The sequence below is a fragment of the Pituophis catenifer genome, unplaced genomic scaffold (genome assembly GCF_029215685.1).
Source record: "Pituophis catenifer annectens isolate HBS135680 unplaced genomic scaffold, rPitCat1.0.hap2 SCAF_3, whole genome shotgun sequence".
NCBI classification, from domain to species: Eukaryota; Metazoa; Chordata; class Lepidosauria; order Squamata; family Colubridae; genus Pituophis; species Pituophis catenifer.
In genome coordinates, this window is record NW_027256883.1 from 206353233 (window position 1) to 206497411 (window position 144179).

The 144179-nt window shown below is 43.7% G+C and overlaps 1 protein-coding gene across 4 annotated transcripts; it reads right to left on the bottom strand.

The window, feature by feature from the left end:
- Positions 1-37977: 37977 nt before the first annotated feature.
- Positions 37978-99971, bottom strand: GATA5 (GATA binding protein 5). 4 transcript variants are annotated; one of them, XM_070940118.1, is made up of 9 exons: positions 99662-99971; positions 85865-86010; positions 82447-83157; positions 63954-63998; positions 56548-56717; positions 45709-45834; positions 43728-43818; positions 39720-39844; positions 37978-38600 (listed from the first exon to the last, which is right to left on the bottom strand). In XM_070940118.1, the coding sequence occupies exons 3-9, from the start codon at positions 82982-82984 to the stop codon at positions 38448-38450; spliced, it is 1248 nt and encodes a 415-aa protein (XP_070796219.1). In that variant the 5' UTR covers positions 82985-83157; positions 85865-86010; positions 99662-99971; the 3' UTR covers positions 37978-38447. The 4 variants fall into 4 exon arrangements, with proteins under 4 accessions (XP_070796219.1, XP_070796220.1, XP_070796221.1 ...); XM_070940119.1 differs by having other exon boundaries at positions 85865-86043; XM_070940120.1 differs by lacking the exon at positions 85865-86010.
- Between the last annotated feature and the right edge of the window lie 44208 nt (positions 99972-144179).

A 144179-nucleotide genomic window follows, 5' to 3' on the forward strand; every position in this document is an offset into this window, starting at 1 on the left:
ACTACCGGTTCTGTGGGCGTGGTTTGGTGGGCGTGGGGTGGCTTGGTGGGTGTGACTTGGTGGGCGTGGCAGGGGAAGGATACTGCAAAATCCCCATTCCCTCCTCACTCCTGGGGGAAGGATCAGGGGTGAAATCCAGCAGGTTCTGACAGGTTCTGGAGATCCGGTAGCAGAAATTTTGAGTAGTTCGGAGAATTGGCAAATGCCACCTCTGACTGGCCCCAGAGTGGGGTGGGAATGGAGATTTTGCAATATCCTTCCCCCAGAAGTGGGGAGGGAATGGGGATTTTGCAGTATCCTTCCCGTGCCACACCCACCAAGCCACGCCCACCAAGCCACACCACGTCCACCAAGCCATGCCCACAGAACCGGTAGTAAAAAAAATTGGATTTCACCACTGGGAAGGATATTGCAAAATCTCCATTCCCACCCCACTCTGGGGCCAGCAAGAGGTGGTATTTGCCGGTTCTCCGAACTACTCAAAATTTCTGCTACCGGTTCTCCAGAACCTGTCAGAACCTGCTGGATTTCACCCCGGAGGACATTTTATAAATCTATTCTTAAACTGTGCACGGTTTCCACAAATGCAGTTATTCCATACAAGAGGGGTGGAATATTTTCAATTTCCACCAGGTTGTGATACCTTCTTAGTACAGATTGTTAATATCTAGGTAGTCCTCGATTTACAACAGTTCATTTAGTGACCATTCAAAGTTACAACGGCACTGAAAATAGTGACTTATGACCGTTTTTTCACACTTGCGACCGTTGCAGCATCCCCCATGGTCACGTGATCAAAATTCAGAGGCTTGGCAACTGACTCATATTTATGACGGTTGCAGTGTCCTGTGATCCCCTTTTACGACCTTATGACAAGCAAAGTCAATAGGGGAAGCCAGATTCACTTAACAACCATGTCACTAACTTAACAGCTGCAGTGATTCACTTAACAACTGTGGCATGAAAAGTCGTAAAATGGGACAAAACTCACTTAACAAATGTTTCACTCAGCAACATAAATTTGGGGCTCAGTTGTGGTCGTAAATCAAGGCTCTTGCTTAATGACAGGTTGCTTAACGATACTTTGAAGTTACGACAGACTAAAAAAAAAATATTATTTATGACCTGTCTGCCAAGTTACAACCGCTTCTCTTCCCTCTGGTCACATTTCATATCGTAGGTGCTTGGACACCAGCTTGCATTTTGGCACCAGTTTGCCAAAACATGTCCATTTAAGGGAAATAGATTCACCACATAGCTTGCTTAATGACTGTGATAGCTCATTTTATGACTGCAGAGATTCACTTAATGACGGTCACAAAAAACAGTTGCAAAATAAGAGTCCGATTTAACCGCCACAACAATTTATGACTAAAATTCCAGACTCAATTGTGGTTTTTAAGAGAAGACTACCTGTACAATGTTCTTGTACATGCGTAACTTCATATAGTTGTATATATGCATTTCAGTTGGGGGCAAAACTATTGTAAACTCATAAATGTCTACGGAGATTCTCAGTCGTCCAGGTCCTGGTTGTCCCAAAGGTGCTTTTCTTTTTCAAGAGGCAACTGGACTTTCTGTTTTTTCTTTGAAGACGTTTCGCTTCTCATCCAAGAAGCTTCTTCAGCTCTGACTGGATGGTGGGGAATGGAAGGATTTACATTCCTTGCAGGCAGCTGGTCATTTGCATCCTTTTGGAGAGTCGTTGAGGCCACTTGGAGGTTTATCTGTGTCCTCGGGGTCACCTGAGTAGTGCAAATGGATTTGGGGCTTTTTTGGAACTGTTGAAAGGACTGTGTTGTAGACACAATCCTTTCAACAGATCCATTCCAGGACTTTCTGCTTTTTCTTTGAAGACTTTTCACTTCTCATCCATGAAGCTTCTTCAGAACCATTCAGTCAGAGCTGAAGAAGCTTCTTGGATGAGAAACGAAATGCCTTCAAAGAAAAAACGGAAAATCCAGTTGCCCCTTGAAAAAAAAAAGCACCTCTGGTCGTAAATGTGGCCGTGTTTTCTCGTGCCCAAAGGGCAATCACGTGACTGAGGAGGCCACCTTTGGATTTCAAAACTGCCTCACAACTCTCTTTTTTCCAGGTAGGTTCTAACTTCAAACAAGTGGTGGGTTTCAAATTTTTTTACTACCGGTTCTGTGGGCGTGGCTTGGTGGGCGTGGTGTGGCTTGGTGGGCGTGGCTTGGTAGGAGTGGCTTGGTGTGAGTGGCAGGAGAAGGATACTGTAAAATCTCCATTCGCACCCCACTCCAGGGGAAGGATACTCCAAAATCTCCATTTCCTCCCAATCAGCTGGGACTTGGGAGGCAGGGAATAAATGGAGGCAGGGCCAGTCAGAATTTTTACTACCGGTTCTCCGAACTTCTCAAATTTTCCGCTACGGGTTCTCCAGAACTGGTCAGAACCTGCTGAAACCCACCTCTGACGTGGAGACTCCTGGGAGGGGCGGAGCAGGGTGGACGTGGCCAGCCAGGGGTGGCATTTGGGGGTTCACCGAACTCCGGCAATCCTTACCTAGAGGATCGCCTGAACTATGATGAAACCCCAGGAGCCCATCCCTGGTTATGGCCCCTTTGCACTTGCTGCCTGTGGCTTTAGAATCAGTAACAGAGTTGGAAGGGACCTCGGAGGTGATCTAGTCCAACCCCCTGCCTGCTAACGCAGGGGACCTGTACTAGCTTCCTTCCAAATGCTACACATTTCATTCTGAGAGGCTTTTGTGAAACCAAGGTTTTATCATGAAAAAGAGCGGCCCTCAAAAGAAAAGAGATGTAATTCTAGGAGAGAGGTTTTCTGCTTACAATCGAGTGTTCATAATTAATTGAGTGCCCCTATAAATATTGCAGAACTCTTTCATAATCTTTATTGTGCAAGGCAGATAACAGGCGAAGCTTGCCGGAGACAGGGAAGCGTGAGAGTGTATTTGCCCTCTGCCAATCTTCCTCTCCCCTCTGAAGGGGCTCCGTTTGGCTTCGTTTTTTGGTCATGTATTTTTGCAAATACGTGCTATATTTGTGCTACATGTTGTACGGCCTCCTCACTTTCCTTCTTCCATTCTCCGACTTTCTTCTTTTTATACAGATTAACAGAGTTGGGAGGGACCTTGTAGGTCATCTAGTCCAACCCCATGTCCAATCAGGAAACCCTATACCATTTTTGACAGAGGGCAGTCCAGTCTCTTCTTGAAAGCCTCCAGTGATGAAGCTCCTACAACTTCCAATGGAACTTCTGTTCCATTGATTGATTGTTCTCACTGTGAGAAAATTTCTCCTTATTTCTAGGTAGAATCTCTCTTTGTTGTTTGCATCCATTATTCCTTGTCTTCTTCTACCATCCTTTTTCTTTCCTCTTCTGTCTTCTTTCTTTTTCCATTTTCTGACTTCTTTCTTTTATCTTCCGTCATCCTGTCTTCCTTCTTTCCCCTTCTGTGTTTTTTCTCCTTCCATTTTCCATCTTCTTTCTTCTACCATCTTTCCTTTTTCCCTTCTGTGTTCTTTTTTCTTCCATCTTTTGTTTTCCTTCTTTCTTCTACCATTTTTCTTCTTTCCTGTCTTCCTTCTTCCATCTTCCTTCTTTCCTCTTCTGTCTTCTTCGATAACCTGGCAACCTGTCTTCCTTCTTTCCCTTTCTGTGTTCTTTCTCCTTCCATCTTCTGTTTTCCTTCTTCCTCCTTCCATCCTTTGTTTTCCTTCTTTCTTCTTCCATCTTTCTTCTTTCATCTTTTGTTATCCCACCTTCTTTCTTTCCTTTCTGTCTTCTATTTTCCTCCTGTCTCCCTTCTTTCTTGTTCCATCATCCTTTTGTCAATTCTGTCTTCTATCTTTCTTCTTTCATCTTCCTTCTTTCATCTTCTCTCCCTTCTTCCTTCTATTTTCTTTCTTCCATCTTCTGTTCTCCTTCTTTCCTCTTCCATCTTCTGTCATCCCATCTTCCTTCTTTCCCCTTCTATCTTCTTTCTTACATCTTGTCTTCCATCTTTTTTCTTCTATCTTCTGACTTCCTCCTTTTATCTGTCATATTCGGTTTTCCTTCTCCCATCCTCTGTCTTTCTTCTCGCTTCTTCTATCTTCTGTCATTCCTTCTTCCTTATTTCCTTTCTGTTTTCTTTTTTCCTTCTTCCATTTTCTGACTTGGTTCTTTCTTCTGTCTTCCTTCTCTTGTCTTCTGCCTTCCTTCCTCTGCCTTCCACTTTCTGTCTTTCTTTTTGTCTTTTGCCTTCCATTTTTGATTTTCTCTGACTCACATTCATGCTGTTGTGGCTGAGATCACTTTTAAGGACTTCCTTAAAAATAACATGGAGGAAGGAGGGCCCCAGTTTTTCTTACTGAACATGCTTCCTTCTACATGCAACTTTTCAAAGAACCTTTGAAATGTAATCGTTGCAGCTATTAACTGTTTCTGGTGCCAGAGTTACTTCTGTGACTACTATTTTATTGTTATATTACATTATTTTATTGATTGCTGCTTTAATTTTATTACTGTATGCATGTTTCTAATTGGTTGGGAGTCAACTCCAATTGCAAAGGTCTATTTAAAAGGCAAAACATGATCATGAATGAAAGCAAATATACCGTATTTTTTGGAGTATAAGACACAGTTTTCTTCCCCTGAAAGAGGGTGGAAATGTTGGTGCATCTTATACACCGAATACGGCCATTTTTGGTCTCCAGAAGCCCCGCCCCGCACATCCCTTTTTGCAAACCACAATTGACCCCCAAATTTCTGTTGCTAAATGAGACATTTATGAAGTGAATTTTGCCCCAATTTAACGGACTTTCTTGTCACAGTTGTTAAATGAATCTGGCTTCCCCATTGAGTTTGTTTGTCAGAAGGTCACAAAATGATCCCGGGATGCTGCAACCGTCATAAATATGAGTCAGTTGCTAAGCATCTGGATTTTGATCACGTGACTATGAGGATGCTATAATGGTCGTAAGTGTGAAAAACGGTCATAAGACCCTTTTTCCAGTGCCATTGTAACTAAGTAAATGGTCACTAAGTAAACTGTTGTAAGTGGATAACTTTGTTTTGTTTTGTTTGGTTTGGTTTGGTTTGGTTTGGTTTGGTTTGGTTTGGTTTGGTTTGGTTTGGTTTGGTTTGGTTTGGTTTGGTTTGGTTTGGTTTGGTTTGGTTTGGTTTGGTTTTATTTTATTTTATTATTTTATTTTATTTTATTTTATTTTATTTTATTTTATTTTATTTTATTTTATTTTATTTTATTATTTTATTTTATTTTATTTTATTTTATTTTACCGTATTTTATTATTTATTTATTTTTTGTTTTGTTTTGTTTTGTTTTTTTTAAATTTATTTTATTTTATTATTTTACTTTATTTTATTTTAATTTTTTTGTTTTATTTTGTTCTATTTTTTAAAATTTATTTTATTACTTTACTTTACTTTACTTTACTTTACTTTACTTTACTTTACTTTACTTTACTTTGAATTGCTGGACAGTCTGATGTTTTGCTGCCAAGAGATTGCTTTGCTGAAGAAAACCTGGACAACAATACAATAGTGGAGCCTTGGTCATGAATTAGGCCTATTTTGTGCCTGTGTGGTGGTGACGGTGTGCAAATCAGGTGCCGCTGAAGCTCCTGACACAGGCAGGCTTACACAATGGCTCCCTCATTGTCTCCAGACCTAGTACTGTTGCCAGCACTTAGCCTAAAGACATAAAGTTTAATTTTATGATGTTTTTCCTGGCTGGGAACAATCATTGTTGAGTTCTGTTACCAATCTTCCAATGCGGTAGAGGCTGTAATGGTGACAGTTTTATTGTGGAAGTTTATTGGAAAAAGCAGCAAGAGAGCCAATCAATCATTCAATCTGATCAATCAGATTAGAGCTGGAAGGGACCTTGGAGATCTTCTAGTCCAACCCCCTGCTCAAGCAGGAGATCCTATTCCATTTCAGACAAGTGGCTGTCCAGTCTCTTCTTAAAAACCTCCAGTGATGAAGCACCCACAATTTCTGAAGGCAGCTTCTGTTCCACTGGTTCATTGTCCTCACTGTTAGGAAGTTTCTCCTCAATTCCAGGTTGCTTCTCTCCTTGATTAATTTCCATCTATTGTTTCTTGTCCTGCCCTTCTGGTGCTTTGGAAAAACAAATTGGCCCCCCTCCTCTTTGTGGCAGCCTCTCAAATACCGGAATAATAATAATAATAATAATAATAATAATAATAATAATAATAATAATAATAATAATAATAATAACAACAACAACAACAACAACAACAACAACAACAATAACAACAACAACAACAATATTATTAATAATAATAATAATAATAATAATAATAATAAACTTGATCAGTGGGTGCAGCAAAATTTCACAAACTGACTACCTACAACGCCATGACCGCGTTGCTAAAATCATTCACTGGAAATTGTGCCAGAAGTTTGGATTTGAGTACAGCAAAAACCACTGGGAACATCAGGTTGAGAAAGTTTTAGAGAATGAGAAACTCAAGATCTTGTGGGACTTTAGGATTCAGACTGACAGGCACTTGGTCCACAACACACCTGACATAACAATAGTTGAAAAGAAAAAAGTATGGTTCATTGACATTGCAATACCTGGTGATGCACGAATTGAAGATAAGCAGCAAGAAAAAATCACAAAGTACCGGGACTTACAAATTGAAGTTGAGCGACTGTGGAAAAAGAAATCGTGTGTTGTCCCGATTGTAATTGGAGCCCTCGGAGCAATACCCAAAGGGCTACCCCGCTATTTAGAAATTCTAAATTTGCCGGACTTGAACATTTTGACTCTACAAAAAACCACCTTACTCGGAACAGCTTACATCCTCCGACGATACCTTAACAGTTCCTAGGTCCTTGGTTAGGACTCGAGCTGCTGAGCTATTAACCAGCCTCAAAGGCTGTGAATCTCACTAAAGATTAACCAATAAATAATAATAATAATAATAATAATAATAATAATAATAATAATAATAATAATAATAATAATTTTATTTCTATACCGCCCTTCTCCCGAAGGACTCAGGGCAGTGTACAGCCAATTTAAAAACACAAGACAAAACAATGATTAAAAATTAAAATAATTAAATAGATTTGGCCCGGTTTAAAACCCCGAAAATTTAAAATACCCCAATTTAAAATTATTATATTGATAGCCCGGCCTGGCGGAACAACAGGGTCTTCAGTGCGCAGCGAAACACCCGGAGGTCGGAGATCTTACGTATTTCCGGGGGCAGTTCATTCCACAGGGCTGGGGCTCCCACAGAGAAGGCCCTCCCCCTGGGTGTCGCCAGCCGACATAACTTGGCCGATGGCACCCTGAGGAGACCCTCTCTGTGGGAGCAGACTGGCCGGTGGGAGTCTATTGGTGGCAGAAGTCGGTCTCGAAGGTGCCATGGAGCACTTTAAAGGTGATAATACTCCTATCATGTCACCTCTTAGTCCTTCTTTTCTCTAGACTAACCAAACTCAACTCCTGCAACCGTTCTTCATACGTTTTAATCTCCAGGCCAATGTGAAGTTGTCCCATCCAATCTTCAGCAAAGTAGCTCAATGATTTTACAAGACATTTCCCTTTATGAGATAAGAAGGCCTTGCTCCAATGCTGATTCAAAGAGCATTTCAACTATCCATGAGTTGACAGAAAACGCTACAGCTGTCATTTCTCAAACTCAGCATCTTTAAGCTGTGTGGACTTCAACTCCCAGAATTAAAGTCCACAAAGCTTCAAGGTGATGTCTTGGATGAGAAACACTGCTCTAGAGCATGACTTTATTTTTTGTTTCTTCCAAAGTTTTTATTTTATTTATGTATTAATAGTATAAGATGCAGAAAATTCAAAAGAAGATAGTAGGAAAAATAGGGGAGGGAAGAGGGAAGGGAAAAGTGTGGGAAAAAGGGGAAAAAAGAAAAAAAAGGCATTGATTCCTGACTTCCTTTGGTGCAGTAGAATAAAATAATAACATCAAACCTCAACGTTTTAGTTTTCCGTAATAGTATAAACTAGCCATTTCTATAACAACAAACCTATCTAATCGGTAAAACCCAAAATCAAAGTTTCATTTTTTTCCCACCTCAAGTACAAAATCCAGAAGCGGTTTCCAAGTAGAAACAAAAATATTTGTTTTTTTTTTTCCTTTAATCAAAGCAGACAGTTTACCCATCTCTTCTACCTCCATAAACTTCTCAGCCTTTGGTCCATGGTGCGAATCAAAGCGTCCTACCATTTTTGTGCATAATCTTGGTGCCATCAACATATATAGCATCAAAGTTCCAGATGACTGGAGGCTAAAACATATAAAGAAGAGTTGCTGGAATTGGGTATGTTTAGTTTAATGAAAAGAAGGACATACATGATAGCAGTGTTCTCATATCTCAGGGGCTGCCACAAAGAAGAGGGAGTCAAGCTATTCTCCAAAGCACCTGAAGGCAGGACAAGAAGCAACGGATGGAAACTAAACAAGGAGAGAAGCTACCTAGAACTAAGGAGAAATTTCCTGATAGTTAGATCAATTAACCAGTGGAACAACCTGCCTCCAGAAGTTGTGAATTCTTCAACACTGGAAGCTTTTAGGAAGAGATTGGACAACCATTTGTCTGAAATGATATAGGGCAGTGATGGTTAACCTTTTTGGTGCCGAGTGCCCAAAGTGCCTGTGCATGTGCGCGAATGCACGAATGTGTGCCTGAACCCTCAAAATGCAATGTGTACCCCATACATGCGCCCCGGCCAGTGGTGGGATTCAAATAATTTAACAACCGGTTCTCTGCCCTAATGATTTCTTCCAACAACCAGTTCACCAAACTGCTCAGAAAGTTAACAACCGGTTCTCCCAAAGTGGTGCGAACTGGCTGAGTCCCACCACTGGCCCCGCCCCTCCCGTGCCCCAGATTAGTGCAGGAGGCCTTCCAGGCCCAAAACAGGGCACAGGGTGGAGGGGGGCCCTCGAGCGGCACCCCTACGCCCTATTTTGGCTTCCAGGTTGGTGCAGGAGGCTTTCCAGGCCCAAAACAGGCATGGGGGGCACACACATGAACCCCCCAAATGCAATGCAAGTGCCCCCCGCACATGCGCCCCACCCCCGCACATGCACGGCAGAGACCCAAAGACCAGCTGGCCGGCGGGAGGCACGTAGGCATGCATGGTGGAGCTGGGCTGGGGCGACGGCCGGCGTGCCTGCAGAGAAAGCTCTGCATGCCACCTGTGGCACGCATGCCATAGGTTCACCATCACAGGTATAGGGTTTCCTGCCTGAGAAGGGGGTTGGGCTAGAAGACCTCCAAGGTTCCTTCGAGCTGTATTCTGATTAATTGAATAAGCTTTAGGGACCTTTTATTAGCTGAAATATTTCCTCTGAAAAGGCGATTGGGATAAAAGTCTGCTTTGAAATGACTCCTACGTACATCGGAGGTGGCGTAGGGCTGTCTGATTCAAAGCAAGAAAGGGAAAGCCAATTCAGAGATACCCCAGATACAAGCTAATTAATGAAGTCTGTCTGAAGTTGCTATGTCTCCAGTATTCCCTCTGTGCACGCATGTCTCTTTCTCTGTGTCTGCTGGCGATAATAAACCCTTGAACCATGTTTGCATTTTTAAATAGCCTCCTGAATGATTCATTCCATTCAATAACAAAGGTCAATATTATGTGTTCTATCGTTGTGAAAACACACATTTCTTGTCATTCTAAGCTGCCGGCTAGACTGGGAAGCTGGAAAGTCATTTTGGGAAAAAAGGCAATGGGAAATCATTTCGGTGCTGCCGCCAAATAAACTGCGTGGACCTGTCCATGTAAACCCCAAAAGTTGAATTCCGCTCAAGGAAAACTTTTTATGCTCATAGACGTGAGGAGCAGCATCCAAAAAAGCCAACACAGTTCTGGGCTGCATAAACAGAGGGATAGAATCGAGATCACGTGAAGTGTTAATACCACTTTATACTGCCTTGATAAGACCACACTTGGAATACTGCATCCAGTTTTGGTCACCACGTTGTAAAAAATATGTTGAGACTCTAGAAAGAATGCAGAGAAGAGCAACAAAGATGATTAGGGGACTGCAGGATGAAACATATGAAGAACGGTTGCAGGAACTGAGTACGTCTAGTTTAATGAAAAGAAGGAATAGGGGAGACATGATAGCAGTGTTCCAATATCTCAGGGGCTGCCACAAAGAAGAGGAAGTCAAACCAGTGATGAAATTCAATTTTTTTTCTACTGGTTCTGTGGGCATGGCTTGGTGGGTGTGGTGTGGCTTGGTGGGCATGGCTTGGTGGGCGTAGCAGAGGAAGGATACTGCAAAATCTCCATTTCACCCCACTCCAGGGGAAGGATACTGCAAAATTCCCATTCCCTCCCCACTACTGGGGGAAGGCTAAGGCAAAATCTCCATTCCCACCCCACTCTGGGACCAGCCAGAGGTGTTATTTGCCAGTTCTCTGAGCTACTCAAAATTTCCGCTACTAGTTCTCCAGAACCTGTCAGAATCTGCTGGATTTCACCCCTGAGTCAAGTTCTTATCCAAAGCACCTGAGGGCAGGACAAGAAGCAGTGACGTTACTAACCAAGACGCAAAAATTGCAAACAAAACCCATAGGTGAGGACAAGCAAATCCCTTCCACGTGTTGCTAAAAAAAAAAAAAAAAAATTAGGAAAACCATGAAGCCACCAACAGACTTTTAGAGCAGTGGTCACCAACTGGTGGTCCGTGGACCACTGGTGGTCTGCGAGAAATTTTTGGTGGTCCGCAGAAAAATCTTTGCATTTTTGCATTTTTTATATTGCACTGTCAGGGATCTTCAAACTATGGCCCCTGGGCCAGATACGGCCTGCCAAAGTAATTAATCCCACTCGCTGATGGGATGGGGTCCTTCAGGCATTTAGCTTGGCTGCCTGTTTAGTAGCTCCAGCTTCTCCCTCCCTCCTTGGGAGTCCAGGTGCTTCAGTCAGCGGTGCACGAAACTTCAGCCGGGCTCCTTGAGAGACAGAGTTTTCGGGGGTGGGTGAGGCGGTGATCTAGTGCCGGGCTGGCTACAAGACAAAAATTCATTCTTGGTCGTATTTGAGATTCCTAGCTGCAATGGACAGCAAAGCTAGGGTTGACCTGGGGTGCTTCTCTTTGCTAACAGGTGGCCACGCTAAGTGCCTGAAGGACCCCATCCCATCACTAATTCATATTAGTGGTCCGCGGGATTAAAAGTTATGAATTTAGTGGTCCCTGAGGTCCGAAAGGTTGGTGACCCCTGTTTTAGAGGGTCGTTGAAGCACTTGGAGGTTTATCTGTGTCCTCAGGGTCACCCAAGTTGTGCCCCTGGTTCCTGTAGGCCGCAATTCTCTCTCTGGAAATCCATTCCTACTCCCACACCTCCAAGTGCTTCAAGGATCCTCTAAAAGGATGCAGATGACCAGCTGTCTGCAAGGAGTATAAATCCTTCCATTCCCCACTATCCTGTCAGAGCTGAAGAAGCTTCTTGGATGAGAAGCGAAACGTCTTCAAAGAAAAAACAAGAAAGTCCAGTTGCCTCCTGAAAAAAGCACCTTTGGGACAATCATGACCTGGCTGACCGAGAATCTCTACAGACTTTTAGCAACATGGTTATTATCTGGCTTCCCCCATTGCCAGAAGGTCGCAAAAGGGGATCATATGATCTTGGGACACTGCAACCATCATAAATATGAACCGGTTGTCAAGCATCTGAATTTGATCATGTGATCGCAGGGATGATGCAACAGTCACAGGGGTGGATTTCAGCAGGTTCTGATCAGTTCTGGAGAACCGGTAGCAGAAATTTTGAGTAGTTTGGAGAACCGGTAAATACCACTTCTGACTGGCCCCACCCCCATCTATTCTCTGCCTCCCAAGTCCCAGTTGATCGGGAGGAAATGGGGATTTTACAGTATCGTTCCCCTGGATTGGGGAGGGAATGGAGATTTTACAGTAGTCTTCCCCTGCCATGCCCACCAAGCCACGCCCACAGAACCGGTAGTAAAAAAAATTGAAACCCACCACTGAACAGTCATAAGTGTGAAAACTGGTCATAAGTCATTTTTTCCAGGGCTGCTGTAACTTCAAACAGTTGCTAAATGAATAGTTGTAAGTCAAGGACTGACTACCTTTATAGGGTATTAATTGTCAGAAAGAAAGCCACCTGGATCACTTGCTTTCAGCGCACGCAGAGACGGCAATTGTGGTGTTCTAATTGTTCTTAGAACCTGGTTATTTGGAGGAAAAGCTCTGGAGAAGTGATCTACTGGAGGTGGCCAACCTTTGTAGGAGTTATAACTTTAAAAAAATCACACTTGCGCCATTGTAGGCCGGTTGGTTTCTCTTTAACTGTTTGGGAGTGTTTTTGGAACCACTCGGTAGAGGGAGCCTTCTGTTGAATTTCCTTCCATTAACAGGATAATTTCCCACTGCATTTTCAGCTGATCACAAGAGATAATAACTCACTCAGTGGTCAAAGCCTGACCTTTCTTGTAACTAGACTAGAGGATCCTCTTGCAGTCCTTATCTTTTCTAATTGTGTGTGTTTGTGTGTGTGTGTGTTTGTGTGTGCGTATGAGAGAGAGAGAGAGAGAATGGGGGGGGAAGAGAGAGAATGAGAAAGAGAGAATGAGAGAGCAAGAGAGAGAAGGAGAGGGAAAGGGAGAGAGAGATGAGAATGAGTAAGAGAATGAGAGAGGAAGAGAGGGAAAGAGAGAGAGAATGAGAGAGAGAATGAGAGAGAGAATGAGAGAGAAAATGAGAGAGGGAGGGAGAAAGAGTGAGAGGGAGGGGGAGAGAGATAGAGATGGAGAATGAGAGAGAGAATGAGAGAATGAGAAAGAGAGGGAAAGAGAAAGAGAAAGAGAGAGAATGAGAGAGGGAGGGAGAGGGAGGGAAAGAGAGAGAAAGAAAGAGAGAGAGAGAGGGAGAGAGGGAAAGGGAGAGAGAGGGAGATGGAGAATGAGAGAGAATGAGAAAGAGAGGGAAAGAGAGAGGGAAAGAGAGAGAGAATGAGAGACAGAGGGAGAGGGAGGGAGGGAGGGAAAGAGAGAAAGAGAGAGGGAGAGAGGGAAAGGGAGAGGGAGAGGGAGATGGGGAATGAGAGAATGAGAGAGAATGAGAAAGAGAGGGAAAGAGAGAGAATGAGAGAGGGAGGGAGAGGGAGGGAAAGAGAGAGAAAGAAAGAGAGAGAGAGGGAGAGAGGGAAAGGGAGAGAGAGGGAGATGGAGAATGAGAGAATGAGAGAGAATGAGAAAGAGAGGGAAAGAGAGAGGGAAAGAGAGAGAGAATGAGAGACAGAGGGAGAGGGAGGGAGAGAGGGAAAGAGAGAAAGAGAGAGGGAGAGAGGGAAAGGGAGAGGGAGAGGGAGATGGGGAATGAGAGAATGAGAGAGAATGAGAAAGAGAGGGAAAGAGAGAGAATGAGAGAGAGAATGAGACAGAGGGAGAGGGAGGGAGAGAGGGAAAGAGAGAGAAAGAGAGAGAGAGAGAGAAGGAAAGGGAGAGAGAGAGGGAGATGGAGAATGAGAGAGAGAATGAGAGAGAATGAGAAAGAGAGGGAAAGAGAGAGAGAGAATGAGAGACAGAGGGAGAGGGAGGGAGGGAGAGAGGGAAAGAGAGAGAAAGAGAGAGGGGGGGGAGAGAGAGAGAGAGAGAAGCAGATGAGACTTTCTGTTAAGTTTCTGATAAGGTTGGCCTGGAGATGGACCAAGATGGACAAAGCAAGAAACTTTGCTGGGGTCAGTTGCTGAGGCTAACGCTATCCAGAATCCATGATCCAGAAGTACAAGAACTCCAGAAATTGTGAGTGTTCCATCACTGGAGCTTTTCAAGAAGGGACTGTCTGGAATGGCATAGGGTCTCCTTCTTCTTCAGCAGGGGGTTGGACTAGAACAGGGGTTTCCTGGTCCGTGGCCCATTGGGAACCGGGCCACGCAAGCAGTGGTCAAGCGCGCAAACGTGTGAAGTTGTATTTGTGCAAGTGGTGGCACTCACGGGAAACCATCCCCTCTCCCCTCCCCCGCTGCCACCAGTCCACAAAGCCAGAAAGGTTGGAGACTGCTGGACTAGATGACCTCCAAGGACTTCCTACTCTTCTATTCAATCAATCAATCAATTGGAGCAGGAAGGGACCTTGGAGGTCTTCTAGTCCAGCCTTCTGCTCAAGCAGGAGAACCTATACTGTTTCAGACAAGTGACTATCCAGTCTCTTCTTAAAAGCCTCCAGTGATTGAAGCACCCACAATTTCTGAAGGCAAGCTCTTCCTCCGGCTAATTTTTTTATTTTTATTTTTTAATTTGATTTATATGCCGCCCGTCTCTGGAAACTCAGGGCGGCTTATGGTGCGTTAAACAATAGCCTTCATACTTTTGTATATTTTATATTTTATACAAAGTCAGCTTATTGCCCCCACAAACTGGGTCCTTAATTTACCTACCTTAGAAAGAATGGAAGACTGAGTCAACCTTGAGCCTGGCAAGATTTGAACTTACTTTAATTGCAGACAGCTGGTGTTAAATTACAGTGCTTTAGTCTGCAGAGCTATCCAGGCTCACTAATTGACCTCACTGTTAGGAAATTTCTCCTTTTTTTTTTGAAAATTTTTTACATTTATTTTTCACATAAAACAACATCTTTTTAGAGCAAAAGTTTGGTCTGGTGTAAAATAAGTATAAATTCCAAATTAACATCTTAAAGAAAAAAGAAAAGAAGAAAAGAAAAAAAAAACAAGTCTAAACCCAATTGTTATCATTCAATCTAACATCTTATTCTAACATTTAACATTCTATTATGTAATCACCCTAAATCTTAAACTTCAAATCTAAACAGCTCTTTATAATATTCATTTATCATTTTAACAATCAGTATTTCATATATTCTCCTTACTTCCGAGACTCAAATCAAGTCAGTTTCTTTTAAATCACATCTAATAATCAACATATAATATTGTATTCCTCTCTTAAAAAAACATTTCAAAATCAGTAACTATTCTTCAAAGATATCTCCTTCACTCCTCCTAATTTTATTTTGGCTAGATTGCAGCTTAATTTACTGGTTTCCAGGGATGTTCCTCCAATCCTAACTTATGTTGGCTGGATCACAGTTTGGTTTTAACTGCTTTCCAACATTTTCTCCTTCACTCTTCCTAGGTTTATTTTTATCTGGATAACGGCTTTTCAGCTGTTTTCCAGTGGTACTTTCCTCCACTCCTTACCTTATATTTAACTGAAAATAATTTGACCCCCACTCTTCTTTGTGGCAGCCTCTCAAATACTGGAATACTGCCATCACATCTCCTCCTAGTCCTTCTTTTCTTTGGATTAGCCAAGCCCAAATCCTCCAACCGTTCTTCAGGGAGGGCCTTCTCTGTGGGAGCACCCGCCCTCTGGAACGAGCTACCTCCCGGAATACGACTGATTCCAGATCTCCGCACTTGCCGTAAGGCCCTGAAGACGTTTTTATTTCAGCAAACCGGCCTGGCCTGAATAGGTTTTATGGGTTAGTTTTTTAATTGTATAGCTTGGGGTTTTAAATTGGGAGGCTGATTAATTTAATTTATTTTTAGTTATTTTAACTTTTATATTGTATGTTATTTTAATTTTCGGCTGTTCACCGCCCTGAGTCCCTTCGGGGAGAAGGGCGGTATATAAATTTAAAAAAAAATAAAATAAAGTAAAAAATAAATATGTTTTAGTCTCCAGGCCTTTAATCATCTCAGTTGCTCTTCTTTGCACTTTTTCTAAAGTCTCAGCATCTTTTTTGTTGTACTGTGGGGACCAAAACTGGATGCAGGATTCCAGGTGCATCCAGTTGCACCCGCATCCAGTTGCACCTGGCCCTGCTAAGGCTTTATAAAGCGGTACTCATACTTCATGCGATTTTGATTCTATGCCTCTGTTTATACAACTCAGGATTGCATTAGCTGTTTTGGCTGCCGCCGCACACTGCTGACCCATGACTGACTATTCTATATGATGTATATGTAAAACAACAAAAGCAGTTGTAAGCATGTGGTGTGACTGCTTTTTCTTCAGAAGTTCAGTGTTTTTGGGCTAAATATAGACTCTCCATCATACCTAACTAGACAGCTCCATGCCTCTTGACTACATATGACCTTTTCATCTACAAGCTGAAAAACATTCCTGGCAAATTAGTATCCAGGGGCTATACACACACACACACACACACACACACACACACTGCTATTGTTTACTCTGACAGCTGTGTGGTCATCAGTACACACAGAGGGACTTGCCATGTTTGTACAATTAATTGCATTTGGTAGGAAGCTTAGAGGATACTGTCATGGAAATAAATGTTTATTTCCCAGATTGTGGTTTTGCCTGATTTTTTTTTTTTTTCGAATCAAGAGTAATCCTCGGCCACAATTGAGCTCAACATTCCTGTTGCTAAGTGAGGTATTTGTTAAGGATGTTTTACCCCACTCTACGACCTTTCTTGCCACCGTTGTTAAGTGAATCGCTGCAGTTGTTATGTTAGCAACATGGTTGTTAAGTGAATCTGGCTTCATAAATCACTTTTTCAGTGCCCTTGTAACTTTGAACAGTCACTAAATGAACTGTTGTAAGTGGAGGACTATCTGTAGTTGAGAGAAACCACAAGGAACATCTAATCAAATTTACCGGCTTTTAGAGAGGGGGGGGGATGAGAGAGAGAGAGAGAGAGAGAGAATGAGAGAGAGAAAGAGAGAATGAGAGAGAATGAGAAAGAGAGAATGAGAGGGAAAAAGAGAGAATGAGAGAGAGAGAGAAAAAGAGAGAGAATGAGAGGGAAAGAGAATGAGAGAGAGAATGAAAGAGAGAGAAAGAGAGAGAATGAGAGAATGAGAGAGAGAAAATTGAGGGATAGAATGAGAGAGAGAGAGAGAGAATGAGAGAGAGAAAGAGAAAGAGAGAATGAGAGAGAATGAGAGAGAGAGAATGAGAGGGAAAAAGAGAGAATGAGAGAGAGAGAGAAAAAGAGAGAGAATGAGAGGGAAAGAGAATGAGAGAGAGAATGAAAGAGAGAGAAAGAGAGAGAATGAGAGAATGAGAGAGAGAAAATTGAGGGATAGAATGAGAGAGAGAGAGAATGAGAGAGAGAATGAGAGAAAGAGAGAGAATGAGAGAGAATGAGAGAGAGAGAAAGAATGAGAGAGAGAATGAGAGAGAGAATGAGAGGGAAAGAGAATGAGAGAGAGAATGAAAGAGAGAGAAAGAGAGAGAATGAGAGAATGAGAGAGAGAAAATTGAGGGATAGAATGAGAGAGAGAGAGAATGAGAGAGAGAATGAGAGAAAGAGAGAGAATGAGAGAGAATGAGAGAGAGAGAAAGAATGAGAGAGAGAATGAGAGAGAGAATGAGAGAGAAAGAGAAAGAATGAGAGAGAATGAGAGAGAAAAAGAGAGAGAATGAGAGAGAAAGAGAGAATGAGAGAGAAAAAGAGAGAATGAGAGAGAGACAGAATGAGAGAGAGAGAATGAGAGAGAGAGAGAGAAAGAGAGAGAAAGAGAGAAAGAAAGAAAGAAAGAAAGAGAATATATGCACATATAAGCCAGGACTTTCTATCAAAATGGTGAACGTAATTAATCTTACCAAAAAAGAGAATATTTGTAGCTCAGGCTTGAAATGAGGGATCCTTGGTGTTGTCTGAGCTTGGTGGTTTTCTTACAGATGTTTCATTACCCAATGAAGGTAACATTATCAGTGTAGTAAAGAAGGGGGTTTGCTCTCAATTTGTATTCTCGTGGCTTGCCCTGTCAGCGTTGGTGGGGTTGGTCTTGGAGATTCTTCGGTTGGGCTGTTTACTGTTAGCCTGTTTGACAGTTCCTTGATTGGGGTATTGTTTACTTCTTGATTGTTTTGGTCTGATGTTAATCTTGCGGTTAATCTATGCTCCGTCTGCATGTTGATTGCTGGTGGGGGCGTGTTTTGGTCTTTTTTGTTCCCTTTTTGCCTTGTTGATTGTCTCTTTTGCACCGTATGTAGATGTTTATGTCTATGTGTCTATTGATTTCATTTTAACCCTGAGCTACAATTATTCTGCATTATCAAGATCACTAGATGAAGATGTTGTAGCTACTGCCTACATTTCCAAGCAGTAGTATTTGTTTTTATCCATTGTTGAAATTTTCTGATGGATTATTATGTTTCATTTATTGTTGAGAGCAGGGGGTGGGTTCTACTTACCTTTACTACCAGTTTGCATCGTGCCCGCACATGCTCTTCTGCGCATGCGCAGATCACCTATGATGATGTCTGAGTCAGTGGGAGGAGCCTTCTGCCAGTTTTACTACCGGTTCTAGAGAACCGGTCCGAACCGGGGGCAACCCACCACTGGTTGAGAATCCCCAACATTCTTCCATGGTTGTGATAGGATATACATTTGAAAAATAAACTCTCTTCTTCTCTCAAGCCATTATTACAGAATAATAGAGTCGGAAGGGACCTTGGAGATCTTCTAGTACAAATCCCTGCTCAGGCAGGAGACCTTATACCGTTTTGAATTGGCTGTCCAATCTGTTCTTAAAAACCTCCAGTAATGGAGCACCCACAACTTCTGGAGGCAAGTTGTTCCACTGATTCATTGTTCTCACTGTCAGGACATTTCTCCTTAGTTCTAAGTTGCTTCTCTCCTTGATTAGTTTCCATCCGTTGCTTCTTGTCCTGCCTTCAGGTGCTTTGGAGAACAGCTTGACTCCATCTTCTTTGTGGCAGCCCTTCAAATATTAGAAGTTTGCTATCATGTCATCTCTAGTCCTTCTTTTCAGTAATAGAATAGATAGAATAGAATAGAATTCTTTATTGGCCAAGTGTGATTGGACACACAAGGAATTTGTCTTGGTGCATATGCTCTCAGTGTTGTTTATCAAGAATCATAAGGTACAACACTTAATGTTCGGGGAATGCGCACTCGCTATTTTAGAGCGATTGCGCACTCCGGTCCCCAATGCTTTTCTCGTTCCCCAGGCTGTCCAGATTCTCAGGGCCAGAGCCTTCGGCTGATGTTATGCAACGCCAGGTCCGTTGTTAATAAAGCCCCCCTCATTCACGATCTTATTCAGGAGGGGGAGGCGGACCTGGCGGGCATTACGGAGACCTGGTTGGGCCAGGAGGGGGGAGTTCCCCTCGTGGATATATGCCCACCAGGCTTCCGTGCATTTCATCAGCCGAGGGCTCAGGGCATGGGCGGGGGGGTGGCGGTTATTATAAAGGAAGGTCTGGATCCAAGGGAGACCACTGTTCCACAGATAGCCGGATGTGAGTCCCTCTTTGTAAAGTGGGGTCGTGGAGTACAGATGGGCTTGTTGGTCACGTACCTGGCTCCCTGCCACATGGCAACGGCCCTGCCCGAGCTGCTTAACGTTATAGCCGAGGTGGCGGTGGACACCCGCAGACTTGTTATTATGGGGGATTTCAACCTGCCATCTATCGGTGAAACGTCTGAGGTGGCTCGAGAGTTCATGGCTTCCATGACGGCCATGGACCTTACTCAGTTAATTCATGGCCCCACTCACACAGGGGGACACACTCTCGACTTAGTTTTTGTCTCTGGTCAGTGGTTGAGTGGCCTTGATATAGGGGATATAGCCATCGAACCCTTGTCATGGTCTGACCACTCGCTCCTTCGACTGGACTTTCTAACCGCTGCACCCCGCCGCAGGGAGGCGGAACCGACTAGGTGGTTCCGCCCCAGGCGCCTGATGGACCCTGATAGTTTCCAGATGGAGCTTGGGTCATTTCCTGAGACTCTGGCTCATGACTCGGCTGAAGACCTGGTGGCCGCCTGGGATAGTGCGGCTGCCGGGGCCTTGGACCGTGTCGTGCCTTTGCGGCCTCTGACCCGGCACCGAACTCACCTAGCTCCTTGGTTCTCCGAGGAGCTTAGGGAGATGAAGTGCCGGAAAAGACGCCTGGAGAGTAGTTGGAGGACCAGCCACTCCGAATCCGACCGAACACTGGTGAGGTCTCATATTAAGACCTACCTAGTGGCGATAAAAGCGGCGAAATCTAGCTATTTTGCCGCTCTTATCGCGTCATCAGATAATCGCCCGGCCGCCCTGTTTAGGGTGACCCGCTCCCTCCTCCATCTGGAAGTGCGGGATGACCCCTTGCAGGGCCGAGCTGAGGACCTTGTGCAGTATCTGTATGACAAAATCGCTCAGATTCGGGAAGGGCTGGCCTCTGACTGGGTATGTCCGGACGGGATGACTGAGACAGGTCTTGAGAGTATTATCTGGGGGGAGTTCGATCCTGTGGCTCCCGAGGACATGGACAGGGTCCTGGGACAGCTGAACGCAACCACATGTTTATTGGACCCGTGCCCCTCCTGGTTGGTACTGGCTTCCCGGGAGGTGACACGAGGCTGGCTCCAGAAGATTGTTAACGCTTCTTTGAGTGAGGGGGTCCTGCCGGCCACTTTGAAAGAAGCGGTTGTGAGGCCCCTCCTCAAGAAGCCCTCTCTGGATCCGGCTGTTTTGGCTAACTATCGCCCAGTCTCCAACCTTCGCTTTGTTGCGAAGGTTGTTGAGAGTGTGGTGGCGCAACAGCTTCCCCGGTACCTGGATGAAGCTGTCTATCTAGACCCGCTCCAGTCCGGCTTCCGGCCTGGGCACAGCACGGAAACGGCATTGGTCGCATTGGTGGATGATCTCTGGAGGGCTCGGGATAGGGGTTGCTCCTCTATCCTGGTCCTGTTAGACCTCTCAGCGGCTTTTGATACCATCGACCATGGTATCATGTTGCACCGGTTGGTGGGGTTGGGGGTGGGGGGCACTGTTCTGCGGTGGTTCTCCTCCTACCTCTCTGACCGGTCGCAATCTGTGTTGACAGGGGGGCAGCGGTCGACCCCGAGGCACCTTGCTTGTGGGGTGCCACAAGGGTCGGTCCTCTCGCCCCTTCTGTTCAACATTTATGTAAAGCCGCTGGGTGAGATCATCCGTGGCTTCGGGGTGGAGTTCCATCAGTACGCTGATGACACCCAGCTGTACATCTCCACCCCAGGCCACCCCAACGATGCCCTTGAAGTGATGTCCCAGTGCCTGGAGGCCGTGCGGGCCTGGATGGGGAGAAACAGGCTCCGACTCAACCCCTCCAAGACCGAGTGGCTGTGGCTTCCGGCGTCCCGATATAGCCAGCTGACGCCATCGCTGGCTATTGGGGGCGAATCCAGGGGAGCTTTTTATCAGGTCCGCCTGATACGCCAGTTGCGCCCCTTTCTAGATCGGGACTCCCTACGCACAGTCACTCAGGCACTCGTCACTTCCCGCCTGGACTACTGCAATGCTCTCTACATGGGGCTCCCCCTGGGGTGCACCCAGTGGCTCCAGCTGGTCCAGAACGCGGCCACGCGGGGGATTATGGGGGCGACGAGGTGCTCCCACGTAACACCTCTCCTGCGCGAGCTGCACTGGCTCCCGGTGGTCTTCCGGGTGTGCTTCAAGGTGTTGGTGACCACCTTTAAAGCGCTCCATGGCTTAGGGCCAGGGTACTTACGAGACCGCCTTCTGCCACCAATAGCCTCCCACCGGTCAGTACGCTCGCACAGAGTGGGCCTCCTCAGGGTGCCGTCCGCCAGACAATGTCGGCTGACGACCCCCAGGGGGAGAGCCTTCTCTGTGGCGGCGCCCACCCTCTGGAACAACCTCCCCCCAGAGATACGTACAATAACAGACCTCCGGATTTTTCGTCGGGCCCTGAAAACCCATTTATTTCAACTAGCGGGGCTGGCCTGAGTTAATTTTAAATTGATTTTAAATTGGGTTATTTTAATTTACGGCCAATAATATTTAATTATTTTAAATGGTTTTTAAATTTTGTATGTATTGTTTTTTACTCTGGCTGTTCACCGCCCTGAGTCCTATTCTGGAGAAGGGCGGTATAGAAATTTAAATAAATAAATAAATAAATAAATAAATAAATAAATAAATAAATAAATAATGATAGTCATAGGGCAGGGGTGGGTTCTACTTACTTTTACTACCGGTTTGCAATAGGGCCACGTGCGCATGCTCGCTTCATGCGCGCTCTTTTGCGCATGCGCAGAAGGGTTCTGATGACGTTGGGGTCAATGGGCGGAGCCTCCCTCCAGTTTTACTACCGGTTCTATAGAACCGGTCGGAACCGGGGGCAACCCACCATTGTCATAGGGTACAAATAAGCAATCAGGAAACAATATCAATATAAATCGTAAGGATGCAAGCAGCAAAGTAACAGTTAAACTAGACATACCCAATTCCAGCAACCATTTTTATATGTTCCAGCCCGCAGTCCCCTAATCATCTTTGTTGCTCTTCTCTACACTCTTGTTAGAGTCTCAACATCTTTTTTATATCCTGGTGACCAAAACTGGATGCAATGTTCCAAGCGTGGCCTTACCAAGGCATTATAATTCTAACATGTCAAATTATCTTGATTCTATGCCTCTGTCAATGCAGCCTAGGATTGCATTGGCTTTTTTCACGGCGGCTGCTACACTGCTGGCTCGTATTTAAGCGATTGTCCATTAGGACTCAAGATCTTTCTTGCAATGACTGCTAATGGTTGGTGGTGACTAATTTGTTATTAGTATCTGACACAGCCTACTGGTTTGATCAGGCCCTGAAATAAATACTCTAATATTCTAAAATGAAGCCATCCTTTACCATTATGAAGGCATAGTGATGAAGGTGGAGGGAGCCTTGGTAGTACAGTGGTTTAATGCACCCTGTTATTAACACAGCTGCCTGCAATTTCTGCAGGTTCGAATCTCATCAGGCTCAAGGTTGACTCAGCCTTCCATCCTTTCTAAGGTAGGTGAAATGAGGACCCAGTTTGTGGGGGCAATAAGCTGACTTTGTATAAATATACAAAAGTATGAAGGCTATTGCTTAACACATTGTAAGCCGCCCTGAGTCTCCGGAGAAGGGCGGCATATAAATAAATAAAAAAAAAAAAAAGGTGGTGGGTTCTTCCCGGTTTGGCCCGGTTCTCCTGAGCCGGTAGCGGTGACGATATGACGTCACCGAACCGGTTCTGCCCCCCATGCCCCTCCGCGCCCCCCACTCCCCCATGTTATTCTTATCTTTTATTTGCCCCCACCCCCAATCTATTGCTGCCTCCTGAGTCCCAGCTGATGGCTAGAGGGAAAAAAAACTGTTTAAACTCTTGCCGCGGGGCTTCAAAGAGCTGCCCTACAGCTGATCAGTGTTAAAAGAAAACAAATGAGTAGACTGGTGCCTGCAAAAATAAATGGGTAGACAAGTGCCTGCAAAAATACATGAGTAGATCAGTGTCTGCAAAAATAAATGGTAGATCAGTGCCTGCAAAAATAAATGGTAGATCAGTGCCTGCAAAAATAAATGGGTAGATCAGTGCCTGCAAAAATACATGAGTAGATCAGTGCCTGCAAAAAATACAGTGCAAAACCTGTGTAGGGTATTCCTTTTCATTGCACACATTTCAGGCTAAGGAAGAATATCAGCGCTCTGAAATTGGAAAATGAAGTTTGCATGCACTTGGCTTTGCGGACGTCAAGAAACCCCCAAGGATTTCCTGCCCACGCATTTGAAATGGTCTGCTGTGTTTTCTTCCTCTAAATCGTGAAAAGAAGTGGATCCTTTGGGAACCGGAGGCTGCAGCAGAACAGCTTCTGCCTGGAGGGGGGGAAAGGCGTCCCTTAATTTCAGTCTCTGTTGCTGGCAGCCGAAAGGGTTAGAGAAACACTTTGAAATCGTCCCTTTGCATAAATAACACGATATGTCAATGTGCTGTGTTTGGACACGCTGCTGAAATATCGTGTGCCAAAAGATGAGCTTATAAACATTAAAGCCATATGGGCTCCGCAGCCCAACCGTGCTGGCCTGGCTTGCCGGAGCGCCGCTCATGCGCCAAGCACTTTTGGAGACTTGGACGGGGAGAGCCAGCGATGCAACGAACCCAGCCTGACCTCCCTCCGTGTAGCCGGCTGGACTGCCGGGGGTTGGCCAGGAGGCGATCCAGACCGTTTACATGGACCTCGGCTCATTTATCAAGCCATAATTGGTTGGGCTCCAGGGGAGACCCTGAAAGTGTCAATCATTTCTGCATTGCTGCAACGGTTCATTATTACGGCTGGAGGAGAACATTGGATGGAAACCCCGGGGAGAGGCCAAGAGGACTGTGACGTGGGGTTGGAGATAGAAATCCTTGCTGAATCAAAGCCAGTTTGGTCTAGGAGTTAAGGTGCTGGCCTAGAAACCAGGAGTCGGTGAATTCTAGTCTTGCCTTATGCATGAAAGCTGGCTGAGTGACTTTGGAGCAAAACACTAGGAGACAGTGAATTCTAGTCTTGCCTTAGACACGAAAGCCAGCTGGGTGACCTTGGAGTAATTACTAGGAGACTGGGAGTTCTAGTCCTGCCTTATACATGAAAGCTGGCTGGGTGACTTTGGACCAAACACTAGGAGACAGTGAATTCTAGTCTTGTCTTAGACACAAAAGCCAACTGGTTGACCTTGGAGTAATTACCAGGAGACTGGGAGTTCTAGTCCCGCCTTATACATGAAAGCTGGCTGGGTGACTTTGGACCAAACACTAGGAGACAGTGAATTCTAGTCTTGTCTTAGACACAAAAGCCAACTGGTTGACCTTGGAGTAATTACTAAGAGACTGTGAGTTCTAGTCCCACCTTATACATGAAAGCTGGCTGGGTGACTTTGGACCAAACACTAGGAAACAGTGAATTCTAGTCTTGTCTTAGACACAAAAGCCAACTGGTTGACCTTGGAGTAATTACTAGGAGACTGGGAGTTCTAGTCCTGCCTTATACATGAAAGCTGACTGGGTGACTTTGGGACAGTCCCTGTCACTCAACCCACTTCACAGGGTTGTTGTTGTAGGGAAAATAGAAGGAGTATTAGCTTATTTGCCACATTGAAGTTTTATGATAAAAATAATAAAGATGGTGTGTCAGTCTAGGTGTGTAGTTCAGATCTGTGGCATCTTCCTTTCTCTTTTTCAGAGCTGAACAGAACTAGACTTGTTTGGCTTGGTCTAGTCTAGTGATTAAGCCACCAGATTAGAAAGCATGAGACCATGAGTTCAAGTCCCATTTTAGCCATGAAGGCTAACTGGGTGACTTTAGGCCAGTGACTGTCCCTCACACCAACCCTCTACACAGGGTTGTTGTTGTGTGGAAAATAGGAGGAGGAAAGTGTAATAGATATGTTCACCACCTTGAGTTATTTGTATAAATAAAAACATAACATAACAACAATAATAATAATTTGCTAAATTAATCCAGTGGTCATTATGTAAAAATTATGACTTGCCTGTGTCCAAAAAGTCATGGGAAAATAAAGTAGAAAAAGTTGTTGAAAATGAGAAGGTGAAGATCTTCTGGGACTTTTGAATACAGACGGATCATCAATTGGAACACAACACACCAGATATCACAGTTGTCAAAAACCGAAGCATACAATTTATTATTGCTGTACCAGGAGATGCCAGAGTCAAAGAAAAAGAACTGGAAAAAAACATGAAATATTGCAGCCTGGCCACTGAAACTATGGATTATGGATGAAACATATAACGATACTCATTGTCATCGGGGCACTTGGTACCATGTCCAAGAATTTTACAAAATACATCAAGAAATTGAAGCTTCCTGCAATAACACCAACATAACTGCAAAAAACTGTGCTACTCGGAATATTGTACATCTTAAGAAGATACTTGCTTGATAGCTAGGATGCTGGCAGCAACCCATATCAACCATCAGCCCCAACAACAACAACAACAATAATAATAATAATAATGAAGCAAACAGAACTGTAGAATTGAGTAGGAAGGGACCATAGCAGTGGTGAAATCTAAAATTTGTTACTACCGGTTCTGTGGGCGTGGCTTGGTGGGGGGTAATGTGACTGGGTGGCCGTGGCCAATTTTTTAAATTTTTACTTTTAAAACCATTTTTTCTACAACCTCTTCGGCGAAGAGATTGTAAAAAAAATGCTTTCAAAAGGCTCTGATGATCCCAGCTGAGTTGCCTGATCGGCAGAGGCTTTTTTTTTGTTTTAATAGATTGGTGGCCCTATTTACAAATAAAAACAAGATATAGAAAAGACCAAGAGGAAGGAGGAATAGAACCAAAACCGAATCGATTAGATAAATTATTGGAAACCAAGGAAGAAAAATTAATCACCAAAATTTATAAATATTTATTAGAATTTGACTTAGCAGAGACTTTTTTTTTTTTACTTTTAAAAGCATTTTTTCAGCCAAAGAGGTTGTAGAAAAAATGCTTTTAAAAGTAAAAAAAAAAAGCCTCTGATGATTGTGCGGCTCAGCTGGGCATGGGGGGGGGGGCAGGGATTTTTGCTACCGGTTCTCCGAACCACCCGCCTTCATCGCTACGGGATCAAGCGATCCGGTCCGAACCGGGAGCATTTCACCCCTGGACCATAGAAGTCATCTCTATGATCCCGTGGTCAATGCAACATTCTTTGAAGCATCTCTGGCAGATGATTATCCAGTCTTTAAAGATTGTCAGAAATTATCCTGATAAGGAAAGGACGAAGGTGACATTTGCATAATTAACCAACTAAACGAGCATCCAACACTTAATAGACAACGTTTGATTTCATTTCACTGAAAAACGGGCAGCCTTGCAGAAAGTGGCCGTTTTCATTCATAGGCCTTCCTGATTTCTCTCTTAGTGGCCCTCAAGCATCTTTTCCCCCCTCATAAAATATTTTTAAAGCCTCGTTCAGGAAACCCAACAACTTTAAAAGGGTCGTTAGCTCCTGGTGTGACAATGAAGAACTGTATTTGGGGAGGTGTTTCCCCCTTTTTCCTTTCATTCATAACATAAACCTCTTCTGATTTATTTGAGAGAAGCTGCAGCTCCACTTGGCGTTTTCTTCGAGGACCCAAGATCCGCCTGATGTCGCAAAATGTTTTGTAGAACTTGACCCGGGAAAGGACCAGCCTTTTAAATTACCGCTAATTCAGGAAACAGTTGAATTCAACCCAGGAGATGGAAAGGTTAACATGTTTGTGATGAATTGTGTTGTGTCTTTCTACAGTAAACTCTGGAGGAAGCCGGACGTTTGAAGGAATCGACTTATTCTTGGTGTCTTGAAATCCCTCCTGTCCTTTAGACGGGAAACGGTCGTTAATCAGACTGGACAACAGCGAGCTAATAAAAGTGGCTGTTTGAATTGGAACGTGCTTCCCATTTTTAGCTTTCATTGTTAAAATTTGCCTTTTCTTTTTTCTCCTCACGAGGTAACGGGGGGCTCTTTCTTAGCCTTCATTCTGAAATAAGACCTGAATTACTGATGGTGGTCGTGGGACTTTCTGAAATTCATATCGGTTGGAGAATAAAATGGGATCTGGGAGCTAACTCTTTTAAATTAAAGAATTTAAATGACTACTGAAGATTGAAAAATGATTTATGAGGATATAAGCTTGCTGGTCTTGAGTTCTTTGGCCAAGGATGACCAGACAGGTTCTCTGAGTGGTGATGACAAACAAAAATATGAAACCCTGTAGAGATTCTCAGTCATCCAGGTCATGGTTGTCCCAAAGGTGCTTTTTCAGAAGGCAACTGGACTTCCTTTTTTTTCTTTTGAAGACATTTTGCTTCTTATCCAAGAAGCTTCTTCAACTCTGACAGGACAGAGCTTCTTCAATTCTGACACCATTCCACGAATTAGGATGCTTGGCAACTGGTTCATATTTATGACGGTTGCCGTGCCCCGGGAGTCATGCGATCCCCTTTTTGCGACCTTCTGACAAGCAAAGTCAATGGGGCAGCCAGATTCACTTAATAACCGTGACCCAGTGGTGGAATTCAAAATTTTTTACTACTGGTTCTGTGGGCGTGGCTTGGTGAGCGTGGCAGGGGAAGGCTACGGCAAAATCTCATTCCCTCCCCGCTCCAGGGGGAAGGATATAGCAAAATCTCCATTCCCTCCCCACTCCAGGAGGAAGGATATAGCAAAATCCCCATTCCCTCCCCACTCCAGGGGGAAGGTTATTGCAAAATCCCCATCCCCTCCCCACTTCAGGAGGAAGGATATAGCAAAATCTCCATTCCCTCCCCACTCCAGGAGGAAGGATATAGCAAAATCCCCATTCCCTCCCCACTCCAGGGGGAAGGATATTGCAAAATCCCCATTCCCTCCCCACTCCAGGGGGAAGGATATTGCAAAATCCCCATTCCCTCCCCACTCCAGGGGGAAAGGATATAGCAAAATCTCCATTCCCTCCCCACTCCAGGAGGAAGGATATAGCAAAATCCCCATTCCCTCCCCACTCCAGGGGGAAGGATATTGCAAAATCCCCATTCCCTCCTCACTCCAGGGGGAAGGTTATTGCAAAATCCCCATTCCCTCCCCACTCCAGGGGGAAGGCTATAGCAAAATCTCCATCCCCTCCCCACTCCAGGAGGAAGGATATAGCAAAATCTCCATTCCCTCCCCACTCCAGGGGGAAGGATATTTATTGCAAAATCCCCATTCCCTCCCCACTCCAGCGGAAGGATACTGCAAAATCTCCATTACCACCCAACTCTGCGACCAGCCAGAGGTGGTATTTGCCGGTTCTCCGAACTACTCAAAATTTCCACTGCCGGTTCTCCAGAACCTGTCAGAACCTGCTGAATAGCACCCCAGCCGTGACCCTAACTTAACAACTGTACTGTTTCACTTAACAACGGTGGCGAGAAAGGTTGTAAAATGGGGCAAAAACAACTGTCTCGCTTAGCAAGATAAAATGTTGGGCTCAATCGTTGGTCATACGTCAGGGGCTACTTGTATGGAATCGTACCAGAAACCCCCTCGCTGCCTACATGAAGAAGGAGATTAAAACTGGGAGCAACTGTTTCTTTTCTTCACACGCTTTCAGCCTTTGTCAAGGAATGAGCTTGTGGGTTGTGTTTAGCGTCAGTCCATAAATAAACCCCCTGGAGCCATCGGTGTCGGCTTTTGGCGGAGTTCAGAGTTCCCGTGGCTCCTTTAGAAAATGACTCATGCCAGCAGGGTCAGGTGATACCATTCCTGGTGACAGGACAATTGTCTTCGGACAAAGCGTTGCGCTAGCATTGACTTGTTCGCCGGATTTAAAATAGCTCTTTTGCTATTATGGGATTGGCCTCTACTATGTCACACCTCGGGTTTTTACAGCCTTGTATTTCTGCCGGAAGAAAAGGCCAGGATGGGACCCTTCCATGTTCTAGGTCAGTGATGGCTAACCTTTTTGCCGTTGCGTGCCAAAAGCGGGGATGCACACGTGACACACACACCCTGAGCTCCCCCCAGTTTTTGGCACACGATGGCATGGTGGGCCCGGTAGGCCCATTTTTCACCCTCCCCAGACTCCAGAGGCTTTCTTGGAGCCTGGGGAGGGCAAAAACGGCCTTCCCCACACCCACTGGAGGCCCTTCGGAGGCCGAAAAAGGCCTGTTTCCTGACTTCCGGTGGGCCTAGAAGGCCCGAAAATCAGCTGGCTGGCGTGCACATGTGCACTGGAGCTGAGCTAGGGCAACGCTCACGTGCCCGTAGATATGGCTCTACATGCCACCTGTGCAGGGGTGGGTTCTAATTTTTTTTACTACCGGTTCTGTGGGCGTGGCTTATTTTGTGGGTGTGGCTTGGAGGTCATGTGACTAGGTGGGCGTGGCTAGCTGGTCAGAGTCATTTCTGGAAGGTCCTCGCACTTACGACCAGTCCTCGCACTTACGACCCGACTCATTTGTTTGCTTTTACCACTGATCAGCTGTAGGACGGCCCTTTGAAACCCCGCGGCAAGAGTTTAAACAGTTTTTTTCCCTCTAGTCATCAGCTGGGACTCAGGTGGCAGCAATAGATTGGGGGTGGGACCAAATAAAAGGTAAGAATAACGTTGGGCGGGGGGGGCGAGAACCGGTTCGGTGACATCATATCGTCACGACTACTGGCTCGGCCGAACCGGACCGAACCAGGAGGAACCCACCACTGCACCTGTGGCACGCATGCCATAGGTTCACCATCACGGTTCTAGGTATACAGTAGTGGCCAAAATTGTGGAAACCTTTTTGGGAAAAGTGTATTTTCTAAAACTAGCTAATAACACTTTTTTTTTTTTGGAGTAGTACCAGTGGTGGGTTTCAAATGGTGTTACCACCAGTTCGCTTTGCACATGCCGAACTTGCGCTTTGCGCAAACGCATTGAATTTCAGAACAGCTGAGGCACAACAATCTGCTCTTCTGCGCATATCAGCTGGGCTAAAAATGAACGAATATAGGTAGGTATAGCGCAGGGGCAGGTGGGAGGGCCCAACTGACGGTCGGAGCAAGCCGGTTCGCTCTCAGCTGACCATCTCCGCTACCGGCTCGCCCGAACTGGGGAGAACCAGTAGCAACCCATCACTGAGTAGTACCATAACATTATATATCAATGGAAAGATAATTTAATCAAGAATGTAATGCAGTAACTTTTATGAAGGATTTGCTATTAGAATAGCAGTTACAGGATAAAGAAGAAAAGTGAAACGCGTAGAAGAAAAATGAGATGTACAAAAATTATCACCATAGAAAAAATGAGATATAAAAAAATTATCACCATGTCAGTGAATACTTAGTTGGGTAACTTTTAGCATGAATGATGGCCTTACAATGTCTTCCCATGGAGTAAACCAAGTCTTTTAATTCTGCAGCTGTTACCATGTGAAGCCAAGATTGAATGATGGCTTCTATTAACTGGGTTTTATTGCTGGGTCACTTCTGACTAACAAGTTTCTTGAGTCAGCTCAATAGATTTTCAATTGGGTAAAGGTCTGGGCTATTCCCAGGCCATTCCAGCAGTGGAATAGGATTATCTTGAAACTCCAAAAAATAAGAAAAATGGTGTTATTAGCCATCAAACCTCAAAAATACACTTTTCCCTAAAGGTTTCCACAATTTTGGCCACTACTGTATACCAGTAGCCCTCCTCTTACGACCCTTTGTTTAATGACGGTTCAAAGGTACAACACCACTGGGGAAAAAGTGACTTAGGATTGGTCCTCACATTTATGACTGTTGTAGCATCCCCATGGTCAGAAAGCAACCACTGGCATTTACAGTCCTTGACTTACAACTGTTCATTTAGGGGGCCATTCAAAGTTGCAACAGAACTGGAAAAAAGTCTCATTTTTTTACAGCCTGTAGCATCCCTCTAATCATGGGATCAAAATTTGGAAGCTTGGCAACTGGTTCACACTTATGGCCGTTGCCGTGTCCCTTTTGCGACCACCTGACGTCAACGGGAAAGCCGGATTCACTTAACAACCGGGTAACTAACTTATCGACTGCAGTGATTCACTTAACAACAGTGGCAAGAAAGGGCGTAACATGGGCCAAAACTCACTTGACAAATGTCTCCCTGAACAACAGAAATTTGGGGCTCCGTTGTGGTCGTAAGTCGAGGACCACCTGTATTCATGACGATAGCAGTGTCTTGGGTTCAGGTGAAGGTCATTTACAGCCTTTTCAGGTGGCTTCCAACATGCAGTGTCAAAGGGGGGAAGCCAGAACTGCATGATTCACTTAAGAACCGTGGCAAAAGAAAATGCAAAATCAGGTGCAAGTCGCTTAACAACTGCCTTGCTTAACCATGGAAGTTCTGGATCCTATTGTGGTCGTAAATCGAGGACTTCCTCTACTGTACACGTGGATTGGATGGGGAACTCAGGAGGAACCTCAGAGGGAGGAAGAGTTTAAAAGATGTCATATCGATGGTTGCAATGCTATGATTAAAAACCTGTCTTGTTTTTCATACAACTGCATCCCACACAGGGGGTGTCCAGAAGGTATGGTCAAAATCTTGGCCATGATGATGAGATCAAAGCTTTGTCTGTTGTGCACGTGTGTTGCACAGGTAGGCCTTCTATCACACCATAGTGCAAGGGTGTCAAACTTGATTTCAATGAGGGCTGCATCCAGGGGTGGGATTGAACAATTTTAGCAACCAGTTTTCTGCCCGGTTGCTGGGTGGGCGTGGCCATGAGGGTGTGGCCTACTTGGCCTCCTGCACTGGGGGGGGGAGGGCATTTTCACCCTCCCCAGGCTCCAGAGGCTTTTGTCAAGCCTCTGGGAGGGTGAAAACAGCCTCCCCCAGGCTCTGGAGGCCCAAAATGGGCCCATTTCTGAACTTCCAGTACTTCCGGTAGGCCTGTTTTCGCCCTCCCAGAGCCTCCACACGGACCCCTCCACTTACCTTGCATCCAAAACAGACCGCGTGGAGACTCCTGGGGGGGGGCAGCCAGTCCTTGCGACTACCGGTTCAGTGAACCCGATGTAAAATTAGCATCCGGTTTGCCTGAGCCGGTCCGAACCAGCTGAATCCCACCCCTGGCCGCATCAGAGTTGTGTTTGACCCTGGGGGGGAGCAGGTGGGCATGGCTATTTCGATGTCACTTATGTCATAACGGCCTCTTGCAGTCCTCCCTCTGCCATAGAAAACTGAGCTCAGGGTGGGCCGCACGCTGTTTTTGTTGGCAGAGGGCTGCAGGAAGCTATCACGGCCAAAAACAGAGCTTGTGAGGGCTGTTTGTGGCCTCCCCAAGCACCATTTTCACTGGAAGAGGGCTGCAGGAGGCTGTTGCGGCCAAAAATGGAGCTCAGGAGGCCGTACAAGCCCCCTGAGCTCCATTTTTGCTGGCAGAAGCACCGTGGGCTGGTTCTTCACTGTATCCAGGGTGGCCCCATGGGGCTAGATCTAAGCACCCTGTGGGCCAGATCCGGCCCGCGGGCCTTGAGTTTGACACCCCTGGCATAGTGGGTGCCATTTTGGCTTTTTGGACTGTGCCCTGCAGATCTCTGTGACGTCACACATAAAAATAGGCAGGGGGTTCAATGCTATGATTGCAATCCCCACTGTAACATTTTGCAGGTTATCTTCACTTCAATCCAGAGTCCTACACTCCATCTGAGAGCCACAGATTAATTTAAGCAAACGTCCACAATGTTTCAGCAGGTTCTGACCAGTTATGGAGAACTGGTAGCGGACATTTTGAGTAGTTCGGAGAACCGGTAGTAAAAATTCTGTCTTGCCCCGCCGCCATCTATTCTCTGCCTCCTGAGTCCCAGCTGATCGGGAGGAAATAGGGATTTTGCAGTAACCTTCCCCTGGATTGGGGTGGTAATGGAGATTTTACAGTATCCTTCCCATGCCACGCCCACCAAGCTGTGCGACCCCCACCAAGCCACACCCACAGAATTGGTAGTAAAATTTCTTGAAACCCACCTCTGGTCCACAAGTTGCCAAGGCTGGACACCCTTGCTCTAGTCTAAAGCTATTCATTGACTGTACTGTATTGATTCGATAAAATATTGAACTCAAATATTGGATTAAGAGGTTTTATGGGTTCAGACATCACATGGAATCGTTGATTCATTGACTGACAATTTCCCAACTGATCACTGTTAAAAAGTAACCAAGTTTACCATGTTGTGCAAATGCATTAAGCTAGCTCTTTACCTGACCTGCTTAAATGTGTTGCAATGAGAACAGTCACCGAAAGACTTTGCCATCCTGTGATTAAAGCACCTGAGGGCAGGACAAGAAGCAACGGATGGAAACTAATCAAGGACAGAAGCAACCTAGAACTAAGGAAAAATTTCCTGACAGTGAGAACAATTAACCCGTGGAACGGCCTGACTCCAGAAGTTGTGAGTGCTCCCAACACCGGAAGTTTTTAATAAGAGATTGGACAACTATTTGTCTAGAATGCTACAGGGTTTCCTGCTTGTGCAGGAAGTTGGACCAGACGACCTCCAAAGTCCCTTCCAACTGTGCTATTCTATTCTTCTGTCGAAGTCTCAGTCCCTTAATTTACTCCTTCTTCACTTTTCCATATCCTAGATAGAACATTCCTCTTGCTTAGATGGTTCCTATCAGATCCTGTCCAAGTTACATCTGGATATACATGCCAGATGTAAGTCCCAAACCTTGCAATTCACTGTTGCTTCATAATTTACGAACCTCACTGATCGCCTGTCGGGAACGAACTCCACCCCTGGAGAGTTGTGTAGGACATTGTGTGCATCTAACATTAGACAAACAAACCACATATTTCTCCTTGACAGGGGAAATGACCAAAGCAGGAAGTTGTAGTACCAGTTTGTTTCCATATAATGAACTACCTTTGCCCAGCTTCCTGATTATATAAATAACCTTTGCTGCATTGAAATAGTATAGTTAGTCCACAGTTGGCTGCGATGAACTCATGACATGTCACCATTGTCTTCTCTGTTTTTTACATTTCTGATGGGGCTTCAGCACTGTAGTTTCTTCCCCAAACCCCCAAACCCTTAACCTTAAACTGTCTACTGTTGACCTCACCCCATTCCTAAGAGGTCTGTAAGGGGCGTGCATAAGTGCACCAGCGTGTCTACCGTCCCTGTCCTAATATCCCTTTTTACTTACTCTTTTCATGTATTCAAATTATGTTTATACTTTTACCTGTTCTCTCATATATGCGTGACAAATAAATTTATGATTATGATTAATTAAGGCCTTTTGGTACATTTTTTAAAAACCATTCTTCAATTATTTATTTATTTATTTATTTATTTATTTATTTATTTATTTATTTATATTTCATTCATTCATTCATTCATTCATTCATTCATTCATGCCGCCCTTCTCTGGAGACTCAGGGCGGCTTACAATGCATTAAGCAATAGCCTTCATACTTTTGTATGTACCTGCTTAGTAGGGCTTTTTGGCCCTCCCGAGCGGTGTTCTATTTTATACAAAGTCAGCTTATTGCCTCTACAAACCGGGTCTTCATTTTTCCTACCTGGGAAGGATGGAAGGCTGAGTCAACCTTGAGCCTGGTGAGAATTGAACTCGCAGGCAGCTGGCAGCTAAGTACTACTTTAACAGCAGTAGTTTAGTCCACTGTACCACCAAGGCTCTTGTTTAGGTAAGTAAAAGCAACAAAGATGACTAGGGAATTGGAGACTTAAACAAAGAACTGTTGCTGGAATTGGAAGGATTAGGGTTGACATGATAGCAGTGTTCCAGTATCTGAGGGGCTGCCACATAGAAGAGGGAGTCAAGCTATTCTCCAAAGCACCTGAGGGTAGGATAAGAAGCAATGGGTGGGAACTAATCAAGGAGAGAAGCAACCTGGAATTGAGGAGAAACTTCCTAACAGTGAGGACAATGAACCAGCCAAACAGCTTGCCTTCAGAAGTTGTGGGTGCTTCATCACTGGAGGTTTTTAAGAGCGCAGAGAAGAGCAACAAAGAGGATTAGGGGACTGGAGGCTAAAACATATGAAGAACAGTTGCAGGAACTGGGTATGTCTAGTTTAATGAAAAGAAGGACTAGGGGAGACATGATAGCAGTCTTCCAATATCTCAGGGGCTGCCACAAAGAAGAGGAAGTCAAAGCTATACTCCAAAGCACCTGAAGGCAGAACCAGAAGCAATGAATACAAACTAATCAAGGAGAGAAGCAACCTAGAACTAAGAAGAAATTTCCTGATAGTTAATCAATTAACCAGTGGAATAACTTGACTCCAGAAGTTGTGAATTCTCCAACACTGGAAGTTTTTAAGAAGAGATTGGACAACCATTTGTCTGGAATGGTATAGAGTCTCCTGCCTGAGCAGGGGGTTGGGCTAGATGGCCTCCAAGGTCCCTTCCAATTCTGTTACTGTTACCTATTTGTCAGGATTTCCTGGTTAATGCGATTTAAGAATCCATTACCACTCATCTCTACAGCAACTTCCTCACTTGAGGTTCTACCAGATGTCCCAATCAAATATATGCAGAGAAGGGGTGACTAGGGATAAAAACCATCTCAAGATGTTTCTCTAGGAACTCCATCCTTGTGTTCATTTTCCAGGATTTTTTAACCCAAACTAAGCCATTCTAATACTTAGATTAGTTTAATGTGTATACCAGTAAAGTACCTCTTAGGAAAATAAGATTTGTGACATGACATAATTCCTTATTTATTTATTTGGAGTGTAACTGAAGTTCTTCCCAGAATGTCTTCAACCTTCAGGGATGGTTATGTTTAGAGAATCAAAAGTTATAATTGTTTTATAAACTCCATAAACCTAAGAGCTAAACTTGCTCCCAGTTTCTATTGGATTTTACTACTGAAAATTAAACCCAATTCCATTAGTGGTCAAAAAAGTACAGTAGCAAATACCTAACATCTCCCCTCTATTTATTTCCTGCCTTTATTGTTGTTTATAAATAACACATGGCAGTGAACAAACCTATTTCTCCTCCTTCCTCCCATTTTCCCCCCCAACAATGTTGTGAGGTAGGTTGAGCTGAGAGGGAGTGGCTGGCCCAAAGTCACCCGGCCAACCTCCATGCTAAGACAAGACTAGAACGCAACATCTCCTAGTGATTGATCCAAAGTCACTCAGCTGACTTTCATACTTAAGATGGGACTATATATAATTTTATGGTACTATTCCCCGCCAAAATGTGGTGTTATTAGCTAGTTTTAGAAAATACACTTTCCCCAAAAGGTTTCCACAATTTTGGCCACTACTGTAGGTCTCTGACAAGCACCTTAAGGCAGGACAAGGGACTATGGATGGAAAATAATCAAGGGGGTATCCAGCCTAGAGTTAAGGATAAATTTCCTGACTGTGAAGACAATTCATCAGTGGAACGACTTGCCTCTAGAAATTGTGGGTGCTGGAGGTTTAAAACAAGAAATTGGACAGCTATTCGTCCAATTGGACAGCCTCTTGATGGGAGGGGAGTTGCTTACTCCCTCTGAAAGGGCTTGCAATCTAGGCGTCCTCCTGGATTCACGGCTGTCCTTAATGGACCATCTGACAGCCGTGACCAGGGGGGCTTTTGCACAGGTTTGCCTGGTGTGCCAGTTACGCCCTTTCCTAGACAGGGATGCCCTCCATACAGTCACCCAAGCTCTTGTTATCTCTCATTTGGACTACTGCAATACCCTCTACATGGGGCTGCCCTTGGGGTGTACCCGGAGGCTCCAGCTGGTCCAGAATGCGGCCGCACGGGTTGTTACGGGAGCTTCCCGTTACTCCCGTGTTAAACCTCTCCTGCGCGAGCTGCACTGGTTACCGGTGGTCCTTCGGATCCGCTTCAAGGTGCTGGTACTTACCTATAAAGCCCTACATGGCATGGGCCCAGGGTACCTGCAGGACCACCTTCTGCCTGCCTCCCACCGCCCTGTGTGCTCACATAGGACTGCCCTCCTCTGGGTGCCATCGGCCAGACAATGTTGGCTGGTGGCGCCCAGGATGTGGGCGTTCTCTGTGGGCGCACTGACCCTCTGGAATGGGTTACCCACGGGGCTCCGGAGGCCCCCGACCTCCGCTCCTTCCGCCGTGACCTGAAGACATGGCTTTTCCAACGAATTTGCTGATCTGATGGGTGATTTTAATTGGGAGATTTTAATTGATTATTTTAGTAGCTATTTTTATTGTTTTCATTGTTTTAATTTCTGTGAGCCGCCCCAAGTCCTTTGGGAGAAGGGCGGCATATAAGTATAAGAAAATAAAATAAATTTGTCTGATTTTCCTGCTTAAGCAAGAGGGTTGGACTAAAAGACCTCCAAGGCCCCTTCCAACTCCCTTATTCTGTTTTTCTGATATAGCATGATGGAAGGCAGAGACACTTCCCCTATCCGAGCCATATTGGGAACATCCACGTGTATCTTTAAAAAAAATATGCAATTAATTCTGCACTCCTATCCCAAGGTCTGTCTCACTGACCTTGTCTAGTCACGAAAAACAACAACCAAAGTTGAATTAGCAGATCACTGGAAATCCCAGGCTGGTTTGCCAAGTTGAAAACCATCTGTCTCGAAGGCAAGAACAGGTCACGAGTTCCCCCCAAATTATAAAAAATTAACCTCAAACTCAAATGAGAGAGGGAGGGGCGAGGGCTTGAAACTTTTCAGGAACCTCCACATTTTCCTACTCTTTCATTCACGGCGCGATGTGAGGGCGGGCAGCTCCGTTTGGCTTTCTAACAAATGAAATGACTTGATGTCAAGATGTTACCATCCTCTTTATTTAAGAATAAAATTGCACACAAGGGAGTCATTAAAAAAAAAAAGAAGAAGAAGAAAAGAAGAAGAGGGGGAGGAAGAGACGAATCACCGTGAAGACAACATCGATTGTTATCACTTTCGGATGGATCTCGGGAGAAGGGAGAAAGAGGGGCTCATGGCTGAGGTCAGAGCTCCCCAAATCCCTTTTCTGGTTTTTTTTTTGATTGGCGAAAGAATATCAACTTTCTTAGAGATTCAAAGGGCCAAAAAAAGGAGTCAGCGGCAAAAGATGGCAGGCGGGATGGCCTCCGTAGAGAAGAAGGAAGGAAGGTATCTCCCAAGGAATAGAAAACCATATTGATTACAAGAAAACCTGGCAGATCCAAAGGATTACAGTCCGGAAATCTTGTCTGCTGTCCAGTGATGTCCTGAAGGATGGTAGAAGGGATTCCTTGGTTTTTCAAACGGAAGGCTGATTTGCTTATGCCAGGGCCAAGGCGCACCATGAGTCTTGACGGGGGCCAACACTTAGACCTGATGGTTGGGACATGGCAGATGGGAAGGTGTAGTCTTCTGGCTCATACTTGAACTGGGGATGAGGCTCCTCCAGCCCGTTTTCAGAATGTCCGGGACCCTGCAAAGGTCAACAATAAAATAAATGAGTTCATCACCACCAATAGGACATCCTTAAAAACAATGGTTAAGGGATGCAGTGGCTCAGTGGCTAAGACACTGAGCTTGTTGATCAAAAGGTTGGCAGTTCAGCAGTTCGAATCCCTAGTGTCGCGTAACGAGGTGAGCTCTCGTTATTTGTTACAGCTTCTGCCAACCTAGCAGTTCAAAAGCACGTAAAAAATGCAAGTAGAAAAATAGGGACCACCTTTGGTGGGAAGGTAACAGCGTTCCGTGCGCCTTTGGCATTTAGTTGTGGCGGCCACATGACCACAGAGACGTCTTTGGACAGCGTTGGCTCTTTGGCTTTGAAATGGAGATGAGCACCGCCCCCTAGAGTCGGGAACGACTAGCACATATGTGCGAGGGGAACCTTTACCTTTACCTTTAAAGACAATGGTTAGGTATTGTTCTGGCTATTGTCACAGGGGAGTCCTCGTCTTTCGTTTAGTGCCCATTTGAAGTTACAACGGCACTGAAAAAAAGCATTGGCTTACAACCAGTCCTCACAGTCACAACCGTGGTTACACGGTTACACGATCAACATTCGGGCGCTTAAAGATGGCATGCCTTTACAATGGTTGCAGCATGCCAGGCATCCAGGAGTCCCCATGTGTGACTTTCATAGTCAACGGGGGGTGGGGGGGGGAAGAAGCCAGATTCACTTAACAACTGCCTCATTCACTTAACAATTGCAGTGATTCTCTTCACAACGGTGGCAAAATAAGTTGTACAGACCGTCCCCACGGGCTTCCAAAAAAGTCAGTGGGTGGGCGGGTGAGTCAGATTCACTTAATGACTGCATGCCTTGCTTAATGACAGGGGTGATTTCCTTAATTCTCTGGGGCAAAAAAAGGCACCAGTGTGTGTGTGGGGGGTCTGATTAATTTACTTAATGACTGCACGACTTACTTAACGACCAAGGTGATTTAATTTCTGGGACCAAAAAAAAAAAGGTCGTAAGATTGGGCACGACTCCCTTAACAACTGCCTCCCTTAGCTACGGATGTTCCAGCCCCAAATGTGATTGTAAGTCGAGGACTGATTACGTCGATGTGAGGTCCCTGCTGACTCTACTGACCTGGGAAGTTGACACTATTGCTTGTCCCGGATATTGTGGTGTAATGGCGGGTTCGGTTTTTAAAGTGACGGTGCTCTCTGAGTTTGTAAGTGAGGAAGGAGAGTTGTTGGTGGAAGTTGTGGAACCTGAGAGTGATAGAAAAATATATATTAGAATATATCTATCATCATCCATTATCTATCAATCTATCAATCTGTCAATCAATCATTATCTATCTATCTTATCATCTATCTATCATCATCATCATCACTATCCATCTATCTTCTACCTCTTCTATCTATGCATCTACTATCTATCTATCTATCTATCTATCTATCTATCTATCTATCTATCTATCCATCTATCTTCTCTCTCTCTCTTCTATCTCTTCTATCTATCCATCTACTTACTATTCATCCATCCATCTATCTTCTCTCTTTCTCTCTTCTATCTCTTCTATCTATCTATCTATCTATCTATCTATCTATCCATCCATCCATCTATCCATCTATCTTCTCTCTCTCTTCTATCTCTCCATCTACTTACTATCCATCCATCTATCTATCTACTCTCTCTCTTCTATCTATCCATCTACTTACTATACATCCATCCATCCATCCATCCATCCATCTATCCATCTATCTTCTCTCTCTGTCTCTTCTATCTATCCATCTACTTACTATCCATCCATCCATCCATCTATCTATCTATCTATCTATCTATCTATCTATCTATCTATCTATCTATCTATCTTCTCTCTCTTCTATCTATCCATCTACTTACTATCTATCTATCTATCTATCTATCTATCTATCTATCTATCTATCATCTATCTCTATCTATCTATCTATGATGCAGATCCAGCAATTACCATTTACAATCCTTTTGTACTGTCATTCATTAGTATTTCCATCTACTTCAAAAGTTTTCACTGCCCTATACCCGTGATGGCGAACCTATGGCACGCATGCCAGAGGTGGCATGCAGCACCCTCTCTGATGGCATGTGAGCTGTTCCCCCAGTTCAGCTCTGCTGCGTAGGTGCATGTGCCCCCTTGTGGCCAGATGGTGTTCAGGTCTCTGCCATGCATGCGCAGGGGGTGGGTGGGGTGGCGCATGCAGGGGCCCACGCGCATTGCATTTTGGGGGTTCGCGCATGCGCGCTTTGGGCACTCGGTCCAGAAAAGGTTAGCCATCACTGCACTATACAAATAGTCCTTGACTTACAACTATTTGTTTAGTGACCGTTTGAAGTTACTATGGCACTGAAAAAATGGACTTACGACCATTTTTCACACTTATGGCCATTGCAGCATCCCTGGGGTCATGTGATCAAAATTTGGATGCATGGTTAACTGGTTCATATTTATGACGGTTGCAGTATTCTGGGGTCACGGGATCCCCTTTTGTGATCTTCTGACGAGCAAAGTCAATGGGGAAGCCAGATTCACTGAATACTTTGACAACTGCAGTGATTCACTTAACAACGGTGGCAAGAAAGGTCATAAAATGGGGCAAAACTAATTTAACAAGTGTCTCGTTTAACAAGAGAAATTTTGGGCTCAGTTGTGGTCGTAAGTCCAGGACTACCTGTATGATGCTGAAGGCCCAATGCCATTCCATCTGATTGTCTCCAGGTTAGGATTCTAACTTAACTTTCCATTAGCCGATTCTAATGCAGTTGCTACTCCATTTCTATTTTTTAAAATCAATTTATTAGCTGTCCCAATTACCAAAGGAGCTCTCCGCAGGGTCAAGAAAATAAGCATTAAAATCAGAAATCCAATAGTAAGAGGGAAATTATCTCAAGACCGTGCCAGTGGAAGAACAATACGGTAAAAAAACCAGAGTTTTAAATCACTCTTTTGACACGGAGACGGCACTGCTAGCATTGTAGAGGGAAGCCCAACGTTTTCACAAATAAAAAAAGAAAACTTAAATAAATCCGAATAACTTAATGTGCGTTAGTACACTCAGTGGCCATGAAATACCAGGAATGTTTTGCAAACTGCTGGATAAGAAAACATTTCAAAATTGGTGGGAGTTGAGCTGAAAATACAGGAAGAAGAGGGCAGAGCTAGTAGAAATCTCCGAAACTGTCTGCCCTACGTAACATTTTGTTTGGATTTTCTTATGCATTTATTTACAATCTTGCTGCCAAAGCACTCAAGAAGGTTTACAGTTCAAAATGACTAAAATCAATCTTCAACCATCATTCTTTGTTAGAGCCGCCAAAATCACGTGAATTGTAGTGCTTCAGGCTAAGAATTTGGACAGGGCAAGGTTGAGAATAAAACACAACTCCCTGTTGTCCAGAGCTGCAAAAAAATGTAGTTCACGAATCAGACAAAGCAATCCGCTTGCTTACACATAATTTGTTGAAATAACTACTAGCTGGGCACATCTACAAAATCAGGATGCAAACTAAAATCTGCAAGCCACAATGGATGCATTCACACAATACACTGTGCATTTCCCAATGGGACTCTTTCAGAAGTGTGTTTCAGCAGGTTCTGACCAGTTCTGGAGAACTGGTAGCAGAAATTTTGAGTAGTTTGGAGAACCGGTAGTAAAAATCTGACTGGCCCTGCCCCCATCTATTCTCTGCCTCCCAAGTCCCAGCTGATCGAGAGGAAATGGGGATTTTGTAGTAACATTTCCCTGGATTGGGGAGGGAATGGAGATTTTACAATATCCTTCCCCTGGAGTGGGGTGGGAATGGAGATTTTACAGTATCTTTCCCCTGCCACGCCCACCAAGCCATGCCACTCCTACCAAGCCACACCCACAGAACCAGTAGTAAAAAATTTTGAAGCCCACCACTGGACTCTTTGTCAAATGCATTAGGATGGCAGATATTGTTTAAGCATTCCAACATGCCTCGATGCTTCTAAGCTAGAGATGGCTACGCTAAGCTAAAATCAACCAAACTACATTATCCGTTAGAATCCTGTTTGAATTCAGCCAAAGAATAACTTGTCTTCTTCCCTTCTGCTCTTTCCAGATAATTTAATAATAATAGCACTTAGATTTATATACCGCTCCATCAGAGGTGGGCTCACATAATTTAACAACCGGTTCACCCAGAATCAAAAATGTGAGCATGTGTGCACACTGGCTATGCACGCAGCACGCTGCGTCAAAAACACAGTGATTGTATAGGAAGGGATAGCTTTGCTTGCGTGTGCGCCTTACACATGTATGCCAGGGGTGGGTTCTACTTACCTTTACTACCGGTTCGCAACGGGGCCGTGCATGGCAACTCATTTCGCTCGCGCGCATGCGCAGAAGCGTTTTGATGACGTCGGGATCAGTGGGCGGAGCCTCCCGCCGGTTTTACTACCGGTTCTATAGAACCGGTGCGAACCGGGGACAACCCACCACTGATGTACGCTGCTTCAAAAACACAGCGATTGTATAAGGCGGGATAGCGCCGGGGCGGGTGGGCGGGCCCAGCCACTGGCCGTAACTACCGGTTCGCCCTGATCGGTCCGAACCAGCTGAATCCCACCCCTGCGTTTCATAGTGCTTTACAGCCCTCTCTGAGCGGTTTACAGAGTCAGCCTATGGCCCCCCAACAATCTGGGTCCTCATTTTACCAACCTTGGAAGGATGGAAGGCTGAGTCCACCTTGAGCTGATCAGAATCGAACTCCTGGCAGTGAGTCATGAATTAGCCCACAATACTGCATTCTAACCACTGCGCCATAATGAACAAACTACATACATACAAACAAACACAAACCTTTTGGGACTTCAAGATGGCCTTCTACTGCAATGGCCCCCAATGTTTTGGGCACCAGGGACCAGTTCCGTGGTGAGAGGGTTTTTTGCCCCTGGACCGGAGTGGGGGAGGGGTTTGCTTTCTGCTTGCATCCCGCTTTGCTTGTTTGTGCGGCCCAGTTTCTGGCATGCCGCAGCCCAGCACCCACCCATGGATCAGAGGTTGGGGACCCCTGACCTGGATGACTGAGAATCTCCATAGACATTTAGCTATGCACTAAGAAACAGAATAATAATGAAATACTTACTGTTTGCTGAGGATTTGCCTTTATTGACATTTTTAGGTTTCCGTTTTCTGGTCTGGATGCTTTCCTTTTTCATTGCCAGAGGTCTTGGCACCTTGATATTAAAAAAAAAGAGAGAGAGAAAAAAAGAGCACAAACCGTCAATACTGGTTTAGGCCTGCATTTCTGCTCTGGGTGCCTACCACACATTCTTTTCTGCATGTGGACCTGGTATTTGCACACAAATATGTATGACGTCCTTGTCCTTCGTTGCAAACTGTTTTCCTCAATGGCCGTCCTTGGCTAGTGAAACGAGCGAGGCACAATATTTGGAACGTTTTCTGAATGATATATTATCTTTCCTACCAGGCTTCATCCTCTATAACTGGGTTGTCAAACTCGTTTTCATTGAGGGCTGTATCAAGGATGTGTTTGACCTCAGGGGCGGTAGGGTGTTTGTGTGGGGCTGGTCAGTGTGGGTGTGGCTCATGTCACTCATGTCAGGAGGGGGCACATATGGTGCTCTGAGTGCTCTGCCAACGAAAACGAGCTCCGTTTTTGGCTGCGGTGGCCTCCTGCAATCCTCTGCCAGCAAAAACGGAGCTTGGAAGGACTGCGCACAGCCCTCGCGAGCTGTTTTTGCTGGCAGATGCACCATGGGCCGCTCATTCACAGGCCAGATCCAGGGGTGAAATCCAGCAGGTTTTGACAGGTTCGGGAGAACCGGTAGCGGAAATTTTGAGCAACTGGTAGCGGAAATTTTGAGTAGTTCGGAGAACCGGCAAATACCACGTCTAGCTGGCCCCAGGAGTGGGGAGGGAATGTGGATTTTGCAGTATCCTTCCCCTGCCACGCCCACCAAGCCACACCACGCCCACCAAGCCACGCCCACAGAACTGGTAGTAAAAAAAATTCACCACTGGCCAGATTTAAGCACCCGCGGCCGGATCCAGCCCCCGGGTTTTGAGTTTGACACCCCTGCTCTACAACAACCACATGCCAAGCAAACTTTTGTCTCTCGGGGACAAAAGATGGACTTTTGATTTTGGGAGAGCTGACGCTGAGACCGCGGTTAAAAAATTGGAAGGGATTCTCTGGATGGACTTCATCAGTAAATGTAGTTGTCAAATGACAACCCCTCATTTTGCAATTGTTACAACGTCCCGGATAAAAGTAAGCTACAACCCCAACAATCATTGCCACATCCCCATGGTTTATGTAATCAAAATTTGGGAGCTTGGCAACTGGCATATGTTTAGCATGGTTGCAGCATCTGGGGGTCATGTGAATGCTATTTGTGACCTGAGTTTTATTGCTGGGTCGCTTCTGATTAAGAAGTTTCTTTAGTTGGCTCCCTAGATTTTCAATTGGGTTACGGTCTCGGCTATTCCCAGGCCATTCCAGCAGTGGAATAGGATTATCTTGAGGGTTTAAGCTTCCCTTCTTCATCAAGAATATCCTTATATGTGCCCAATTTATAATCGTCTCTTCTATTTGGGGCCGCCAACGCTTCCATAATAGATAGCCAGTTGGGTACCTTAGTATAGATCCTCTGTCTAATTTCCTCCCACGTGCGAATAAGAGTCTCCCTAATTTTGTGTTTATGAAAGTAGGATTTTTTTCTTGTTCTTTGTATCCCACAGGTGAGCATGCCATCCTTCTAGAAGATCGTGTCCTTCTAATGTCAAGATTCTCCTATCTTGTAGCTTGATCCCTTTAAGTGAAGCTTAAACCCTTGGATTTATTGAGGGACCAAGGATTCAACTTGGATTGGTGGAACTATCTTCAGATTAACTCTAGATTCCAAAAAGGATTATCTTGAAACTCCAAAAAAAAAAAAAAAAAAGTAGTGGTATTAGCCACCAAACCTCAAAAATACACTTTTCCCAAAAGGTTTTCCCCAATTTTGGCCACTACTGTATTTCTGAATGATAATCGCTAACGACAATCGATACATCAAAGTATTCAAACGTAATAAACACATCAAGCTATGCTCTCCTCTTACCCCGTGGAGTTTCATGTATAATCCACATGCGTTGCACACCGGCTCCCCTTCTGAGTTCCGTCTCCAGAGGGTTGTGTTGGTTGTGTGACAGTTAGTGCAGCAAAGACCGGCTCGACGAGTTGAAGACTGCCAAAAGAGGAGAGAAATAGTCTTAAGAACAGAAGCACAATTTTTGGAAGGAGGGGGAGCTAAGGAAAAAGAAAAGTATGATGAAGCATCCATTCGGAGGCAATCAAAATTAAAACCATTTCCCGAAACATGAAAAGCCTTAATTCCACATTAAAGAAAACACAATTTATTGGAAGCAATAACAGTTTGCTGAGATCATGTCTTTTTGCAGTTTGCATGGTGGGTTTTTTTTTAAAAGGGTTGTGACATAGTCTGGTAATATCCCTTTAAATCCTCTTCCCTGAATTTAAGTGGACTTTTGCCAGGGGAAAAATCTTTCACAAAGCACCAGAGGACAAGCTGAGAAGCTGAGCCAAAGATTTAGCACTGTGTGTTTTCTTTCTCTTTCTTTCTCTTTTTCCCCTTTTCTCTTTTTCTCCCTTTATATTTCTATAGTTCTAAATCAGATCCATTTCTTACAGTCCTTTACTCCCCCCATCCATCATCTATCTATCTATCCATTATCATCTATCTATCTATCTATCTATCTATCTATCTATCTATCTATCTATCTATCTATCTATCTATCTATCATCTATTTATCTATTTATCTATCTAGCCATTATCATCCATCTATCTATCTATCTATCTATCTATCTATCTATCTATCTATCTATCTATCTATCATCTATTTATCTATTTATCTATCTAGCCATTATCATCTATCTATCTATCTATCTATCTATCTATCTATCTATCTATCTATCTATCATCTATCTATCTATCTATCTATCTATCTATCTATCTATCTATCTATCTATCATGGGATTATTAACTGTATTAATTCCATTTTGTAACTTTTTTTTTCTCTTTCCTTTTCTTCTTTAAGGAGTGTCTATGAGAAAGTGTGTGTAGATCAAAAAAAGACAAAATGGCAACCAGAGTTGTGTAATCCAAACCCCACCTGCTTTTTCTTCTTTTTACGTGCTTTGATGTGTACCCAAAAAAAGGGTTTTGCACAATTCAAGAAAAGTTGTGGCTGCTTTCAGAATTGTTTGAGTGACTCATTAAAGCAACTGCATTTTTCTGCCTTGTGGTGCGAAATGAACCTTGTGAGTTAACCAACTTTTTATTCCCATGATAAAACTCCAAGGCGGAGAAATACATATGTGATAAATCAAAGGACAACTTTAAAACTTAGCCCATATGTTTTCCCAGGATCAAAGTTCATTGCATTGGTAGAAACTCTCTGGCTCTTTTGCTTTTAAGGTGGTTAGAATTTTTAAAAAAGAAAAGGCTCTTAAACTGTACAAGCAAATTTGCATTCAGATCATTCCTCTGCTCCAAAGGGTAGGAAACAGATCGTTATTACAGGTAGTGTTAAACTTGCAATGAATAGAAGAGAAGAGAATAGGAATAGAATAGAATAACAGAGTTGGAAGGGACCTTGGAGGTCTTCTAGTCCAACTCCCTGCTTAGGCAGGAAACCCTACACCACTTCAGACAAATGGTTATCCAATCTCTTCTCAAAAACTTCCAGCATTGGAGCATTCACAACTTCTGGAGTCAAGTTGTTCCACTGGTTAATTGATCTCACTGTCAGGAAATCTCTCCTTAGTTCTAGGTTGCTTCTCTCCTTGATTAGTTTCCACCCATTGCTTCTTGTTCTACCCTCAGGTGCTTTGGAGAATAGCTTGACTCCTTCTTCTTTGTGGCAGCCCCGGAGATATTGGAACACTGCTATCATGTCTCTCCTAGTCCTTCTTTTCATTAAACTAGACATACCCAATTCCAGAAACCGTTCTTCATATGTTTTAGCCTCCAGTCCCCTCATCATCTTTGTTGCTCTTCTCTGCACTCTGAATGAATTCTCTGTATTCATTTAGCAAGTGTTTGATGTTAGTGGAGACTTATAATCAGTCCCCACACTTATGACCATTGCACCATCCCTATGGTCACATGATCAAAATTTGGATGCTTGGCAACTGGCATTTAAATACGGCCCTAAGTTAGGAGGGGCAACTGTGAACTACTAAATGATTCTGCAACACCCATCAAACCTTGCCCTTGGTCAGCCCAACAGGGTCTAGGACAGTGATGGCTAACTTTTTCCGGACCAAGTACCCAAAGTGCACCCGAACCCGGAAAATGCAATACACATGTGGCCCCCTGCATGCACCCTGCCCCCCTCCCCGTGCATGCGCACATGCCCCCCACACGCAGCCCGCCATGCATGCACTTGTGCCCCCACACACGCCCCGTCCTGCCACACATGTGTGACAGAGACTCGAAGACCAGTTGGCTGGAGGGGGGGGGGGGCGGGCACGTGCACAGCGAAGCTGAACTGGGGTGATGGTTCACATGCCAGAGTGGGCGCTGCATGCCACCTCTGGCATGCGTGCCATAGGTTCGCCATCACGGGTCTAGGACAGGGGTCTGCAACCTTAAACACTCAAAGAGCCATTTGGACCCGTTTCCCACAGAAAAGAAAACACCGGGAGCCACAAACCCCTTCCCGTACCTGACTATTTCTTGAGCGGCCACAAAACTAGCATATGTAGTTGAATTAAACGTTCTGTTTTCTTCTGAAACTTTTGAACATTCTCTTTCATTCTCTCTTGTTCTCTCTCAATCTCATTCTCTCTCTCATTCTCTCTCTCTCTCTCAAATTTCCTTAAATGGAAATTAATTCTATGAAAAATGCATCAGGTTATTTTTCCCACCCACCCCCCTCTTAATTCTTCAGATTAAATCTATATATTTAGGTGGGAGTTTTTAATTAGCCCACATGGATGTTCCATTTCCCACAGAAAAGAAAACACCGGGAGCCACAAAACCCTTCCCGTACCTGACTATTTCTTGAGCGGCCACAAAACTAGCATATGTAGTTGCATTAAACTTTCTGTTTTCTTCTGAAACTTTTGAACATTCTCTCTCATTCTCTCAAATTCTCATTCTCTCTCTCATTCTCTCTCATTCTCATTCTCTCTCTCTCTCTCTCTCAAATTTCCTTAAATGGAAATTAATTCTATGAAAAATGCATCAGGTTATTTTTCCCACCCACCCCCCTCTTAATTCTTCAGATTAAATCTATATATTTAGGTGGGAGTTTTTAATTAGCCCACATGGATGTTCCATTTCCCACAGAAAAGAAAACACCGGGAGCCACAAAACCCTTCCCGTGCCTGACTATTTCTTGAGCGGCCACAAAACTAGCATATGTAGTTGAATTAAATGTTCTGCTTTCTTCTGACACTTTTCTTTTCTTGGATTTATCCATGGTTGGCCTACCGGGGGTTGAAAAGTTCAATAATCTCATGCCGGTGGGTGTTGCACATTGGTGGTTGTGATGAATATTTTGAGTGACAGGGAGCCGCGGCAGAGGGGTGAAGGAGCCACATGTGGCTCCAGAGCCACAGGTTGCTGACCCCTGATCTAGGACAATTCACCACGGTCAACTTGCCATGGACAACTCACTACGGGCCAACTCACTGAGGGACAAGAGTTACACTAAGATCAAACAAATGGTGGAATAGAATCATTCAAGAAAGGATGCCAAAGGAAGGACAGAATGTATGACAAAAAATTGAAATATTTTTATTTATTTAAAATAATTCAATTGAATTCTTAAATGGTCCCGTGGCGAGTTGTTGTACAGTGAGTTGGTCATGGTGAATTGTCCCGCAGCGAGTTGGCCGTGGTGAGTTGGCCACAGTGGGTTGCCCCATTCCGACCCCAACAAGAGGATACTGGGAATTGTAGTTCAGCAACCGTTGGAAGGCTCCCAGTTTCTCTCCGTTCTTGCTAGCCTGACCTTTTCTTGACATGTTAACTGTCAAGGGACAATTTTTGGGTGGTGTGGGAGGATCTCCAGAACACAAAACTTCTCCAAGTGGCTGCTTGCAAAACTAGATCACAGACTTGACCGGGTCTCGCTTCAGTTCTCACTTCAGGTGCTTCAGGAATACTTTGCAACCTTTGCGAGAGAAAGTTCCTGCCTGTGAGGATCATAATCCAGCTGCTTTGGAAATTATGTACGCGCCGGAGAATTTCATATCTGTTTACTTTACTATTAAAAACTTGGGACCACGAATGATGGATTAAGTGAAAGAAGCAGGAACTCGAATGCCCAGCTCGGCAAACTTCATAAGCGCTGATCAGCATTAGTGTAAAATGGATGGCGTGACAAGGCAGAGGAGACGCTTCAACATTTAGGTTTTGCAAAAACAGTTGTTAAAAGTAGAAAGTGCAGTCATTCTGGAAGCTGCCTTTTTTTTTTCTTTCCTGGCCTTCCAAAAGATTTGTGGTTAGCTTCTTCTACCCCAGGGGGTGTCAAACTCTAGGCCCAGGGGCTGGATCTGGCCCACAGGGGTGCTTAGATCTGGCCCATGGGCTGCCCTGGAAATAGCGAAGGACAGGCCCGCAGTGGAGTGGTGGGTTGTCCCCAGTTCAGACTGGTTCGCAAGAACCGGTAGTTAAACCGGCGGGAGGCTCCGCCCACTGACCCAGACATCGTCATAGGCGATCTGCACATGTGCAGAAGAGTGCGTGTGTGTGTGTGTGAGCGAAGCGAGCGCATGCAAGGGCACAATGCGAAGCGGTAGTAAAGGTAAGTAGAATCCACCCCTGCCGCAGTGCCTCTGCCAGCAAAAACGGAGCTCGGGAGGGCTGCATGTGACCCTCCCGATCTCCATTTTTGCTGGCAGAGGGTTTGCGGGAGGCCATCACAGCCAAAAAGGGAGCTCGGGAGCCCATTTATGCTGACCGAGCGCTCGGGTTACCACAGGTGCCCCCAACACAGGTGTGTCAGGTTTTGAGGTCGTCTCAAATAAATTGCATTTCAAACAAAGTCTTTGAAGAAAAACTCCCATTTTTTAAGCACGACATTCTAACTCCGACTTCATCGCAGCCAACACTGACTTCCAGACTCAAAACCCTCCCTTTCCGTTCCCCACTCCCCTGCACTCATTGGCCATCTTCCAAGTCATTCTACCCCTAATCTACTGCTCCAGCTCAAAGCAATTTCCCCCCTCCCATCCCATCTCCTAGGGGATATTATCTCCAGGGAAAATAAGTAGGTGACAAGTCAAACTTCCCTTTCCAGATGCCTCCACTTCTCCTTCTTATGTCAGCACTAGAGTAAATGCAGCTTGAAGTGCTGACAAGGTGATGTTGAGCTGGCCACACCCGCCCAACCCCCCCAAGCAGTGGTGGGATTCAAAAATTTTTACTACCAGTTGTGTGGGCGTGGCAGGGGAAGGATACTGTAAAATCTCCATTTCCTCCCGATCAGCTGGGACTCGGGAGGCAGAGAATAGATGGGAGCGGGGCCAGTCAGAGGTGGTATTTATCAGTTCTCCTCAAAATTTTCCGCTTCCGGTTCTCCAGAACTGGTCAGAACCTGCTGAATACCACCTCTGCCCCCAAGGTCAAACACAACCCTAATGCGGCCCTCGATGAAATCGAGTTTGACACCCCTATTCTATCCCGACTTCAAGGAACAATAAAGAGGCTTCTGAATATTCCCCAATGGCCTTTTGGTGGTTTTAAATGCACCTCTCACCCAAATGCACAACATGTTGCCCTTAGCTGATGCAGATAGTCCTTGACTTACAACAGTTCGTTTACCAACTATTCAAAGTTACACTGGCACTGAAAAAAATGGCTAATGGCTTGTTTTCCACGCTTATGGCCATTGCAGCATCCCCATGGTGACATGATCAAAATGTGGGTGCTTGGCAACTGGCATGTAAATATGACCCTAAACTAGGAGAACTTCTGTGAACTTCTAAATGTTTCTACAACATGAGAAACATAAAAGTAAAGTCTTACGCTTGGGTAAGAAAAACCAAAAGCACACATATAAACTGGGAGCAACCAAGCTTAACAGCACTAACTGTGAGAGGGATCTTGGAGTCTTAGTGGACAATCAGCTAAATATGAGACAGTAGTGCACAGCGGCAGCCAAAAAAAGCCAATGCAATCCTAAATTGCATTAACAGCAGGATACAATCAAGATCAAGTGAGGTACTAATACGACACTATAAAGCCCTAGTAAGATCACATCTAGCAGTACTGCATCCAGTTTTGGTCACCACTCTATAAAAAAGATGTTGAGACTCTAGAAAAAGTGAAGAGGAGGAGCAACCAGGATGATTAGGGGACTGGAGACTAAAACATATGAAGAACGATTACAGGAATTGGGTATGGCTAGTCTAGTGAAGAGAAGAACCAGAGACGACATGATAGCAGTGTTCCAATATTTGAGGGGCTGCCACAGAGAGGAGGGGGTCAAGCTATTTTCTAAAGAACCTGAAGGCCAGACAAGGAATAATGGATGGAAACTGATCAAGGAGAGAGTCAACCTAGAAATGAGGAGGAACTTTCTGACAGTGAGAACCATCAACCAATGGAACAGAAGTTGCCTTTGGAAGTTGTGGGAGCTTCATCACTGGAGACTTTCAAGAAGAGATTGGACTGCCATTTGTCAGAAATGGTGTAGGGTCTCCTCTTTGAGCGGGGGGTTGGACTAGATGTCCTATAAGACCCCTTCCAACTCTGTTAAACTGTTAACCCTCGCACTTGGTCACCCCAACAGGGGCTATGCAGCCAACTTGCCATGGCCAACTCATCACCGCTTATGATCACTGCAGCATCCCCATGTTGCATGATCAAAATTTAGCCACTTTGGCAACGGACTCATATTTATGACAGTTGCAGTGTCTTGGGGTCACGAGATCCCCTTTCCGTCAAGCAGAGTCAATGGGGGTTCACTTAACAACCGTGTTACTAACTTAACAACCGCAGCGATTCCCTTATCAACTGTGGCCCATATAGTCCTCAAATGGGGCAGAATTTGGCGGTCGTATGTCAAGGATTACCTGCTTGTTACACAGCCCTTCAAGGAAGAAGGCTGCATTTCTAAAGCACACTTGAGTAACACGTTCCTTTGTTTTGACATTTGGCAACACCAGTGAAATGAAAGAAGAAGAAAAAAAAAATCTTGTTTGGCTAATGGAAAGGTGGTGGGGAAGCCTCCAAATCATTCCTATGCTTTTTCAGCACAGAGAGTGAATTTCTCCTCCCTCGTACTCCAACCGCCTTTTGCAAAGGGTTGACCTTGCTCGAAGTTGCTGATTTCAATGCTGGGCCAACCCGGTTTGTTTATACAAAATCAGGCCAAGTCCTTAAGCAGAAAGCTAATCCGCGGAACTACCTAAAGCAGCTCCAAATGCAGTTGATAAGCTTTCTCTGCATTGTGAGTTTCCAACTGTGTTTATTCAAAATAATGCCCAGAAGTTTCACCCGCTCTCCAAAGCCAGTGGACTTTTCTGGTGAAGCTTTGCTCCAGAGTTGTCATTGTTATTTCCCTCTCCCTCCCCTTCATACTTTATTGCAAGGAAAGAAGAAAGGAAAATAAACCCAGAGATCCAAGAAATGGATTCAAAACAAGAACATCCTAATCCCAAATACGAACAGAAACGCAGCTCGTGTTGTAAAGTTTTTCTTGGTTAAATAAAATCCACTGCTTGCATAGCTCTGATGCCGGCAGTGGAAGAAGGACCGGAGGAAACAGCACTGAGATTTCTCCTTTTTTTAAAAAAATGGTTTTATCTGCTCAGCGTTTATCTACTAAAGCCCAGCTGTGGGGAGGCACATATCAGGTTTTATCCTGTTGGTCTGTACAATTCCTCCTCCCTACTTCTACTACAAAACATATGTTCGCCCCTCCTGTTGCTTTCAGTTCTACGCACTTCAAAAGGCCAAAGAGGACATTATCTAGACTCTGGAAAGTTCAGTGTTTTTCAATTTCAGCTATTGGGGTCTCAAGGACGAGGGGATATTTTGGAAGCCGTGTGGTATGATCTATTCTCCAAACAACTGAAGGAAAAAAATATGAAGAGGCTACGAATTTATTTGTCCAACTTGTATGTCGCCTTTCTCCGAAGACTCAAGGCGGAATGTTTGGTGAATAACCAACATTTGGTGAATGTTTGGTGAATAACCCTGGAGGATGTGTCCTCTCTCTCTCTCTCTCTCTCTCTCTCTCTCTCTCTCATTCTCTCTCTCTCTCTCTCTCTCTCTCTCTCTCTCTCTCATTCTCTCTCTCTCTTTCCCTCTCTTTCTCATTTTCTCTCATTCTCTCTCTCATTCTCCATCTCTCTCTCTCTCTCCCTTTCCCTCTCTCCCTCTCCCCCTCTCCCCCTCTCTCCCTCTTTCTCCCTCCCTCTCTCATTTTCTCTCTCATTCTCTCTCTCTTTCCCTCTCTTTCCCTCTCATTCTCTCTCTCATTCTCCATCTCCCTCTCTCTCTCTTTCCCTCTCTCTCCCCCTCCCTCTCCCTCCCTCCTCATTCTCTCTCTCATTCTTTCTCTCTCTTTCCCTCTCTTCCTCTCTTACTCATTCTCATCTCTCTCTCTCTCTCCCTTTCTCTCTCCTTCTCTCTCTCTTGCTCTCCTTCTCTCTCTTTTGCTCTCCTTCTCTCTCTCTTTCCCTCTCTCTCTCTCTCTCCTTCTCTCTCTCTTGCTTTCATTCTCTCTCTCTTGCTCTCCTTCTCTCTCTCTTTCCCTCTCTCTCTCTCTCTCCTTCTCTCTCTCTTGCTTTCATTCTCTCTCTCTTGCTCTCCTTCTCTCTCTCTTTCCCTCTCTCTCTCTCTCCTTCTCTCTCTCTTGCTCTCCTTCTCTCTCTCTTTCCCTCTTTCCCTCTCTCTTTCCCTCTCTCTCTCTCTCTTACAGTCTGTTAGAATGAAGTGCGAAGCTCTGAATGGCAGAAACGCAGACAATTCGCAACTTATCTTGGCCTGTGGTTTTGTTCCCCCAGACCGAACTGTGGGGTGAGGAGGGGATGTCGGCGTGCTTTCTAAAAATGTGAAATCTGAAAAATGACGACCAAGAAGCTGGCTTGCTGGTTTGATGGCCCACTTTGCAGAGCAAAAACAATTATTTGGGGTACAAATGTTGTAAAAAGCATTTTGGAATTCGCCTTCCTTTGATACAGTGAATGGGGAGATCTGTATACAGATAAGTCCTTGAATTATAACCATTCAGTAACTGTTCGACGTTATAACAACCCTGAAAGAAGGGACTATTTTTCACACTTATGACCGTGGCAGCGTCCCCATGGTCACATGATCAAAATTCAGAAGCTTGGACAATTGGCCTGTATTTATGACGGCTGCAGTGTCCTGGGGCCAAGTGATCATCTTTTGTGACCTTTTGATAAACAACAATGGAGAATCCAGATTCACTTAACAACCTCAATGATTCATTTAACAACTGTGGCCATAGGGCAAAACTCATTTAAAAACTGTCTTGCTTAGCAATGGAAATGTTAGGCTCCATTGTGGTCAAGGACTACCTGTATTTAAATATTGGTGGTTTCCCAACCTTGGCAAATTGAAGGTGAGTGGATTTCAATTCCCAGAATTTTCACCAATGACCATGCAGGCTGAGGAATTCTGGGAGTTGAAATCCACATGTCTTAAGTATGGAGGCCAAGGTTGAGAACAACTGCTCTAAAGGCAAAGGGAGTTGTTAGATGCTTTTCATCTGACTGGGCAGGATCACCTGTTCCCTTACTATTTCAGAGTTCAAGAACTCCAAGCTTGGAAGCCCCATTTTTGCCTCTCAGACTGACAGTGTCATGGCAGTGAAACACATGTTAAGAGATCCCAAAGATGCTTTTTTCAAGAGGCAACTGGACTTTCTGGGGTTTTTTTTGAAGACTTTTCACTTCTCATCCAAGAAGCTTCTTCAGCTCTGACTGGATGGTGGGGAAATGGAAGGATTTATACTCCGTGCAGGCCGCTGGTCATTTGCATCCTTTCAGAGAGTCGTTGAGGCGACTTGGAGGTTTATCTGTGTCCTCAGGATCACCTGAATAGTGCAAATGAATGTGGAGCCTTCTTGGAACTCCTTCCCCACCAACCAGTTAGAGCTGAATTCAATTTCAATTTCAATTTAGTTCAATTTATATGCCGCCCCTCTCCGAAGACTCAGGGCGGCTCACAATACATTTAAAATCCTAATAAAAAACATTTAAAAACTAAAAACATTAAAAACATTAAAACTCATTCATACCATTCATGGCCGGATCTCGCCGGATCGCAAGAGCGAGATCAACGGCCCCAGGCCTGCCAAAAAAGCCAGGTCTTCACCACTTTTCGGAAGGCCAATAGGGTGGGGATGGTCCGGACCTCAGGAGGTAACTGGTTCCAGAGAGCTGGGGCAGCCACAGAGAAGGCCCTCCCCCGTGGGCCCGCCAGCCAGCATTGTTTAGCTGACGGGACCCGGAGGAGACCAACTCTGTGGGATCTTACCGGTCGCTGGGAGCTATGCGGTAGAAGGCGGTCTCGAAGATAACCTGGCCCTGAGCCATGTAGGGCTTTAAAGGTAGTAACCAACACCTTGAATTGTGACCGGAGACCAATAGGGAGCCAGTGCAGCTTGCGGAGAATTGGTGTAATGTGGGTGTACCGAGGTGCACCCACGACAGCTTGCGCGGCTGCGTTCTGGACCAACTGTAGTCTCCGAAGAAGTGGATGAGAAGTGAAACGTCTTCAAAAAAAAAATCAGAAAGTCCATTTGCCTCTTGGAAAAGCACCTTTGGGACAACCATGACCTGGATGACAGAGAATCTCCACAGACATGTTAGAGATACTATCAATAAGTGTGGAGGGTCCTTTAAACATTACTAGAAAAGCAACATCATCTCAACATGCGTCAAGTCTTACCAGTCGTTTCTGTGGCTTGATGAGAGGCCTGTTGATCCCGTTCATTTTGTGATAGAGGCCACAGGCATTGCACAGATAATGCCCTGTGCCATCTTTCCTCCATAAGGGGGTGGACATGGCCCCACAGTTCACACACTCTCGGCCGTCCCCGGGAAATTCCTCCAAGAAATCTGAAATGAGGCAGGGGGGGGAAGAGAATGGTAAGAATTGAACTTTGGGGTAGTATAATGTCAGCCCTTCCAGGAAGACCCACCAAGGAAGCCAAGATTATGAATGCAGTTAGAATGCTGACAGTGAGAACAATGGATCAGTGGGACGACTTGCCTCCAGAAGCTGTGAATGCGCCAACACTGGAGGTTTTTAAGAAGAGGTTGGATAACCATTTGTCTGAAGCGGTGTAGGGTTTCCTGCCTAAGCAGGGGGTTGGACTAGAAGACCTCTAAGACCCCTTCAACTCTGTTCTGCTCTGCTCTGCTCTGCCTCTATATTGCACGGGTCAGCAAAAGGACTGAAAAAATATCTACAGAGCCCTCACATCCTGGACATAAATCGCTTCAATTTCTTCCCTTAGGATGCTGCTATAGGGCAGTGGTGGGCTGCTGCTGGTTCAAACCGGTTTGGCCAAACCGGTAGTTCTGATCAGTGGCTGGGCCCACCTACCCGCCCTGGCGCTATCACGTCCTATATAATCACTGGTTTTTTTGATGCCACGCACATGTGCGGAAGGTGCTCAGCTCACATCTCACGGTTATTACGGTATGTGATGCCCACCTCTGCTATAGGGCATCGTATGCCAAAACAACGGGACACAAACAGTTTTTTCCTTCATGCCATCACTCTTTTAAGAAGAGATTGGGCTACCATTTGTCTGAAATGGCATAGGGTTTTCTGCCTGAACAGGGGAAAAAGACCTCCATGGTCCCTTCCGACTTTGTTATTCTGCTATTCTATTAATGCTAATACAAGTCCTTGACTTACAACACTTCGTCTCAGCATCCCCATTGGTCATGTGATCAAAATTGTGGCGCTTGGCAACTGGTTCATCTTTATGACGGTGGCATAAACCGCGGATCACATGATCACAGGGTCATGTGATCCCTTTTTGCCATCTTCTAACAAGCAAAGCCAATGGGGGAAACCAGATTCACTTAACAACCATGTCACTAACTTAACAACTATAGTGATCCACAAAGCAGCTGTGGCAAGCAAGATCGTAAAATGTGTCAAAATTTACTTAACAAATGTCTCACTTAACCACAGAAATTTTGGGCTCAATTGTGGTCATAGGCTGAGGACGATCTGTACTATTGTCATTATAAGGTTACAATAACTGTATTTTGAAAATCTGGAAGTTTTTTCTTCTCGTATCTTTATCTTTGTGAGAAAAAGGGAGGGGAATGTCCGAGACAACTTCCTCAGGTTACTGTTCTGTCCAGGACTCAGATTTCTGTTATCTGACTACTGCTTTGGTTACAACTCTTCTTTCTGTTCCTCAAGATTATTCCTTCCACCCATTACACATCAAGATCTAACAGCTGTAATCTAACAGCTGTACCAATGCTCTACTAATCGTATCCATCAGTGGATCACAATATATGCATACATCTGATGGACTCAAAGAAGGACAAAGTGATTTCAGCATTTCAACCTCAGAGGATACTCTGTGGTAGACCTTAAACTGCCCCTCTAGGAAAACTGAGACATTAAATGAGAGATGGTTGAAGTAATCTATGTGAAAAGGTTTCAAGCCTTCTAGGGCGGCCTCAAAAATACCGTATTTTTCAGAGTATAAGACACTCCGGACTATAAGATGCACCTACCTTTTTGGGGGAGGAAAACAAGAAAAAAAAATCTGCCTCTGCCTCCCAGCAATTTGCCTCCTTGCAGCAAATGGGGCACGCGGCAATAGGCAATAGCAATCCCTGCAGTCTGAAACAGCTGATGGTCAGGAGGCCGATCCAACCGCCAATCAGCTGCTTGTGCTAATCAGGCTGTGCTGAAGCCGGCTGTTTGCTGCAAGAAGGCAAATTGCTGGTAGGCAGAGGCCAAAGGGTGGGGGTGGGTGAGCGGAGCTACATTCGGTGCACCCAAATTTTCACCCTCTTTTAGGGTGGAAAACAGTATGTTTTATACTCCGAAAAATACGGTAGATTTTTAGCACCTTACAATTGTTAACTGATATAGTACTGACAAATCTGTCTCATTTGTAACCTGCATCTGTATAACCAATCTGATTGCCCTTCCTGGATCCAAATTTAAATCCTACGTCCATGTAGCCCAGCGTGTCTCAACTTTGGCAACTTGGAAGATGGCTGGACTACAACACCCAGAATTCCCTAGCCAGCCAGGTCCACTCATCTTCAAGTTGCCAAGGTTGACAAACACCCAACTAACCACTCTATGCACCTGTTGAAGTGAGTCTCAGCTCACAAAAGCATCCCCGTCTTTTAATAAAATTTGCTAGGATGTTACCAGATTCCTCAATTTTTTTTTTAATCTCATAGATAAACAAGACTACAATGTCCATTGAATACCTATGCACTACACACTTAACTAGGTTAATGTAGGTTCCCTGGGAGTTATCATTTGTTTGCTTAGACCACATTTCATTTATTTATTTATAAATTCATATAGCTTCCCATCTGAACCAAGGACGACTCTGAAACTTGTTGATTCAATGTGTTCTATAAATCCAGATAGTAGGCCAATTTAATTTGATATCTAGGTTAATTGTGCGAAAACAGTCAGTGAGATGACTTAACATATACCAGCCTAGCTGAGCTCCACTAAGCCAGATTTCCCACTCCGGATGCCATGAAATCTTGTTTTATTGCAACTGCCAGCAGCCATTGTTTACACCAAATCTATACTTCCATAACATATTTGGAAGACACCAGTTTTTTAAAAAATATTTCTATAGAGTAAAAAAGGACAGGAAACTACATTGATGTAAGTCAGTGATGGCTAACCTTTTTGCCAACGCGTGCCAAAAGCAGGGGAGAGCACCGGGGGGGGGGGGGGTTTCGTGAATGCATAACCACACCCATAATTCAATGTGCCCTGCCCCCCCACGCATGTGTGCGTGACTCCCCGCGCTCCCCCCACTTTTGGCATGCGATGGCACGGTGAGCCAGGCAGGCCTGTTTTTTGCCCTCCCCAGGCTCCAGAAGCTTTCTTGGAGCCTGGGGAGGGTGAAAACAGCCTTCCCCACCACCCAGAGGCCCTCCAGAGGCCGGAAATGGCCCATTTCCTGACTTCTGGCGGGCCTAGAAGGCCCAAAAATCAGCTGGTCAGCGTGCGCATGCACACTGGAGCTAAACTAGGGCAAAGCTCGCGTGCCCACAGATATGGCTGTGGTCTTCGACTTACAACTGTTCATTTAGTGATTGTTCAAAGTTACAACTGAATAAAAAGTGACGTACGACCATTTTTCAGTCTTATGGCCATTCCCCATGGCTATATGATCAAAATTCATATGCTTGGCAACTGGCATGTACTTATGACGGTTGCAGTGTCCTGGGGTTATGTGATCACCTCCTGTAACCTTTTGACAAGGAAAGTCAATGGGGAAAGCCAGATAAAGTTAATAACCATGTTATGAATGTAACAAGTGCAGTGATTCACTTAACAACTGTGGCAAGAAAGTTCGTAAAACGGAGCAAAACTCACTTAACCCCCAACTTGCTTAGCAATAGGAATTTGGGTCCTAAATCAAGGACTATCTGGATCTAAATACACCAGTATTTCCCAATCTTGGCAAATTGAAGCTTGAATAGACTTCAACTCCCAGAATTCTCAGCTGTGTTGACTGTGGAATTCTGGGAACTGAAGTCTAGTCACCTTCAATTTGCCAAGGTTGGGAAACCTTGAAGTACACTGATCAAAGGGAATCAAATTTTGGCCTAAATTGTGGCTGCAAGTCGAGGACTACAGGTAACAGGAGTATTAAGAAATGAGATCAACCTTTCTGTTGCATAGGAAAAGAAAGCAGAAGCTAAACAAGGGCTGCTTATTAGAACATCTGCTCCCCACTGGAGGACTCTGCAGATGTAAAGACTTCTGCTGTAAAGACTGAGCCAGGCAATAGCATTTAGCATTTAAGATTTATATACCACTTCACAGGGCTTTCCAGCCTTCTCTAAGTGGTTTACAGAGTCAGCATATTTGCCCCCAACAATCTGGGTCCTCATTTTACCCACCTCGGAAGGATGGAAGGCTGAGTCAACCTTGAGCCTGGTGAGATTTGAACTGCCAAATTGCAGGCAGCCGCCAGTCAGCAGAAGGAGCCTGCAGTACTGCACTCTAACCACTGCGCCCCTGCGGCAATTACAGTTGTAAGTCATGGCGGTCATAAAGTGAGGTCAGCATGCAACCAGAACCATTTTTACAACTTGTTTTTAGCAGCAGTCAATAAGTGATTGCAGCGGTCGTTAAGCAAACCTACTGTTCACTATGGGCTGCTTTTTGTTGGAAACCAGAAGTAAATGATAGCAAAACCATCATAAATCACAGTCACATGACCCAAAAGGCAGTAGAGGCAGACTGATTGACGAGTGTCAAAAATGAGATCAATGTGACTAGAGGAGCAGCCATCGGAACATTAAATTGTAAGTAGCTTTTCAGGGGTCTGTCATAACTTCAAACACTTGCTGAATGACCAGTTGTAAGTCGAGAACTACCTGTATTTTCTTTTGTTATGACTAAAAATCAGTTGATGTCAACAGCCTGAAATAGAAGAGGAGAGGAGAGGAGAGGAGAGGAGAGGAGAGGAGAGGAGAGGAGAGAAGAGAAGAGAAGAGAAGAGAAGAGAAGAGAAGAGAAGAGAAGAGAAGAGAAGAGAAGAGAAGAATGGGAATAGAGAATAGGATAGGAGAGGAGAGGAGAGGAGAGAAGAAAGAGAAGAGAAGAGAAGAGGAGAGGAGAGGAGAGGAGAGGAGAGGAGAGGAGAGGAGAGGGGAGGGGAGAGGAGAGGAGAGGAGAGGAGAGGAGACGAGACAAGACAAGACAAGACAAGACAAGACAAGACAAGACAAGAGGAGGAAGAGAAGAGAAGAGGAGGAAGAGAGGAAGAGAGAAGAGAAGAAAGAATGAGAATAGAGAATAGGATAGGATAGGATAGGTTAGAATAGAGTAGAGTAGAGTAGAGTAGAGTAGAGTAGAGTAGAGAAGAGAATAGAATAGAATAGAATAGAATAGAATAGAATAGAATAGAATAGAATAGAATAGAATAGAATAGAATTCTTAATTGGCCAAGTGTGATTGGACACACAAGGAATTTGTCTTGGTGCATATGCTCTCAGTGTACATAAAAAGAAAAGATACATTCGCCAAGAATCTGTCAAGAATCTACTCTTCTCTTTTGCTCAGCGTATTCAGGTAGTCCTCAACATATGACCACAATTGAGCCCAAAATTTATGTTGTTAAGTGAGTTTTGCTCCATTTTACAACTTTTCTCACCACATCTTCTTAAGCGAATCAACGCCGTCCTTAAATTAGTAACACGGTTGTTTGTTAAGTGAATCGGGCTTCACCCCATTGACTTTGCTTTGTCAGAAGGTCGCAAAAGAGGATCATGTGACTCCGGGACACTGCAACCCGTCATAAATGTGAGTCGGTTGTCAAGCATCCAAATGTCGGTTGTCAACCAGCTAATCAAATAGTATTTCTCCTCAGATCCATAATGACCATTTGGTTGCCTCAGATCCATAATGTTTTTATGGATCTGAGGTAACCAAATGGTCATTATGGATCTGAGGAGAAATACTATTTGATTAGCTGGTGAACCTTGTTTTTTAAAAGTGCTGCTAAACTGGAAGATTTTGGCAGAGAAGAACCCAGTAGAAAGCAAAAAAAGAAAATCTTGTTTATCTGAAGGAGGAAGGATTTTGGTCACTGGCAAGGAAAGAGACAAATAGGAGTGACAGTACAAATTGAAATGTTCTCTTCTTTGCACGCAAGAGTTAGGTTCCCGCTTTCGAACACGGAGACACAAAGCAAAAGTTAATGATTACGAAATCTCCTTTGCAAATTCAGTCCTTGCAGGGCTTAAAAAACTCAGTGCTACATGTACACTTTACACACTCACAAGGGCGCAGGTTCAGAGTTAAGAGGACAACAAAGGGCAGCCTGAATTGTTTCGTTCCAAAAGAGTCTGTGCTCGTGTTTTTGTACCGAATCGGGTTATATGTGGACTTTTTTAAAAAAAATTCTCCATCCAATTTGAGGGCGGAGAAAAAACTATTTCTCCAAGCGAAGGAAGAAATATCCCACTTCTGTTCTCTTGAAATGCTACAAGTAAATATCACTACTGAAAAAGTCCCTGTGGAGAAAAATTATTTTGGGGATTGAATGGAAACAGGGAGAGCCAGCGAGTTTGCACACCGCTAGAGAGAGAGATTTTTTAAAAAGGATGTTCATCTAGACCAGAAGTGGGGGAATACATGGCCCCTTTATGACTTGGAGACTCTAATTCTGGGAGTCCCCAAGTCATAAAAGCAGAAGTGGTATTCAGAGCAGGTTCTGACCAGTTCTGAAGAACCGGTAGCGGAAATTTTGAGTAGTTCGGAGAACCGTTAAATACCACCTCTGACTGGCCCTGCCCCCATCTATTTTCTGCCTCCTGAGTCCCAGCTGATTGGGAGGAAATGGGGATTTTGCAGTAACCTTCTCCTGCCACGCCCACCAAGCCATGCCACACCCACCAAGCCACACCCACAGAACCGGTAGTAAAAAAATTTGAATCCCACAACTGCGATGATAAAAGGGATATTGTTCACCACCCCTGATCTAGACTAAATGTTCCTCAGTCTTGGCCACTTGAAGATGTGTGGACTTCAACTCTGACTGGAGAATTCTAGGAGTTGTGCAGTCCACACATCTTCAAATGGCCCCAAAGTTCAGAAATATTGATCTATAACATCTGTGGGCCATCGCTAATAAAAATAAGGTCATAAAATGGGGCAAAACTCATTTTAACATCTCCCTCGCTTAGTAACAGAAACCTGAAGTGTAGTCGTAAGTCAAGGACTACCTGTGTATAATGCAACATATGCCCAAGATGTTCCCAATATGAATAATCGACTTACAACAATTCGCTTACTTACCGTTCAAAGTTATGGCACTGAAAAAAGTGACATGAGCATTTTTCACACTTACGACCGTTGTAGCATCCCCACGGTCACATGATTTACATTAGGATGCTTGACAACTGACTCACATTTACGATGGTTGCAGTGTCCCGGGGTTATGTGATCCTCTTTTGTGACCTTCTGAGAATGAAATCCACTGGGGTGGGGAAACCAGATTCACTTAACAGCCCTGTTACTAATTTAACTACTGCAGTGATTCACTTAACAACTGAACAAGAAAACAAGAAAAGTCATAAAATGAGTCAAAATTCACTTACCAACAGAAATTGTGGTCTCAGTTCCAGCCATAAGTCGAGGACTACCTGTATTAATTTAAGATTAAGATTAATAATGATTATTTAAGATCCCATTATTAATCTTCAATAGGGGATATTCTTAAAGAATACTGTAACCCACAAACACAACCTGTTTTCTAGAAGTTGCACTTTTTAAGATTCTATCCATGTAGGAAAGTCGTAACATGAGGACTAGAAGAATGTATAATCAGTTTATCCAATTGACCTCAATGCCTTTTAGGTTGCATAGCAACCCAGGTCCACTGTCCTGGCATAGATTTTGCTTTCTTGAAAGTAATTTCTCTTGACAAACTCACTTAACAAATGTTTCACTTAGCCACATAAAGTTTGGGCTCAATTGTGGTCGTAACTCGAGGACTACCTGTACGTCATGAATTCGAACAGCAATTTTCCCATGGGCTGTCTTAACCTCCTTAAGTTGGAAAATACATTCAAATGAAAATGTACTAGCTCCGTGATTGGGAATCTATGGCATTGTGTGCCACCTGTGGCACGTGGAGCCATATCTGCAGGCATGTGAGCCATTGCTTAGCTTATGGCCAGCTAATTTTCAGCTGGTCCTACCTACACTGCCCCTCCCCTCCCAGGAGTCTCCGTGCGGCCCGTTTTGGATGCCAGGTGAGTACAGGGCTCATGCGGAGGCTCTGGGAGGGCATTTTTAGTCTCCAGAGAGCCTCTGGGGGGGTGGGGGGTGGGGAAGGCTGTTTTCACTCTCCCCAGGCTCCAGGAAAGCCTCTGGAGCCTGGGGAGGGCAAAGAACGGGCCTACCGGGCCCACCGGAAGTCAGGAAATAGGCCATTTCCAGCCTCCGGAGGCTCCAGGGAGGCCTGCTAGGCCCAAAACAGGGTGCAGGGGGTCATCGGGGGGGGGTTATGCCCATATGCGCAGGGCGAGGGAAGACATTGAATTATGGGTGTGGGCACGCACGTGCATGACCCCTTCCCCCCGCTCCCTCCGCTTTTGGCACGACGGCAAAAAGGTTAGCCATCACTGTACTAGCTCATGAATAAATTGGCCTGTTGAAAGACCAGCTATAAAATCACGTCTACACCAGGGGTCCCTAAACCCCCCCTGGTCTGTGGATGGGCACCTGTCTATGGGATGCCAGCAACCGGTCCGTGCAAACAAATGAAGTCTCATCTGTGGGATGCAGGCAGCACTCAAAACCATGTCCAGAGGTGGTATTCAGCTGGTTCAGGCGAACCAGTAGCTGAAATTGCTGGTGGGACTCCCCACCCACCCCGGCTCTATGCTGTCTTATTTAGGCACATTTTTGAGGCCGGGTGCATGCACGGAAGGCGTGCACATGAGCAAAGTGCATGTACGAAAGACTGGGCGCATGCACAGAAGGCATGTGCAAAAAGCAAGCAAGTGGCAAACCGATAACAAAATATGAAACCCACCACTGACCACGTTCCCTCCGGTCTGCGGAAAATCTCCACAGAATCGGTCCCTGGTTTCCAAAAGTTTGGGGGCCACCGATCTACACCATACCCAAAGCAGCAAAGGGCAGGATTTTTCCTATCTCAAAATGTGGATGGAAAAACAGAGAGTTCAGTTTCGCCGTGATTCTGGAACATCCTGATCTGGAACAGCGCGATCAGAGAAAAACCACTGCCTGGTATCAAATTACTTGCCACTTTATTAGCCTGAAAATCTGGGTCACATTGACCCAAGGAGAGACAACCTGAGAATATTACTCAAAGCGCTTCAGCAGCCAGTAGTAGCATAGAAATATTCACATTATTTTGACACCAGCGTTCACACGGCATTTCATAAAATCTTATCCTCAAGCTAGACCAGATACAGGTAGCCCTCGACTTACGACCATTTGGTTTAGTGACCATTCAAAGTTGCAATGGCACTGAAAAAAAAGCGACTTGCAACCCATCCTCCCACTTATGACCATTGCAGCATTCCCCACAGCTGTGTGATCAGAATCTGGGCATTTGGCAACCGGCATTTATTTATGATGGTTGCAACAATCCTGGGATCGCTATTTACAATCTTCCCAGCCAGTTTCCAACCATCAAAGTCAGTGTGGGAAGCCGGATTTGCTGAACGATGGCATCATTCACTTAGTGACCCACAGGGATTCGCTGAATAATGGTGGCAAAGAAGGTGGTGAAATCACCCCTCATTCATTTAATGACTGCCTTGCTTAGCCACAAAATGTTTGGTTCCCAACTGTGTTTGAAAATGAAGGTTCACCTACATAGGAAGTCCTCGACTTACTACGGTTGGTTTAGTGTCCGCCCAAAGTTACAACGGCATTGAAAAAAGGCGACTTATGACCCTTTTTCACAGACTTATGACCATTGCAGCATCCCCAGGGTCACATGATCAAAATCCAGATGTTTGGCAACTGGTTCATATTTTAAGATTGAAGGAATTGGGTATGTCTAGTATATTGAAAAAGGACTAGGGGAGACATGATAGCAGTGTTCCAGTATCTCAGGGGCTGCCACAAAGAAGAGGGAGTCAAGCTATTCTCTCTCTCTCTTTTTCTTTTTTATTAAAGAGTTTTACTAGTCTCCAAAGCACCTGAGGGTAGGACAAGAAGCAATGGGTGGAAACTAATCGAGAGAAGCAACCTTGAACTGAGGAGAAATTTCCTGACAGTTAAAACAATTAATCAGTGGAACAACTTGCCTCCAGAAGTTGTAAATGCTCCAACACTGGAAGTTTTTTAAGAGGAGACTGAACATTTGTGTGAAATAATATAGACTCTCCTGCCTGAGCAGGGGGTTGGACTAGAAGACCTCCAAGGTCCCTTCCAACTCCGTTATTTTATGTTTTATAAGCTATGTGGGAATAATGGCAAGCAGAAAAGTTATGATGAACAGCCTGCCCCCTCTGGTCATGTGATCCCGTTATGGACATTAAGCAACTGGCCCTCATCTATGGTCATTTGCAGTGTCCTGCTACCCCATGACCACAGTTTACAACTTAAACACAGAAAATTTGCAATTTAAAGCAGAAAACCAACCATTGCAAACAATGGATTCACTTAATGACTGCTGTGGTGGCTTTATGCCTGCCATGGCCGCTTAACAATCCCTGCCCCCCCAAAAAATAAAAAATGGCTGGACATGGGTACTTGATGGCCCACTGAACAAATGACAGAATTTACGACCGTATTTCCAGCACAACATGACTGTATTTTATGGTCGTAAGTTGTTGCCTTTTGACTTACAAGAATTCTGCAGTTTCCCCAACCCAGCTCATATTGGGTAAAGAAACCCTTGCAATGGTTTAATTATGAAGAATTCTTTTTTTCAGTTGGGGTCGATGTGTAGAAATAATAATTGTTCTTGGCTCTACCTTTCCAGAATAATCAGGATTTCAAACAAGCAATTATCCAGGTCCCATAAAATCATAAATACCTATTTGTCACAGACAGGCGGTGGCCAGAGAAGACAAGCTTCTTTTAAACAACCATAAAGCTCTAAAAACAAACAAAGCTTCACCTATTGTGTGTGTATATATATATATATATATATATATATATATATATATATATATATATATATATATATATATATATATATTCTTCCTCAACGATTTCGACGAGACCAAACTGCATCTACCTCAAGAGTTTTAAGATCGGGACATAGAAAATAAAGGATACTTACTGGGTTTTATTTTGTGGGTTTTTAATGTTGTAAGCTACTGTACGTGGAGTGGCCTCTGTGTGAGTTGAGCAGCCATATAAATGTATATATTAAATAAAAATAAATAAGTACCGATAAAGGAGAAGATTTGTAGCTTTGGGTTGAAATGAGGGGGGGGGTCCTTTGATGCTCTCTCAGCTTGGTTGTTTTCTTGCAGATGTTTCATTACCCAAATATTGATGATGTTACCTAGTTTGGTTAATGAAATTTATTTATTTTTATTTATTTGTTCAACTTGTATGCCGCCTTTCTCTGAAGACTCAAGGTGGCTTAAGATGTCTGCAAGAAAACAGCCAAGCTCAGAGAACACCAAAGAACGCCTCAAATAAACATTCACTCTTATATTCTGTTACTTTCCACTTTTAGGAGGTACATTAGCCTGTTTTTTTTTTTTTCCTTTCTGATTTCAGCACATTAACCTATTTCTTTCAAGCATTCCCCTTGGTTAACTCCTCTTCCTTTTCTTCTAAACTCCGCAATATAATTATCTTGTCTACGCAAACGCAGGAACTAATGGCCGTTGACTTCTTCGGAGGCACGGAGGGTGCCTTAGTAAAGTTTACTAAAACACAGACACCTCCCCCCCCCTTTTGTTAATGCAGTTTGCAAGGGCCGGGTGACACGCAGCCCCGGCTTGGTTGTAAAAATAAATGATCGAGATGATGTTATTGTAAGATGATAAAAGGGGAGGAGGGAGAGGGAGGATGAGGAGACTTCCCTGATTTCAATCAAACCATGTTGCTTGTTGACTGCTGGCGACAAGCAGGCTGGACCAGGCCTGCTGGAATGTCTTGGCTGACGGAGAAAGTCCGCGTAGACTGAACTCTGCGTATCAATCACTCCGACAGCTTAGACCTGACAAATGACAGACTCTCTACAGAAGTCTCTCTCTCTCTCTCTCTCTCATTCTCTCTTGTTCTCTCTTGTTCTCTCATTCTCTCTCTTTCTCATTCTCTCTTGTTCTCTCATTCTCTCTCTCTAATTCTATCTAATTCTCTCTCATTCTCTCATTCTCTCATTCTCTCTCTCTAATTCTCTCTAATTCTCTCTCATTCTCTCATTCTCTCTCTTTCTCTCTCTCATTCTCTGTCTTTCTCATTCTCTCTTGTTCTCTCATTCTCTCTCTCTCTCATTCTCTCTTTCTCATTCTCTCTTGTTCTCTCTCATTCTCATTCTCTCTTGTTCTCTCATTCTCTCTCTCATTCTCTCTCTCTAATTCTCTCTCATTCTCTCTCTCTCATTCATTCTCTCGTTCTCTCTTTCTTTCTCTCTCTCTCTCTTTCTCATTCTCTCTTGTTCTCTCTCATTCTCTCATTCTCATTCTCTCTCATTCTCATTCTCTCTCTCATTCTCTCTTCATTCTCTCTTGTTCTCTCTCGTTCTCATTCTCTCTCTCATTCTCTCTCTCTCTCAAATTTCCTTAAATGGAAATTAATTCTATGAAAAATGCATCAGGTTATTTTTCCCACCCACCCACCCCTCTTAATTCTTCAGATTAAATCTATATATTTAGGTGGGAGTTTTTAATTAGCCCATATGGGTGTTCCATTTCCCACAGAAAAGAAAACACCGGGAGCCACAAAACCCTTCCCGTGCCTGACTATTTCTTGAGCGGCCACAAAACTAGCATATGTAGTTGAATTAAACATTATGCTTTCTTCTGACACTTTTCTTTTCTTGGATTTATCCATGGTTGGCCTACCGGGGGTTGAAAAGCTCAATAAATTGTGTGCTGGTGGGTGTCACACATTGGCGCTTGTGATGCATATTTTGAGTGACAGGGAGCCGCAGCAGAGGGGTGAAAGAGCCACATGTGGCTCCAGAGCCACAGGTTGCTGACCCCTGCCCTAGGCAATGGTTCGGGATTCCTCCAGCCAACCTATTGTCCTTGGTGGGGCCATCCAGAAAGCTCATTTGGAATTGAGAGAAGCAAAATGGTTTTGCTTTGCTTTCCATCCAAATGGATGGATGCCCCAGGATCATCAGAGCAGTTGGGTGAACAACCGAAGCACCAGGTTAGTAAACAAACTGTTGGGCAGATATATAAAGCAGGGATGACCATCACATTCTTCCAGGTGGCCTGAGAGGGCATGAGACATCCTAATGTCATTATTCCACGAAAACCTTCCCCAAATAGGGCTGACAATAATACTAAGTGGAAGCTGTCCATTTGTCATCAAAGCTGTGTGCTGTAGCCCAACTCTTCTCAGCCCTGATGGGACGAAGATAAAATAGGCCAGATAAGCCCTGTAGCTCAATTCTGATCAAGGGAAATGCTGAGAAAATTACCTTCCATGAAAGTATGGGTGGGCCTAGCCCTAAGTCATTCAAATATTTGATTTCAAAATAATTTGACCAAGCTGCCAATTCAGATTTCCCAACCAGTTTTCCAAATTGTTTCAAACTTTTGATTCGGTGGGATTATTCACATGCACGACAGCACTTCCCTCAAACCAATCCCAAACATGTACAGGTAATTCTCGACTTTCAACAGTTCGTTTAGTGACCATTTAGTGAAGTTACAATGGCAAATGTCTCACTTAACAACGGAAAGTTGGAGCTCAATTGTGATCGTAAATCGAGAATTACCTGTATTGATTTTCTGAATCGAAACTTCAAATCTCCCGGAAAATCCAGATATGGGGCAACATGCATCGACCTAGAAAAGTCACCACAATTGACTCTATTCTGTGACACCACAGTTTTGTGTGTCAGTGTGGTTCAGCAAGGGCAAAGAAAGAAAGATAGCAGTGTTCCAATATTTAAGGAGTTGCCACAAAGAAGAGGGGATCAACTTATTCTCCAAAGCACCTGAAGGCAGGACAAGAAGCAATGGATGAAAACTAATCAAGGAGAGAAGCAACCTGGAATTAAGGAGATATTTCCTGACAGAACAATTAATCGGTGGAAGGACTTGCCTCCAGAACTTGTGAATGCTCCAACGCTGGAAGTTTTTAAGAAGAAATTGGATAACCATTTGTCTGAAGTGGTGTAGGGTTTTCTGCCTGGGCAGGGGGTTGGACTAGAAGACCTCCAAGGTCCCTTCCAATTCTGTTATTCTGAATGAGTTGATGAAAAGATGGTATAAGGCAGGAGTCAGCAACCCATGCTCTGGAGCCGCATGTGGCTCTTTCATCCCTCTGCTGCGGCTCCGTCGCCAGTCGGCACCATAATTTTGAGAGGAGCTTCTGGTTGCTGTGTGTGTGTGTGTGTGTGTGTGTGTGTGTGTGTGTGTGTGTGATCACAGTGCACCAGAAAGAGACTCTATGGCAAGGGGCAGGTTTTCCAGTCAGCTCCACAATTGATAGGGCTTTCAGTTAGGACAGGTAGAGGAAAAAGGACGCCATGCTAGGAGAAGACTCTATGGTGTGGGAACCAGACTTCCGGTCAGCTCCAGAATTGTGTGTGTGTGTGTGTGTGTGTGTCCTTCTGGTTAGGACCTTTATGGCTCTGAGTATTTAAGGTTGCCGACCCCTGGTATAAGGGGAGGGGCGTAATTCTGTTCAGGGTTGAATCCTGCTCTTAAATCGGAAAGCTGCTGGTGTTGCAACATGCAACTTCGTGGCTGTGTGTTTGTGGAACACGGAAGGCAACCTCTTCTACGACGCGTCCTGCCAAATAAATCCAAGGTTGTAGCAAGGACGGGCCCTACAGCAACACCAGGGAGGTGGTGGCAACCCAAAAGGGGAGCAGATGGAAGAGAAGCAGGAACTTTAGAAAACCAATCCATCACTGCCACCACTGCGGCAGCAACATTTTTTTTTTTTTTGCAAAAACAGCTTTGTGCCAAGGAAAACACAAGCCTTGTGCCATTTTTAGAGCTTACTGAAGGATGATTTCTGTTGGAAGGGGTTAAGTGCTGGCCCTGAATACTCCGTTTGACCCCGGCTTGCCCTGTAAATGTTGTAGATTGAGGAGGGGGGCAGAAAATCCAAGGCATTCTGGTCAATTTCAATTACTGACCCACCGTAAGGAGAGCCAGTTTGTTCTAGCGTTTTAAGACACCAAGGTAGAAGCCAAGAGACTATGAGTTGTAGTCCTGCCTTAGGCATGAAAGCTAGCTGGGGTTTTTTTTTGGACCAATCACCAGGAGGACTGAGTTCTAATCCTGTTTTCAGCATAAAAGTTGACTGGGAGAAAGGGTCAGTCCCTTTCTCTCTAGACTACACTAGACTAGACTAGACTAGACCAGACCATACTAAGGAATAGAACAGAACAAGGAATAGAATAGAACAGAAGAGAACAAGGAATAGAATAGAACAGAAGAGAACAAGGAATAGAAGAGAACAGAACAGAACAAGGAATAGAACAGAACAAGGAATAGAACAGAACAGAACAGAACAGAGTAAGGAATAGACTAGACTAGACTAGACTAAGGAATAGAACAGAACAAGGAATAGAATAGAATAGAATAGAATAGAATAGAATAGAAGAGAAGAGAAGAGAAGAGAAGAGAACAAGGAATAGAACAGAACAGAGCAAGGAATAGACTAGACTAGACTAGACTAAGGAATAGAACAGAGCAGAACAAGGAATAGAACAGAACAAGGAATAGAGTAGAACAGAACAGAACAAGGAATAGAATAGAACAGAAGAGAACAAGGAATAGAGCCTTGATAGTACAGTGGTCTACGCACCCTGTTATTAACACAGCTGCCTGCAATTTACTGCTGGTTCGAATCTCTCCAAGGCTCAAGGTTGACTCAGCCTTCCATCCTTTCTAAGGTAGGTGAAATGAGGACCCAGTTTGTGGGGGCAATAAGCTGACTTTGTATAAATATACAAAAGTATGAAGGCTATTGCTTAACGCATTGTAAGCCGCCCTGAGTCTCCGGAGAAGGGCGGCATATAAATCAAATAAAATAAAAAAAAGGAATAGAATAGACTAGACTAAGGAATAGAATAGAACAGAACAAGGAATAGACTAGACTAGACTAGACAATAGAACAGAACAAGGAATAGAATAGAATAGAGTAGAGAATAAGGAATAGATATAGAATCGAATTGAATAGAATCGAATAGAACAGAACAACAAAGTTGGAAGGGATCTTGGAGGTCTTCTCGTCCAACCCCCTGTTCAGGCAGGAAACCCTATAGCATTTAAGACAAATGGTGGCCCAATCTTTTCTTTAAAACTTCCAGTGTTGGAGCACCCACGAATTTTGGAGGCAAGTCGTTTCACTGCTTAATTATTCTGTCAGGAAATTCTGTCATCAAGCTACATTTCCCCACTCTGTCATGTATATTGTGAGTATAACGCATGTAAATATATATAGTCCTTGACTTACCACCTTTCATTTAATGACCGTTCAAAGTTACGACAGCACTAAAAAAAAAGTGACTTGTGACCATTTCTCACGCTTACGACCATTGCAGCATCCCGATGGTCAACCGATCAAAATTCAAGACACTCAGCAACTGGCTCATATTTATGACGGTCCCCAGCGTCCCAGGGTCATGGGATCCCCTTTTGCAACCTTCTGACAAGCCAAGTCAATGGGGAAGCCGGATTCACTTTAGCAACCGTGATTCACTTAACAACTGAGGCAAGAAAGGTCATAAAATGGGACAAAATTCACTTCACAACAACTGCCTCGCTTAACAACAGAAATATTGGGCTAAATTGCGGTCGTAAATCAAGGACTACCTCTATGGATACAGAAGAGGGTTTTTCCCAATAGGATTCCTTCCATTCCGAGTTTCACACCCAAATTCTATTTTTTTTTTATCTAGGAGACAATATCTTTAACAACGGCTTCTTTTCTGTCTGAACTATTAGCTAGCATCATTTTTTTTTTTCTGGTTAAAACAACATCCCTGATATGACCCCAAAGGTTATTGAGTCAATTTAACCCGGGAGAGAGGTTAGATTAATTTTAATTAAAATGGTTCATTTTCATGTGACCCTTGATTCTGCTTAAGCTGAGAAAGTGAATAATTGCCATTCGTTTCCAGCTGAAAAGAAGTCAGGTTTAAAGACAAGACGCCAAGATATTGAAAAAAAACAACCCAAAATCCTGTTGATTTGCCATCCAATCGTTATCCTGAGCAGAGCAAATCTGGAAACTTATTTCATTGATTTTTTTTCCCGTTTTGCCCCAAAATATTTTTTGTTATATTGTTATTCTGGATAATCTGCCTTTTCTAAGATAGAAAACATTGGAAGAAGAATTGACAGATCTTGAACAGTGAAGACGGTTCAGTCCGATTCTTGCGAACCGGTAGTAATAGCGGTGGGAGACTCCACCCACCCGCCCCTACGTCATCACTGATGATCTGTGCATGCGCAGAAGCTTCTGTGCATCCGCGGGTGCACTCCAGTTGCGAACCGATAGTAAAGGTAAGTGGAACCCACCCCTGGACCGATAGTCCTCGAATTACAACAGTTTGTTTAGTGACCATTGGAAGCTAACACGGCACTGAAAAAAAGTGACTTTTGCACCGTTTTTCACACTTGTGACCATTGCAGCATCTCCATAGTCACGTGATCAAAAGTTGGCAACAGACTCATTTTTATGACGGTTGCAGGGTCGTGTGATCCCCTCTTGTGACATTCTGACAAGCAAAAGCCAACAAGATTCACTTAACAACCATGTTACTAAGAACTGCAGCGATTCACTTAACAACGGTGGCAAGAAAAGGTCATAAAATGGGGCAAAACTCACTGAACAACTATCTCGCTTAGCAACAGAAATGTGGGGCTCAATTGCGGTCATAACTCGAGGGCTACCTGGATATATTAATTCTGCCAACGCCCTGCAAATGCCACAAGATTTAATCTTTTTTTCAGCCTGGTTCAAGCCATAAATAGAAGCATTTTAACTCTATAAATAGAAGTTATTTAACATCAGCCTACACATAAAACAGTTTCCTTCCAGGCCTTGGTAATCATGCCTTTGATTAAACATTTTGCAAGGTAATCCCAAATGTTTTATTTTTATGGTTAAGAATGTCTGCTGAAGAAGGTAGCACAGAAGACAAAATATATTAAAATGTCTAGGGGGAAAAAGAACCCAACCAACCCAAATCCAAACTAAATCTTGACCCCTTCACAATCTAGCTAGAAATAAAAACGGCCTCCAGTCAAGTTTACATGGATATAATCCATGTTATTTTCTTAGCCAAGGGACAGAAATAGTTTTGTCATTGTCCTCTGGGAATTCCCCCCCCCCCATTTCATAGTGTAATTTACAGTCTTTCCGTGTTGTCACCCATCCCAAGTACTAACCAGGACTGATCCTGCTTAGCTTCTAAAGAGAGAAGCTAATATTTGCTCAAAGGTGAATTTTGAATAAGGAACAGGAGAAAGAATTAGTTCACTATTCGCACAATTCAGTATTATATTGTGTCTAGTGTAATTCAGGCATGCCCATTATTCACCAGCTGTTTACTTGGATGCTTTTCTTCTTAATGAAATTATTTCTTCCTAACTCAACTCTATTGGCTTTTTACATCTAAATCTGCTCCAATCCTAATCTTTAAAACTGCTTTTTCTCGTTTAAATGTCCTGAATCCATCTTAATAATGTTGGAAGATTTGGGGAAAAAAATAGCAAAAGAATACATCTGAAAGAAATCAAATATGCATTCAATTAAAAAAAGAATACACAGGCTTACAAGATAATTATTGTGCAGCTTTTAACATGCTAAGTGATACACTTCATAGTTAAAGCAATTTAAATCACCCAATTCAAGGGATGTGATTTTTAGTGGAAACTTATGATCTTTATCTTTTTTTTTTTTTAAAGAGGCTTGTTAAATTCAATTTCATTTTAAGGCATACATTAAAACACTGGTAGAAGTAATCGTGTAAATTTTTAGCATACTGTAATACAATACTTCCAAATATGCAGTATTTGATTCTTGTTGAAAATTGGAAATTATATATATATAATGGGGGATTCATGACAAATAGTTTTTGCACCTTTTAATAAAATAAAGTAAAAGAAAATAAATACTATTTTTATCCTGTAAAGATGTAACTTTGTTAGCATGCCACAAAAATTGTTAAAGAAACATCCACCTGGGCTAATTAAAAACTCCCACCTAAATATATAGATTTATTCTGAAGAATTAAGAGGGGGGGTGGATGGAAAAAATAACCTGATGCATTTTTCATAGAATTAATTTCCATTTAAGGACATTTGAGAATTTGAGGGACCTGCTTTCCAATTTCCTGGGCATCAGCCTGCAAATTCTTTGCCAATTGCACCGTTCTACACCACCGTATTAAGACGCCCGTGTGATTAAGACGAAACGTTTTAATGCAATTTTATTTCGTTTGCTTTAGCGAAAGAGGCATCACAAATCCGGATTCCGACCCAATCCCACAAGACAGGGAGAAAGTAAAAAAACAAAACAAAACAAAAAATAACACCAAAAACAACGGAGAATGCTTAACGGAAAGGCGAAACATTTTCTTGTTTCGGAGCTTTAAAAAAATGGAGAGGGGAAAAAAAAAAACACCCGGAAAAAAAAATAAATCATTTTTTAAAAAAATGAGTTTTTGAAATAGGGACCCGAAATCTGTTTTGAAAACTTTCCGGTATCAAGCACGGCTTTCCAGCACGAAAAAAAGTCTACGAAATAAAAGAAATCGAGACTTTCTCCTCCTCCTTCAAACGGGAAAAACTGTGGGGACACCGTCTTGAATTCGACGGCGCGTTTCGGAGAAAGAGAACAAGGCAGGGAGGAGGCATGGATAAAAGGCGGAAAATCCGAGACGCCAACAAAACCCGAAAAAACTGACCTCGAGACTGCTTTCAAAAGGGATCTTGCAAAACCAAACAACAACAAATCAACAAACCACGATAAGCCGCATCAAAGGGGTGGGCTTCATACACCCACACCCCAAATTAACTCAAGCCTTCCTTTTATTAGCCCCCCACCCCTGCCCGTTTCGGAGATTCCTCGTCGGAGAAAACCTCCTTGCGCGCTTTCTCCGTCGTGTGAAACGAAAGCCAAGCGGCTTCCCGTGTCTTGCGTGGATTTTTCAGGATCTCAAAACTGATGGGATGCCACGGAGGGCAAAGCTTGTGGGGGGTGGTGGTAGTGTGATGGAGGTGGGGAGACAGTCCACGAGATTTTCCTTTTAGTGATTTAGGAACTCGAGTTGGCTTCGAAAAGTCATTTTCTCCCTCCATAAATTACTTTTTGTTTAAAAAAAAAAAAAAAAAACACCATCGGAGCGGCTATAAATCTGCTTCCCTTCGTTGAAACGCCAAACCCGTGTCACTCCTGAAGTCAGCATAAAAACGACGAAGTTAAAGGGTTGAAAGAAAAACTCTCACTTACTGCTTTCATTTTAACTCCGCGAGATTATTATTTTTTTTTAAAGCCCCTTTCCGGCCACGGCGCTGCTTTAAGCTTTTGCAAAAGTTTAAAAACCGGAGAGAAGAAATGCCGAAGTGGCTAAACCGGGGAGGAACCGAGATTCGGTGTAGGAATCGGGGCCCCGGCGGTATTGCCACCGGTTTCCCTGCTCCTTTTCAATGGAAAAAGTCCAGGGAATTTTATCTGGAATAAATATAGGGCTAAGAATAGGCTGGCAGAAGGAGGAAACTTAAAAAGGGCTAGGCCCTTACTAGAAGTTATTTTTTCCTGTACCTATTTTAATTCTGCTCCAAAAAAAAAAAAGATAAAATTAAAATTAAAAAATAGTTCTTTAAATGCACAGCCCTCTTAATAAGCTAGCAGAAAAGTCTTCCCCAACTATACAAGCTTTTATATTTTCCATTTTTTAAAACAACAAATTCAGTTGTTTCAACTAAAATTGGGAACAATCAAAATATCCAAACCTTTGGAAGAAGTATTTTCAATGTACAGGCTTAAAAAAAATATTAATGCTCCAACATTGGCATCAGAATAGGAGTTAAGTCCTACTCTTCAATTTTTTTTTTTTAAAAAAATTGATTTATATGCCGCCCTTCTCCGGAGACTCAGGGCAGCTTACAATGCGTTAAGCAATAGCCTTCATCCTTTTGTATATTTATACAAAGTCAGTTTATTGCCCCCACAAACTGGGTCCTTAATTTACCTACCTTAGAAAGGATGGAAGGCTGAGTCAACCTTGAGCCTGGTGAGATTCGAACTTACAGTAATTGCAGACAGCTGGTGTTAATCACAATGCTATCAGTCTGCTGAGCCACCAGGCCCATAATTGCTCTTCATCTGTTCAATCAGCTTTCTCTCCCATGAATTTTCCTACGGGTTGAAATTATTTTTCCAAAGGATTGAAGTTGAATGAGTCGCCCTTGTCTTATAACCAAAGGATGAAAATTTTAACACTTGGTGGGAAGATGTACAAGCTTAGAGCAGTGTTTCTCGACCCCTACGTCTTGTCTGGACTTCCAACTCTCAGAATTCCCCAGCCAGCATGACTGGCTGGGGAATTCTGGGAGTTGAAGTCCACACATCTTCAAGGTTGAGAAAACACTGTCTTAGAATAAGGTGCTAATCCCTTTGAGGGCAATGAAAGAAAACTGAAGGGGTGGGAAGGAAATTACGTTCCATTTGGGTATGTGTAGTTTGATGAAAAGAAGGACCAGGAGTGACATGATAGCAGTGTTCCAATATCTCAGGAGTTGCCACAAAGAAACTATTCTCAAGCCAATAAATAAATAAATATTCTCCAAAGCACCTAAAGGCAGGACAAGAAGCAATGGGTGGAAACTAATCAAGGAGAGAAGCAACCTAGAACTAAGGAGAAATTTCCAGACAGTGAGAACAATTAAACAGTGGAACAACTTGCCTGCAGAAGTTGTGAAAGCTCCAACACTGGAAGTTTTTAAGAGATTACAGAAATGGCATAGGGTTTCCTGCCTGAGCAGGGGGTTGGACTAGAAGACCTCCAAGGTCCCTTCCAAATCTTGTTATTCCTTTAACTTCTCAGGAGTGAAACTTTCCCCCCCAAGGCCTACATTTGGCTGCTCTGAATGTTATCTAACTAACTTATTTCCCCACTTGGGCTGGCTTTTTTGACAGGCCCTGCAATAAGGGGAAGGGGGGGAGGGGGTGGGAGATCCAAAGGCATTTTATGCTGATGAGGTATGCGTGCTGATATGTGCACACACCATGCCCAGGTCAAATCTCAAAGTCACAAACTCCAAAGTACACTTGGCAACAGGTCAGGCATGTTCAAGTCAATGCATGTTTGGTTCAATTCTAGCTGGGTGGCACATTTTATTTTTCAGGATCTGCCCAACATGATCCCGGAACTAATGAGACAAAACTTAGATCCTTCTTTAAAAACCCCTGGAAATACAGCTCACCATTCTACATTTCTGCGCCTCGCCAAGGGCACTTCCAATAGAAACTAATTAATGGGTACTTGGTCTTCCTTTGGAATTCATCATTAAAAGCTCATCAAAACTACTTTCCTGTAATGACTCTGTCTGTGTGAAGAAATTTCCATCCCACCCTTAAAACCTTTTAGTTTTTTGTGTCTATCTTTGGCCATACCTTCATAGTATGCTGTGACTTCTGTTAAGGGGTCAGGGGTGAAATGCTCCCCAGTTTGGACCAGTTCGCCTGATCCGGAGCGATGGAGGCGGGTGGTTCGGAGAACTGGTAGCAAAAATCCCTACCCCCACCCCCATCTGAGCCGCACAATCATCAGAGGCTTTTTTTTTTTACTTTTAAAAGCATTTTTTCTACAACTTCTTCGGCTGAAAAAAATGCTTTTTTAAAAAAAGCCTCTGCCGATCAGGCAACTCAGCTTGGATCATCAGAGGCATTTAAAAGAACAAAAGCCTCTGCCGATCAGGCAACTCAGCTTAGATTGTCAGAGCCTTTTGAAAGCATTTTTTTCGCCGAAGAGGTTGTAGAAAAAATGGTTTTAAAAGTAAAAAAAAAAAAAAATTGGCCACACCCACCCAGTCACATTACCCCCCCACCAAGCCACACCCACAGAACCGGTAGTAGAAAAAATTAGATTTCATCACTGGTTGGAGTGTGTTACTTTGTAAAATCACTTTGTAAAAAAAAAAAGTCCTTGAAAAGATACTAACCTGATCCCAATACCTCTGATGCAGAGAAATATACTACCATGAAAGTATCTAAGAAGATTCTCAAATCATCCATGTCACGATTGTCCGATAGGTGCTCTTTTTTTTTTTTTTTTTTTTGCAAAAGACAACTGAACTTTCTTGAACTTTTGTTTTTCCTTTTCTTTGAAAATGTTTGGCTTCTCATCCAAGCAGCTTCTTCAGTTCTGCTTCTTGGATGAAAAGCAAAACATTTTCAAAGAGAAAAAAAAAATAATCAAGGAAGTTCCAGTTGCCTTTTCGAAAAGCACCTTTGGGACAACTATGGCCTGGATGATTTGAGAATCTCCATAGATATTAAGGAGGCTCTTGCTGAGAAGGGTCTCCACCAAACTGGAGAAGCTTCTTGGATGAGAAGGTAGTACAGTGGTCTAAGGCACCCTGTTATTAAGCTGGTTATTAGGACCAGCTGCCTGCAATTACTGCAGGTTCGAATGTCGCCAAGGCTCAAGGTTGACTCAGCCTTCCATCCTTTCTAAGGTAGATAAATTGAGGACCCAGTTGTGGGGACAATAAGATGACTTTGTATAAATATACAAAAAGGATGAAGGCTATTGCTTAGCGATTGTAAACTGCCTTGAGTCTCCGGAGAAGGGTGGCATATAAATCAAAATTAAAAAAAAAAAAGAAGCAAAATGTTTTCAAAGGGGGAAAAAAATACAAGAAAGTCCAGTTGGACTTTTGGAAAAAAACACCTCTGGGCCGCCAAGTAACTTTTCTTTTTATGTACACTGAGAGCGTATACACCAAAGACAAATTCCTTGTGTGTCCAATCACACTTGGCCAATAAAGAATTGTATTGATTTGTATTAGAAAAAAAAAATCCTAACAGACATAGAATCAAAGGTAATTGATCCATACATAAGAAGTGAGAAATACTCGGGAGATATATCGACAACCAGATTCCCACATTTGCTAAATAAATAATATTGTGTGTTTGCTCTGTGTGAGCTCAGTCATTCTTGTCTGCTAAACATCTCACTGCTTAGAACAATCTACAAATGAGGCTTGCAAGTATCTTTTTCCACTCAAGCTCTTATTTTAAAGCAAGTGTTTTGTTAACATTCAAGGTCATTCAGTCATTATTCTATAGTGACTTTCACACTATGAATTTAACTGCTAAAACTGTATCCCACTATACCAGTGTTTTTCAACCTTGGCCGCTGGACGATGTGTGGACTTCAACTCCTAGAATTCCCCAGCCAGCTCTGCTGGCTGGGGAATTCTAGGAGTTGAAGTCCACACATCGTCCAGCGGCCAAGGTTGAGAAACACTGCACTATACAATCATGTTAGAACACACCAGAACGGTTCTTTACAGTTTCTAGTTGCTCATTGTTATAGAAATTACTTTTTTTTCATTCTTCAACCAGCATTTGGTAAAAGATCCTAGAACATCAGGTTCTGGCAATTATGATAATTTATTAAATGTATTGGCAGCCCATTTTATCAGAGTAACTAAGATTTTATTAACTAGAATTCCCACCACTACCACTACCCATCTTCTAACTAACTTGTTATCACTCTTCCCCTTGTAATGACACTGGTTCACACAACAGATCTGAAACCATGACTGAATAAAGCACAAAACTGGGATAAAGTTAACCTTTGTTAAATTAACTGAAGTGCCTGAGAAGATTCCAATAATATAAACCAAATGTCAAAACTATTTAATTCGATTTTATTTCTGCTTTTTAAATTTTGTATGTATGTATTTTATTGTTGGCTGTTCACCGCCCTGAGTCCTTCGGGAGTAGGGCGGTATACAAATCAAATAAAAGTAAAAAGTAAAAAAGTAAAAGCCTCTCATCAAAAACGATTTCGGCAAGTAATTGATAAAACCCTTGACTCCATAACAAGGAATTCAATCAATTGGAATAAGAGCTGGAAGGGATCTTGGAGGTCTTCCGGTCCAACCCCATGCTCAAACAGCAGCAGGAGATCCTATATCACTTAGCCATCAATAGATTTGTTCTCTAAGAGCAATGCAGTGGTACCCAGGTGTTTCCACAAGCATTTTTTCTCCAAGGAAACCTTTTAGGAAAATCATGATAACCTACCCCAATGTGGATTTTCCACATGCAACGCAGACGTCGCTCCTAAATGAAATCTTTTCTCAGCACAGAATTATTTATCCAACAATTTCAGCTCTTGGATGAATTTCCTTTAACCTCCTCACTGCCCCCTGTGAATGCTGACTATGGCATGATTCAGACTTCTCTGCCTTCTCTTTTTGTGACTGTTCCCAAGCTCTGCATTTTACAAAAGAGGCTAGAAAGTAGAAGATCATGCGTTCGAGTCCCATCTTAACCATGAAAGCCAGCTGGCTGGGTGATTTGGGCCAAACACCAGGTGACTGTGAATTCTAGTCTCACCTTAGGCATGAAAATTGGCTGGGTGACTTTTAGGCCAGTCACCAGGTGACTGTGAATTCTAGTCTCACTTTAGGCATGAAAGCTGGCTGGATGACTTTTAGGCCAGTCACCAGGTAATTGTGAATTCTAGTCTCAACTTAGGCATGAAAGCAGCTGGTAACTTTTAGGCCAGTCACCAGGTGACTGTGAATTCTAGTCTCACCTTAGGTATGAAAGCTGGCTGGGTGACTTTGGGCCTGTCCCTCTTTCTTAGCCCAGCCCACCTCACAATGTTTTTGTGGTAAAAATAGGAGGAAGGTGTGTTGATTATATTCGCTGCTTTGAGCTCTTTGTAAAAAATAGTAGAGTTAAAATGTTACATACCGTACGATCTCCGGCCTGCCAAGGCTCCTTGTCGCGTCTGGAGGCTATGGAAGACACTGCTCTCAAAATGGTTGGCAGGCCAAGATGGCGTCATCTCCGCTGGGTTCACATAAGCGCCGGGATACGGGCTGGAGTAGGATCCATTGACCGAACGCATCAGAGTGTTCCCATACTGGTCACGGCCTCCTCCGGCACCCAGCAACAGCGGGCTTTGGTAGCCCCCGTCTCGACCGGCAGTGCTCCCCCCAGGAGGGCTGTGGGTGTAGGCAAAACTGGAAGGCGGGTGAGGGCTGCCAGTGTTGAAGTGAGTAGCCTCAGCGGTGGCTGGTTGACCCCATCCGGGGTGGCTGCCCAGAGGATGGCCTTGGTGGGTGGGATCACAGCTTTGGAGGTGGTAGGGCAGGCCCTGGAGCACGGAGGGAACTCGACTGGTGGGGACGTAAACAGCTGGGCTTGTTGGGGTGTGCAGGAAATTGCTGGCATCGTGGGGGTAGGCTGACTGGCCAGGATTTGGAGCAAGGGCCAAGCTTTGATACATTTTATATCCTTCAAAGCAAAGTTTCACTTGGTCAAAAAGCAGCAGCGAACAGGTGATCACAGGGACTCCGTCAAGACAAGTGAACAACTTGGATGGAAAGGACCAGAACAGGTACACAAAACGTTTGGCTAAAACTTCTGGGCTGTTACACAATCGAAAGAGTTTTCAAGCACCTGAAAAAGGGAAAAAGGAAAAAAAAATCAAGACCGCAGTCCGACACCTCAACCTACTTAGCTTCTTGGGAGATCCTTGTTCTACGTAGATCTGGAAGGTGGATTAGAAAGGAGCTCATGAGATCTTAAAGTTTAGAAGTGTCAGAAGTTCAGAAACCTAAAGGAATTGGTTCGGTCGGCAAAGTTTTCCCCAAGGGATCATTTCTCGTGATAAGCTCCTCACATCTGCATCTCATCCTTTCTTTATGGCAGGGGTCTCCAATCTTGGTAACTTTAAGACTTGTGGACTTCAACTCTTCCCAGAGTTGAAGTCCACAAGTCTTAAAGTTACCAAGATTGGAGACCCTTGCTTTACGGAGACCAGAGCAGTAAAAAGGATGGACATCTGGCTGAAAGTTACTTGTTTAAAAGGTAAATCTTCTTTAAATCAGTTCCTGGTCATCTCCTCAGGGAGATGTCAATTCCACACTTCCAACATGAAAGTAGCATACAATTACCATTTTTCAAAAACTTCCCAGCCTAGTTTACAACATGGACTTTCTGAATATTCTTTTTTTTTTTTGAAAAAAGTTTTTATTATTTTTTTAAAAACATAAAACACATCTTTTCCAAAACGAAGCATTGATCCGGTTACAGATTAATACAAATCACTAACAAATCTTAATTTTCAAATTAACACAACTTAATATTTTACTCAGTTATTTCCCTCAATTCTATCTATTTAACTATGCCATTATCCCAAAAACCCGTTACTTAAATCTTAAAACCTAACCAAATAAATATCATTCCATTTTTCTCTTTTTACTTAAATGGATATATTTTAAAAATATAAGTCATTACAGTTATTATAAGCATTCAAAAAATATTTAATTTCAACATATTTTATTTTTACTATTAAACTCAACATTATCATCTTTGTTTCTGTTATTAAACCCAACTTATTCATTTCATATTTACTGTTAATCTCAACATACTCCTTATTTTGGCTGTCTAACCTCATTTTATTTTTACTATTAAACCTATTAAACTTTCTGAATATTCTATATATATTAATAAGGTCTAACTTACTGGCTTTAACCCAATAAGAGAGTTGGAAGGGACCTTGGAAGTCTTCTAGTCCAGTGCCCTGCTCAGGCAGGAAAAACTATACCATTTCAGACAAATAATTAGGGAGCTGGAGACTAAAACATAGGAAGAATAGTTGGATATGTTCCTAGTCTAGTGAAAAGGACTAGGGGAGACATGATAGCAGTGTCCCAATGTTTGAGGGGCTGTCATAAAGAAGAGAGGGTGTCAACCAGTTGTGGGATTCAGTTGGTTCTGTCCAGTTCAGGTCAACCAGTAGCAGTGACCGCAGTAGGCCATATGCCCACCCACCTGGACGACAATCTATTTTCCAAAGCACCAGAAAGTAAAACAGGAACCAAAGGATGGAAATTAATCAAGGAGAGAAACAACTAAGAAGAAATTTCCTAATGAAGAGCTTGCCTTCAGAAGTTGTGGATGAATCATCATTAGAGGTTTCAAGAGATGGGACAACCCATTTTTTTTCTGAAATGGTATGGGGTCTCCTGCTCATGCAGGGGGTTGGGCTAGATGACCTCCAAGGTCCCTTTCCACCTCTTACTTATTCTATGTTCTAAAATGGTTGTCTGATCTCTTCTTTAAAAAAAAAAAACTCCCAGTGTTGGAGCATTCACAACTTCTGGAGGCTTTGAGAGGAAGTTCACGTTGGGCAGCTGAGAGAATCAAAACCAGGCCCTTCAAAAAATCTTCTCCCAAAACCCAAGATTGTGCCAGATCTACATTTTCAACCATATGCTTAAAATGTCCTAATGGCTACTTGGGGCAACACAAGAATTCTGCAGAAGGTTAAAAGGGCATTTCCCCACCTTTAACCATCTAAATCCTTCCACGGAGGAGGGCCCCTTCTTTGCTAATCAGTAGCTTTTGTGTAAAGCAAAATACCTTATGACAGTAAGACGGGGTCACCTTGTAAAGGCAAAGAAACTCGAGAGAGGTGGTCCCTGCTAAATAGAGCTTGGAAATGAATTCTTCACCTGAAAGTAAGTAGCCCAATATTCAAGAGGAATTACTTTCAAAAAAGCAAAATCTAAGCCAGGACGAGGGACCTGGGTTGCTATGCAATCTAAAAGGCATTGAGGTCAAATGGATAAACTGATCATACATTCTTCTAGTCCTCATGTTACGACCTTCCTACATGGGTAGGATCTTAAAAAGTGCAACTTCTAGAAAACAGGTTGTGTTTGTAGGGTTACAGTATTCTTACTGTAACCCCACAAATGCTTACAATTGCACACTTAATTGCACGATCTTAAGCTCATTTCCCCTCTTCTTAAAGATTAATAATGGGATCTTAAATAATCTTAATCTGAAATAATCATTATTAATCTTTAATACAGGTAGTCCTCGACTTACAACCGCAACGAGCCCAAAATTTGTTGCTAAGTGAAGCATTTGTTAAGTGAATTTTGACCCATTTACGACATTTAAGTGAATCACTGCAGCAACACGGCTGTTAAGCGAATCTGGCTTTCCCCCCTTGACTTTGCTTGTCAGAAGGTCGCAAAAAGAGACACTGCAACCGTCATAGATATGAGTCAGTTGCCAAGTCTCTGAATTTTGATCATGTGACTATATGAATGCCGCAAGGATCGTAAGTGTGAAAAAAACAGTCAAAAGTCACCTTTTTCGATGCTGTTGTTAAGTTCAAATGGTCACTAAATGAACCGTGGTAAGTAAGTGGAAGATTGCCTGTAGTAGCTTTAAAGCACCCTTCCCTGTCTTCTGGATATGCTGCGATTACAAATTCCCAGCCAGCACAGTGATTAGCTGAAGTCAAAGGTCAACATATGAATCTGGATGCTAATTGGAAAAAGTTGCATTAAACACATGGGTATAATCATATGCCTTGAATTTTACAACTAGAAATAACAGCCTTGGGAGTTGCAGTTAGGAGCATATCGGAGGGAAAGGGGGAGACTCTTGGTACCAAAATGTTGGAAGGGTGCCCTTGAGGCCATCCAGACCAACCCCTGCTCAGTAGAAACCCACATTTAAACATTCAGCCAGAGGGCTGTCCAGTCTAACCACTATCTTCCTTCAAAATCAGGTTCATGCTTTCCAAGAGTCATACATCCATGGCTATGATAAATATCCCCACCAAAGAAGCTATCATCCTCTCAAAACCAATCCTGGTTAGGAGTAACATAATCACTCCTAACAAAAACAATCCTGGTTAAGCACAAAATTTGAGAGAGAATTTTTATAAAATGTTTTATAGATGGCACTTAGATCCTAAGAAATTATCATGTATGTACTTGAATTTGCAAGCTAAATGTTGGAGATGTGAATGTAATGATGCAACCTATTATCATATATGGTGGACTTGCAAGAAAATCAAGACATTTTGGATAAAAATTTGGTGGGTGATGCAGAACATTTTGAAAAGAAGGTTGAAATTTACTCCTCAATTGTTTCTATTGGGTATAACTACAGACTGTACAGTTCCAGAGACTAAATTGATTCTGAACTTAATATCAGCAGCTAGGCTGCTGGTAGCTCAATATTGGAACAAAGACTCTTTGCCTACTATTGAAGAGTGGATATTGAAAGTAACAAACCTAGCAGAAATGGCAAAAATCTCGGCATACTTGAAGGACCACACGCAAGAAAGATACGTATCGGAATGGAGAAGATGGATTGATTATATTCAAAATAAGTATCAGACAAGAAAATATCAAATAACTTATGAATGACTGTTAGTATTAGAAGTATTTGGTTATCGGTAGTAGAGTTAAGGTTTCAGTGGGGGAGGTAGTACTTTGAGGATAAGTAGATTAATCTAGTTTATGTTTGACTAAATGAAATACCTTGTATTTTGCTCTGGGAAGTCAGGGGGGGAGGGTGGGATGAAGGGGGGCAAAGGGTGGGGGGAATGTGGGGGAGAAATTCTTTCTTTTTTGTAAAACTTTTCAATTAAAAAAAAAATCCTGGTTAGGAGTAACATAATCACTCCTAACAAAAACAATCCTGGTTAGGATTGTTTTTGTTATGAGTGATTATGTCAGTCTTAACCTGGCTAATCTTGGTTAGGGGTGACATAAACACAAAGGATGCCCCTGGAGGAAGATTGCCTTAACACAGAACAATAGAATCGAAAAGGACCTTAAAGGTCTTGTAGTCCAACCCCCTGCTTGCCTTAAGGCTGGATAGAATCAGATGTACATCTAATGTCTGAATAGGGTAGGGAACTTTAAAAAAACTGCATTTGGATTCAATTGACAAGTGTACTGTATGGGAAATTACAAGAAGCTCATATATACGGATTAAGGAGAGCCTACATAGAGTTTACAAATACTGTGTTAAATCCGATTCACAGATTCTCTTGCAGAGGAACAGATCAAAATAGATGTTTGGGCTTGCAATAAGTTGGATTTCTATTTGCTGCATGCCAACCAGTGTCAACCAAGTTTTAGACCGATAATGGGTCAACTGGGGGATGGGGGTGGGGGGGAAATCCTAATCCCTCATATCTGACACCCTTTGAAATCCTTCCATTACCCTCAAAACTAAAGTGAGCTATTAAAAAAAAGGCAAAAAGGTGACTTATGGATCACAACACACTCATTGTACAATGGATATGATTGTACAGAAGTCCAGTATATGCATTTCCCCATTGACACCTACTCACCCAAGAAATGCTTAGAGAGGCTGTCTATCTCTATCCATGAAATACTAAAAGCTGGAAATCAGAGACACCCGTAAAGGAATCAAGATAGTGGATCTACCCATGACATCAAAGTCCCCTTCCTTTTTAAAAAACATATGTTGTTGCTGCCTTATAAAGTGGGATGTTCATGAAATCACAAGTTGGAAGTTACCAAAGAAGTCAGTGTCTCCATTCTCTTGTTTAATTATGGGTCTACTACCGGTAGTAGAGCGCTTTTCTCAACCTTGGGCACTTTAAATTGTGTGGATTTCAACTCCCAGAATTCCCCAACCTGCTATGCTATGCTATGCTGACTAGGGAATTCTGGAAGTCGAAGCCCACACAATTTATAAAGTGGCTTAAGTTTGAGAAACACTGTACTACAACCTTCTGACCAAGGACCGTCCACTGCCCCATTTGAAGACTTCTTCTAGCAAAGGAGAATTCACCGCTTCATGTGGCAGCCTGTTCCACAGTCTATACAGTGAAGAATTATCTTCCTGATGTTTAGCCTGAACTTCTTAATTTTAACCTACTGCTTCTGGTCCTCTGCCTTAGGGGACAATAAAGGACAGGTCTACATCTTCTGGGAGATACCTGGATCGCTTTCTCATCTACCATTGCCCAAGTCCTGCTCTCTTTCCTAGGATTTCGAACTCTAGAGACATCTGGCCACCGTATTTGAGCATTGGGCAGAAGTTTGGGCTAGATGATCTCTGAGGCGCCCTCCCCATTCTGTGATTCTAACAAGGGCAGCACATTCACAGCCGCTCAATTAAAATAGGGCTTCCTAATCACCCAGGTCTCTCTTCTGGCCCAGCCCAGCAATTTTCTCTGCACTGAACAGAGTGCTAGATTTTATTTTGGTGCTTATTTATTAACCTGTTTATACGCAGCCTTCACCCAAACCTTGTGATGGCTCCTCCTATCCTAAAAACAATGAAACATAACTCTCTAGGAAATTGCAATAAATATTCCTTGGGCGTCAGATGACCATCAAACCAATGTCAAAGACCAGAAGTTCTTTGGCCAACAGCCCCTACTTTTGGGGACCCTTATGCTCCCTCATATTGCTATAAAAAAGAAGCTGAGAACTCTTCTGAAAGCTAATATGGAAGGTGCCATCTCAGCCTCAAAAAAGAAGGAAGGAAGGAAGGAAGGAAAAAAAGAAGGAAAGAAGGAGGGAGGGAAAAGAGGAAAGGAGGAAAGAAGAAAAGGAAGGAAGGAAAGGAAAAGAAGGAAAGAAAAAGAGAAAGGAAAGGAGGAAAGGAAGAAAGGAAAGGAGGGAAAGGAGGAGGGAAAGAAAGAAAAAGGAAAGGAAGGGAGAAATAGAAAGGGAGAGAAAGAAAGAGAGTGTCGAGACCACTTCTCGACAATACAACCAATATCGGCACATACGAAGCCCTGATTGACAACTATCAAAAATAAAGAACTGTGGGGGTTGGTTGGGGGGTGGTTGGGGACTCACAGACACATTGGTGGTGGGGGTGATTGATATCCGAGGCGGTCGGTCACGTAGCGGCCGGCATAGGGAAACTTGCCAATTGACACCTTCTCTTCGTTGGAAGTGAGTGACGAGCCGTTCCGCGCATGCGCCAGGACCGCCGTACCCGGAAGGGCGTGGGTGCGGCTGGCGCGAAGATTTAAAAGGGCGTTGGGAGGCAGACGCTCCCAACGCCGACTTTGTGCTAATCGCACTTGTACTGCTTGCTTTCGCCGGAGCTGCCTGAACGAATTAAACTGCTGAAGCATCCAACTGCTGTTTGTAGCATTTCCTTCCTGGCTTGGCCAGGCTCACGGCGTCAAGTCTGACAGAAAGTCGGCGTTGCTTTTATCCCGGTTTGACTGGCATGGCGGAAGGTACTGAGACCGGTGCACCGGGGCTGGAGGAGGCGTCGGCAGAGGACACCGTCGTGGAGGCGGTCCAGACGACGGGGGAGACGGAGCTGCAGGTGGTACGTCCCAGAGAAAAGTTGCCACTGCTGCAAGAGTCCCTCCCCACGGAAGCGGGGCAAGCCGGCGCTAGCGATGGGAAGCTCGCTGTGGGGGAGTGGTGGCAGAGTTCCGCTATCGCTGGGACTAAGCAGTTGACCCCCCAGTCGAGCGAACCCTCGTTCAAGGGGTGGAGGGAGCGGCGTTGGATGGAGGAGGAAGAGTGTGATTGGAGTTACTCCACGGGGGTGGGGGCTTCCACCCTGGACGTGCTTCGTGAGAAATTTGGGGAAGCAAGCTTCAGAGACGCCCCATCTTGGCAGCCATGGGCGCCAAGTCAGGACGCCTGGCAAGGGGACACCCGAAGCAGTACGGAGACCCGGTTCCATCTCGCTAGTCCGAAGCTTCGCATCGAGAGAGGAGTGAATCGCCCTGGACGGCGGGAGCCTCCCCCTGCTGATCCGGCTCCATCAACGTGGGGGGGGGCCCGCGCGTGGATTGGACCGGGCGACCATGCGTCGCCATGGGGCCCCACCTGTGGGTCCCTCAGGGCCCCGCGACCATTCCGGTCCGCCGGCAGGCGGGGCGGGTAATATCCAGGATACCCGGGCGGCTGGCCCGCCTCCTTTGTGGGTGCCTGGACTGGGCCAGCCGCAACAACACCTTTGGGGCCCTCCCCCTATACAAGCAACCTTCGACGGTAGTGCGGACAGAGTGTCTTTATTTCTAAGTCAAATTTTGAGTTATATGGACCTCTATGGCCATTTATACCCATCACAGTGGGCGGTTGTGGTTGCCATTACAACTGTTCTCACAGGTGAGGCAGCGGACTGGGTTGCGGACCTTCACAGTGATCATGCAAAAGAACTAGCAAACGTAGGGTTGTTCCTGGAGGCGTTACGCTCCCGCTTCGAGGACCACTCAAGAACACAGCTTTTAGAAGGGGAGCTAGTAGCACTAAGGCAAGGCGGGCGTCCTGCCAGGCAATACGTTAAGGACTTCCGTACAGTAGCCGGACGCCTACGGTCCTGGCCTGAACGGCTCTTAGTGCACCAATTTCGGATGGGCCTGGATAAGGAGCTAAGACAGGCCTGTGTTTATAGGGGCTTACCACCAAAGCTGTCGGAGTGGTTTAGTGCTGCAGTAGACCTAGATGTTGGGTTAAAGGAATTTCGTTCACGGGGAGTGGCTACCTATCCACTCCCTCCTCGACGTAGCACAGAGAAGCCATCACCTCAGCGCGGTGTGAGCTCCTCTCCACCTCGCTCTCTGGTGCCTGTTGGGAGAGGATCAATTCGTTGCTTTCGCTGTAATCAGCTAGGGCATCGAGCAGCTGACTGTCCTGCTCCAGCCGTCTCATCTACCACATCCCGGGTTCCACCATCGGTTGGCAGAGGTCGCGAGAGAGCCCGGTCTTCGTCAGACTGGTCCAGAGCAACGACGCCGACGGCGGCTCGAGGACCGCGGCTGGAGCTTGAGACACCTGCTGAACGTGAGGGGCCCCAGGTAGCGTCTGAAAGCAGTGGAGATGACGCCCCAGCGGATCCTATGGTGAGTGACCCGATACACCCCTTCGTAATCCCTATCGTGTTACGGCATCCCCAAACATTGAGGGTAGTTCAGCAACACGCCCTGATAGATTCGGGCTGTACCCGATGTCTCATCCGGGAGGCAGTGGCAAAAGAACTGGGATTACGAACATTGAAGTTACAAAAATCCATTAGGTTTGAACAGATGGATGGATCCCTTCTAGGTGGTAAACCAGCGACCCGGGTAACTGAGTTAGTGAGACTAGAAATAGGGGAGCATTGGGAAACTATCCGTTTTGTGGTAGTGGATGCCATGGTTGAGCCCGTCATACTAGGGTTGGCGTGGCTGGATAAGTGGAGACCTAGAATATGGTGGGAGGGAGGTTTCAGACGGCTCCGCCTAGGTGTTGGCCCGGAACCAGAGCCGGAATGCCATGGGGACCAGGCAGGGGTGCAGTGTGACGATTCCAACAACCCTCCCCACTCAGGTTACCCTGATGTCTATGAGGATTTAGCAGATGTGTTTAAAGAGGAAGAATGTGAGGTGTTACCCCCTCATAGAGCCACCGATTGTGCCATAGAGTTAAAACCAGGTGTTCAGCTACCCAAGCCACGTATGTACGCCATGACCAAAGCGGAGTTGGAGGAGCTCAGGCGATACATTGATAAGAATTTAGCGAGGGGCTTTATACAGCCGAGTCGTTCACATATGGCCGCTCCTGTGTTATTCCGGGAAAAGAAAGATGGAGGCTTACGCTTGTGTGTGGACTTTCGGGGATTAAACGCTGTGTGCGTCGAGCATTTATATCCACTACCTCTAATGAAAGATTTACTGTCTACCTTGGCGACTGGGAAAGTGTTCACAAAACTGGATCTCAGAGAAGCCTATTATAGAGTGCGAATAAAGGCGGGTGATGAGTGGAAAACCACCTTTAATTGTCCCTTAGGAAGCTATAAGTTTCGCGTGATGCCTTTTGGCTTACAGGGCGCTCCAGCCGTCTTTATGCAGGTGATAAATGAAGTTTTGCATGAGTATTTATACCGGGGTGTGCTAGTCTACCTAGACGATATCCTGATTTATACCGAGACAATGGATGAACATATATCTCTGGTAAGACAGGTGTTGTCCAAATTGCTGCGTGCAAAACTTTTTGTAAAACTGTCAAAGTGCGAATTCCATCGCACAGAGCTGGACTACCTGGGGTATCGAATATCCGAGGCTGGGATAGGAATGGACCCGAAAAAAGTAAATACAATATTAGAATGGCAGGCGCCGAAGACGCGAAGACAATTACAGAGCTTTCTGGGTTTCGCCAATTTCTACCGTCAGTTTATACCTGCCTTTGCTCATATAGCTCTCCCATTAACTGAATTGCTACGCACGAAAAATACAGGTGTAAGGGCAAGGCCGGGACAAACATTACTCTGGACCACGGAATGTCAAACGGCTTTTGAGGGATTGAAGACCATGTTTTCACAAGCTCCTATTTTGCGACATCCCAACCCTGCATTACCGTTCGTTGTACAAGCAGATGCCAGCGATGTGGCTGTCGGTGCGGTCTTATTACAAAAAGACCCTAAAGGAACGCTATACCCATGCGCTTATACGTCTCGTAAGTTCACCGTCACTGAGCGACGCTGGGCCATTTGGGAAAAAGAGGCTTTCGCAGTACGGTGGGCATTGCTTACGTGGCGACATTTGTTGGAAGGTAGCGGTATCAGGTTTGAAGTGTGGACAGACCACAAAAATTTAGAAGCTCTTCAAAACCCCAGACGACTGTCCCCTAAACAGGTACGATGGGCCCAGTATTTCCAGCGTTTCAATTTCGATTTAAAATATGTGCCGGGTGGGAAGAACTTTTTGGCTGATGCTCTCTCACGGTTACCACAATTTGCTAGTAAACGGGAAGATGTAGTGCAAGCGATGATGCCAGGAAAGCAACAGGTGGGCCGGACATCACACGATGAACCGTCTACCAAGTGGAAGGAAGAGTTACAACGAGCACTAGCTACCGATGATTGGTTGTTAAACCACGAGAATATGGTGACACGTCGTAACGGCTTTGCCTGGGTAGGGGATAAATTATACGTTCCCGAGTCTTTACGTCAAGCCGTATTGAAGAAATGTCACGATGCTAAAACGGCCGGCCATTTTGGCTTCCTCAAAACATTACACCTAGTACGACGACAATTTTGGTGGCCACGCTTGAGGAAAGAAATCGAGCAATATGTCCACAGCTGCAAAGGCTGTGCCGTGGCAAAACCACGGCCAGGAAAGCCCCTCGGCCTTTTACAGACTGTAGCGGAACCCACAAGGCCCTGGGATGAGATTGGAATGGATTTCATTGTCGACCTTCCGGAAAGCAATGGGAATACTGTAATATGGACCGTAATTGATCTTTTTTCTAAGCAGGCCCATTTTATACCATGTCACGGCTTGCCATCAGCTCGGAGGTTGGCGAGGATGTTCATTTGGCATATATATCGGTTACATGGAGCACCCCGCCGTATCATTTCTGACAGGGGTGTTCAATTCACCGCTAAGTTCTGGCGAGAATTCATTCAGATGATAGGGTCATCGCAAGGACTGAGTTCAGGCTTTCATCCAAGCACCAACGGAGCTGCCGAAAGGGCTAACGCCATGGTAGAGCGGTACTTACGTTGTTACGTGTCGTATCAACAGTCTGATTGGTCAGACTTGCTACCGTTCGCTGAGATAGCGTATAATAACGCAGTCCATAGTAGTACAGGAAGCACCCCCTTCCAAGTTGTGTCAGGGAAAGAGTTTCCTGCCATCCCTGAATTGGATTTACATGATCAAGAAAAGGTGTCTCCTGATACGTGGGCTACTCGTATCGGAAACCAATGGCCAAAAATCAAAGAAGCTTTAGTCAAGGCAACCGATTCATACAAAGCGCAGGCCGATAGAAAAAGAGCAGATCACAAACAATTTGCTGTAGGAGATCGTGTCTATCTCTCTACAAAATATCTAAAATTAAAGACTCCTAGTCGAAAACTAGGACCTAAGTATATAGGACCTTTCCCTGTACGAAAGATAATCAATCCAGTAACTGTAGAGCTACAGTTACCATCGTTACTAGGTAAGGTTCATCCGGTGTTCCATAGCAGTTTATTAAAACCAGCGGACTGTGTCCGGGAACAGTTAGAAAAACCAGGCCCTGTAGAGGGGGACCATTATGAAATAGAAGATGTGTTAGACTCTCGGGTCCGTAGGGGTAATGTACAATATCTGATAAAATGGAAGGGGTACCCATTTGAAGAAGCATCCTGGGTGGGGGCTAGGGATGTACACGCCCATCGCCTGCTTAAACGATTTCATAGACGCTATCCACAAAAACCGGGTCCTTAGGGTGGGGGTTATAGTGCCCTAACAGGTTGTTAACATGTTCCTTTATATCTTCCAGGAGCACCCTTGGTAGGGGGAGCCGCCTGTCGAGACCACTTCTCGACAATACAACCAATATCGGCACATACGAAGCCCTGATTGACAACTATCAAAAATAAAGAACTGTGGGGGTTGGTTGGGGGGTGGTTGGGGACTCACAGACACATTGGTGGTGGGGGTGATTGTTATCCGAGGCGGTCGGTCACGTAGCGGCCGGCATAGGGAAACTTGAGTTTCCCTATGCCGGCCAACTGCTGTTTGTAGCATTTTCTTCCTGGCTTGGCCAGGCTCACGGCGTCAAGTCTGACAGAGAGAGAGAGAGAAAGAGAGAGAGAGGGAAAGGTCGTGGATGAGATGCCATTACAGACTAAAGGATCTGCTACTGTGAAGATACACAGCTCAAATACACAAAGTTTTAGGCAGTGGTAGCAAGTTTGCTAAGAGTTAAAGGACAGGAATCAAAGTTTTTGTTGATCAGGAGTTAAGTCGTGACCCCATGGACCATAGCATGCCAGCCTCTCCCCACCCCACCCCCTCCATTGCTTTTTGGAGTCTGCCCAAATGCATGCCAATTGTATGGATGACCTTATCTAACCATCTCTTTCTCTGCCCTCCCTTTCTCCTTTTGCCTTCCATCTTCCCCAACATCAGGGCCTTCTCCAACTCCAGAGTCCTCATTTGGTGGCCAATGTATTTGAGCTGCACCTTCACTATCTGTCCTTCCAAAGGACAGTCAGGGTTGTTTTCCCTTTTAGGATTTTAGGAGAGGAAAAAAAGCTTCCTTAATTGAGATGACCTTAAGGTCCCTTCCATTAAGGTCCCTTCCAATTCTGTTATCCCAATCAGGACCACAAAGCTTTGCCAAGACCAAGCAACCTTCTCTTCTTTAGTCAACATCTGGGTTTGTCCTTCTCATTCAACCATCAACTGGGGCCTGGTGGCTCAGCAGACTGATAGCATTGTGATTAACACCAGCTGTCTGCAATTACTGTAAGTTCGAATCTCCCCAGGCTCAAGGTTGACTCAGCCTTCTATCCTTTCTAAGGTAGGTAAATTGAGGACCCAGTTTGTGGGGGCAATAAGCTGACTTTGTATAAATATACAAAAGGATGAAGGCTATTGCTTAACGCATTGTAAGCCGCCCTGAGTCTCTGGAGAAGGGCAGCATATAAATCAAATTTAAAAAAAACAACAACTCATTAATATGGTTCAAAAGGATCTGGAAGGCCAGATCCTGAAGATGAAGCTCAAATATTTTGGCCACCTAATGAGAAAGAAGGACTCACTGGAGAAGAGAAGAGCCTAATGCTGGGAAAGATTGAGGGCAAAAGAAGAAGGGGACGACAGAGAACGAGGTGGCTGGATGGAGTCACTAAAGCAGTTGGATGGTAGAGGTAGAGGACAGGAAGGCCTGGAGAAATGGGTCGGACATGACTTTGCAACTAACAATAGCAACATGGTTAGCAATTCTTCAGGCCTTGTTGAACATGGAACCCTTTTAAGGCTTTGCAACATAGCTCACCTCAACTGTGCAAAAGAGGAAAAAAGGTGAAAAGGCCAAGACAATCTCTTTCCATAATGCAGCCAAAGAAAACCACTCAGGTGAGACCCAAAGGTGTTTCCCCCAAACAACTGGATCTCTCTCTTTCCCCCCCCCCTTTGAAAACATTTCGCTTCTCATCCAAGAAGCTTCTTCGGCTCATTCAGCTTCTTGGGATGAAAAAGAGGAATGCTTTCAAAGGAAAAACAAAGGAAGTTCAGTTGCCTTTTGGAAAAAGCACCTTTGAGACAACCATGATCTGGATAATTGAGGTGAGATGGAGATGTGTTGGGTGTTTTTTTTTCCGTGGCTGCATATTGGAAGCAGTTTGTCCTTGGCCTTTTCAAGTTTCTAGTCCAGCCTACAAGGTTGTGTGTGTGTGTGTGTGTGTGTGATTCCTTGTGGTTCCTCATCTCAGTACAAAACAGATCCAAAAACAGATTATGTTTAACATCTTCAAGAGAAGCCAATCTCCTGAATGGACGCTGTGAAAATACAATCAGAATTACTATGGATGGAACCCTGTCAATTAAAGAGAGAAGTGGCCCTTCTTGAGAATAGATTAGTCTGTATCGCACTAATAATGGCCATTTCAACCAGTGCAGGTCAACGTATCTATCTAGTGCAGATAAACCTAGATTTAAAACGGGTTATAAGCCAGCCTAAGATAATTAACTCTTGCTTACCATAGGAACACAGACCTCAGAAAGATTGACTTTGTATCGTACTGAAGTGGGTTTCTGGCTGCAAAGGATAATTTAAAAAAAAAAAACAAACTCCTTTAAATCGAAACTTGAAGTTCACCTAGACTCCTAGATCCAACCTTGCCTTAGAAACACCGTTGAAATTCTAATATTGTTAACTTCCGCCCTTCCAACACTACTCAGATTATTTTTTTGTGCAGGCAAAGACACCATTTTCATTGGGATGGACAGTTCCCAACTGGTGCCAAAAACGCATGCCTTTCCTGATTGGATCGCAACTAAAAATCTCAGGATAGATCCCAGAACACCCCCACCCCCCCATCTCTTAAATTGACCTCAGAATCTCAATCCATTTTTAATCTCCCACTATTAAAATCCTTTTTAAAAACAACAAACCACTCCGTGTCCAAATTCGGCCTCTGGTAGGGAGAATAGATTAAAAAGAAGGAGACCCTGCGAGAAACAAGAACAGCAGTGCTCCAGCAACAAGGTTATCCGTGTTTTAAATCTAATCATGGCTTGTTTCATCAAAGCCCTTTTCAAGGTTGAGGGCTCTGGATCCCTCTCCCTTACCACCACCACCCCTCGCAGCGAGCCTGTGGGAAATCAAGGCCCCATAAAGAGGAAGCAGCGAATCTGGGGTTCCTGGAATACCGGAGAGACACACACAAAAAGGACCCCTTTAATTCTCCTCTCAATCTTTGCTTGAGAACAGAGACCGAAAGATGCCTCCTCCCTCCCGAGTTTGTTTTGAGAAAAGTCGGGTTGGAAGACGGGCCTCGTCGTATTATATAGTTCACTTCTCCGGGCGCAAAATGCGCCTCGCAAAAGACCAGATCCAAAGCTGCTTCCGCAGAAGGAGGGGAAAAAATTAAAATCCACAAACGTAAATTCAAAACTATTTCGAAACAAATGAATCTATATTCCACAATGAACTCTGATCGTCATTACCCCCTTTTTCACGGATGGAAATCGGAACGCAAATCTCTTCTCTCTCTCTCTTTTTTATTTCTTTCCCTCCAACGAGGTTGTAGGTTATTAAAAGTATAAAATGTTTTCTTTCGTTGGGAAAGGGGAAAAAAACAAAACAACCCCATCGCGGGCAGCCCAACGAAGCGCCCCCCTTTTTTCCCCACAGAGTTTTTAACTCGGATTATTGTTCCGAGGGAAAAAGAAAGGAGTATAGAAGTCGAGCCATATTTAAACCAGCGATTAAAAAAAAAATTAATAATGCTCGGATCGGATCTGTCGGGGAGAAGAAATGAAAAGGAATAAATCGAAGGGGATTTCAGGGGTGCGACCCCCCCATTTTTTTTTTTTTTTTTTGGTGCGCGCGCGTTATGAGGATGATCGCAGAAGAAGAAATGAAGGAATGAAGCACAGATTCGCAAGCAAAGCAGAATTCGGTTCGGGCAGAGACTTCTTGGAAAGGGAGTAAAATAAATAAAACGAACCACAACAGTCGCTGGAATTAAATCCATCGTGGTCGGAATTCTTTATTCCCCTACTCCACACCAAGAAGCGCAGGCCTCAATCGGCTGCGAGTTAAACCCGAAGGCTCGGCTTTTTCTTCCCAAGTGAAAAAATAAATAAATAACGAAATAAAAGCGCAGCTCAAAGCAGCCGGATTAGCAGGAAGTACAATTTCCCTTGATGTCCAGCGGAACTACTTCGTTTAAAAAAAAAAATCAATTAACGGCTGCTTTGCTTCAATTTTAGTTCCTGGGAAATGTAACTAAATAAAAATGAAAAATGAAAAAAAAATTAAAATTAAAATATTCCCAGTATTCTCATTTCCAGCCGTCTTAGAACCAACTTAAAAAAGAGTTTGATTTCATTGAGGCCCCGCGTAAATTGGACTCTAATGGGTCGGTAGGAATTTTTATTATTATTATTTTTTGGTGGAGTGGGGGCAAATAAAGGAAGGAAGGAAGGAAGGAAGGAAGGAAGGAAGGAAGGAAAAGCAAGCGCGATCCGTAATGATGTCTCCCGCAGCCGTTTGGTGACGTTGGGTTTCTGAAAAGCAGAGGCTCGTTTTTGCGGCTGAAAACACGCTTTGCTCGGGAGTTTAAAAAAAAAATGAAGGCAGCGTGGAGCGCCAGTGGAAGAGTTTTGTTTTCTTTTACGGGTGGCAAAGACAACAGAAGTATAAAAAGACGGGAAAGGGTCAGGGCTGTTTTTCTTTTTTCGAGATCTTTTCGAGAAGGAAGGGGAGAGGAGAAGGGAGAGAAATCTCCCAGACTAAAGCCAGATGAAAACTTTTCCATAAAAGTCAAGAGGAGGGAAGAGAGGAAAGACGAATAAATGAATAAATGAAACACTCATTTTCCCAACTCGTCCAAGGGAAAGAACGCTAGTTTCAGAAGACTGGGCCTTTAAAAGGGAATGGGGATGGGGGATTTAATCAGCAGAGCCGTAAATCACCCGCTCGGTTTATCAATAATTGCAAAGCCTGAAGTCTCTCTCCGTTTCTCTCTCTCTGTTCCTCTCTCCCTCTCTTTCTCGCTGCCCCCCCTTCCTCCTCTTCTCTGGCTTCTCCAAGTGCGACACTATCTGCTAAGATAAGCCCAGCCGAAGACGCGAGATAAGTTGGCTACAGAGGGAAGGAGGGTTTAAATAAGGGGGGGAAGCGGGGGGGGGTGTTTAGAGGACAGTACTCACGTTATTACAAATCCGGAGGAAAAACTCGCATGACGTGGGAAAGCAGGTCAAGGCAAAAAAAATAATCCTAGTTGCCACAAAGGGGAAGGAAGAACGCAATCCGAAAGGTGCAAAAATAAAAATAAAAATAATTAAATGAATATTTAAAAAAAAAAATGGGAGGGGGCGAAGAAGAAAATCGGGCAGGAGCAGCCGACGTTTCCCCCTCCCTCCCTCTCTCTCTCTCTCTCTCTCTCCCCGAAAAGGCTTTTGAAGGGATCTCCGGCCAGGCGGAGGCGGCCGTCGGGGCTGTTATCTCAGCTGCGCCCAGCGAACGCGCCTCCAGCTCCGCTCTCTCCTAATCTCGGCCTTCGAGTGATGCCTTCATCGGCGGCTCGGCCCCTTTACAGCTGGCGGTGGGGCCGCGTCACGTGACCTTCCCCCCCTCCCCCGGTGAGCCAGACCGTCCAGGGGAGAGTTGGGGGGGGGAGGAAAGGGGGGGGGAGCGATACCTGGCGAGGGAGGGGAGGAATTACAATTTATTTTTCATTTGTAGGATGGATGGCAATCTTTCTTTCTTTCTATCTGTCTGTCTGTCTGTCTGTCTGTCTCTCTCTCTCCTCTTCTCCCTGCCTCCCCCCTTCCCCCAAGAGTCAGGAATAGGTGAGTAAAAAAAGTTCCTCGGTTACTCATTAGGACTGGTTGCCAATCAGCACGCCCCCTCTCCTCTCCTCCCCTCTCCCCCCCCCCAGAGCATTTCCAGAGATTTCCCAAAGTAAAGTTCGCGTCGGGAACTTCAGCCTTCCTCCCTCCCCCCCTCCCTCCCTCCCCCCCCCCTCTCTCTCTCTCTCTCTCTCTCTCTCTCTCTCTCTCTGCCTCCCTCCCTCCCTTCCTTTCCTGGCTTTTCTTTGCTGCCTGTTGTTTTCAAAAGAAGGGGCTGGGGGCGCAGGAGCCGGAGGGGCCATCCTCTCCGAAAGCTATTTTATTTTATTTTATTTGGGAATGTGGCCGGTGGAACTCCCGGCGACTTTTCTCCTCCCGCCACCTCCGGATAAACGGTTTGGGATCGGGTTGCGGGTCAGAGAAAAAAATTCCTGTTAAGCGCCCTCGGACTTTTTATCATGGCGGCCTTTTTACACGTCTACTCGGAAGTAAGTCGTTGGTTTCGGTGAAGTAAAAGATGGATCCTTTTCGTCCTCGCTGCAGCCTTCCTATTTGTTTTTCCTTCTTCCCCTTTTTTTTTCTCCTGGGGTCTGGTCTTGTTTTGATGTTTTCATATTTCCCCCCCCTTTTTTTTTCTTGCGTGGCTTGTAATTGTTTCCATTTCTTGATTCGATAAGAATAGTTTATTGAATAAAGAAACGGAATTACAAACTATGGCAAGAAAAAAAGGATAAGCTAATAAGCTCTTTATTCTTTTTTCCCCCCCTTTCCAGTCCCTATGCATCAAATCTCGCACCAATTGTTTCTCGTGCAAAAGAAAGAGTAGATTGAAGCCGATTAGTTAAATTAACCGGCGAGTAATTTTATTTTATTTTTGAACAGATTAACAGCCCTCTTCCCAAAATACTCAGACGCCTAATAATCCGTCCGGAGTTCCGTTTTGGGCCCTTCAGCAGTTTTGTCTTCAGGAAATCAACTTTTCTGAGCTACATTTGACTTTACTTCTGGAAGTTGAACCTGGAGAGGTACACAAATGTTCTGTCGAAGATGAAATCCGGAACAAACATTTCCAAATTGCTCCCTTCCACCATAGAGACTGAGTTAGTTTGTGTATTTTGATTTAAAGAGGAGGATAGTTGGGGAGGGCGGGGGGGATGAAGGAATTCCCACCAGTTTCTTAGCGAATATTCACAAGTATACTTACGGTAGCGCAAAACCAGTTTTTTTCGCCCGCGATCCTACGCAAAACTTACACCTCGTGGATTGCGTTCCGACAACACCGTCCCACCTGATCCATTGGTAAGCCGGTGCATTCACATACACAACCCAGTTCGTTTTGGGGGGGGGACCCCCGTAAAAAAATGGGTTTAGTTTGGTAACTCAGAAGAAGTGGGTTACTAAAACGGATTTTGCCTTAGGCGTCTTAGCAAAAGGTAGAAAGAAAGGTAAGGCGGAATTCGCGACAGAAGTTTCGGGCCTCTAAGTATTGTTCGACTTTGCTTAACTTTCAGAATTTGGACTCTATAAATCTCTTGAAAATAAGGAAGCTCAACCCAGCAGGTCCAATTTCCAGAAATCCCCCTCGAAGGTGCTTTAATTAAAGGCGGGCCTCTCTCCTTGGCAACCAAACAGACCAGGATCGACCAATATCGATCCAAGTTCGCCTTCAGGGCCCAACTTCACGGCGTGGGGGTGTTTTTTTTTCTTTTTTTGGGGTGTGTGTGTGAAAGGCTGCTTCGCGTTTTCTTTCCAAGAGAGTTAAATTCGCTTTCCGACACAGGGGAGCGTCTCAAAGGCCTTGAAAGGTGCCTAAGGAGCTGCCCCGGAGAAAATAGGGTGACAAACCAGGATTGTACAAGGTTGAATGGCCAAAAATTGCGGGGTAAAATAAAAAAGCTCCCTAAACCCTCTTTTTTTTCCCTTTCTCCTTCCCCAGACGGCCACCTTAAACAAACTTAACGCCTTTTATTGACGATCGTGGCTACTAACAAGGTTAAAGCAAGAAAACTGCCATACGTTACCTTCTCTTGTAGGTAAAATCAGGCCGAAGAAGACGTCCAAGATTTTCGCTGCTCTGACGAACCGTTGAGGCTCAATCCTAATGTCTCTGTTGAATGCGGGCTCAGTCCCGCGGATTTTGTTTCCCCGCAGATGGTGGGGGCGGGAGCTACCTCGGAAAGAATGGGCTTCGGCTTCGAATCGGATCGCTTGTCTTAACCCGGTTTAAAGGGGGTGGGCAGTCTTAGCGAAGTCTGGGTGCTCCACCACAGGAGGTTTTTAACGACGAGATTGGACAAAAGCTATTTATCTGTAACGTTATTGGGTCTCGGGGTCGAGCGGGGTGGGGGTGGGCTGGATGACCTCCCAGGGTCCCTTCCAACTGGTATTCTGTTAGAGGTTAAGCGGAGTCAAATGCTTCAGCTTGCTCATCGACTCCCAGACATCGTATGAATTGAGTTTATGGTTTCATAAATGCTACTGTAACTAATAGTACTGCTACTATAGTAATTATATTACTATATACGAGAGTTAATTGGGGTCTTTTGTCCCCTTTGAAAAAGTTTCACTTCTAACAGAATTGAAGATGCTTCAGTTCTTTTTTCAAAGGGGGAAAAAAAACTCCAAGAAAGGTTCAGTTGTCTTTTAGAAAAAATAACTTTGGGACAACCATGACCTGGACGATTGACAATCTCCAAATATAGACACAGATATAAATATATAGGTATAGATGGAGATACAGCTATTTAGATACAGGTGTGTGTGTGTGTGTATACTATATAATATTTGTATACTGTATATAGTGTACAGTAGTGGCCAAAATTGTGGAAACCTTTTGGGAAAAGTGTATTTCTGAGGTTTGATGGCTAATAACACAACTTTTTTTGGGGGGGAGTGTCAAGATAATCCTACTCCACTGCTGGAATGGCCTGGGAATAGCTCAGACCTTAACCCGATTGAAAATCTATGGACCTGTCTAAAGAAACTTGCTAGTCAGAAGCGACCAAGCAATAAAACCCAGTTAATAGAAGCCATCATTCAATCTTGGTTTCACATTATAAGAGCTGTCTGGTTCACTCCATGGGAAGACGTTGTAAGGCCGTAATTCATGCTAAAGGTTACTGTAACCATACTGTAATATTGTATGCTAAGTATTAACTGACATGATAATTTTTGTATATCTCATTTTTTCTATGTGATCATTTTTCTATATTTCATTTTTCCTGTGTTTCACTTTTCTTCTGTATATGTAACTGCTATTCTAATAGCAAATCCTTCATAAAAGTTATTGCATTGCATTCTTGATTAAATTATCTTTCCATTGATATATAATGTTATGGTACTACTCCCTCCCTAAAAAAATGGTGTTATTAGCTAGTTTTAGAAAATACACTTTTCCCAAAAAGGTTTCCACAAATTTTGGCCACTACTGTATGTTGTATGTATACACTATATAGCCAAATCTTAGTAATACTAATAACAGCTCATCGACCCCTTGGATGAATCCATCAATTTTTGGATTGGGATATTGTGTGTGTGGGGGGGGGGGTCAATTCAAGAGCCTCGATAGCACAGTGGTCTAAGCACCCTGTTATTAACACAGCTGCCTGCAATTATTGTTGGTTCGAATCTCTCCAAGGCACAAGGTTGACTCAGCCTTCCATCCTTTCTAAGGTAGGTAAATTGGGGACCCGGTTTGTGGGGGCAATAAGATGACTTTGTATAAATATACAAAAGGATGAAGGCTATTGCTTAACGCATTGTAAGCGGCCCTGAGTCTCCGGAGAAGGGCGGCATATAAATCAAATTTAAAAAGAAAATTCTTTTTAAGAATTTTAAATTTTAAGAATTTAAATTTTAAGAATTAGGGTTCTCCATTCTTTTTAAGAATGGAGAACCCTAATCTACAGGCAAAGCTGCCCATTTATCCAAGTTCTCCACTAGCTTCAACGCAGTTTACTCTCCAGGACAGGCCAATAGAAATGCGTTCCGAATAGAGGCGAAACGAGAGATTCAACTAGAATCCAAGCTGGGAAATTTAAACTTTAAACCTCTGCGGTCCCGTTGACCGACCCAGATTAGATCCTGCAGCATTATCCCAAGACACGTATCTTCTACATTCACTTAACCAAGATGGTCGTGTGAAGACCAACAAACCCTCTGGCCCTCAATTAACCCGCGTCGGAGGTGAACTGGACTTCGCGGGGGGGGGGGGTGTGGGGGGGGGTGCCACAAGTAAGTGACTAGCCAGATTCCATTGCGAAAATTGACCCAAGGCCAACCCTGCCGCTAATCCTTCAGACATGCAAACGAGGATCTTTTTTTTTTTTTTTTTTTTTTTGCAAAGAGGCGCGGTTAAGGGCAGAATTGCCAATCGCAGATCGCCCGGATCCTTCCCTTTTAATTGGGATCCATTAACATTAACAGCTGCGGCGGCGGCGACGATTGGCGGCCTTGAACCCGGCTTAAAAGTTCAAAACAACAAAAGGCATTCTTTGTTTCCCCGAGGTAGTTTTGCCAGCAGCCGAGATGCCTCGATTGGGCGGCCAATAAATTATAAAATAAATAGAACGATAATGGGCCAAAGGGATTCCTCTCCCGCCCACTCTCCGCCTTAAGCGTGGATTACTACACAATAAAAGGAATTTCCATCGTTAATTAAATGCGGGCTGGCGGTTTCTAGGGCGCCGGAGCAAAGAATCATTGCTTTTCCAAGCCAATCGCGCCTTCGCTTCCTTCTCCCCCCCACAGCTTTTTAAAAATAAATTATATATTTAATATTACAATTATTAATTAAATTTAATAATCGGATACACTTTGGTTTCTTCTCGCTCCTGCCTGCTCGCTCGGTGCCTTCCGCCGTGCCCTTAAAACTTTCTTTTTTCAGCAAGCCGGGCTGGCTTAACATATTTTTAAACATATTTTTAAATATTTTTAATTGGTTTATCTTAAATTGGGGCCAAATTAATACATATCCTCTTAATTGTTTTTAATGTTTGTATTGTATGTTTTTATCTGGCTGTACACCGCCCCGGAGAAGGTGCGGTATATAAATTCGAAATAAAATAAATAAAAATAAATAAAAACGCCCCAGACACTTAAATCCACCCGAGAGGAATCGAGGGGGAAGGGGATGCTGTGCGTCTAAGATCGCCCCTCCCCCATCAAAGTTATCTGTTCGAGACTTAGCTTCCCAAGCAGAGATACAACCGGTAGAGTTTTTGGGCTCTGGGGGCTGTAGAGTTTCAGAGTTAATGGCTGGGGGAGGGGCGATTCATTCCCCCCCCCCAGTGCCTCTCAGTCAATGTCAGTCTTTTGGGGGGTGGGGGAGGGTAAGGAGGAATGGTTGAAGTCACTCACAATAACAGAGTTGGAAGAGGGACCCTGGAGGTCCTCTAGTCTAACCCCCTGTAACCTCCGTTAAATAGAAGCCTATGAGAAACCCCAGCTACTGAGCCTCATCATTTCATCACTAGGATTGTGTATAGCGCAACTGGGTCGCGTCGCATAGGCAGCTTAGAAATATTCCGAGCGTTTCTTGCATGGGACCTCTTGAGGTCGTCCAAAAGAATCTTCTCAAAAACCATGGCCCGGGCTTCGTGGCAGCCGTCTTACCATTTCTCTGTCGAGAAGTAAATTGACAAGAAAGGAAGGAAGGAAGGAAGGAAGGAAGGAAGGAAGGAAGGAAGGAAGGAAGGAAGGAAGGAAGGAAGGGGAGAGAGAAAGGAAGGAAGGAAGGAAGGAAGGAAAGAGAAAGGAAGGAAGGAGGGAGGGAGGAAAGAAAGAAAGAAAGAAGAAAGAAAGAAAGAAAGAAAGAAAGAAAGAAAGAAAGAAAGAAAGAAAGAAAGAAAGAAGGCGAGTTAAAATACAGAAAAGCAAAGCAAGTTTTTTTTTTCTTCTCGGAAACGAGACTCTGAAAAAAGGGAGACCCTCCGAAGAAACTTGGGGGGGAAAGCAAACTATTGCGCGGGAATTGGCCACATTTCCATTTTTCCCCAGCTGCTAAAAGTACCCAAATCCTCCTCCATCCCTGGTTCTGAAACGCGAACGGTGAACGCCAAAGACCTTATTTTAAGGAAGACACAGGCTTCCTTAAAGCAGCACAACGCAGCGGGAGAAACGGTTCCCATTCGCGAAGCCGATTCATAACAATTATTTTGGTCTACTACTAGTAGATGTAATGCAGCAAAAGTCGCGTTGGTTAGTGCTGTAACCTTCATCCCCGGGTTTGCAAACTTTGAAAGCGCTTCCCCTTATGATATGATTACACCCAGGGAGAGAATAAGCTATGAGGATCGTTGTGTATTAAGGGATTCCCACAGTTTTCAGTTCACCCTCTGAAAAGAGAAAGGGTTGTATCGAAAATAATAATAATAACAATTTTTAAAACCCCCACAAAAATTACTTTTCCGTTTTGGAAAATGGAAATGCCTGGCATCTCCAGCCATTTTCAGCACAGCTTTTTTTGGGGGGAAAAATGTCGAGATCCATTCCTAAATTTTCTCTTTGCATCCTAACCACATTTTCTGGGTATTATTTATTTATTTATTTGTTGGTTGGTTGGTTGGTTGGTTGGTTGGTTCGATTTATATATGCCGCCCTTCTCCGGACACTCAGGGCGGCTTACAATGCATTAAGCAATAGCCTTCATACTTTTGTATATACCTGCTTTGGAGGAGGTTCACCGCCCTGCAAGAATGTGTGTAAGAGGAGCCTTGATATGCCTTGCCAAAATTCATAATTAAGCAGGGAGTTCTATAAACTCCTCCTCTCCCCCCCCCCGTAAAATTATTTCTGTTGTAGCAAGTGAGGAGAAGGTTAAAAAATATCTTTTTTTTTGTAAATATTTTTTATTATTTTTCAAACATAAGCATAAAATATAACTTTCAAGAGCAAAAACTCGATCCGGTCATAGATGGTTACCACGCTTACATTTCTTTGACAAACTCCATTCACAATTTCCCACTGCATCTTTATCAGGTAGAAGTTCAAAACATAAGAAGAATAAATTTTAACATAGATTCTAACATCCTTATCTAGATATATCTATTATATCAATACAATTTTAATTTCATATTTACTTTAGCTCATTTGTGTCTAAGTATCAATCCTGCTTATATCTGGTTCTTCTCCACATTGTCTTTGTCATTGAATTTGAAATTAAGATTTGAGGTGATACAATTGTGGTTAATAATTAGAATAAGAGATTAGAATATTGTTAAAAAGTATTTTGCAATTGATGGTAAAAGAGATGACAAAAAATATCACCTTGAAGTGGTCCCTTAACCTGCAAGCCAAAAGCAATTGTTCCCATTCCAAAATAAGTAAAGCTGAAAACCCATTTTGCTTTTCTGAAATCTAAATTGGAGGGCTCAGCTGTCTTTGTGGAGTAAACATGGACGGGTGTCAAACTACTACGGAGTTGCACACAATCCTTTTGAAAGTCTATGGAGATTCTCAGTCATCCCAGGTCAAGGTTGTTCCCAAAGGTGTTTTTTCTTCAAGAGGCAACTAGACTTTCTGAAAGTCCAGTTGCCTCTTGGGGGGGGGGAAATACATCTTTGGAACAATCCTTTTTGCAAAGGAGCTACTCTGTGGCATTTGAGTTAAGTTTGGGCCCTGAAGCAAAGTGTGAAGCAGAGATGAAGAAGGCAAGCTGGGTCCAAAAAGAGACCCAAATTGTCCAGAGGGCAGGCGAAAAATTAAATTCAGAACTTTCCTTGGGGGTTATCGATACTCCTAGTAAGTACAGTAATGGCCAAAATTGTGGAAACCTTTTGGGAAAAGTGTATTTTCTAAAACTAGCTAATAACACCACCTTTTCTTTTTCTTTTTTTTTTGGAGTAGTACCATAAAATTATATCAATGGAATTATCAATGGAAAGATAATTTAATCAAGAATGCAATGCATTCTTTGCTATTTGCTATTACTGTAGAATAGCAGCTATAAAGAAGGAAAGTGAAACATGTAGAAAAAAAAACTAGCTATACAAAAATGATCACCGTGTCAGTGAATACTTAGTTGGGTAACCTTTAGCATGAATTACGGCCTTATAACGTCTTCCCATGGAGGGAACCAAGTCTTTTAGTTCTACAGCTGTTATAATGTGAAACCAAGATTGAATGATGGCTCCTATTAACTGGGTTTTATTGCTGAGTCACTTCTGACTAATAAGTTTCTTGAGTCGGCTCCATAGATTTTCAATTGGGTTAAGGTCTGGGCTATTCCCAGGCCATTCCAGCAGTGGAATAGGATTATCTTGAAACTCCAAAAAAAAAAAAAAAAAGTGGTGTTATTAGCCATCAAACCTCAAAAATACACTTTCCCCAAAAGGTTCCCACAATTTTGGCCCCTACTGTATGGTTGCTCGCTGTATCCATATTGTTCTCCTCTATGACTTGGATTGTTGATTTTGCCTTTAAGCTTTTCCCTCTCATCTCTAATGGGCTCTTCTTCATTTCAAAAGGATTTCTCCAGCTGGAACTTGAGGGATGCCTTGGCATGCCAGCCAGCCAGCCCTCAAGGAATTCAGTTCTTTTAAAATCAATGAGACTACTTAAGCCTTCTCTCCCCTCCTCCCTTCTGTATTGGAAGTAGGGCAAGGTGGGAAAATTGCAGTTATGACAAGGTGGGGGTAGGATGGGGGCCAAAATGAATGAGTGGCTTGCCAATAAACCCCATTCTTAGCTGTTTGAAATGCATTTTTCCCCTGAATCATCTTTTATGGTAGTAAATGTCTACATTCCATTGCAACTTGCCTCCAGAAATTGTGGGTGCTCCATCACTATCATTAAGTGTTGTACCTTATGATTCTTGAGGAATGTATCTTGTCTTTTTATGTACACTGTGAGCATATGAACCAGAGACAAATTCCTTGTGTGTCCAATCACACTTGGCCAATGAAGTATTCCATTCCATTCCATTCCATTCCATTCCATTCCATTCCATTCCCTGGAGGTTTTTGGAATGGCATATAGGGTCTCCTGCTTAAGCAGTGGGGTTTTTTTTTTTTTATTTGAATTAAATTTTAAATTTTTTTAAAATTTTAAATTTTCATCTTCAGGATCTGGCCTTCCAGATCCTTTTGAACCATATTAATGAATTTTTTAAAAAAAATTGATTTATATGCCACCCTTCTCCGGAGACTCAGGGCGGCTTACCATGCGTTAAGCAATAGCCTTCATACTTTTGTATATTTATACAAAGTCAGCTTATTGCCCCCACAATCCAGGTCCTCATTTTACCTATCTTAGAAAGGATGGAAGGCTGAGTCAACCTTGAGCCTGGTGAGATTTGAACTTGCAGTAATTGCAGGCAGCTGATGTTAATAACAGTGCTTTAGTCTGCTGCACCACCAGGGCTCTACCAGGGCACCACCAGGGTTGGACTAGAAGACCTCGAAGGTCCCTTCCAACTCTTGTTATTTTGTGATTTCTATTCTGGGATGGCAGATTTGGCTGCTGGGAGTTCCAGATCTCTATGCATAATGTCTTGCTATGGAACAGCCAATTCCTGACATTCTCTTTCATCAATGCTCATATAGATATGAATCATATTTTAAAGTTTGGGGGTTTGCACAAAATATTTGGAGGGCCATGATATGATGTATCATGTATATGAGTCCATTGAAAAGGGTTTTTTTTTTGGGGGGGGGGTTTGGGGGTGTTCCTTTCCAGTTCTATGTGAAGGGTCATTTAATTTACAAATTGTTGCTGAATTGAAGAGGCCTTTTAAAGAAATAATTGTTTTGGCTTTTACGCTACGATTCCATGTGTTTCTTGCTTTCCCAATAATGAGAAATCCATAGATTCTCATTAGAGAATCCATAGTATATTCATAGTCAAAGATACCTTACAGTTTTGGGTGATGTTGATTACCCTTTTAGCAGATTCAAGAAAAGCTGTTTTGGATTGGGATCTGGCAAATGATTTATTCATTTCAGCAGAGGTTTAGGTTCAAAACATTGTCACCCATCCTTTCCCCGCAGAGTTGAAAAATCCTAATCTATAAAGTTGTACATGTTAAGGATATTGGTGTTGTGTTACCAACCAGCAGAGTAAATGCACAAGGAAACGTTGCTGAGAGCAATGAATAAGAGTTATGCAAACTGGTTTATCAAAAGCTTACTTTATAATAGAAAAACAGTCTCATAGTCTTTAAACAAATTCCAAGTCTTTGCCAGTAAATCAGTCCAGTAGTTACAGAATCTTCTTACCCAACAAACAGTAGTTGGTTAGAATAACAAACTCACTCTGGTTCACAAACCACGATGGTTGCAGATCCATCAAATGATGATTAGCAGATAGCAACTCCTCTCAATGGTAGCTTATCATATCAGCTTCATCATCTTCATACACAATGGCAGCATAGCAGCAACTGAACATGTTACAGTACCTTGCTTAAATACCCTCATAACCAGTCATTATCTAATTACAGCATGACTCAGCATTAAAGCCTTAAAGTTACACAATAGATATTCATATTAAAGTCACAGTACACTTATATTGCCTGGACAACTAGTTAGGCTTAAACCATATCCTAACAGTACAGTATACACATCTTTCTATTGTTTTCAGCTGAGTCATCCTGTGCAGGAATGGCTCCATTAGTGGAGGTTGTTAAGAAGAAGATAACCATTTGTCTGAAATGGGTACAGGGTGTCTTGCTTGAGCAGGGGGTTGGGCTAGAAGACCTCCAAGGTCCCTTTTAACTGCTGTTATTCAATATTTGGCACAAGACTGAATTGTTTTCACCTCATTCTCTCCAAAGTGAACCTTCCATATTGGGATGAAGGCTCTTTGGCCCATAAAGGGAAATCTCTTTCTCCAAACTTTCCCTGTCTTTTTGTGAAGAAAAGAATTGGGGACAAAATCCATAATAAAATCCTTCTCAAATAGAGGAGGTTTTCAATTTTGGCTTCTTTTAGCATGCAGGAAAATTCTGTCATGTAATTTCCTATCTGAAGAACAATGCAGTAATAAAGATAAGGTACTTGGGTGAGAACAAAACTCAAATATGAACGTATGGCTGGATGAATAGATATTTCTTTTCCTAAGAAATACTGGAAGAAAAGTTATTTTGGAGTCCGGTTGCCAAATTTAGAAAGAGTCTGGGCAAACGTGTGCCATGTGTTCATCGGAAAAGGTGTCACCGGAGTCCTTCTGATTTTGGAAATCAGAATGTGTATTGAACATGTTGCATCCTCGTGATGTATTTCGGATCGGAATAAGGACTTTTCTTGTCCTGCAGTTTTGTGGCTAAGCTAAAATTCCCAGCATTTTCATCTTCAAACATGCTGACTTTGCTTGCTGGGAAATCTTTGAGAGTCAAGAATCAAAGAGAAGAATCTTAGGGCACAATTCATAGGACTGACAAGTTTTGGTAAAAGTCTAATACCTGGATTTGATTCTGATTAAATGGAGGGTAGAGTAGAGTAGAATAGAACAACAGGACAGGACAGGATGGGATGGGACGGGACACAACAACAGAACAGAACCAAGTATGATTGGACACACAATGAATTTGTCTCCGGTGCAGAAGCACTCAATGTACATAACAAACAACAAAGTAATATGAGCATATATACCAAGAGGAGATGGTAATAGAACAAATGAGAAGGATAATAGTAATACAGCCATATTCCATGGGCAAATATCCTTAGACATAAGACATCCAGTCATCATTTCTACTCATTGATTTCAAAATGGGTTTAATGGAATTTGGAGGAAGCTTTTCACACGAGTAACCTTGACCATTTCATACAGGATGAATAATGACAGTTCCATTCCTAAGACCCCAGTGGAAATGCAAGATCCTTCGATCACTGTCATTTCCAGGTGAGAAATGATCACTGTCATTTCCACAAATAAGCAGTGACCGGCATTCACTGCTACTCCCAAATTAAAGATGATGATAATGATGATGATGGAAAGAAGGACTGAGGTGACATGATAGCAATGTTCCGATATCTCAGGGGTTGCTACAAAGAAGAGGGAGGCAAGCTATTCTCCAAAGCACCTGAAGGCAGGACAAGAAGCAACAGATGGAAACTAATCAAGGAGAGAAGCAATCTAGACTAAGGAGTAATTTCCTAATACAATCAATCAGTGGAACAACTTGCCTCCAGAAGTTGTGAATTCTCCAACACTGGAAGTTTTTTAAGAAGAGATTGGACAACCATTTGTCTGAAATGGTCTAGGGTTTAAACCCTGCCTGAGCAGGGGGTTGGACTAGAAGACCTCCAAGGTCCCTTCCAACTCTGTTATTCTAATTCTAATGTTATTCAGTTGTGTCCAACTCTTGGCAATTTTATGGCCAGGTCTCTCCACAGCTTCCAATCTTGCAGTACTTCTTTGAGTGTTCTATGCTCCAATTGGGGTCAGCTTTGATGGTGTCCAGCCACCAGGTTCTTTGCTTGGTGTCCTGGTTTCCTTTTACTGCTAACCGTCCCAAGCATCATTGCCAAATCCACCCCTGCCCCCGAGGTGCAGTTTTGCGATTTTGCCTTCGGTGTGGTGTTATGCACTCCAGTACTTGCTTGTGGGTCATCTTTGCTGCCCAAGGAAGCCTTCTCCGGCACCACCAATCAAAACGAGTCAATTTTCTACCCGCTTTGCTTTTTTCTTTTTATTTTAAGATCCCAATCAAAGTGAACAAATGAAAGAATAATAAAATGAAATGAATGAAACAATGAGAATAAATAAAACAATTTTAAATGGGCATAGGGTGTCGATCTGGCTTAACGCAATTGGGATCGTGTTGAAAAATGATGGACCGACCTCAGCCGAGGAGGAAAATGCGTTTCAACTTTCACCCATCCATTCTTAAGAAAGTCGCTGGAATGTTTTATCCAAACAAGATAAGCTGCTCAGGTTATTTGCCGGAATGGGGTCTCGGGGGGTCAAGAGTTCATCCAAGTTCAGGGTTTTTCTTTATCGCCCCAGGAATGTATATATTTGTTTGTTTGTGGTGCCTTTATCTTACCTTTCATTCAGGAACACAAGGCAGTTGCATAATGCGCCCTGGGTTTCCCCATAACCCCCTGCAACATAGGATGGGGCTGAGAGAGGATGAGTGGCCCAAAGGACCCCCCTAGACAAATGATGGGATTATGTTTGCAGGACCCACTTTCCTTGGGTAAACTTAAGCATGATTTACTCAACTCAAGTTTCCTAAGATCTCATAATACAGTGAACCATAAACGAAGCATATATGGTAAATTCTGTATGGTTGGCCAGCTTTAACAGATACAGATTAACAGAATTGGAAGGGACCTTGTAGGTCATCTAGTCCAACCCACTGCCCAAGCAGACCCTACACCATTTTTGGCAGATGGCAGTCCAGTCTCTTCTTGAAAGTTTCCAGTGATGGAAGCACATACAACTTCTGAAGGCAACTTCTCTTCCATTTGCCGATTGTTCTCACTGTCAGAAAGTTCCTCCTCATTTCTAGGTTGAATCTCTCCTTGGTCAGTTTCCATCCATTATTCCTTGTCTGGCCTTCCGGGTGCTTTGGAAAATAGCTTGACCCCTTCCTTTCTGTGGCAGCCCCTCAAATATTAGAATACTGCTATTATGTCTCCCCTGGTCCTTCTCTTCATTAGACTGGCCATGCCCAGTTCTTGTGACCTTTCATCCTATGTTTTAGCCTCCAGTCCCCTAATCATCTTTGTTGCTCTCCTCTGCACTCTCTCTAGAGTCTGGGCATCTTTTTATAGTGTGGTGACCAAAACTGAATGCAGTATTCTAGGTGTGGTCTTACTAAGGCTATATGGAGTAGTACCTCACGTGATCTTGATTGAATCCCTCTGTTAATGCAATTTAGGATTGCATTGGCTTTTTTTGGCTGCCGCTGCATACTCTTGGCTCATATTTAATTGATCACACTAAATGCTAACTTGCCATCTCAGATTTCCAAGCTATAATAGCTGGACTGACATACTGCAATTAAGCCATAAACAATCCGAACATCTTAAGATATAAGGTAATGAATGGGTCCAAATCAGTGGTGAAATCCAATTTTTTTTTACTACCGGTTCTGTGGGCGTGGCATGGTGGGTGTGGCAGGGGAAGGATACTGCAAAATCTCCACTCCACTCCAGGGGAAGGATACTGCAAAATCCCCATTCCCTCCCCACTCCTGGGGGAAGGGATATTGCAAAATCTCCATTCCCACCCCACTCTGGAGCCAGCCAGAGGTGGTATTTGCCGGTTCTCCGAACTACTCAAAATTTCCAGTACCAGTTCTCTAGAACCAGTCAGAACTTGCTGGATATCACCCCTGGTCCAAATGCAGTTTGCAATTTTATATTTACCTCATTAAACTCAGTGGGACTAGAAGTGAGGAGATCTAGGTTGAAGTCCAGCCATAGCAAACTCAGAGAGTGGTTGTTGTGGGGGAAAAATTGGAGGAGGGACTCAATACCTTGAGGAAAGACAGGACAGAATTTTAATACATGAATACAATTGGACAAGGATAGGATTGCCAACATGATTGCCAACGTCCGATGACGGACATGGCACAAGAAGAAGAAGAATTGGACAAGATAAAAAAGTCACTTTCTTAAGCCCTTTATGTTTCCCAAATATTCCATTTCATTCTCCAGGATTTTTGCCTGTTCCTTAGAAGGTCAAAACTGCACTCAAGAGAAGATATCAGCCTTGGTGGCTTAAACAACCCAACACCAGACCAAACTTTACAATTTAAATTTTTTTAAAAAAGGCAGGGATAAAGAAGGCAGATGGATTGAAAGCACAGCAAATCCCAAAAGAAATGGGGTGCTTTTGCAACCAGATCATCCACGCGGTACCCCTTTCCGTGGCTTCTCTGCCATGCTGGGCACTCAAAGGCCACTTGCTCAAAGCAGAGGAATCCCCCCCCCAGTACCAGCTCTGATGGCTAATCCCCCATTGCTCCTTCCATTTCCCTGTCTTCTTTTTTTATAATGTCTGGGTAATACCACAGTTGAAATACTGCATCCAGTTTTAGTCCCCACAATATAAAAAAAGATGTTGAGACTCTAGAAAGTGTGCAAGGAAGAGCAATAAAGATGATGAGACTGGAGGATAAAACACATGAATTGTTGCTGGAATTGGGGATGTGTAGTCTAATGAAATGAAGGACTGGAGGGGACATGATAGCAGTGCTCCAATATTTGAGGGGCTGGCACAAAGAGGAGGAGAGGATGTCAACAGTTCTGCAAAGCAACTGAAGGCAGGACAAGAAGCAATGAATGGAAACTAATCAAGGAGAGAGAAGCAACCTAGAATTAAGGAGAAATTTCCTAACAGTGAGAACAATTAACTAGTGGAATTGCTTGCCTTCAGAAGTTGTGGGTGCTCCATCACTGGAGTTTTTTTTAAAAAAGAAGAGATTGAACAATCATTTGAACAGAATGGTATAGGGTTTCCTGCTTCAGCAAGGGTGGTTGGATTAGAAGATCTCCAAGATCTCTTCCAACAGTTAGAACTGGCTTGCCTTCCAAAATTGTGGGTGCTTCATCACTGGAGGCTTTTAAGAAGAGACTGGACAGACATTTTAAATTGCATGCACTTACAGAACAGAACAGAACAGAACAGAACAGAACAGAACAGAACAGAACAGAACAGAACAGAACAATAGAGTTGGGAGGGACCTTGTAGGTCATCTAGTCCAACCCCCTGTTCAAGCAGGAGACCCTATACCAGGGGTGCTATTCAGCAGGTTCTGACAGGTTCTGGAGAACCGGTAGCGGAAATTTTGAGTAGTTCAGAAACTGGCAAATATCCCCTCTGGTTGGTCCCAGAGTGGGGTGGGAATGGAGATTTTGCAATATCCTTCCCCCAGGAGTGGGGAGGAATGGGGATTTTGCAGTATCCTTTCCCTGGAGTGGGGTGGGAATGGAGATTTTGCAGTATCCTTCTCCCAGGAGTGGGGAGGAATGGGGATTTTGCAGTATCCTTCCCCTGGAGTGGGGTGGGAATGGAGATTTTGCAGTATCCTTCTCCCAAGAGTGGGGAGGAATGGGGATTTTGCAGTATCCTTCCCCTGGAGTGGGGAGGAATGGGGATTTTGCAGTATCCTTCCCCTGGAGAGGGGTGGGAATGGAAATTTTACAATATCCTTCCCCCAGGAGTGGAGTAGGAATGCGGATTTTGCAATATCCTTCCCCCAGGAGTGGGGCGGGAATGGGGATTTTGCAATATCCTTCCCCCAGGAGTGGAGTAGGAATGCGGATTTTGCAGTATTCTTCCCCTGGAGTGGGGTGGGAATGGGGATTTTGCAATATCCTTCCCCCAGGAGTGGGGAGAGAATGGGGATTTTGCAGTATCCTTCCCCTGCCACGCCAACCAAGCCACACCCACAGAACCGGTAGTAAAAAAAAATTGGATTTCACCACTGTCTGCCCTATACAATTCCTGACAGATGGCAGTCCAGTGTGTTCTTGAAAAAGCTTCCGGTGATGAAAACCCCCACAACTTCTGTTCCGCTGTCAGAACATTTCTCCTTATTTCTAGGTTGAATCCCCTCCTAGATCAGTTTCCACCCATTGGTCTGAAATGGCATATATAGGGGTCTCCTGCTTGAACAGGGCGAGGGGTTGGACTAGAAGACCTCTAAGGCCCCTTCCAACTCTTATTATTCCCTATTCCAGAAAGCCTCCCGGCTGGGCAGAACATAACGACCCCAAACCACGCTTGCTCCGAGCCATTCCGCCCTTCTCCTCCCGCAGAGACGCCCCGAGCGGGCCGGGCAGCCGAGATTTAGGAAGGCTTCGTTGTACAGGTAAGGTTTCTCCTTCCACCGCCCGGGACAGACAGAGCGGCGCCCTCCCGACGCCCCCTGCTTAATCCAGTCCTCTCCCTTCCTCCCCTTTGATTTGCAGCCCCCTGTCCGGCCTTTCGGCGGGGAGGGGGCGGCCGAGGTGGTGGTGGGGATGGTGGGTGGGAGATCGCGGGTTTTCCCGGGAAAAGAAGCCACGATCCGGCCGGGTTTGGAAGGTGGAAGGGAGGAGCGGCCTTAAGGAGCCTGGAGGCAGGCAGTCCTCGATTAACGACCCCAGTGGAAGTCCCCACCACCACCACCCCCCACCGTTTCCATCGCTGAACAAGACGGTTGTTAAGCGAGCTTCGCCCCCACCCCTTCCAGTAGTTTTACTTGCCATGGTTGTTAAGCGGATCACGGGCAGGTGTTAGTGAAAGGGTCGTTAAGTGAATCTGGCTTCTCCGTTATTGGCTGGAAGGTCACAAATGATACTTGGGACACTGCACGCAATCATAAATACATGCCGATTGCTAAGCGCCCAAATTTGCAAAGTCATAAAATAGGGGAAAACTCATTTAACAACTGGAAATGTTCTACTCAGTGTGGGTCCTAAGTTGAGGAATAGCTGTGTAACCCTTCAAATATGCAAAATAGTGATGATGATGATGATGATGATGATGATAATAAGCTTCCATCCAGCAACAATATCTATAACACCATCAAACACCCAGATCGGCTTCTCCCAGGTCCTTGGTAAAGACTCGATAGGTAGACAAAAATGCCAAATCCAGTCTGAACATCTGGCTGACTGTGCGATGATCAACAACAACAACAACAACAATCTGATCGTGTTCTGTAGGAAAAAAGTGCATGTATTACATTTTAGTGCCTTCTCCTAATAGCTTACGATGTACTACTCTGTTAACATCACAACAAGCTTGGATGGTAGGCGGTGGTAACAGTAACCGAGTTGGAAGGGACCTTGGAGGTCATCTAGTCCAACCCCCTGCTCACGCAGGAGACCTGTACTAGGGATTCGAACCGCCGACCTTTCTGATCGACAAGCTCAGTGTCTTAGCCACTGATCCTGGCTTGCAGAAATATATGTATATTTATATGTATATGTATGAATATGTATATGTGTATGTGTATGTATATGTATATGTATATGTATATGTATATGTATATGTATATGTATATGTATATGTATATGTATATGTATATATCTATATATCCATATCCATATCTATATCTCTATATCATCTGTCCGTCCGTCCATCCATCCATCCATCCATCCATCCATCTATCTATCTATCTATCTATCTTATCTATCATCCATCTATCTATCTATCTATCTATCTATCTATCTATCTATCTATCTATCTATCTATCCAACTATCAATCTATATCTATCATCTATCTATCTATCTATCGATCGATCTATTGATCTTATCTATCATCTATCTATCATCATCCGTCCATCTATCTATCTATCTATCTATCTATCTATCTATCTATCTATCTATCTATCTTATCTATCATCCATCTATCTATCTATCTATCTATCCAACTATCAATCTATATCTATCATCTATCTATCTATCGATCGATCTATTGATCTTATCTATCATCTATCTATCATCATCCGTCCATCCATCTATCTATCTATCATCTATCTATCTTATCTATCATCCATCTATCATCCATCTATCTATCTATCTATCTATCCAACTATCAATCTATAGCTATCATCTATCTATCTATCTATCTATCTATCTATCTATCTATCTATCTATCATCCATCTATCATCCATCTATCTATCTATCTATCTATCTATCTATCTATCTATCTATTTATCTATCTATTTATCCAACTATCAATCTATATCTATCTATCTATCTATCTATCTATCTATCTATCTATCTATCTATCTATCTATCTATTTATCCAACTATCAATCTATATCTATCTATCTATCTATCTATCTATCTATCTATCTATCTATCTATCTATCCAACTATCAATCTATATCTATCATCCATCTATCTGTCTGTCTGTCTATTTGTCCGTCCATCCATCCATCTATCTATCATTGACTGGTTTCTCAGAAAACATTAAACTATGTATGCCCATTTCAACAGGAGATGTATGGAGTTCAACTCCCAGAATTTCTCAGCCAGATCCTGGAGGAATTCTGGAAGTTGAAGTCCACACATTTTAAAGTTGACAAGTTTGCAAATCGCTGGGTTAGCTCCTTGTGATCCTCTTGCATTCAGTCACTCTGCGATATCCTGCCCAATACATTTTTAAAAGAGTCAATGGAGTATGGGTAGTCCTTGACTTACCACAGTTTATTAGTGGCCGTTCAAAATTACAACGGCACTGAGAAAAGTCATTGTGACCCGTTTTTCACACCGTTTTACGACCTTTCCCCATGGCCACGTGATTTGCATTCGGATGCTTGGCAACTGGTTCATACTTATGACGGTTGCAATGTCCTTGGGTCATGTGGTTTCCCTTTTGCGAGCTTCCGACAAGCAAAGTCAATGGGGAAGCCGGATTCACTTAACAACCGTGTGATGAACTTAACAGCTGCAGTGATTCACTTAACAACTGTGGCAAGAAAGGTCATAAAATGGGGCAAAACTCACTTAACAAATGTCTCACTTAATTACAAAGTTTTGGGCTCAATTGTGGTCATAAGTTGAGGACTACCTGTACAATGGGAAGGCATTGGACTGATATCATGGAGACCATGTTCCAATCCACCATCTGCCACAGCAAATCACTGAAAGATCCCAGGCCAATCCCTGTTTAGCCTAGTCCAGGGTTGGGCAAATGTGGCCCTTTTACAATCTGTGGGCCTCAACTCCCAGAATTCCTGAGACAGCTTGGCTGTCTCAGGAATTCTGGGAGTTGAAGTCCACAGGTTATAAAAGGGCCACATTTGCTCACCCCTGGCCTAGTCCACCTCACAAAGTTGCTGAGGGGAGAAATTGGAAGAAAAAAATATTGTATGCACTCCAAAAAAACCCACCTTTGAGCAGGATCTAAAGTAAGAAATAAATACAGGTAGTCCTCAAGTTACGACCACAATTGAGCCCAAAATTTACGTTGCTAAGCGAAACATTGCTTAAGGGAGTTTGCCCCATTTTACGACTTTTCTTGCCACGGTCATTGATCGAACCGTTGCATTTGTGAAATTAGTAACCTGGTCGTTAAGTGAATCTGGCTTTCCCCTTTGACTTTGCTGGTCAGAAGGCCGCAAAAAGGGGACCGCATGACCCTGGGACACAGCAATGGTCATAAATATGAACCAATTTGCCAAGCATCTGAATGATGGAGATGCTGCAATGGTCGTAAGTGTGAAAACGGTCATCAGTTACTTTTTTCAGGGCCGTTGATATGTTGATTGGTCACTAAATGAACTGCTGTAAATCAAGGATTACTACGGAGAGGGAACATATGGTAAGGGTGTGGCTAACTGATGAGGACCAATCAGTCCGAAATAGATCTATATTAGTCTCCCAATAGGCAGCAAAATGCATGCTTGCTGTCTGAAGAAGCCTAGGATAGTAGATGTGATTTCACTGATCTATGGCTGCAATTTGAAAAACTTGGTTTACGTAGGAAAATACCCGGCTGAAGAAAAATACATACTTTTTAAACCTACGATAAGAGAAGAAAGCATATATATATGCATACCTCTACCCGTGAAAATGAATGTATATTGTAAGCAATAGTATTATTGAATGGTACGTGACTATAGATTAAAACAAATAGAGTGATAAATGTATAGAGCGTTACGGAACAACTGTGAAATTAATGGTTATAACTATGATGTACAATACTATATATTTAAAAGAGACTATACCGTATGACTCCGAGAATAGTGGTTATAATCAGGGTGTATAATACCATGTCTTTAAAAAAGACATGATACAACCAGTATTCTGGCATTGCAAAACTGGAAATGTGATGTATAATAAAGGAAAACGTATAATAAAAGTATTTTTTTAAAAAAAGGATTACCGGTTATAAGGCAAATTTTGCAGCTCTACGTGTTAGCTAAAGTCACTTTATGTGACATGGTCCGTCAACCACGGTTAAACAAACCACTACTTAGCCAAATGGCAGAATCAGATCTGTCTCCTCTTGAAATTTCTCTTCCCAGTTCTGGGGGCCTACAAAACGTTTCATCAAGATGGTTAGTTAGATCACTGCCCTGGTTCATCCTGCCCTATAATGCTTTGCACCACCTACCCTGTTGCACAACCCCCAAAACAGACAATCAGTTCACTGTTGATGAATAAATCTGTTGGAATGATGATTTGAATGCTGAACCCCTGCAGGGAATTCATAAACTTAGGTTAACCTCTAGTAAAGTGTGACCTGGCTGGGCCAAGGAAGCTAAGGGTTCTTTTGAAGGCAAGGGTGGGGGTTGGGAGCATTGGCAGCCATTGCAGTTGGGCAAATAGTGAGTGGCATACTTACTGTTCCTCTGTGGGAACAATGTCTCTATTTCCCGATTGTGTTTAGTTAAAGAGCCCTAGAGCAGAGGTCTCAAACCTTCGGTTCATGGACCGGCATCGGGCCGTGGCATGCCAGAAACCAGGCCACACAAACAAGCAAAGTCCCATCCGAGGGATGCCTGGATAGCTCAACAGACAGAGCTCTGTAATTTAACACCAGCTGTCTGCAATTAAAGTAAGATAGAATCTCGCCAGGCTCAAGGTTGACTCAGCCTTCCATCCTTTCTAAGGTAGGTAAGTTGAGGACCCAGTTTGTGGGGGCAATAAGCTGACTATAAATATTCAAAAGTATGAAGGCTATTGCTTAACACATTGTAAGCCGCCCTGAGTCTCCGGAGAAGGGCGGCATATAAATCAAATAAAAAATAAATAAAAATAAAAAATGCAGGCAGCGCACAAAACCACGGCCCCTTCAGTCTGTGGAAAAACCTCTCTCCAGGGAACCGATCCCTGATGCCCAAAAGGTTGTGGGGGGGGGCACTGCCCTAGAGCAGTGTTTGTCAACCCTAATGTGTGAACTTCAACTCCCAGAATTCCCCAATCAGCATGCTGGCTTGGGAATTCTGGGAATTGAAGTCCAGACATCCTAAAGGTCCCCAGAGCAGTATTTCTCAACCTGGATGTGTGAACTGCAACTCCCAGAATTCCCCAATCAGCATGCTGGCTGGGGAATTATGGGAGTTGAAGTCCAGACATTTCTAAAGGGCCCTAGAGCAGTGTTTGTCAACTCTGATGTGTGGACTTCAACTCCCAGAATTCCCCAAGGATGAAATCCAGCAGGTTCTGATAGGTTCTGGAAAACCGGTAGGTTTTGAGCAGTTCGGAGAACCGGCAAATGCCACCTCTGGCTGGCCCCAGAGTGGGGTGGGAATGGAGATTTTGCAATTTCCTTCCCCTAGGAGTGAGGAGGAATGGGGATTTTGCAGTATCCTTCCCTGGAGTGGGGTGGGAATGGAGATTTTGCGGTATCCTTCCCCTGCCACGCTCACCAAGCCACGCCCACTAAGCCACACCACACCACGTCCACAGAACCGGTAGTAAAAAAATTTGGATTTCACCACTGGAATTCCCCAATCAGCATGCTGGCTGGGGAATTCTGGGAGTTGAAGTCCAGACATCCTAAAGGGCCCTAGAGCAGAGTTTCTCAATCCTAATGTGTGGACTTCAACCCCCAGAACCCTGGCTGGGGATTCTGGGAGATGAAGTCCAGACATCTTAAAGTGGCTAAGGTCAAGACTTTCCTAGAGGAAGAGCAAAATGTTTCTTTCTTTCCACAAAGAAAGTTGTTTCCTTTCATTGCTCCCCCTCCTCTCTTTATAGCAGACCCCCACAGCTTTGTCTTCTGCGCCCTCCAGAAATTTCCCACTGCAAAAAGTAACACCCGATGAATTGGATGGTGAGAATCCCCAAAGCCCATTTTTTTGGTCCAATTTGGCCTCAATATGGTCAGCCAGATTTTACACCAAGGAGCCAGGTGATCAGCCCCTCCAGATCCCTCACCTGATCACCTTATAGTCAAAGGTGTTCTAGATTGAAAGCCTTGGAGAGGACCACTCACCCACCGTCTTGAACCCAGCGAGTAGAAAATCTGCCAGGCTGCATCATTCCAGAGAAAGAGAGAGAGAGAGAAAGTCTGATTCCAATTTTCCTGAGCAGGGGGTTGGAATAGAAGACCTCCAAAAGTCCCTTCCAACTCCGTTATTCTTCCTGCGATAAGTTGACCTCTCAACTTGCAACCCACTTCTTAGCACGGGTTAAAAAGGCTTGGCATTATAGGTAGTCCTCAACTTACGACCACAATAGGGAGCAGGATTTCTGTGGCTGAGCAAGAACGGGCTGTCAAGTGAATTGCATCCGATTGTATGACCCTTTTTTTTTGGCCATGTTTGTTAAACGAATCACTGCAGTTCTTAAGTGAATCGTGCAGTTGTTAAATGAATCACGCTCCCCCTCCCCAACCCCCCCTTGACTTTGCTTGTCGGATGCCAGCTAGGAATGTGACAAATGGTGAATCATATGATCGTGGGATACTGCAACCCATCGTAAATAGATGCTGGTTGGGATACAGCAATGGTCCTAAGTGTGAATCAGTTGTCAAGCATCTGAATTTTGATCACATGATCATGGGGATGCTGCAAAGGTCATAAGTGTGAAAAACGGTCGTAAAAATCACTTTTTTCAGTGCCGTTGAAACTTTGAATGGTCACTAAACGAACTGTTGTAAGTCGAGGATTACCTGTATTATTATTATTTTTAAAGAAAACTACACAAGGTTGCAAGCACGGAGGACACTGTCCAGGCTCACTCACTTTTCCTAGGCAAGTCCAAAGTTCAGAGTCCCTCTGATAAAATGTATATTAATTGCTTGCCTAACCCCAATGCCTTTGCCTTTTTTTATTTGGGGAAGGGGTTTGTCCCAGGTTCGCATTGTTTCAGTGGGCGTGGAACCTATTGCAAAGTTTAAATCCAATGTCCTCTAGTTTGCTCCCCAAACAATTGAGCTCGTGACCCACTTCTGCCCCACACCTTTTCCGCTTCTTGCCTGTCGGCAATTCTCCAAGCGTATTTGAGCCCAAATAATCCCTTTTCTCTGGGGCAAGATTTAATTGCACTCTTTGTACCTTATGACATTTTTAGCCCAACTGCAAGGCAAATCCCCTTATCTCTGATGGGATTTGGCCTTGGGGGCTGAGATCACAGGAAGTGCTGGGTTCAGAAATGGTGATTTCCTTAGGTGCTCAGCGGGTTCCTCTTTAGTACTTCACCTGGCGATTGAATTAAACCACTTTTATTGGATTTTAAACATTGTGACCCTTAATAAGATCCACTGTGACCCTGAGCTCACAAAATGGTCTGGGTTTGGGCAACCCAATAAACCACCTTGAAGGTAGCTTTTCAAGAGGCAACTGGACTTCGTAGTTTTCTTTGAAAATATTTTGCTTCTCATCCAAGAACGAAAATGCTTTCAAGGAAAAAAAAACCAAAAAAAAGGAAGTCTAGCAGCCTTTGAAAAAGACACTTTTTCACGACCTGGATAAATGTATACAAATATACAAATCATGAAAATGTGCACAGCAAAATCGACAATACCTACTGTAAATGTTCTCCATCTGAGCTAGTAAAGTCGGTTGTGTGAACAGAGTTACTATGTTGTGTGAACTTCCAAAAGGAACGAATTTAAGGTTCAGCATGTTGTGTGAACTGGGACAAATCAGGAAACTTGGTGAACCATGGGTCAGGTAATCATACCTTAGGGTGATGTAATGCTTCTGGTCCTGCCTTCTGGTGTTTGGGAGAATAGGTTGAACCCCTCTTCTTTGTGGCAGCCCCTCAAATATTGGAAGACTGCTGTCATGTCTCCCCTAGTCCTTCTTTTCATTAAACTATAGGTACCCAGTTCCTGCAATCATTCTTTATATGTTTTAGTCTCCAGTCACCTAATCATCTTGTCTAACAGATATTTAATACATTAACAGAGTTGGAAGGGACCCTGTAGGTCATCTAATCCAACCCCTCCCCTGCCTAAGCAGGAGACCCTACACCATTTCTGACAAATGGCAGTCCAATCTCTTCTTGAAAGCTTCTAGTGATGAAGCTCCCACAACTTCTGAAGGCAACTTCTGTTCCATTGGTTGATTGCTCTCACTGTCAGAAAATTTCTTCTTATTTCTAGGTTGAACCTCTCCTTGATCAGTTTCCATCCATTATTCCTTGTCTGGCCCTCAGGTGCTTTGGAAAATAGATTGACCCCTTCCTCTCTGTGGCAGCCCGTCAATTATTGGAACCCTGCTATCATGTCTCCCCTGGTCCTTCTCTTCACTAGAATAGCCATGCCCAGTTCCTGCAACCATTCTTCATATGTTTTAGCCTCCAGTCCCCTAATCATCCCGGTTGCTCTTCTCTGCACTGTTTCTAGAGTCTCAACATCTTTTTTTTATAGTGTGATGACCAAAACTGGATGTAGTACTCTAGGTGTGGTCTTACTAGGGCTTTATAGAATGGTATTAGTACCTCACATGATCTTGATTGTATCCCGTTATTGTTATTGTATTGTTATTGTCCTTGTTTATTGTTCTTAAGGCCAGGATTTTAGGTCTCATGGAAGCGAAATTGGGTTGCAGGCAGTGGTGGGATTCAAATAATTTAACAACCGGTTCTCTGCCCTAATGATTTCTTCCAACAACCAATTCACCAAACTGCTCAGAAAGTTAACAACCGGTTCTCCCGAAGTGGTGCAAACTGGCTGAATCCCACCTCTGGTTGCAGGGCTGGTGGGCAAATGAGGATGATGCCAAATGTTGCAGCCTTAACAGATTAACAGAGTTGGAAGGGACCTTGTAGGTAGCCTTTAGATTAGATTAGAGAAACAGAGTTGGAAGGGACCTTATAGGTCATCTAGTCCAACCCCCTGCCCAAGCAGGAGACCCTACACCATTTCTGACAAATGGCAGTCCAATCTCTTCTTGAAAGCCTCCAGTGATAAAGCTCCCACAACTTCCGAAGGCAACTTCTGTCAGAAAATTTCTCCTTATTTCTAGGTTGAATCTCTCCTGGATTAGCTTCCATCGATTATTTCTTGTCTCACCTTTGGGTTCTTTGGAAAATAGCCTGACCCCCTCCTCTCTGTGGCAGCCCCTCAAATATTGGAAGACTGCTATCATGTCTCCCCTGATCTTTCCATTCCCTAGACTAGCTATGCCTTCTATGCCTTCCCTAGTCTTTTGTGTATCCAGAGCTTCCTTCATCAAAGTCAACCATGGTTGTTCAACTCCCTATTTTGTTTGCTGATGCCTGACAAAATTGCGACATCCTTCCCATTGTTCTATCAAATCCTTCAATATTAATGTCCCTGACCTTGACAACAATTGAGATTGCAACATCTGTGGCTAAGCACTTGGTTATCATGCAAAACACAGTCCTTAAGTGAATACAATTTCCTCCCTTGGCTCTAATTAACTCATCCCTTATTAAAGGCAGCTGGCTTTCGGCCATGCATCCTTTAAGCACCCACTCTCCATTATTCCCAAAGAATTCACCAGCAAAATTGAAGATAAAGATGTTTATTTTTTTAAAAAAGTTTTATGATGGAAATCCTTCAAGACCATGATTCAATTTTTGTTTTAAATTTCCAGAGCTTTTTATTTTTGAAATAAATGTGGAGGAATCTCTAGTGCTCAGAGTGAGTTTTCATTGATGGGCACTTGGGATGAAACTGAATTGAGTCATGAGTTGTATATAATTGTATATAATTATAGGATATACAAAAAGTAGAGATTGAGGGCCTCATGTAAGGTTTCTTAAATATGATTTGCTCCATATCAAGACTTTTATATTATCTGTTTATAAAGCTCTGGCTTCTCAGTCTGACCCCTGACTTCTCTGACATCCAACGTTTTATGTTGGATCAACACCACACTATATAAAAAAAAGAAGTTGAGACTCTAGAAAAAGTGCAGAGAAGAGCAACCAGGATGATGAGGGGACTGGAGACTAAAACATATGAAGAACGGTTGCAGGAACTGGGCCTGGCTAGTCTAGTGAAGAGAAGGATCAAGGGAGACGTGATAGCAGTCTTCCAATATTTGAGAAGCTGCCACAGAGAGGAGGGGGTCAACCTATTTTCCAAAGCACCTGAAGGCCAGACAAGGAATAATGGATGGAAACTGGACAAGGAGAGATTCAACCTGGAAATAAGGAGAAATTTTCTGACAGTGAGAGCAATCAATGGAACAGCTAGCCTTCAGAAGTAGTGGGAGCTTCATCACTGGAAGCTTTCAAGAAGAGACTGGACGGCCATCTGTCAGAAATGGTGTAGGGTCTCCTGCTTGGGCGGCGGCAGGGGGTTGGACTAGATGACCTACAAGGTCCCTTCCAACTCTGTTAATCTGTATCTAAATATGTTTATTGGAGTTGTATAAGTGGGTCTCATACGCTTTCTCCCTAGATTGTATTGGTGAGTTTTTAATGTTTGTGCCAGGGAAATAGTTAAAAAAAAAAGGCAGCCATAGCTGTGCACAATCCACTCTTCATTTGCTTTCTAAATTTGGGAAAAACAGGTTGTGGATTATGACACAAATTACCTTGCCTAATTTAATGGCATACTTGAATGCTGCTCAGAAATAATAAAACAGATAAAATAGCCAACAAGAACCTAGGTTTTTTATTAAAGGCATTCAAAAGAAAGCACAACAGCTGTAGCGTAAATTTTGAAGAGACTTGGAAAAAAACACTAATCTAGGAGAGAAGCAACCTAGAATTAAGGAGACATTTCCTGACAGTTAGAATAATCAATCATTGGAACTGCTTGCCTCCAGAAATTGTGGGTTCTCCATCACTGGAGGTTTTTAAGAAGAGACTGGACAGCCATTTGTCTGAAATGGTATAGGGCAGTGATGGCGAACCTATGACACGCGTGCCGGAAGTGGCATGCAGAGCCATCTCTCCAGGCACGTCAGCCGTCACCAGTTGCTCTTCCGGGTTCTGGTGTGCTGGCCAGCTGGTCTTCGAGCATGCATGCACACCGTAAACCAGAAGAGCAGCTCCCTGGCGCGATGAACATGCTGGGAAGGTGAGCTTCTGGTTTCTGGTGCACGCATGTGTGCCGCCCAGCTGGTCTTCCGGTTTCTGGCGCTCCCTCCCATGCACGTGTGCACTCCTGTTTCAGCACTCAGTGCTGAAAAGGTTCGCCAACATTGGTATAGGGCAGGGGTCAGCAACCTTAAACACTCAAAGAGCCACAAAGGTTCTAACCGGAAACCCCCTGTTCAATACTGGAGCCGACCGGAAGTCTGGTTCCCCCATCATAGTGTCCTCCAAGTGCGGCATCCTTTTTCCTCTATCTGTTCTAACTGGAACTGACCAGCAACAGGGAGCCGCAGCAGAGGGATGAAAGAGCCACATGCGGCTCCAGAGCTGTAGGTTGCTGACTCCTGGTATAGGGTCTCTTGCTTGAGCAGAAGGTTGGACTAGAAGACCTCCAAGGTCCCTTCTAAATCTGTTATTCTTTTATTTTGTTATAGTTCTTGGGAAAATAAAAGAAAAAACACATCCAGGTTTGACCATGTGCATTTTAGCAATTTCAACTTCTGCATTCTTTGAATCCTGAAAAAAAAAAAGGAAAAAAAAAAAGAATATATCTCTGGGTCCTGGCCCAGCAAAGATGTGTTCCTCATAATCCCATAGAAATGCACATTTTAAAGCATTTATGCAAATACCAGTTTTGCATTTGTTTACATTTGTACACCCACACACTGCTGCCCTGTGGCTTTTTAAGATGAATATTCATGCTGTTGCTTGAGACTATGGCGTTCAGCTACTTATAATTTCAGACAGGTCATTAAGGTTAATCTTACCTGGGATTGCCACTGATAAACCTTTAATTTTCTGTTATATATTTTGATGGGAGTCCCACAAAAATTACCGGCATATGCTTGATATGCAAAGTTTGGCTTGGAAAAGTTAACGATCTACAGCATTCCCTTCTGCTTTTCCCTTTTAGCTGTTCTGCCCCAAACCATAACAATCACAGGCTGAAGTACTGATATTTAAAAAAAAAAAAAAACTATTTTAAAACAATATGCTTCCGTATTTGGAAAACTCCATGGCAGTTTCTTTTTATGCAAAGAGTGTGTCTCTTTTCAAATCTTTCATAAAAGGAAAGGACAGGACAGGGTTCCCCCCAGGCAAAAAAATTCTGCCTCCAGGCAAAAAAATTCTGTTTCACATCCGCCTTACCATTGCAATTACTTTAAAGATGGGGGGCAGGTGGGGGGCGGGAAACCCAGGATGGATTTTGTCATATTCTCTGTTCCATTTTGATTATTGCAAGTTGCTTAGATCAACCTTTCTGGCATCAGTTGTTGTGGAAGACAATTTTTCTTCAGACTGGGATGAGGGGGAGGGGCGGGATGGTTTCGCACAAAACCTCCTAGATCCTGCACGTGCGCAGATGAAGCTTCGCTCGCCCGCCCTCTGCTTGCGTGGCCTGGTTCGAAACAGCCACAGTTTGGTACTGGTCCGTGGCCCCAGGGTATGGGACTCCTGGCTTAGACTGAAAGAGGGACCTATGTGCTGTGAGAGATACTAAATACCTATTTTTTTCTCCGAAAGGAAAGGAAACTCCTTGTTGTTAGTTGTGAAGTCGTGTCCGACTCATTGCGACTCCATGGACAATGTTCCTCTAGGCCTTCCTGTCCTCTACCATCCTCCGGAGTCCATTGAAGCTCACACCGACTGCTTAAGTGACTCCATTCCAGCCACCTCGTTCTCTGTCATCCCCTTCTTCTTTTGCCCTCAATCGTTCCCAGCATTAGGCTCTTCTCCAGTGAGTCCTTCCTTCTCATTAGGTGGCCAAAGTAGTTGAGTTTCATCTTCAGGATCTGGCCTTCTAAAGAGCAGTCAGGGTTGATCTCCTCTAGGACTGACCGGTTTGATCGCCTTGCAGTCCAAGGGACTCGCAGGAGTCTTCTCCAGCACCAGAGTTCAAAGGCCTCCATTCTTTGGCGCTCAGCCTTTCTTATGGTCCAACTTTCACAGCCATACATTGCAACTGGGAAAATCATAGCCTTGACTACACACACTTTTGATGGAAGGGTGACGTCTCTGCTTTTTATAATGCTGTCTAGATTTGTCATAGCTTTCCTCCCTAGGAGCAAGCATCTTTTAATTTCTTGGCTGCAGTCCCCATCTGCAGTGATCTTGGAGCCCACAAAAATAAAATCTGTCACTACCTCCATTTCTTCCCCATCTATCTGCCAGGAATTGAAAGGGCTGGATGCTATGATCTTAGTTTTCTTAACATTGAGTTTCAAGCCAACTTTTGCACTCTCCTTCTTCACCTGCATGAAGAGGCTCTTTAGTTCCTCTTTACTTTCTGCCATTAAGGAAACTCTAGCTAGACATTATTAAACCACTGGGCAAGAGACATCTGCACTTTAGGGCAGGGTGATGTGGGGTCCTTGAAGTTTTCTGAGCTTGGGTGGTTTTCTTGCAGATGTTTCATTACCCAACCAGGTAACATCATCAGTAGGAAGCAGATGGCAAGAGAGAAGTTTGCTAAATTAAACGTATTCAGGTCTACAGGACCAGATGGATTCCATTCTAGTCCTCAAGATGCTTTTTCAAGAGGCAACTGGACTTTGTTTCTCCTTGAGGAAGCTTCTTCACGTCTTTGATGAAACGTCTTCAGAGAAAATATGAAATGTCTTCAGTTGCCTCTTGAAAAAGCACCATTGGGACAACCGTGACCTGGATGACCGAGAATCTCCATAGACATTCCATCCTAGTGATCATAAAACAATTCTTGTGGAACTTCTGGAAGACTTGTGAGATCTTAAGGCTGCAGGAGAGGAATCTTCAAGAGGGAAGGGCCCAGGAAGGCCCAATTAGTTTATCAGACAACCCGGTCCGTTTATCCCACTGAGAAGATAGCTTGATTGAGCATGGACATACATAAGTAATCATCTCAAAGATGCTTTTCCAAACGGCAATTGGACTTTCTTGTTTTCTTGGGGTTTTTTTTTTGGAAAACGTTTCACTTCTCATCCAAGAAGCTTCCTCGGTTTTGCTTCTTGGATGAAAAGTGAAACATTTTCAAAGAAAAAACAAAAACAAAACCAAGAAAGTCCAGTTGCCTTTTGGAAAAACATCTTTGGGACAACCACGGCCTGGATGAGATTGAGAATCTCCGTGGATATCAAGGAAGTTCTTGCTGGATTTGAGAAGGGACTCCACCAATCATTACACTTGTCATGCAGTAAGTTGGGTTAACCCCACCCCTCCCCTTGGAGCTCTCAACAAAGTAAACAGAACAGAACAGAACAGAACAGAACAGAATAGAATTCTTTATTGGCCAAGTGTGATTGGACACACAAGGAATTTGTCTTTGGTGCATATTCTCTCAGTGTACATAAAAGAAAAGATACGTTCATCAAGAATCGTAAGGAATAACACTTATTGATAGTCATAGGGTACAAATAAGCAATCAGGAAACAATATCAATATAAATTGTAAGGATACAAGCAACAAAGTTACAGTCAAACAGTCATAAGTGGAAGGAGATGGGTGGTGGGAACGATGAGAAGATTAATAGTAATGCAGACTTAGTAACTAGTTTGACAGTATTAAGGGAATTATTTGTTTAGCAGAGTGATGGCGTTTGGGAAAAATCTGTTCTTGTGTCTAGTTGTGTGGTGCTCTATAGCGTCGTTTTGAGGGTAGGAGTTGAAACAGTTTATGTCCAGGATGCGAGAGGTCTATAATTATTTTCACAGCCCTCTTTTGGACTCGTGCAGAATACAGGTCCTCAATGGAAGGCAGGTTGGTAGCAATTGTTTTTTCTGCAGTTCTAATGATCCTCTGAAGTCTGTGTCTGTCTTCTTGAGTTGCAGAACCAAACCAGACAGTTATAGAGGTGCAGATGACAGACTCAATAATTCCTCTGTAGAACTGGATCAGCAGCTCCTTGGGCAGTTTGAGCTTTCTGAGTTGGTGCAGAAAGAACATTCTTTGTTGTGTTTTTTTATAACGTTTTTAATGTTGGGTGTCCATTTTAGGTCGTGAGTTAAGGTAGAACCTAAAAATCTGAAGGTCTCTACTGTTGATACTGTGTTGTCTAGTATTGTAAGAAGTGGTAGTATGGGAGGGTTTCTTCTAAAGTCCACCACCATTAATACATCAGCAGTATTATACAAGTAGTCCTTGATTTACAACAATTCATTGAGTGACTGTTTGAAGTTCCAAGTTTTAAGGAGAGATTGGGCAGCCATTTCTCTGAAACGGTATATAGGGTTTCCTGCCTGAGCACGGGGTTGGACTACAAGACCTCCAAGGTCCCTTCCAACTCTGTTATTCTATATTCTATGAGCCCGTTGCCCAGCATTCAAATTTGGATCACAGTGAGCAGGGCGAGGCTGCAAGAGTCATGTATGAAAAATGGCCATACATCACTTTTTTTCAGTGCCGTTGTAACGTGGAATGGTCACTAAACAAACCCATTGTAAGTGGAGGACGACTGGCATACCAGTGGCAAGCATGCCTTCGGGGACCGTCTGCTGACCCCTCGACCAAAGGGGAACCGATGAGGGAAGCTCACCTATTTGGGGGCATCAACCTTCTCGTGGCCAGGTGAAAGGTTAAATGCTCGTGATTCATGAGAGCTGAGGAAGGCAGCATGTTGTTGTTGGGATGTGTGTCTGTGAAGAATGCAGGGGGCTCCATGGAAGGAGTCTGAGTAATCTTTAAGGGGTGGGGGTGGGGAGGAGAGCCCGGCTCCTGTCTGACTGGAAAGACCGTGATGGCTCTGGGTTTCATTTCAGACTGTCAGGCCTCTATCTCTCCCCTCACTCCCCACTCCTGCCTTCATGCCAGATCCTGGGAACTATTTGTGGAGACAAATTTATAGAGGGGGGAACAAGAGAGGCCAGGAGAAGAAGGGGGCCCAGCAGGGTCTCCTTCAGCCAGGGCTGGTTTTGTAATCTCCTTGAAGGGATGCTGAGGTTCTTACGGTAGTTTGTCCCTGGCCCCCACCCACCCAGCATGGCCCAAGGCAAGCATGACCACTAGGCAAGCTGGCAGGGAGGAGAAGGTAAGCCAAATTTGCCTGAAATGGTATAGGCCAAGTGGTCTCCCTATATACCATTACCCAGTGGAACAGCTTGCCTTCGGACGTTGTGGGTGCTTGCTTCATCACTGGAGGTTTTTAAGAAGAGACTGGAGAGCCACTTGTCTGGTACAGGGCAGGGTGGATTTGATTTAAATCGAGTTGACTTAAATCACAATTTAAATCATGATTTAAATCACTAGTAAAAAGGCTTGATTTAAATCAACTCGATTTAAATCATAATTTTTGAAGAGCAACTGTCATCTCTGCTACTCCTTTGACCCACTGTTGACTCACCGATAGAATATACAGCCTCATGCTACATAATTAAGCTTCATTTCATGCTGAATAAACTAAATTATTTATGTATCTTAAATAGAAAACTATCTTAGGATAGATTTTTACCCCAAAAGTTTTTTATTAAAATAAATTCGATAAAAATAAAAAAAAATCCGATTTAAATAAAAAAAATCCGATTTAAATAAAAAAAATCTGATTTTTTTGATTTTTTTAAAAAAAATCATTGATTTTTATCCACCCTGGTACAGGGCCTCCTCCTGCTTGAGCAGCGGGCTGGACTAGAAGACCTCAAAAGTCCCTTCCAGCTCTCTATTCTGATTGGTTTGTTTATTTATTCATTTATTGAATTTATATTGCCGCCTATTCGCCCTTGCAGAATATAAAACCACATTTAGAATAATAAAAAACTAACAAAAAGAATCAAATAAATTAATATAGTACAATATAACAAAATCACCTCCCACTCCGGCGACAGCTGATCACACGAGCCATTTAATGGGCTCCATCCCACTCTGGGTTCCCCAGGCCCGCTGGCAGAACCAGGTCTATAGCGCCTTCCGGAAGAGTATTAGAGTGGAGGCCGTTCTAATCTCTGGGGGGATGATGTTCCAGAGAGAGGGAGCCACCACGGAGAAGACCATTCTTCTGGGTCCCACCAGGTATATCTCCCTTGGGGATGGGACCCACAGCATTCCCTGCCTCCCTTCTCTGATGGGTCAGGTAGATGTGACCGGCAAGAAACGGACCCTTAGATAACCTGGTCCCAAGCCATGAAGGGCTTTAAAGGTGACAACCAGCACCTTGAATTGCACCCGGAAGAAAATCGGCAAACAATGTAGCTCCCGCAGGAGAGGTGATACATATGTACACCGGGGTCTGCACAAAATCACGTGGGCTGCTGTATTTTGCACCAACTGGAGCTTCTAGATGCTCTTCAAGGGCAGCCCCATGTAGAGCGCATTGCAATAGTCAAGACGGGAAGCGACTAGGGAATGAGTGACTGTGAGTAGGGACGGTTGGTCCAGGAAAGGGTGTAACTGGCAGACAACCCACAGTTGCGGAAAGGCCCTCCTGGCCACGACCTCCACCTGCTCTTCGAGCAGGAGTCGTGAATCCAGGAAAACCCCTAGATTACGCACAGGATCTGTTTGGGGTAGTGCCAACCCATCCAAGACCAAAGGTGGCAATTCTCCCTGAGCCAGCGAACCCCAAACCCAGAGCCACTCGGCTTTGCAAGGGTTTACTTTCAACCCGTTGCTCTCCATCCAGCCCCTAACAGCCTCCGGGCACTGTGAGAGGGAGGACACGATTACTATTGCTTGGGTGGGAGGGTTAGACTGGAGAATCTCCGGTGCCCCTTCCAACTCTATTATTCTGTTATTTTTTTTCTCTGATCATGTCAATAGAGATTCTCAGTCATCCAGGTCATGGTTGTCTCAAAGGTGCTTTTTCAAAAGGCAACTGGGCTTTGTTTTTCCTTGAGGAAGATGTTTCGCTTCTCATCCCAGAAGCTTCTTCAGTTCCGAATCTTCCTCAGGGAACATCAAAGTCCAGTTGCCTTTTATATGATCACGTGCGTCCATCCCATCAAGCCCAAACCAAGTCTGGAATGGTATAGGACCGTGATGGCGAACCTATGGCATGTGTTCCACAGGTGGCACGCGGAGCCATATCTGTGGGCATGCGAGTGTTGCCCTACCTCAGCTGCAGCGCGCATGTGTGTGCCAGCCAGCTGATTTTTGGGCCTTCCGGGCTCACCAGAGGGGCCTTTGGAGGACCTCTGGGGTGGTGGGGAAGGCTGTTTTCACCCTCCCCAGGCTCAAAGAAAGCCTCTGGAGCCTGGGGAGGGTGAAAAACAGGCCTACCGGGCCCACTGGTAACTTTTTTGCCGTCGCATGCCAAAAGCGGAGGGGGGGTTGCGCTCACATGCACGGAGGGGCAGGGCACGGGGGTAATTTAATTATGGGCGTGGGCACGTGCACGCATGACCCCCTCATGCTCCCTCCGTTTTTGGCATGCGACAGCATGGTGGGCCCGGTAGACCTGTTTTTCACCTTTCCCAGGCTCCAGAGGCTTTCTTGGAGCCTGGGGAGGGCGAAAACATCCTCCCCCCTCCTGGAGGCTCTCTGGAGGCCAGAAATGGCCCGTTTCCCGACTTCCGGTGGGATTGTAAGGCCCGAAAATCAGCTGGCTGGCGCGCACATGCATGATGCAGCTGATCTAGGGTGATGGCTTGCATGCCCACAGATACGGCTCTGCATGCCACCTGTGGCATGCGCGCCATAGGTTCACCATCACGGCCCTATACCATATATCCTGGCCAAATGGTTGTGCAATCTTTTCTTGAAAATCTCCAGCCATGGAGGACCCACAACTCCAGGAGGCAAGCTGTTCCATTGATTCATCCTTCTCACTGCCAGGAAATTCTTCCTTATTTCTAAGTTGGATCTCCCACTGAGGAGCTTCCACCCATTGTTTCTTGCCCTGCCCTCAGATGCTATGAAGAAGATTATTAGTGAGAGGGGGAAAAAGGGGTCTTATCCTCCCAAGTTTATTATTGCGCATATGCAAGAGAGGTCAAAAACATAAAAGATGGGAACTGGGACCGAGCAATAAAAACTCAACCACTTATTATGCATGTGGGGTGTGCGATGCAGACAGACTTCTTGTTGTGGTCATCTTCTTGGCTTTTCTGTCACACACCCAAATGAATGTCTCAGTGTCAGGTATACCTCCTTTCAGTACTCAAGAAAGAAAAACCCCGACTCCATTTTCATAGAGAAAGGTACTTTTACTGAGTATGAACTGAATGCAACCAAAGAAAAGCAAGGTCTGAGGCAATAGGTGCGAAAATTACATATATAAAACATCCTTAAAACCAGTGATGGGATTCAGCCAGTTCACAACTATTCGGGAGAACCGGTTTTAACTTTCTAAGCAGTTCAGAGAACCAGTTGTTGAAAGAAATCTTATTTTGTTTTTTTCCCCACTTTATAGGGCTAATCCTGTAAGGAAGGCAGGAGGGAAACATTCTGGTGTTGTTTCTAGCCTAATCTTTATTGCCTTGCTTACAGAAACTGCCTCTCTGGTTAACCCTTATTATATTGTAGCAGCTAAGGTGAAGTGCCCATCAACGTGAGTGATATTGAATTGGCCATGCCCACACGGTCACATGACCACTGAGCCACGCCTACCCAGCTTGTCATTAGGACAGAGAACCGCTTGTTAAATTATTTGAATCCCACCACTGCTTAAAACCCTCCCCCCCCAATGGTCCAGTCAGGATTATCCAATCCACATCGCCCCAAGGGGTCATGTGGGGTTCAGCTTCCGATGGCTCCATCCTTCTGGTATGCCAGGACGGTTGACCTTGACTGGTTATCAGCGCGCCTCCCAGCTGCAGAGAAACGCTGAGGAAAACTTTCTCCACCAGCTCACTTCCCCCCTCCCAACTATCCAGACAGCTCCCCCTCCCCCACTTTCAATGGCAGCCGTAGCAAGCAAGTAGTATAAAAGCGGAGGCTGACTCAGCTTTGGTGCCCTGGAGTGCATTTCATGAGGTCAATTTGTTTTTAAGTCTCTAAAAGACTTCCATAACAAATAATAGGGTTTTGTTTTGGTGAGGAGTAGCAACCAGAATCAGAAAGAGTTGCATTTTGGCTGGTTTTCCCTCTGTGGGATGCCCCCGCACCCCATATATTGCTGAGACCTATCTGACATCAGTAAGTTAAGCCACTGATTTACTTGACTGAACTCAGTTCACGATAACAAGAAATTGCCTCCAAACCTCCCTGCTGCAAGGAAGATGAACACCAGAAGAAAAGAGTTGGAAGGGACTTTGGAGGTCTTCTAGTCCAACCCCCTGCTCAGGCAGGAAACCCTATACTGTTTCAGAGAAATGACTGCCCAATCTCCTTGAAATTTGGAACTTCGAACAGTCACTCAATGAATTGTTGCAAATCAAGGACTACCTGTATATTCCTGCTGATGTATTGGCATTGATGAAAGAGAATGTCAAGGAATGGACTGTTACATGGCAAGGCCAATTTATGCCTAGAGATCTGGAACTCCAGCAGCCAAACCTGCCATCCAGAGTAGAAATCACAAAATAACTAAAGTTGGAAGGGACCTTGGAGGTCTTCTAGTCCAACCCCCTGCTCAAGCAGGAGACCCTGTACCAGGGGTCGGCAACCTTAAACACTCAAAGAGCCACAAAGGTCTTAACCGGAAGCCCCCCCATTCAATTCTGGAGTCAACCGGAAGTCCAGTTCCCCCACCATAGAGTCTCCTCCTAGCATGGCGTCCTTTTTCCTCTACCTGCCCTAACCGAAAGCCCTATCAATTGTGGAGCCAACCAGCGGCAGGGAGCCGCAGCAGAGGGATGGAAGAGCCACATGTGGCTCCAGAGCCACGGGTTGCTGACCCCTGCCTTATATCATTTCAGACAAAGGCTTGTCCAATCTCTTATAAATGTGCCACTCTCCCAGAAAGCGCAAAATATGGTTCTCTTTTACCTAACTACTCAGGGTCTTGATTCTCCACTCGAAAAGGCATCTTGACTTCTATTTCAGCAGTGGAGTCATGTAAAAACATGGCCATGGCAGCTCCTTGTGGCAAAGATATCTGCAGAAGTCACAGAGTTTGGGAGAGAGAAACACTGCACCTTTACAAAGTCCTGTAATATTTACAATGACTGTGTTAGAATATAGAACATGGAATAATAGCATTGGAAGGGACCTTGGAGGTCTTCTAGTCCAACCCCATGCTCAAGCAGAAGATCCTATGCCATGTCAGACAAATGGTTGTCTGATCTCTTTTTAAAAATTTCCAGCTTTGGAGCACCCACAACTTTCAAGGTAAGCCGTTCCACTTGATTGATTGTTCTCATCAACAGGAAATTTCTCCTTATTTCTATGTTGGTTCTCTCCTTGATTGACCAAGTAAAGCCTTCTGTCACCTTCACTAATTAGGCTTTGCTGTAGATAGAAGCAGCTCAGGTGAAAATCACAAAGTCTTTACTTCATATGTTCACTATTGCTCCCATTTTCCCGCAGGCCAGATGCAAAACATTTTAAAGAAAGCTTTACTGAGTTACTATCCTAAATTTGAGGGATCGTGCCAATTTTTACCTGTTTCTGTTCAGTTGTTGATATTTATTGGATTTATTTATTTCCCACCTTTGTTATTTTGATTAATAAAGACAAGGCAACGAACATACCTGATACTCCTTCCTCCACTATTTTTCCCACAACAATAATCCTAGGAGATGGGTAGGGCCGAGAGAAAGGGACTGGCTCAAAGACAGCCAGCTGTCTTTCATGCCTAAGGCATGACTAGAACTCACCATCGCTTGGTGATTGTCACAAAGTCACCCAGATGGCTTTCATGCTTAAGTTGTGACCAGTACTCACAGTTTCATGATGATTAGCTTAAAGGCACATAGTTGGCTTTCATGCCTCAGTTGGGACTAGAACTCACAGTCTCCTAGTGATTGCCCCAAAGTCACCCAACAATTTTTGAAGTCAAGCTGGTCCACTTATTAATTGTTCTAACTGTTGGAAGGGTCCTTGGAGGTCTTCTACTCCAAACCCCTGCTCAGGCAGGAAACCTTATATACTATTTCAGACAAATGGTTGTCCAATCCCTTTTTAAAAACTTCAGTGATGGACAACATCTGGAGGCAAGTTGTTCAACTGATTGTTCTCACTGTCAGGGAAATTCCTCCTTAGTTCTAGCTTGCTTCTCTCCTTGATTTAGTTTCCATCTGTTGCTTCTTGTCCTGCCTTCATGGCCAGCGTGGGTGTGGTTGCCTGGACAAATTTGGAGAGTGTATTTCTGCTGCTGTAGGCCCTGGTCCATTTTAAACTTAGATGATCAGTGATGAGCTCACAGGTATAGTGGTGAAGATATTAGACTGCAAGTATGGAGATCCAGCTGAACTCCAGGTCCTCCATTTCAACCCAATTTAAAGGTAAAGGTAAAGGTAAAGGTTCCCCTTCCACATATGTGCTAGTCGTTCCTGACTCTAAGGGGCAGTGCTCATCTCCATTTATAAACCAAAGAGTCAGCGGTGTCTGAAGACGTCTCCGTGGTCATGTGGCCAGCATGACTAAACGCCAAAGGTGCACGGAACACTGTTACCTTCCCACCAAAGGTGGTCCCTATTTTTCTACTTGCATTTTTTACGTGGTTTTGAACTGCTAAATTGGCAGAAGCTGGGACAAGTAACCGGAACTCACCCCGTTATGCAGCACTAGGGATTCAAACTGCTGACCTTTCGATCGACAAGCTCAGCATCTTGGCCACTTCTCTTCCCTTCAATCCAATTTACGCTTCCCTTCAATCCAACTTAAGTCACAGAATTGCTGTTGTTAGGAGTGGTTGAGCAGAAATGGAAAGAACATGGACCCTCTGGGGGGTGGGGTTCCTGCATTTGCAGTTATCCTCACCCTAAATGAGAATGAGAACATTAGGTACCCCTTCAAAGAGTAATTTGAATGCTTTTTAAGTAGATAGGAAGAAATGTGATTTCCCCCCCTCATTTACAACATTTTTTACCACCCCACCCAATAAATAAGCTCTTGGTGACTTATAACAGCAAAAAAAGAACAAGAAAAATATTTTTAAAAAAATAATTAAAATGATAAGAACTATATGTCATTAATTAAAATGTTGGAAAGGGATTTCTTCCTTTGGATTAGAAAGGCGGCTGCTTCTCTAAAGGATATTCATGAAGCTTTGACCTTAATAAGCATTAGTGCTCATAAAAGATGTACATAATAGTGGCTGTGGCCTGAGGTGGAGGTATATAGTAATGTATAGAGATGTATAGAGATATATGTAATGAGGGCCATCAATGTTCCCATGACACCTGATCTAAACTAACAAACCTTTTCCAGTGGCTTCATTTAAATGTTAAAAAGTATGTATTGACATTAAATGGTCCTAATAGAAGAAAATCCCAAAGGGGCTTTTTCAAAAGGCAGCTGGACTTTCTGTTTTTTTCCCCTTTGAAGACAAGTCGCTTCTCATCCAAGAATAGAAGAGAATAGAAGAGAAGAAGAGAAGAGAAGAGAAGAGAAGAGAAGAGAAGAGAAGAGAAGAGAATTCTTTATTGGCCAAGTGTGATTGGACACACAAGGAATTTGTCTTTGGTGCATATGCTCTCAGTGTACATTAAAAAATACATTGTCAAGAATCATAAGGTACAACACTTAATGATAGTCCTAGGGTACAAATAAGCAATCAAATCATACTAGGAACAATATCAATATAAATTGCAAGGATACAAGCAACAAAATTACAGTCATGCAGTCACAGGTGGGAGGAGATGGGTGATAGGAAGGATGAGAAGATTAATAGTAATAGTAATGCAGCCTAATGTGAATAGTTTGACAGTGTTATGGGAATTATTTGTTTAGCAGACTAGAATTCTTTATTGGCCAAGTGTGATTGGACATAAGGAATTTGTTTCTTCAGCTTCTTGGATGAGAAGCAGAACATCTTCAAAGAAAAAAAACAAAAACCAGAAAGTCCAGTTGCCTCTTGAAAAAGCACCTTTGGGACAACCATGACCTGGATGACTGAGAATCTCCATAGACAATAGAAAAGAATATTTATAGCTCAGGGATGACATGTAGGGTACTTGATTTGCTACCTTTGCTTTGTTGTTTTCCTGAAGATGTTTCATTACCCACGAAGTATCATCAGTGATGTATCTAGTTTGGTAATGAAATGTCTATAAGAAAACAACCAAGCTCAGAGAGCACCAAGGACCTCAATTCCTCCTCCTCCTCCTCTTCCTCCCTCTCTCCATTCTAGCACTGATATTATCTAGTTGAATCATGAAACACTTGCAACCAAATCAAACAAGTTCAGAGAGTACCAAGGACCCCAATCCTTCTCCTTCTCCTTCTCCTTCTCCTTCTCCTTCTCCTTCTCCTTCTCCTTCTCCTTCTCCTTCTCCTTCTCCTTCTCCTTCTCCTTCTCCTTCTCCTTCTCCTTCTCCTTCTCCTTCTCCTTCTCCTTGCTCTTCATCTCTATCTCCCTTCCTTCTTCTGCTTTTCCCTCTCTGTTTCCCTCTTCCTTCCTTCTCCCTCTTCCTTTATTTCTCCTCCTCCTCCTCCTCAAACCCCACTCACTTCTAGCACTGATGATGTTACCTAGTTTGGAAATGAAACTTCTGCAAGAAAACAACCAAGCTCAGAGAGCGTCAAGGACCCCCTCAATCTGAATCCTTTAGAAATGCTTTGCATCTGAACAACCAACACCTTCCCTTCAATCTTCCAGAAAAGGAAACCAGCACAATGTAAACTCGGACAAAAATCAGGACGCAGAAGCCCTTCTCAAGACCATGTATCACCATTTCTTTCCGGGTAGGTGGTCAAAATGTTGACAAACTTACTGATCCTGTTGATAGTGCCAGGCAGCCCCACTTCAACCTCATCCTGCCCAGCACCCTATCCCTTGCTTGCAATCCACAAGATGAAATGAATTCCAGATAATATCTCAAGACTTTGTCCCTGTTATCTTCCTTTAAACATTCTGCTTCTAAATCAAGACTCAAGCGAATTTGAGAGATTTTATTGGTTGGAAAACTACCGCAAATTCTTACAGCAACCTGCCATTTTGCACCTTCTAGAAGGTAGCAGCTCATCTTAAACCAAGTTGCTGGGATGTTGTCTGCCAACACATTAACACAAGCTGGGTAATTATGGTCAGTGTATTATGGAAGCCCAACATTGTCCGTGAACCAGATCTTCATCTTAAGAATATGGTTTGTTTGGTAACTTCCATTCCGGGAGAAGGAGGTTCTAGGAGAAGAAACAATTAGGTTTTATTAACTTGAGTTTAGAATATTGTTTGAAACCCAGGGAATTTTTTTCAAAGTGTTTTAGGAGGAAATCCAATTACAGAATAACAGAATAACAGGCGTGGAGGTCTTCTAGTCCAACCCACTGCTTATCCTTATATTATTTCAGACAAATGGTTGTCTTAAAAATTTCCAGTGTTGGAACATTCACAACTTCTGGTGGCAAGTTGTTCCACTGATTAATTGTTCTCACTGTCAGGAAATTTCTCCTTGGTTCTAGGTTGCTTCTCTCCTTGATTAGTTTCTATCCATTGCTTCTGGTTCAGGGGCTTTGGGGAATAAGTTAACCACCCCTTCTCTGTGGCAGCCCCTCAGATATTGGAACACTGCTTTCATGTCACCCCTAGTCCTTCTTTTCATTAAACTAGACATATGTTTTTGACACAAATCCAAGGTTTGTGTGCTGTCACTGAAAACATTTCTGTTTAGAGCTGAAAGGACAGACAGTTTAAAGCCAAAAGGACAGAGAGTTTTATCTGCTTCTGCTCTGTTTGCATCTCATCCTGGCTTTTTTTGAAGACCCAGAAAATGCCAAAACTTGCAAGGTTTGTTTGATCCTTCATCTCTTTCTTCTCACATCTTGATGCAAACCTTTTTTCTTTTCCCTGGTGTTTTAAGCCCTGAAGTCAATGTCCCAGTAGACAAACCCATGCCAGGAATCCCCAACAATCAAACAACTCTTGATGTTATCTGTTAATTGATCAGTTTTACTGCTTTGCATGAAAAGGATCATTTCAAGGAAGAGGTTACCTCAGACAGGGCCCATCTCAGCATGTGGGCCTTGGAATAATTCCTTCTGTGGCTCTCCCTCAGGAAGTTCCCAGATCCAGACATTTTATTTTATTTTATTTTATTTTATTTTATTTTATTTTATTTTATTTTATTTTATTTTATTTTATTTTATTTTATTTTATTATTTTATTTTATTTTATTTTATTTTATTTTATTTTATTATTTTATTTTATTTTATTTTATTATTATTTTATTATTTTATTTTATTTTATTATTTTATTTTATTTTATTTTATTTTTATTTTATTTTATTATTTTATTTTATTTTATTTTACGTTTATTTTTTATTTTACTTTTTATTATTTTATTTTATTTTGTATTTTATTATTTTTTATTTTACTTTTTATTTCATTTTTTATTTTATTTCATTATTTTTATTTTATTTTTAATTTAATTTAATTTTTTATTTCATTATTTTTTATTTTATATTTTCATTTCATTTCGTTTTGTTTCATTTTATTATTTTATATTATTTTAATTTCATTATTTTAATTTCATTTTATTTTGCATTTTTATTTTATTATTTTTTATTTTACGTTTATTTTTTATTTTATTTTACATTTTATTATTTTTTATTTTATTTTACTTTGCATTTTATTTTATTATGATATATTTTATTTTATTATTTATTATTTTATTTACATATCAATTCAATGAATTGATTGCATTGTATAGTATGGAATTGCATTTTCTTCAAGAAATTTATATGCTACTCTACTGTGAAAGCTGCAGGCTGTGTGAGGATCATACCTGCTAGTCTAAAGAGAAGCAACTTTGTGCTGTTGTGACACAAGCTATTTTTTGTACATAAATCGTGACTTGAAGCCTTCTCCCTTTGAAGGCTGCCTTTAATCACATTGTGGTGGCCACCATCTTGAATTTTTTTGACACTCTGCTTCCTGTGGAGAATAGAAGCTTTTCTATTCTCAGCATTCTTGCCCATTGATACCCCCCTCCTTTCTTTCTCCTGCTTCCTCTTTTTCTTACCGCCCCCCCCCGTAGTCAAGTAAGCTTAAAATAATTCAATCAGTTGATGCCAT

What these genes read in the sequence shown, in the direction of transcription:
- GATA5 (XM_070940120.1), bottom strand. Translation starts at nt 82,984, where the DNA reads ATGTATCAAAGCTTGGCCCTTGCTCCAAATCCTGGCCAGTCAGCCTAC. An exon ending in TCAAGCCACAGAAACGACTG is followed by an intron (nt 45,835 to 56,547) that starts GTAAGACTTGAC and finishes CTCTTTTGGCAG; the next exon opens with TCTTCAACTCGTCGAGCCGG. An exon ending in TATACATGAAACTCCACGGG is followed by an intron (nt 43,819 to 45,708) that starts GTAAGAGGAGAG and finishes TTTAATATCAAG; the next exon opens with GTGCCAAGACCTCTGGCAAT.